Source organism: Erpetoichthys calabaricus, chromosome 3, assembly GCF_900747795.2.
Source record: "Erpetoichthys calabaricus chromosome 3, fErpCal1.3, whole genome shotgun sequence".
Classification (NCBI taxonomy): Eukaryota; Metazoa; Chordata; class Cladistia; order Polypteriformes; family Polypteridae; genus Erpetoichthys; species Erpetoichthys calabaricus.
This window is the reverse complement of record NC_041396.2, coordinates 115,701,819-115,834,103: the sequence shown is the minus strand read 5'-3', so window position 1 is coordinate 115,834,103 and position 132,285 is coordinate 115,701,819. Positions and strand designations below refer to the sequence as shown.

Genomic DNA, 132,285 nt, shown 5'->3' with positions numbered 1-132,285 from the left:
ATAGAACAGATAAGACACATACATATATATATATATACACATACATACATACATACATATATATACACAGACAAATATATATACATATATATCTACATATCTACATATATATATACATATCTACATATATACACATATATATATATACATATCTACATATATTTACACATATATATACATATCTACATATATATATAGCTGATTACCCAGTGGATTCGCTCACTGAGTGCAAGAGAAAAAAATAACATTTATGTATAAAATAAGTTTGTTAATTGCCAAATTTATTTTTCCACAAATAAAGAGCACTTACAATAACATAGAAATCAATATAAACAACATTAACATCATTATCATATGAGAATATGAAGTAATATATAAGAAGCACATTGCATATAAATATAAATTATTAAACAGTAAAATGTTCTTCTATAATACGCTACTGTGGCTATTCGTTTGTCTGTCCAGGATTTTAAATCAGCTGTAGTTCGCAAACCGTTTCACCTATTGACTTGAAATTTGGTACACATATACTACGTCATGTCTACTATTCACTTTCCCACACATATCAACATATATATATACACATACATATACACGCACATACACATATACACATACATACATAGTGCGTTGCAACACGGGCTGTGATTGTTACATGGGAGGGAGACGACAAATCACAGCTTCCCGCTTTCTAATCGGGCCTGTGATTGGTGCTTTGACGAATGCCCAGATCCCGCAGTATTTCCCCTTAGGAGAGGCGTTAGGCAAGTGTAATTGAATAGCGGTGCTGCAAGTTATTACTCTTTTTATCTTTATTTTATTTTATTGTAGAATCAACTCACAGCTGCGCGCACCAGTGCGTCCGTGGCGGATGCGTACGGCTGCCGTTTTCATTCCCTACCACCTTCGCTAATCATTCTTGAGGCAGATTGAAGACTTAAGTGCCAGCTTAACTGAAAAATTAAAGAAAACATACTAAGTTTTTAAAAAAATCAGTTTTAACGGGAAAAGATGCCGACGAAAGAAGAGAAGCAGCGGGACGCTAGGGTGAAGAGCTGCTCATTAAGCAGCAAGCGCATCAACCTCTGAGCAAACGAATGGTAAACGTACAGAGAAAGGATGAATAATATGAATGCTTAAGTCAAGTGTATTCACTGCACGTTATCGTGCAGTGCGCTGTTACTGGTATTTTGATAAAAGAATTTGAACAACATATAAGAAGCGTATAAATCATTAAACAGTAAAACATTAACATTTAAGAAGTAAAGATACATTGAGTACTACTGTAGTGCTTTCGGGTATAGTACATTTTTTGTTTGCCCATTACATGCATAAATGTATACATTTTTTGGTGTACCTACCCGAGAACACGCGACATGACCCGGCAGTTAAAAATTTATCGCTCCAGCAATTTTAACTCTGTTACAAAGTCATCTAATATGGTATTGCAAATGGCAGCGGGAGCGTTTCTATAAACTCAATTTAAACTTACGGTTTACACCGTGCTTTGAAGATGCATAGTCCCTTACGGGAATCGATCCTCGGACGTCAGCGCTAGAGGCGAAGCCCCTAACGTTGTGCCACGGCGTGTGGTTCGTTCATTTGACAGCATGTAGATCGGGGTAATTACATTGCAGGCATTCGTAGTCTGATTCACAATCTGATTGTATGGGTGGTTACCTACCAGGTAACGCTTGTGGTTGGTGAGCAAGTCGGCTAACTTCTGCCACGGTGCCCTCTTTCAGTTGCGAGAAGCAGATCATAGAATGGTTGAAATAGTTTAATATATATAGCAAAATCCTCGCGCTTCGCATGGGCGAATATGGTATTGCAAACGGCAGCGTTTCTATAAACTTAATTTAAAGTTACGGTTTATACCGTGCTTTGTTTCATATTCTTTTCCTACCTTATCAATTGTGTAATGTGTTTTTTGAACAGGTTTGATTCATCGAAGTGATCACTCCTGCTGCGTTCAGTCACTTCACGTGAGCCGCTCTCTTGTGTGATGTTGCGACGTCCATGGGTTTATTTAATGTTAGCTAAGACCCGGCAGTTAAAAGTTTCTCGCTACAGCAATTTTAACTCTGTTACAAAGTAATGCAAACTCTCGTTTATACCTCGTGTCTTCTCATTAAACTTGTATCTCGCGAATATGGCATTGCAAACGGCAGCGGGAGCGTTTCTATAAAGTTAATTTAAGGTTACGGTTTACACCGTGCTTTTTTATACCTCGTGTCTTATGAAGATGCTTGTATGCGTCACTCATTCGCTTCTTATTGTTTCGCTGCCTTGTCAATTGTGTAATGAATGTTTTCTTCAGCGCTCTTTGGGGCTCCTCCTTCTTTTCTACGTACTGAGTTCACAGTCAGTTCACGTGATTACGTGGGAGGCGTGATGACGCGACACGCAACTCCGTCTCCTACGGCCATCTTGCTGCCTTCCATTACAGTATATGGACAAAAAAGAGGTTCCAGTTATGACCATTACGCGTATAATTTCGAAATGAAACCTGCCTAACTTTTGTAAGTAAGCTGTAAGGAATGAGCCTGCCAAATTTCAGCCTTCTACCTACATGGGAAGTTGGAGAATTAATGATGAGTGAGTGAGTCAGTCAGTCAGTCAGTGAGTCAGTCAGGGAGGGCTTTGCCTTTTATTAGTACAGTAATCCCTCCTCCATCGCGGGGGTTGCATTCCAGAGCCACCCGCGAAATAAGAAAATCCGCGAAGTAGAAACCACATGTTTATATGGTTATTTTTATATTGTCATGCTTGGGTCACAGATTTGCGCAGAAACAAAGGAGGTTGTAGAGAGACAGGAACGTTATTCAAACACTGCAAACAAACATTTGTCTCTTTTTCAAAAGTTTAAACTGTGCTCCATGACAAGACAGAGATGACAGTTCCGTCTCACAATTAAAAGAATGCAAACATATCTTCCTCTTCAAAGGAGTGAAGCAAACAAATCAATAGGGCTGTTTGGCTTTTAAGTATGCGAAGCACCGCGGCACAAAGCTGTTGAAGGCGGCAGCTCACACCCCCTCCGTCAGGAGCAGGGAGAGAGAGAGAGAGAGAGAGAGAGAGACAGAGAAAAATCAATACGTGCCCTTTGAGCTTTTAAGTATGCGAAGCACCTTGCAGCATGTCCCTTCACGAAGCAGCTGCACACAGAAGGTAGCAACGTGAAGATAATCTTTCAGCATTTTTAGACGAGCGTCCGTATAGTCTAGGTGTACGAACAGCCCCCCTGCTCACACCCCCTACGTCAGGATCAGAGAGAGTCAGCGCAAGAAAGAGAGAGAAAAGTAAGTTGGGTAGCTTCTCAGCCATCCACCAATAGCGTCCCTTGTATGAAATCAACTGGGCAAACCAACTGAGGAAGCATGTACCAGAACTCAACAGACCCATTGTCCGCAGAAATCCGCGAACCAGCAAAAAATCCGCGATATATATTTAAATATGCTTACATATAAAATCTGCGATGGAGTGAAGCCCCGAAAGGCGAAACGCGATATAGCGAGGGATTACTGTATAGATATACAGTGCATCCGGACAGTATTCACAGCGCATCACTTTTTCCACATTTTGTTATGTTACAGCCTTATTCCAAAATGGATTAAATTCATTTTTTTCCTCAGAATTCTACACACAACACTCCATAATGACAACGTGAAAAAAGTTTACTTGAGGTTTTTGCAAATTTATTAAAAATAAAAAAATTGAGAAATCCCATGTGCATAAGTATTCACAGCCTTTGCTGAATACTTTGTCGATGAACCTTTGGCAGCAATTACAGCCTCAAGTCTTTTTGAATATGATACCACAAGCTTGGCACATCTATCCTTGGCCAGTTGCGCCCATTCCTCTTTGCAGCACCTCTCAAGCTCCATCAGGTTGGATGGGAAGCGTCAGTGCACAGCCATTTTAAGATCTCTCCAGAGATGTTCAATCGGATTCAAGTCTGGTCTATGGCTGGGCCACTCAAGGACATTCACAGAGTTGGCCTGAGGCCACTCCTTTGATATCTTGGCTGTGTGCTTAGGGTCGTTGTCCTGCTGAAAGATGAACCATCGCCCCAGTCTGAGGTCAAGAGCGCTGTGGAGCAGGTTTTCATCCAGGATGTCTCTGTACATTGCTGCAGTCATCTTTCCCTTTATCCTGACTAGTCTCCCAGTTCCTGCCGCTGAAAAACATCCCCACAGCATGATGCTGCCACCACCATGCTTCACTGTAGGGATGGTATTGGCCTGGTGATGAGCTGTGCCTGGTTTCCTCCAAATGTGACGCCTGGCATTCACACCAAAGAGTTCAATCTTTGTCTCATCAGACCAGAGAATTTTCTTTCTCATGGTCTGAGAGTCCTTCAGGTGCCTTTGGCAAACTTCAGGCGGGCTGCCATGTGCCTTTTACTAAGGAGTGGCGTTCGTCTGGCCACTCTATCATACAGGCCTGATTGGTGGATTGCTGCAGAGATGGTTGTCCTTCTGGAAGGTTCTCCTCCCTCCACATAGGACCGCTGGAGCTCTGACAGAGTGACCATCGGGTTCTTGGTCACCTCCCTGACTGAGGCCCTTCTCCCCCGATCGCTCAGTTTAGATGGCCGGCCGGCCAGCTCTAGTAAGAGTTCTGGTGGTTTCGAACTTCTTCCACTTACGGATGATGGAGGCCTCTGTGCTCATTGGGACCTTCAAAGCAGTAGAACTTGTTCTGTAACCTTCCCCAGATTTGTGCCTCGAGACAATCCTGTCTCGGAGGTCTACAGACAATTCGTTTGACTTCATGCTTGGTTTGTGCTCTGACATGAACTGTCAACTGTGGGACCTTATATAGACAGGTGTGTGCCTTTCCAAATCATGTCCAATCAACTGAATTTACCATAGGTGGACTCCAATTAAGCTGCAGAAACATCTCAAGGATGATCAGGGGAAACAGATGCACCTGAGCTCAATTTTGAGCTTCATGGCAAAGGCTGTGAATACTTATGTACATGTGCTTTCTCAGTTTTTTTATTTTTAATAAATTTGCAAAAATCTCAAACTTTTTTGTCATTAAGGGGTGTTGTGTGTAGAATTCTGAGGAAAAAAATGAATTTAATCCATTTTTGGAATAAGGCTGTAACATAACAAAATGTGAAAAAGTGATGCGCTGTGAATACTTTCTGGATGCACTGTATATATAATATATATACATGTATGTATGTATGTATGCATGTATGTGTGTGTGTGTGTGTGTGTGTATATATATATATATATATATATATATATATATATATATATATATATATATAATATGTTGTGGAACTTGACCTGGACACAGACAGGCAGACACGTTAGGATTACCCCACACACGTTTATTGACTTCTTCCATTTGTACAAAATCACTTCACAGACCCCAATACCCCACAGTTCTGGCCAACACAATGCCTATTCTTTCTCTTCTTCAGGCCGCCTCCTTCTCTCCTCCAGAGACCTCATCCGTCTTCCACCCAATTCAAGTCATCCTCTGAAGGGAGGCAGCCCCTTTAAATAAGCACCCGGATGTGCTCCAGGTGTTTTCCCGGCACTCTCCCACCGACACGCCCCAGTGTGGCAGAAGTGCCGGTTGTATCCCCGGAAGCACTCTGCGTGTCCCCTGTTTTCTTCCCCTTGGCACTTCCAGGTGTGGCGGAAGTGCTGAGGTCCAGAGTCCTACTAGTATTGGGGTGCCCCCTGGTGGCAACCATGGGCCCCTACAGGGTCAAGCTTCCCAGCTGTGTACCCGTGGCCCCCAGGGCGGTTGCCCCCTCGAGGTCTGGAGGAGGCAGAAGCCCTCCTCCAGTCTTCTTGGGTGTCCCGGCTGAGTACCACCCCCATCCGGGTACCACAATGTATATGTATATATAGATATATATATATATATATATATATCTATAACAAATACAACAAAATTAGGTGCAGTCCCTGCGTTATCAAAATATAATTACAAAAGGATAAGAATAAATAAGGTAGAACACAAACATTCAACATAAGACCTTAATAACACATGAACACTATTGCACAAGATGTCATCTATTGCACTGCTGCATTGGAGGTGATTAGGTGGCATTCAGTGCACTAATAGTAACAGGGTAGAAACTGTTATTCAGTCTATTAGTCTTTGTTTTGATGCTCCTATATATTTTGCCTGATGGCAACAGTTGGAACATGTCATGAGCAGGGTGTGAGGAGTCTTTTAAGATATTTTCTGCTTTCCTTATGCAGCGAGAGCTGTGCAGTTCCTCCAGAGAGGGCAAAGAACAGCCAATGATCTCCTGGGCAGTCTTTATGTTGTTTTCCTCTGCACTGTTGTGCAGCTGGAAAACCACATGCAGAGGCACAGGATACTCTCAATTGAGCAGTGATAGAAGGACACCAGCAGTTTTTGGAGGATGTTATTTTTCCTGAGGACTCTCAGGAAATAAAGTCTTTGCTGAGCCTTCTTCGCCAGCTCAGCTGTGTTCACACCCCAGGACAGGTCTTCCATAATGTGGACTCCCAGGAAGAGAAAGTCTGACACCCTCTCCACACAGTCCCCTCTGATGTAGAGTGGTTTGATGTCCGTTTTCTTTTTCCTGAAGTCCACAACGAGCTCCTTGGTCTTAATTGTGTTCAGGAGCAGGTTGTCAGCTGCTCCACTTCGTCACCTGTAGGCAGACTCATCCTCCCCAGAGATGAGCATCACCACAGTGGTGTCATCTGCATATTTGATGATGGTGTTGCTGTGGTGGGCAGGGGCACAGTCATGTGTGTACAGCGTGAAGAGCAGAGGGCTCAGCACACAGCTCTGAGAAGAGCCGGTGGTGATGCTGATGGCCAAGGAGATGTGAGGGCTCACCCTAACCCTTTGTATGCGGTCTGTCAGGAAGTCTTTAATCCATATACAGGTGGAATATGGGTGTCCCAGGGCTAGCAGCTTGCACACCAATCTGTGAGGGAGGATGGTGTTAAAAGCAGAGCTAAAATCTATAAAGAGGAGACATGTGTAGCTCCCCTGGTGCTCCAGATGGGACAGGGTAGCATGGAGAGCAGCAGCAACAGCGTCCTCAGTAGACCTGTTAGCCCTGTAAGCAAATTGGTGTGCATCAAAGGTGGGAGGGATGAAGGACATGATATGACTCCGGACCAGTCTCTCAAAATACTTCATCAACACCGGGGTGAGCGCTACTGGCCAGTAGTGATTCAGGCAGGTTATGGGTGATTTTTTTGGTAAAGGGAGGAAGATGGAGGATTTCAGACAGGGAGGAACTGAGGCCTAGGACAGTGACAGGTTAAAGATCTTTGTAAAGACCCCAGCCAGCTGCTCTGCACAGCTCCTCAGCACACGTCCAGGGACACCGTTGGGACTTGCTGCCTTCCTAGGATTGAAAGCCTGGAACGAGCATCTCACCTCATGTTCCTTTACCCTAATGGAGGGAGTGATGTTCTTGTGAAATACTGCTGCGTGTGTAACGGCTGCCTCTGGTAGTTCCATCTCAAAGCGAGCAAAGAAGTGGTTCAGCTCCTCTGCCATTGAGGTGTCACCTTCAGCAGCCCCATGGCTGGTCCTGTAGTTGGTGAAGTGCTGAACTCCCTGCCAAACCTGCCTGCTGTTATTACTATCCAGGTGCTCCTCAATCCTTCTCCTGTAGTCTCTCTTAGCCTTTCTGATGCCTCTCTTAAGGTTGGACCGTGTCATGCTGTAGAGAGCCTTGTCTCCGCACCTAAAGGCGTGTTCCTTTCCTTTAGCAGCCGCTGAACCTCTCTTGTCATCCAGGGCTTCTGGTTTGGATAGACACGGATACGTTTCTCCACTGTGACAGTGTCAATGCAGGTTTTGATGTAACACAATACACATAATGTCGGTGTAGAGTTCCAGGTCTGGACTTTCAAAAATGACCCAGTTAGTCCTGTTGAAGCAGAGAGGTATCATCAGGCCAGGTTGTGATGGATCTTGTGGTAAGAGCAGATTTGCGGAGAGAGGTGTATGCAGGAATCATCAGCAGTGATATGTGGTCAGACTGGGCCAGGTGTGGAAGCTGTTTAGCTCTGTAACCCAGCTTTATGTTTGAGTAGACCTTGTCTAGTGTGTTGGCTCCTCTAGTAGCACACTTTATGTGCTGGTGGAGTTTGGGGAGCACTGCTTTTAAATCCACATGATTAAACTCCCCTGCGATAATGAACACTGCATCAGGGTAACGGCTCTGTTGGCTGCTAATGCTGCTGTATAAATGTCTCAGAGCCAAGTTAGCATTAGCAGCTGGTGGTATGTAAATAACGGTGATTATTACCACATTGAACTCCCACGGTTAATAGATAGGTCTACATTTCACAGTCATGTACTCCAAGTCCAGGGCAGCAATGGCTATCCACTATCACTGCGTCTGTGCACCAGTTATTATTGATGTACACACACACACACACACACACACACACCCTCCTCTGCTCTTACCGGAGTCTCTAGTCCTGTCGTAGCGCCACAATGTATAGCTTGTTAGCTCAATAGCCAAGTCTGGTATGCATGAATGAAGCCAGGTTTCCGTGAACACAAACAAGTTACTGTCCTTGATCATGCGGTCTGATGCAACCTGAAGCCTCAGTTCATCCATCTTGTTGACAATAGATCTAGCATTAGCAAGGAAAAGGCTTGGAAGCAGAGGTTTGTGAGGCTGTCTCTGTAGTCTAGCTAGCATGCTGGCCCTGCATCCTTGCTTCTGTTTCCTCTCTCTGTGCCACTTTTGTCGTCGGCCTCCGGGGATGGTAATCAATTTATATGTTTAATAACATTTGTTAGGAGACTTTTCAGGCAAAGTGCATCTATTATGACCATAGGCTTATTTCTCTAGGACCAGGTTAACAAGGACACTGTTACTTTTTACTTTTTAAATCGTCTCTTCTACATGGACGTCCCCTTTCATGAAGCATTGGATTGGTTTAGAAATGTGACACTTAGTGAACCTTCTTTTTGTTCCCACCAGATTCACTCGTAGTTGTCTCCAGACGTATGTTTAATATATCTAGCTCTGCAAGACTATGTTACACAAGACCTTCATTTAAATATGAGGAGTCTTATTAATGTGTTTTCATATCCCCAGGCCACTAGTGGACGGTATATGAAACAGCTCTGCAAGTGTACTTGGATGGAGGGCCATTCTGGCCCTACTCAGTACATGTTTATGTTGAGAATAACACGTAAAGTTTTGTGTTGCTACCCAGGGTCTCAAAAATTCTATAGTGGCTGCCAGACATACTTGTGGACCATGATTTAAAAGACCTTCACACCCCTTTGGCCAGATGAGCTTTGACTTGACAGGAAGCCTGCAACATAGATTCACCTAGCAAGAGAGATACAGTGGAACCTCTGTTCACGACCATAATTCGTTCCAAAACTCTGGTCGTAAACCGATTTGGTCGTGAACCGAAGCAATTTCCCCAGTAGGATTGTATGTAAATACAATTAATCCGTTCCAGACCATGCGAGCTGTATGTAAATATATATTTTTTTTAAGTTTTTAAGCACAAATATAGTTAAGTAAGCCATCGAATGCACAGCATAATAATAAACTAAATGTAAAAACATTGAATAACACTTAGAAAACCTTGAACAACAGAGAAAACTAACACTGCAATAGTTTGTGCTATAGCGCTACCAACCACTGGCTAAAAACACTTTTTTAATGAGTTTTAAGCACAGGGAAAAAAATGAACATTTGAAAAAACCCATAATTTAATAAACCACCAAGAAAAGTGACATTGCAACAATGCATGCTACAAACTGATCGCTGTAAACAGAAGTGAAAACAAAATCAAGTCCAGTGCATTCTTTAACTGTCTTCCTACCTTATGTGTCCAGCCCCCTCTCTCTCGTGCTGCCTGTGTGTGTGTGCGCGTCTCTCTCTCGTGCTGCCTGTGTGTGTGCGCATCTCTCTCTCTCGAGCTGCCTGTGTGTGTGAGTCTGTCTCTCTCTTGCGCTGCCTGTGTGTGTGCTCTCTCTGTCATGCTGCCTGTGTGTGTGTATTGCGCTCTCTCGCTCTCTCTTGCTCGCTGCACAGGAAATGCACAGGGAGAGACTGAACATGTACAAACCGAAAGGGAAACTGGCTTGTTCGTATCCCGAGTGTATGGTCGTGAACTGAGGCAAAAGTTTGGCGAACTTTTTGATCGTAAACCGATTTGTACGTGTACCGAGACGTTCATGAACTGAGGTTCCACTGTAAAGAGAAAGAGGGTAGGGAAGAAGGTTAGAATGGTCTACAGTGGGAAATAATGGACTTGTGGGTATCCAGAGTCAGCATCTGTGTAGGTAAGCCTTAGAGTCAGTCATAAGTTAGTGTTTTGGACTTCATTAATTACATTTATATGTTTGAATTTTGCATTATACTTCATTTAACTATTATTAAAATATTTTTTATTGTTATAGTGCTGCTTTCACCCTGCAATTTTCTGTTTTGCTTTTAATGGTTGGCACCACCATTTTGTGCTTTATTTTGGAGGGGTTCCTTGTTGTTAAGTACTGGTGGCGTTGCTGCCATGTGATTGCCAGGATAGTTTAAGATAGTGTCACAAATAAAATCCTCATCCTAGTTTTTCAACACTCAAAGAAATAGTTGTTTAGAGAAAGGATATGAGATACAGTGTTTTGCTTTGTTTTCTGACTTTCAATTCTGCCTAGCATATTGCCTTTGATGACTGATATTTTCGAAATAACCATGAAATAAATTTGTTTATTTGTACAACATGCCTGCTTTCAGCACATGTCAAAATCTATTAACAGTTGTTTCTGGTTTGTATTTGTTTAATTTCTGCATGAATACCTATATTTCCTGAGTGGACAGTGCCGGCCAAATTTATGTAAGTCCTTAATCTTTTGGCAAGCAGGTGACCTGAGGCTACCCTTTAATTGGCAGTGAATTGTTTTAGGTTTTTTGTAACCGTAATGTGATTGGACAATCATCAATGCACTATTTTATGGTCATGTCAGTGGTTGCCTTTAACGTAACTACACATGAACGAGCAAAACTTTACAGAGATGGCATCTTCAAAAATCAAAGAAAAATTGGTTATTTCTTTAATGATATACCCCTTCATAAATCATTCACTTGAAGAAAAAAAGAAAATAAAGGAGCTTGTACCGGATCAACCTGACTTAAGAATTCAGAAGAGACTTTAGAAGGCAAGTGGTTGAGGATGCGCTTACACACAGACTGTTTCCCGCTCTTGTTATGACAAAAGAAGATTGCTAACTGGTTGAGGTGTAAGTAATGCCTTTTTTTGCTTTCCTTGTTTTGATGTTTCAAAGTGTCAGTACCAAAGCATTGTGGACCTGTGTTTTTAAACCATTGTGCCCTTGCACAGTGGTGCACCATAAAAGCTACTCAGGTATGCCATGGAAATAATAGAGTAGCGCACTTGGGTCTGATTCTGAAAGGGACAAGCTTGTCATGTGGTCAAGACCTGGCTGAGGAGGATAGGTGTACCTAGAAAAGCTGGCATATAAGCTGCTCCACGATCACCATGTTAGAGCTAGCACTTCTAATGTGTCTCCTGGCTGGTAGAGTACAATGGGTGTGTGGTCACCAGTGAGCCTCACATGGCTGGTGGATAGTAGTCATATGAGTTGCCTCTGAGGCAGAGAGGGGCGGGCAAAAAGGCTTGGAGGTGCCATTAAAGTGTTCACCATAGACATAGAATAACTAGACGCCTCATGACCAGCAGAATCATATGTCAGCGTCACCACCATATTGCGAGTGGCACTGCTGTGGAGTGAAGTAGTGAATAAAGATGCCTCATGCATGTTCTGCTTGGGCTTGTACAAACCGCTGTACGCTCCAAACCAGATCCCGGGGGATTGCATTTTATAGGTAAGGCTGAACAATTGTTTTTGGTTATATTTGGCCATTAGAAAATCCATCCATCCTCTTCCGCTTATCCGAGATCGGGATGCGGGGGCAGCAGCTTGAGCAGAGATACCCAGACTTCCCTCTCCCCGGCCACTTCTTCTAGCTCTTCCGGGGGAATTCCAAGGCGTTCCCAGGCCAGCTGAGTGACATAGTCCCTCCAGCATTTTCTGGGTCTTCCCCGGGGCCTCCTCCCGGTTAGACATGCCTGGAACACCTCACCAGGGAGGCGTCCAGGAGGCATCCTGATCAGATGCCCGAGCCACCTCATCTGACTCCTCTCGATGCGAAGGAGCAGCGGTTCTACTCTGAGCCCCTCCCAGATGAATGAGCTTCTCACCCTATCTTTAAGGGAAAGCCCAGACACCCTGTGGAGGAAACTCATTTCAGCCGCTTGTATTCGCGATCTCGTTCTTTCGGTCACTACCCATAGCTCATGACCATAGGTGAGGGTAGGAACATAGATCGACTGGTAAGTTGAGAGCTTTGCCTTTCGGCTCAGCTCCTTTTTCACCACGACAGACCGATGCAGAGCCCGCATTACTGCGGATGCTGCACCAATCTGCCTATCAATCTCATGCTCCATTCTTCCCTCACTCGTGAATAAGATCCCGAGATACTTGAACTCCTCCACTTGGCACAGGATCTCGCTCCCAACCCTGAGAGGGCACTCCACCCTTTTCCAGCTGAGGACCATGGTCTCAGATTTGGAGGTGCTGATTCCCATCCCAGCTGCTTCACACTCAGCTGCAAACCGATCCAGAGAGAGCTGAAGATCTTGGCCTGATGAAGCAAACAGGACAACATCATCTGCAAAAAGCAGTGACCCAATCCTGAGCCCACCAAACCAGACCCCCTCAATGCCCTGGCTGCGCCTAGAAATTCTGTCCATAAAAGTTATGAATAGAATTGTTGACAAATGGCAGCCCTGGCGGAGTCCAACTCTCACTGGAAACGGGTTCGACTTACTGCCGGCAATGCGGACCAAGCACTGACACCGGTTGTACAGGGACCAAACAGCCCTTATCAGGGGGTCCGGTACTCCATACTTTCAGAGTACCCCCCACAGGATTCCCAGAGGGACACGGTCGAACGCCTTTTCCAAGTCCACAAAACATATGTAGACTGATTGGGCAAACTCCCATGCACCCTCCAGGACCCTGCTAAGGGTGTAGAGCTGGTCCACTGTTCTGTGACCAGGACGAAAACCACACTGTTCCTCCTGAATCCGAGGTTCGACTATCCGACGGACCCTCCTCTCCAGGACCCCCGAATAGACTTTTCCAGGGAGGCTGAGGAGTGTGATCCCTCTGTAGTTGGAACACATCCTCCGGTCCCCCTTCTTAAAGAGGGGGACCACCACCCCAGTCGGCCAATCCAGAGGCACTGTCCCTGATGTCCATGCGATGTTGCAGAGGCGTGTCAACCAAGACAGTCCTACAACATTCAGAGCCTTGAGGAACTCTGGGCGTATCTCATCCACCCCCGGGGCCCTGCCACCAAGGAGTTTTTTGACCACCTCGGTGACCTCAGTCCCAGAGATGGGGGAGCCCACCTCTGAGTCCTCAGGCTCTACTTCCTCATTGGAAGGTATGTTAGTGGGATTGAGGAGGTCTTTGAAGTTACCCCCCCCCCCCACAACGTCCCGAGTCGAGGTCAGCAGCACACCATCCCCACCATATATAGTGTTGACACTGCACTGCTTCCCCCTCCTGAGACACCGGATGGTGGACCAGAATCTCCTCGAAGCCATCCGAAAGTCATTCTCCATGGCCTCCCCAAACTCCTCCCACGCCCGAGTTTTTGCCTCAGCAACCACCGAAGCCGCATTCCACTTGGCCTGCCGGTACCTATCAGCTGCCTCCAGAGTCCCACAGGACAAAAGGGTCCTGTAGGACTCCTTCTTCAGCTTAATGGCATCCCTCACCGCCGGTGTCCACCAACGGGTTCGGGTATTGCCACCACGACAGGCACCGACCACCTTACGGCCATAACTCCGGTCAGCCACCTCAACAATAGAGGCACGGAACATGGCCCATTCGGACTCAATGTCCCCCACCTCCCTCAGGATGTGGTCGAAGTTCTGCCGGAAGTGGGTTGTTGAAGCTACTTCTGACAGGGGACTTTGCCAGACGTTACCAGCAGACCCTCACAACACGTTTGGGTCTACCAGGCCTTACCGGCATCCTACCCCACCATCGAAGCCAACTCACCACCAGGTGGTGATCAGTTGACAGCTCCACCCCTCTCTTCACTCGAGTGTCCAAGACATGTGGCCACAGGTCCGACAACACAACCACAAAGTCGATCATCGAACTGAGGCCTAGGGTGTCCTGGTGCCAAGTGCACATATGAACACCCCTATGCTTGAACATGGTGTTCGCTATGGACAATCCGTGACGAGCACAGAAAATCCATTAGAAAATCCTGTTTTATAATCTTAACTTTAGCAATGCCAGGCTAAGCTAGCAAAGCCGTTTATGTGCTCAAGTGAGCCTCCAAACAACGTTTTGGCTAAACATATTTAGTCACTAACTATGTAGATTGTTATTAGATGTTAACATTTCTCAAACTTTGAAGATTTCCCACAGACATCCACCTCAGGAAGCAGTGGGAAGTAGCCCTTAGACGGGAATGTTTCAGCGCCAATGACTCATCCAGGCTCTGCAGTGAGCACTTCAGACAGGAGGATTTTCACAGGACAGGTCAGACTGTTAGAATCAGAGATGGAGCTCTTCCCTCTGTGTTCAGGTTTCCAACTCATCTCCAAAGGGTAGGTGTGTATTTAGGCTATAAGGATTAGAGAGTCAGTGAAAAGTAATTTCTTTTAAAGGAAACAGTGATGTATTCCATAGCATTATGCTGTGACATACCTAACTCTGTTGATGTTTTTAAGCATTTTATTTTCTTTTGCCAGTGGCAACCAGGACCACACTGACTTCGGTGAGGGCACAGGAGAGCCTGTCAGTACACTGTTCTTTGCCTGTCCAAGAGATTGAAGCTCTGCCTGATCCCAGTGTTATGAGTACTAAGGTCCTTTTCAAACCTCTTTTAACACAACCCCCTACCCCCCATCATGCTTTTCAGATAAACTAATGCATACACATGCATATACAGTGCATCCGGAAAGTATTCACAGCACATCACTTTTTCCACATTTTGTTATGTTACAGCCTTATTCCAAATGGATTAAATTCATTTTTTTCTTCAGAATTCTACACACAACATCCCATAATGACAACGTGAAAAATGTTTACTTATTTATTAAAAATAAAATTTATTAAAAATAAAAAAACTGAGAAATCACATGTACTTAAGTATTCACAGCCTTTGCTCAATACTTTGTTGATGTACCTTTGGCAGCAATTACAGCCCCAATCTTTTTGAATATGATGCCACAAGCTTGGCACACCTATCCTTGGCCAGTTTCGCCCATTCCTCTTTGCAGCACCTCTCAAGCTCCATCAAGTTGGATGGGAAGCGTCGGTGCACAGCCATTTTAAGATCTCTCCAGAGATGTTCAATCGGATTCAAGTCTGGGCTCTGGCTGGGCCACTCAAGGACATTCACAGAGTTGTCCTGAAGCCACTCCTTTGATATCTTGACTGTGTGCTTAGGGTCGTTGTCCTGCTGAAAGATGAACTGTCGCCCCAGTCTGAGGTCAAGAGCGCTCTGGAGCAGGTTTCCATCCAAGATGTCTCTGTACATTGCTGCAGTCATCTTTCCCTTTATCCTGACTAGTCTCCCAGTTCCTGCCGCTGAAAAACATCCCCACAGCATGATGCTACCACCACCATGCTTCACTGTAGGGATGGTATTGGCCTGGTGATGAGCGGTGCCTGGTTTCCTCCAAATGTGATGCCTGGCATTCACACCAAAGAGTTCAATCTTTGTCTCATCAGACCAGAGAATTTTCTTTCTCATGGTCTGAGAGTCCTTCAGGTGCCTTTGGCAAACTCCAGGCGGGCTGCCATGTGCCTTTTACTAAGGAGTGGCTTCCGTCTGGCCACTCTATCATACAGGCCTGATTGGTGGATTGCTGCAGAGAAGGTTGTCCTTCTGGAAGGTTCTCCTCTCTCCACAGAGGACCTCTAAAGCTCTGACAGAGTGACCATCGGGTTCTTGTTCAACTCCCTGACTAAAGCCCTTCTCCCCCGATCGCTCAGTTTAGATGGCCAGCCAGCTCTAGGAAGAGTCCTGGTGGTTTTGAACTTCTTCCACTTACGGATGATGGAGGCCACTGTGCTCATTGGGACCTTCAAAGCAGCAGAAATTTTTGTGTAACCTTCCCCATATTTGTGCCTCGAGACAATCCTGTCTCGGAGGTCTACAGACAATTCCTTTGACTTCATGCTTGATTTGTGCACTGACATGAACTGTCAACTGTGGGACCTTATATAGACAGGTGTGTGCCTTTCCAAATCCTGTCCAATCAACCGAATTTACCACAGGTGGACTTCAATTAAGCTTCAGAAACATCTCAAGGATGATCAGGGGAAACAGGATGCACCTGAGCTCAATTTTGAGCTTCATGGCAAAGGCTGTGAATACTTATGTACATGTGCTTTCTCAATTTTTTTATTTTTAATAAATTTGCAAAAATCTCAAGTAAACTTTTTTCACGTTGTCATTATGGGGTGTTGTGTGTAGAATTCTGAGGAAAAAAATGAGAATGAGAGCAAAGAACACACTGTAAGATTTGAGGGAGAAGAACCTCATTAATGAAGAGCTGAAAGAGAGGCTGGATTTATACTCGGGTAAAATAGAAATAAAATACAAAATATGGAGAAAATGGTATGTAGTTAAGTGTAAAATTCTTTAAGACATCCTAATTATTACTTCAAGGGGGTTTTCTAATTTGTCTGTGCTAACTGAATTTTAGATCTTCCAGTGCATCTCCTGTCAAAACAGAGCCATGAGTATACAAAAGACCAGAAAGAGTTTGCCCTTAGCCTCCACCTACATGGTCCCAAAGCCTACAATTACCTGAGAGAGTCTCTCCATCTTAATCTCCCACATCAACATACGTACACTGCAAAGGTATTCATCCATTTGAAGTGTTCTTTCTAAGCTTTTATTTTTATCCCATAATCATGACATGAACTAGGTAAAAAGTGGTGTAGTTAATCAATACCATAAATAAATAATGATGCATAATAAATAGAAGCCTTTTAAGTAAATCCCCATCATCGTGATCAAATTGTTGCTTATGGTTATCGGCCACAGTGATTATTAATTGATCCAAAAAATCCTTAATTGGGCATTTGGATTAAATTAGATTTTTTCATTATACCAAGGTGGATGAGTTCTGTAGATGCCAACCCTGGACTCAGCATGATGATGTTGGATATGTTGAGACAAAGACAACAAGAAGACCCAGCTAAATATGGATGCGTGAGTCTTCTGTTGGATGCCATGGCCATCAAGAAACATGTCCAATATGATCCACATACCCAGAAAATGTCTGGCTTTGTGGATATGGGGGATGGAGCGAATGAAACAGATGTGGCCACAGAGGCTCTTGTTTTTATGGTGGTTGGCCTACAAGGCCATTGGAAGGCTCCAATTGCATACTACCTGATCAACTCCCTGTTGCCAGAGACACAAAAGGTGCCACTTGTTCATGCATTGGAGGAACTGCATGAGCAGGGAATAACAGTGTTGTCTGTTACAATGGATGGACATGCCTCCAATGTCAGCATGTGTAACCACCTTGGATGCCAGCTAAAGGTCAACCCTGGTGAACCATTAAAAACTTTTTTTGCACATCCAGTGACTGGTGCGAAGGTGTTTGTGATGATGGATCCTTGCCACGTTTTGCAGTTGGCATGAAATATGTTGCAAGGCCTACAGTCCAATAAGCAGCACCACCGGCCAGATCAACTGGACATACATAGTTCATCTGAATGATGTCCAAACAAAAGAATGACTGCATGCTGTCAACAAAATCACAGACAAGCATGTGAATTTTGATTCACAGAAAATGAAGGTGTTCGTGGCTGTGCAAACACTGAGTCGCTCTGTGACAGTAGCTCTGCTCATATTGAGGGACCTCGGCTATTCACAGTTTCAACACTGTGAAGCAACAGCTGAATTCATTGAGGCAATGTTACATGTAAACTTTAATAACCATGAAGCAAATAGTGAAAAACATTGATGCTATATTTTAGTATTTAGCTAATGATAAATGGAAACATGTTATTTATGCTGATGATTCAGATTCCTTCTGTTATAATGCATATATTTGCTTTTAGATGATTGGCAGGCTCTTTGACATCATAAACAGTCGCAATCCCTATGCCAAAGGTTTCAAAACTCCACTGAGTTCTTTGAATTGGGTAGAGAGAGTAGAGTTTTCGTTGAGAGGCAGGAACTACTTGATGAGTTTGGTGATGAAAGATGGCACACCCCTTCACCGATCAAAGAGGTTTTAGGAAATAGTGAAGCTTTTGTTTTCATGATGAGTTTATAAGTTCATGACATCAAGTTCATATGATGTTATTTCAAGGCTGGGAGAAATGGACAAAATAATTTTTTTGACCAAAACACCTCTATCAATATTCAAAGAATATTGTAGAGATGGCTATTGATGCTTTCATTTATGTTCATACAGTACCAGTCAAAAGTTTAGGTGTGCATTTTGTGTTTATTTATTTTTTTTAACTGAAGAAAAACAAGCTATGTTTCAAAACAGACAACAAGTGCTCAACACATATGGGAACTCTTTCAGGACTGCTGGAAGGAATTCTTTTACTTTAGCTTTGTGTACACTTATTTTGTTTACTTCATAGCCCCATCTGTGTTATATCATATTTTCAGTCATAAAAATAGCCCCATAAAGAGTAATTGTCTACACGTTTGACTGGTATTACATTACTAATCCTACTGTGTTTTCTTTTCCTGCATGTTGCATCATAAGTTCATATGATGCTCTGTTCTCTGCTTCTAATGTTGTTGCAGTCTGCTGTTTTTTTGTTTTTGTTTTTCCAGTTCTTTGAGGTGTCATAATGGCAGTATGGCATCATGACACCTACAGTATGCTATATGTATGGCAGTGCCCATAATTTCAACATTGGCCAGTTCTGTTTTATTTTTTTCTAGTTGTCTTATATTGTGCGCTCTTGAAGTATCTTGGTTTACAGTGATAATATTGACAAAACATTTTGTTCTGAAGTTACCTATCTGTTGTGGGGTTCATCATCAACATTGACACCCTGATGATGATGATTCCAGAACTGCTTCAGTGTCGGCGATACATCTGCACCTATCGTTTCAGTCAAGACCACTTAGAGCTCCCATTTAATTCAATCAGGGCATCGGGTAGGTATTTTAGAATTTAGTTTTATTTATTTAACCACTTACCATTTTGTGTGTACAGTGGTGTGAAAAACTATTTGCCCCCTTCCTGATTTCTTATTCTTTTGCATGTTTGTCACACAAAATGTTTCTGATCATCAAACACATTTAACCATTAGTCAAATATAACACAAGTAAACACAAAATGCAGTTTGTAAATGGTGGTTTTTATTATTTAGGGAGAAAAAAAAAATCAAAACCTACATGGCCCTGTGTGAAAAAGTAATTGCCCCCTGAATCTAATAACTGGTTGGGCCACCCTTAGCAGCAATAACTGCAATCAAGCGTTTGCGATAACTTGCAATGAGTCTTTTACAGCGCTCTGGAGGAATTTTGGCCCACTCATCTTTGCAAAATTGTTGTAATTCAGCTTTATTTGAGGGTTTTCTAGCATGAACCGCCTTTTTAAGGTCATGCCATAGCATCTCAATTGGATTCAGGTCAGGACTTTGACTAGGCCACTCCAAAGTCTTCATTTTGTTTTTCTTCAGCCATTCAGAGGTGGATTTGCTGGTGTGTTTTGGGTCATTGTCCTGTTGCAGCACCCAAGATCGCTTCAGCTTGAGTTGACGAACAGATGGCCGGACATTCTCCTTCAGGATTTTTTGGTAGACAGTAGAATTCATGGTTCCATCTATCACAGCAAGCCTTCCAGGTCCTGAAGCAGCAAAACAACTCCAGACCATCACACTACCACCACCATATTTTACTGTTGGTATGATGTTCTTTTTCTGAAATGCTGTGTTCCTTTTATGCCAGATGTAACGGGACATTTGCCTTCCAAAAAGTTCAACTTTTGACTCATCAGTCCACAAGGTATTTTCCCAAAAGTCTTGGCAATCATTGAGATGTTTCTTAGCAAAATTGAGACGAGCCCTAATGTTCTTTTTGCTTAACAGTGGTTTGCGTCTTGGAAATCTGCCATGCAGGCCGTTTTTGCCCAGTCTCTTTCTTATGGTGGAATCGTGAACACTGACCTTAATTGAGGCAAATGAGGCCTGCAGTTCTTTAGACGTTGTCCTGGGGTCTTTTGTGACCTCTCGGATGAGTCGTCTCTGCGCTCTTGGGGTAATTTTGGTCGGCCGGCCACTCCTGGGAAGGTTCACCACTGTTCCATGTTTTTGCCATTTGTGGATAATGGCTCTCACTGTGGTTCGCTGGAGTCCCAAAGCTTTAGAAATGGCTTTATAACCTTTACCAGACTGATAGATCTCAATTACTTCTGTTCTCATTTGTTCCTGAATTTCTTTGGATCTTGGCATGATGTCTAGCTTTTGAGGTGCTTTTGGTCTACTTCTCTGTGTCAGGCAGCTCCTATTTAAGTGATTTCTTGATTGAAACAGGTGTGGCAGTAATCAGGCCTGGGGGTGGCTACGGAAATTGAACTCAGGTGTGATACACCACAGTTAGGTTATTTTTTAACAAGGGGGCAATTACTTTTTCACACAGGGCCATGTAGGTTTGGATTTTTTTTCTCCCTAAATAATAAACACCATCATTTAAAAACTGCATTTTGTGTTTACTTGTGTTATATTTGACTAATGGTTAAATGTGTTTGATGATCAGAAACATTTTGTGTGACAAACATGCAAAAGAATAAGAAATCAGGAAGGGGGCAAATAGTTTTTTCACACCACTGTATGTATGTACAGTATATCTGTCTGTTTCCATAAAGGTTTGCTTATGACTATTTGTGTACCATGGTGACTTGTTTTGAGCAGTCATATCTATGCTGTGTTACCATGGTAATTGCATTGTCTTTATAATATCATCAGACTGACAGCTGTGATTGATCGACTTTGTGGGGACAGACAGACTAGCATGTAAATCTATCACTTTGTACAATTTATGAAGCCAAACTCTTACTAGCAGTGCAGTTTTTTTTTCTTTCTCAAGAAATTCAACTGAAAAAGAGTAAAGATCTGTAAAAGTGTTGCCTGTGTGTTTTAGGGGGCTGGAATAACAATCCTTCAGCTGGTCAGTTCCAGGCCATTTTCCATCGTCTCATGGTTCGGTGTGGTGCCACTCCAAGCAAATCTGGAAACGTGGCAGCACAGGATGAGACTGTCTTCCTGTCTGCTGTTGAGATGTCCTCTGCACCAGTAGCAGCAAAAGAAGAGCTTCCATTCCCTTTTGCAAATATCCCTGCAATTGTGTGTGACCATAGCTACTTACCAACCCGCTTTGGTGGCCTCATGGAAAATGCCCTTGTTTACATCTCAGGGTTTGTCGTTTGACAGATTTTGAGAAAGATATCCTGTGATGTGTGCCATGCTAGTTTTGTTACAGATGCTGTACCGGCATCATATGATCAAAGTTACCACTTGCTCACATTAAGAAACAAAGCAGGTGTGATGATTCCTTCTGAGGGTACAGTCAAGGTGGTCAAAGTAGCTGAGCGTGTTATCTGACAGTCGACATTTGGGCAAGCTGTCAGTGTATCATTGATCAATCAGTTTGTTCAGGCTGAGATTGGTTCAGATGAGGTGTTTTTTCTCAAGGAGCACATTGAGGAAACACAGTTTGCAATTGACAACCATCATTTCATGATCATGTCTTTAGTTGTGTCTGTCTTCCACAAACTAAGGCTGCACCATATTGCCAGACTGAATACTCTCAAATTACAGAGTGGCAACACACGGAAAAAGCTATGTAAGACAGTTCTGTTTCAAGGATTTTAGATCCTATCCTGTATATATTTAAGTAACCACATTGTGTGTGTGTGTGTGAGAAAGAGAGATTGAGAGAGGAATGAGTGAAATGTTTTCAGAAATTATTAAGCCAATTTGTATACAATAAAATTTATTTTAATTTTGTCATTGAGTGTATCATTTTACTGTTAAAAGAAAGACCAGACTGCCAGGTGCAGTCTTACTATTTTGACTTTCAGACATTGGACAAGTTTTTGTCTCAGTAATTTCCATTATTAGTGTACAAATGGATATAAATAATTGCATTTAAATGATTCACCAAAATCTGTTGTATGTAAAGGATACTGTTTTAAACATTATTGTTTTTTCATCAGAAAACCCGGTTTCCACATCTACCTGTATTAGTTTAAATGGCACTTTTGCCCCTCGCAATATGGCTGACACACTGACGTATTGTGTCGACTGGGAAACACAGTGAATGCGAGGTCTATCTATATATGTCTATGGTGTTCACTAAGTGCCGTGTCTGTGAATGCTGATCTTAGAGTTCCTTTTTTTACCACCTTCTCCAGTAGTCCCGCCCCTTCAGGCAGGTGACCACGTGTATGAGATATACTGTATATTTGTTTGTGGTAAATAAAATAGTGATGTGCCTTGGGATGATTTTGGTTACAAAAAGCGTGCCACTACAGAAAAAAGGTTGGGAAACAGTGATCTAGACAATAGTATGTGGCTATTTTTATTTGTCAGGCTTAGTGAAATGACTCAGTTTAATCAGAAAGTAATTAAGACATTTTCACGCCTGAAGGAAAGGAGGACAAAATTTTTGTTCAAGGCAATATAGGTATCCTGATCATAAATGCAGAATAAAATTTAGGTTGTACTTGTCCTGTTGGTGTAGTACAAGACAGGTTGGGGGTGAGTTATGTTTTAAGATGTGCGGATCTGTGGATCTTGCAATGTGAATTTGTGCTCAGGTGAGGTAAGCCTGGCAAACCTACATAGGACTGGGCAGACTGGCAGCAAGTGTAGAATAAAATTAGGATGGGAATGACTCTTTGGGTGTGGTTCAGGTGTGTGCGATATTGGCAAAAAATTAAATCTTTATTTTCTGGAACTTTGATAACGATATTTAGACAATATTTTTCATCCTTTAAAAATGAGCTTGTAAAAAGTCTTATCGATCTTATCTATTTACTTAAAACTGAAGTAAAATAACATAAAAACATTAAAATCACCAGTCAAAGTGTTACTGAGATAAAACAGGGCAAGTATAAGTACAAGTGGCCTACAGGATTTACACAAAAAAACTAAGTCCAATAAAACAATTCTAATGAGAGCATTTTAAATAGACACTTGATGTAAACAAGATATAAATCCAAAAGGAATAAAATACTAATCATAATTGAACTATAGGGCATGAACATTATAGTCTGGATAAACATAAACTGCTGTGCTGCAAGGTGAATTATGCAGCATACAAGCAAGAACCAAAATCTAACACACTGTACTATAGTGTAAAAATACAAAGTTTTTTCAAATACTGGACAGGAAAAAAAATAGAGCATTTGTAAACAAGATCTTTCATATTTAACACAAAGATACAAAAAAAAAAACCAAACCTTTAACATTTTTAAACAAATGACTAACTTCAAACTTGGTCCAATATTGCACAAAGATAAAGAAAAAAATAAAACAATTGTAAAATTCTACTGAGAAAACTTCAAGTTGTGCAACAGAAACACCAGTCTGTCCACAGCATTATGGCTTCAGAGCAGCACGATTACCTGTTAAAACATTTCCTCCTGTGCTGAAAGCCCTCTCACAAGGGCTCCTTGAAGCAGGGATGCACAGATACTTTCTTGCATGTTTCACCACTCTGAGGAAATTTACGTCTTGTCTTTTCCACCACTCATGTGGATTTACATCCTTATCTACCTCTGGTATCATCAGGTAGCTCTTGATCTATTTTTCAGTGGCAGTGCACAGATACCCACCTTTTCTGATCCTGTGATTTTTTAGAAATAGCTGCCAAAAGACTTTTTTTTTTCTTTTTTGCTCCCTCCCTTGTGTCATCACCTGCTCCAACATCTGCAGGAGTTTGGTGAGGAGACAGGGATCTCTGCAGCTGTTTTAAGTTATGAAAGAAAAAAATGTGCTTTGGAATCAAGACAGTTTGCGACCAATAGGTATATGCTTCTTACAGAAATAAGCATAATCCTTTCAAAAGAATTATGCAATTTGCAATTTGTTTGAATGGATTAATGATTTGTCCAGATTTTTTTTTTTTTTTGGTCTGACACCTACAGGGCTTTGTAGTTTGCAGATTGCCATTTGTTAAACAACATCAGTCTTTTCAAAGCCACCTCCATTTCTTGCAATTGCAAAAGATCTAATAACAGGAGAGAATACCAGAGGAGTGTATGGGTACATTGTAATTGTATGGGTAATTGTACTGGAAATGTTGCTGCCAGAATCCGTGAGTGCAGAAACTGTGTGCCTATTTACCACCACCACCTCATCATGCGGTAGAGACAGAGGATTAGCAAAAAAACAGTACTTCTCTCCTAACACCCAACTGCAGCCCATAGGCTTGCCAAAGTGGGGGCAGTTGGGGATGGTATGTCCCCGCTCCCTGCACTTGATGCAATGGGGAGGGGTCATCTACCTTTCCTTTGGCTGTACCACCAATTCCGTAGGGTGAGCTAAGGATTACTGACATGTCCCTGATGTGACTTGTGGCAATCAGCAGAGCGTTTCAAATGCTCAAGGGCTACTATCAATGAATCAAGATTTTTATGTTCCTGTGCCCAGACTGGCCAGTCAAGGTTTTCAGGGATGGCATTCACCAGAAGGTCACATGTGACCATTTCTGTGATAGTCTTTGCTGAGTTAATTTCTGGCTTTAGCCATAACCCAGCTGTGTCCCACAATTCATATGCCTGTGAATGGGAAGGCCTGACCCGGTCAAATACCCATTCATTTTATGCTCTCGCCTGCAAGTATACAGTTCATAATTGAAAAAGCAATTTACAACAATTAAGGATTATGGGGTTGTTGAAAGCCATTCATGCCAAGTTTCGGTATTCATTTTACATTAGACCCCACTACCAGCCTTTGTTACGTTCTATACTGTAATAAGCATTTGGTTGCCCAAAATGTACATACATGTAGGGTTTTCTTTTATCCAAAGGCTGTCATTTTAGCAAGCCTAGGCAGAAGCAGATTAATTTTATTTATTTGTTACATTTTGATGAAATAAATATGTTACCAAGTTAGACTCCTTCAATTAATATGTTAAATCTTTACATACACATTCATAGATTTCCAAGTCCACTTAATCCCGTTCAGAGTTGTGGGAACCCACGCCTACCCTGATGGCATTGCCAACAAGTCTATTTATTGCAGGCCCCACTCACCTATACAGCAACCTTGTGCTAAATTCATTTCAATAATTTTTTTCCTTACATCAAGCAATGTTAATCATCAGAATGAAAAAGAGAAAATAGGTTTTTAGAATTTGTTTGCAAATTTATTAGAAAAAAAGCCTAACTATTACATTGGCACAAGCATTCAGACCCCTTGGTATTATCACTGAGATGTTTCTACCCCTTGTAGTCCACCTGTAGTCAATTCAGTTGAGTCACATAGTTAGGAAAGGCACATGCCTGTCTATATTAAGACCAATGGTTGGCAATATATATCAGAGCAAAAACCAAGCTATGAGGTCAAAGGAAAACACAAGTGTGTTGAAGCACAGATCTGGGGAAGGCTACAAAAAATATCAGCACAACAGAAGGTTCCCAAGAGCAAAGTTGCCTTCAAAATTCTTAAACAGACGAAGGCTGGAACAACCATGACTCTTCCTAGAGTTGACCATCTTGCTAAATTGAGCAATCATGGGAGAAAGGCCATGGCAAGAGAACTGACTATGAAACCACTGGTCACTGGAATGGAAACTGTCCGTCAAGGCCATGTACATGTATAGTCTGAGCACCTATGTCATGGCATGTCAATTAGACCAAAAGTTCTTTGAGAACATGACTAGTGACTTGATCATGTACTGTGAGTAGTTGCTTGCCTACAAGTTCTGAATATTGCACAGTGTATGCCCAGAATAATTGCTGTGACACACTCTGCTTTTTATTTTACTCTTTCCTCTTCTCTGTCACAGCATTTTGCCATTGTCAAACAATAAAATTATATCATAATCAAATTTTATTTGTCACATGCAATTATACACACAGTGCAATATGTAGTGAAATGTTTAGTTACTAAAATCCAAGAATGATATAAAAGAGAATAAACATTAAAAATCAATATGTACAATGACAACATTCATAATAAATAACAAGAACAATTAATTTTTTTATAACCCAAAATCACACAAAGAATGCCTCAATGGGCTTTAACAGGCAATTTTTAATTGACAGCCCCCAGCTGCTTCAATCTCTAACAAAACATAGAAAGAACTAAAAATCCTTGCAGAAAAACGAAGAAACCTTGGGATGGGAAATTCAAAGAGAAATCTCCTTCCAGGTAAATTTTTCATGCAGTGGTTGTCAAAAATATGGTAAATACAATACATAAAACAGAACACAAGTGGTCTTCTTCTCTGAGCTAGATAGCCAATCTGCCATTGCCACCTCAGAAATGTAACATAGTAATACAATATAATTTCTTCTTGCACACAGCTCCTCACAAAGTGTAGGCACAGAGTGCCATAACAAGAATACATTATAACAATCAATAAATGCAGAGCTAGCACAGATATACAACCCCAAATCAGAAAAAGTTGGGACAGTGTGGAAAATGTGAATAAAAAAAGAAAAAAGCAAGTTATAAATTCTCCTCACATTTTATTTCATTGCAGACAGTATGAACACAAAATAATTCATGTTTTTTTTTTGTCAACATCATTTGATTTGTAAATAAATATCCATTCTTGCCATTTAGGTTTGCAACACATTTCAAAAAAAGTTGGGACAGTACAGCATTTACCACTTTGTACAGTTCCCCTGTCTTTTAACAACACTTAAAAGACGTTTAGGCATTGAAGAAATCAAGTGACTAAGTGTTGCAGGTGTTAGTTTGTCCCATTCTTCCTGCAAACAACGTTTTAGGTGCGCAACAGTACGGGGTCTTCGTTGACGCATTTTTCATTTCAAAATGCGCCAAACATTCTCTATAGGAGACAAATCAGGGCTGCAGGCAGGCCAGTCAAGCATCCGCACCCTCTTCTTACGCAGCCATGCCTTTGTTATGCGCGCAGTATGTGGTTTGGCATTGTCTTGCTGAAATAAGCATAGGCGTCCCTGGAAAAGACGTCGTCTTGAAGGCAGCATTTGTTCCTCCAAAACTGAGATATACTTCTCAGCATTGATGGTGCCATCGCAGAAGTGCAAGTTACCTTTGCCGAAGGCACTGACACAACCCCATACCATGACAGACCCTGGCTTTTGGACTTGTATCTGGTAACAGTCTGGATGGTCCTTTTCCTCTTTGGTCCGCAGCACACGGCGTCCATTTCTTCCAAAAAAGATGTGAAAACCCGATTCGTCTGACCACAATACATGTTTCCACTGCACAATGGACCATCCCAGATGCCTCCGAGCCCAGAGAAGTCGACAGCGCTTCTGGACACTATTTATGTAGGGCTTCCTTTTGGCACAGTACAGTTTTAGCTGGCATTTCCTAATGTAACTACGTACTGTAGTGCTTGAGAGTGACTTCCTGAAATAGTCCTGAGCCCACGCAGTTATATCATTTATTGATGAATGACGGTTTTTAATGCAGTGCCGTCTGAGGGCTCGGAGATCACGGCCATTAAGTTTAGGCTTGCGCCCTTGGCCTTCGTGCACGGTAATTTCTCCAGATTCCCTGATTCTTTTCACTATGTTATGCACTGTAGAGGGAGAAATGCCCAAATCTCTTCCTATCTGTCTTTGAGAAACGTTTTTCTTCATCATTTCAAAGATTTTTGCCCTCACTTGGTGGCAAACTGGCGATCCTCTGCTCATCTTTGCTCCTAAAGGAGTAGGCCTTTCCTCGATGCTGCTTTTGTACCGAATCATGATTGCAACCACCTGTTAACATCACCAGTTTCAAATCACATCATTATTTACCTCATTACTACCCCTTAATTGCCCCCATCCCAACTTTTTTTGAAATGTGTTGCAAGCCTGAATGGCAAGAATGGATATTTATTTACAAATCAAATGATGTTGACAAAAAAAAACATGAATTATTTTGTGTTCATACTGTCTGCAATGAAATAAAATTTGAGGAGAATTTATAACTTGCTTTTTTCTTTTTTTATTCACATTTTCCACACTGTCCCAACTTTTTCTGATTTGGGGTTGTAGATACAGATTTGTTAAAATACACAGAGAACAAGGTAGACACTGATTAACGTAAATGGAAACCAACAATATCTGTTGTGAAGGATGGCCCGTGTCCATACGCGGCCAGGACGCCCTTGGGATGGAATTACTGGGGGGAAGAACATACATGGGGCATAATCTCCCCAAGAGTGCAAGATGGCAGTAAGCCCAGGCTTGAATCCCTGCATGGGTGCCCACGAGGCATGCTGGTAATTGTAGTTTAGCTGGGATCCCTGAGGGTTGCCAGGCGGATCTGCAAGATTTGGGAGTCCTTACTCCATAGGGCTCCAACCTCACCTGGAAGTGCTTTGGAGTGGCAGCGTCATGTCACCAGAAGCACTCCCGGGGATTAAAAGGAGGATAAATGGAGCTGCCTGCCTCACAAGGACAAGCCAAAGACAGGTAGAAGGTGGATGAAGCTTGAGAGGAGGAGTGGATAAGGCAGTGGAAGATTGACCAAGAGAACAAAAGACAAAAAGTGTATTATAATAGTGCTTTATTGTACTTGTAGCTGTAGTTGTGGGAAATGTTTGTTGTGAAGTGTTTTCCCACAATAAAAGGCTCTTGGTGATTTTAACTTGTGTTCATGCCTGCTTATGTTGGGGAGCTGGAGCACCCCCTGGTATTCACACTGTCCATTAGGTAAGTGTAGAACTTATGGTCAGTTGACAATGGAAGAGATGAAATTGCAAGAAAAAGAGTCAAAGACAAAGTCAGACACAGTCAGAGTCCTGGAGTCCGCGGCGATTTAGAATCATCTTCTAGCTGATGATTCTAATACTTCGTTATCTGAGGTGACTTTACCACATGCAGAAAAATAACTTGTCTATAGAACCTGTGGCACCAATATAAGAGGAATAGCAATTGGGCATCACATAGCTCAAAGTACTGTCATCATTTAAGATGTAGATGGACCATGGATAGAGGTTCCTCTTCAGTCTCTGTAAGCTGGTCTTCAGGCAGCTGTAGCAGTTCCTGACCATAGCACAAAGAGGATGCCATTGTTGGGATTGTTGGTATTACTAATAATTTTCTTTGCACTGGTCTGACATGGCTTGGTATAGATATTCTAGAAATTAGAGAGTGCACACCCAGCGATGCAGAGCCTTGCAGTCCTGCAGCATGCTGTTTCCAAACCAGGCAGTAATACTTTCTGTCAGGATGCTTTCAATAATGGATATGTAGATATATTTTAGTATCTGGAAGGGTAGCCTAAAATCCCGATGGCATCTGAAGTGCTTTTTTCTCCAAGGTGTCAGGTCCCCTGTGATGTGCACACTGAGGTACCTGAAACTGTCTACCCTCTCCACTGAAGAACTGTGAATTCTGAGGGGGTGATATGACATCTTTTGTTTTCTCCCAAAGTCTACAATCAGCTCCTTTGTCTTGCTGACATTCAGGAGAAGACTGTAGTCCTGACACCTGTATGACAGATTCTCCATTTCATCCAGGTAAGCCTGCTCATTCTTGTTAGAGATCAGGCCCACAGCAAATGTGACCATGATGTTAGAGTCATGAGCAGTCATGCAGTCATACATATAGAAGGAGTATAACAGAGGACTCAGAATACAGCCCTGTGGAGCGTCTGTATTAAGAGTGAGGTATGATGAAGTGTGGCCACCCACTCAAACCACCTGGGGTCTACCTGTTGAGCAGTTAAAATAAACAGTTGTGCAGCCAAGTGTTAAGACACAACGGTTAAAGGCCTACAATAGTCTATAAATAGCATTCACACATTATTCCTTCTCGTATTGTCCAGGTTTGGCCAGTACTGCATGCAGAATCAAGTTGATGGCATCATCCATGGATCTATGGGAACGATATGCAAATTGTAATGGATCTAGTTCTTTGTGCAGTGAAGAGCATTTGTAATAAGATCTGTTATTGGTAAGGATTAGTTTCTAATTAGGCACTCAGGTAGGAACAAAAACCTGCAGCCACTACAAACCCTCCAGGACCAACTTGCTCTAGACAACCGTTTTGTGCCTAATCCTCTCAATACTTCTTTATGGGGTGTTGACAAATCTTGCTGTTAATGCTAGCCCAAGCCTTGCCAACTATTTCTTCTCAAAATTGTCAGATCATGCTAAGTCCAGGTATTTTCACTATGCTTTCACCTCCTTGAACATCCATTTGCCTCTTTACCATAATTATTTTGTTGCAGGGGTTGCCACAAAAATACTCCTTACTCCTAAGCCAAGGGAGCTTTGTGCTAAACTAAAAGGTTTTACTTAACCCATTAATAGTATTAACTGAACATTGAATGTCAGAAGCTTCTTCAATAACTACAAGCATGGTGTGGTTTGTCTGCAGTGAATATTCTCTGCCAAAGGTTAATTTATAGTGTCTTTTAACAGTGAAACCTTGCCTGATGCAATTCTACTGAAAAAGCTATTTATCTGAAAAAATAATTGCATTAACTTCCCTTTTTCTCTTTTGATGTGCAGTATATATACAAGTTATTAATGTGTTGAAGAGTGTTCAGGTTTATATTTTAAGCAAATAATACTGTTGAACATTAAAAACATAATTATAAGAAACAATTGAAAGAACCTTATTTAAAATACTTTATTTTTTCTCTCCTGATTACATGAACTATTTTTTATCAAAACTCTATTGTCAAGTCAAGATTTCTAATTACAAACCCAAAGTTTCACATGTAAAATTTTTATGAAGATAATAGAAAAGTAGACGTGAGGTAAATCTTGAGAAAGAAAATTGCATATTGATGGCATTGTTATATAAATACTAAATTTGAAAAGCATATATAAAATGTCATTGTGAGTGAAGAGTGAAGAAACCAACATGATCCAAATGGAAGAATGAAAGTTTATTTTATGGACAGTGATAAAACTGTGAGGTGGATATAATGAATGATTCTAGGTAATGGTTACAAAACTACAACTTCTACTTTCCCCTTGTTATTAGCCTTGGTTTAAACCACATTGAATTTATTTCAATAGGGTCCTTTGGCTATTTTAATACTTCTTGGGTTTATGGCAGTAAGAGAAGAAAGGCACAGTCCCAAGCCCCTAAAATTGACACCGTTTTAGTGCAGTATGTCTTTGATTCACAGTGATTCTAAACACAAATGCATTAGACTTTACATTCACTGGTCACATTGGGATGACCACAGTATGTACTTTTCAAATAGACATCCTGAATTTGTCCTTGGTCATTGGAACTTCCAGAATAAAAGGGAAAGCTTTACCTCACAGTGCAGGAAGATTAACTTAAAGAGGGAGGATTAAATGACTTAATTTAATTTAAATCAAATCAAGTTTCAAAGTAGGTCTATATAGTCCTTATTGGTATCTGCCTGACAACCATTATGTACTTGTTTGTTTTGTTTTTTTTAGCTCTGAATTTTTAACATCTACATGAGGAATCTCAAACTCCAGTCCTATAGGGCCACAGTGGCTGCAGGTTTTCATTCTGACTCTTTTCTTAATTAGGGACCGGTTTTTGCTGCTAATTACCTTATTTTGAATCCATTTTAATTGACTTGCTCTTGAAGACTCAGACCCAATAATTATGTATTTGTCCTTAATTAGCAGCTAAACAATAATGAGATACAAAATGAACCAAAACATGACCAGCAAACTGTGACCATCATACAATATCTTAAAATAAAAAAGGTGGAGGTCTCAGAAATGTTGGTTTGCTCAGGTCCCCAAAACATTGTAACAGTGCTCTTAGAAAAGTAAAGAAAAAATCAACAATTTTGAAAATGTGTGCTTTTGCACAATGAGAGCAGCAACAGGCCATGGAATTAAAGAATGAGTTTAATTAACAACAAGACCTGGCACCTGATTAAGCAACTGGTTGAAGTAAAATTTGTTGGAGTTTGAGGACCTGATTTAGCTGGTCTTCTACTGGCTCACTCACTTCACATTTCATTTCTGATTAAGGAAAGAAATTAAGCAATTCAGAGTGACGATGAAGAAATTCCGGGGAACAAATCTTAAAAAACAAGTCAATTAAAATGAATTCAAAAGAACTTAATTAGCAGCAAAAACAGTGCACTAATTAAGAAAAGGGTTAGAATGAAAACCTGCAGCCACTGCAGCCCCCCAGAACTGGAGTTTGAGATCCCTGATCTACAAGAAAGATGAAACAAGTGGAGGTAATGTAGTTTAATAACATCATAGTTTCAATAAGTATACTCTATTGATTACATTTAAAAAAATGATTATGTTCATCAACCTTATCCAAGCATCTTTTGGGCCGTACCATATTTCCCCCTTGATATATTTTAGTAAAATAGTTTTGTAAAGCTTTGAAAAGTTTGTATTATCATGTTAAAACAATCGTTTTTCTTCTCGGACTTTTGAAACATTGTCTTTAGCATTATAAATGCAGAACATAAAAATACACCTGCACAAGGACAATCAAGCACAATACAGGTGTTTTTAGTCAAGACTGCCTTAAGTAATTTAATGTTCTGTATTGGAAGTTTAATACAGTTTCTTTACCAAAACAAGAAAATAAAGCAATATTTGTGTCCTCATTCCCAATATTTAGAAATCTTGCTGAATGCAGAAATTTCTTCATGTCATCATCTTTTATTAGGCATTCATGGTTAAAGCCAGGAACTGTTGAAGAAAGAAAATAAATTGAAAAAAAAATGTCTAAGACAAGCAATGTATTTATGGCAATTATAAAAGATATACATGTCTGCTTCTTCATTGTTGGACTAGAGTAGATCAAAGATTTAAGGTAATGTCCCACCTTGAATGGGATCTATTTGATAGAGTTCACATGTGCTCCTTCCACATTCTCCATTCAGGGCAAAATTTCTTCAACCATTTAGCATGGCCTGAATAATTTAACGTACCCTTCCTGAATCATTGAAAACCTCACCATAACCTTGTGAGGCTCCTCATAAACCACCCTTTGAGGCTTTACTACATTTCTGCCATTTGTGGGCCCTCACATGAGCCATTACAATAGTTACTTCTTTCTATTTTTAGAGGTGTCACTCATCGCTTATTTAAACTAATTTCCTTCACTTTTGCTTTTCACCATTGGGCCTAATGGCTTTGCAATGATCAGCATATCAATCACTAAAATTACTTGTGAATGGGCACCAGTTGTTTCTGGCAGCATCATGTATTCTCTGGGTTAGGGAGTTCATTATATATTTCTTCCAGCTCTTCCCAAGTCCGCCTGCCATTGTATCTTAGTTACTACACATTGCATAAATTATATGAAAGCTCTGCTTTATTTTGACCAATCTCCTTTAGATCCTCACAAGTCCTAAATGTTGTCAGTCCAACAGGAAGCAATTGCCTTTTGGCCTCTTCTCACTACAGCTGTTAAGGTCCTGAACAAGGTTCAATCAGACTCCATGTAGATTTTAGTCTCAAGTGCTCTGACACTTATGTCTGTTATGGATATCAGTGTTAGGATGTGTGATGTGAAAGCCCTTTTCACTAAATTTGGATGTGATGATCCGACGGGTAAACTTACTTCCCATTAGCCAGCAAGGGATAATTTTCTACCTTTCTCTTTTTACTTCAATCTAGAGATTTTAGCCATGTAAGAAATATTGTTGAAAAGGACTTGAAAAAGTCTTGTCAACTTTCTTAAGCCAGTAGACTAACAGTTTCAGCTAATCCATTTTTATATTTAATGTTAGATGACTCAATATGTTGTAATATAGTACATCAGATAATCATGTAAATTGACCATATTTAACCTTTAGGTTTTCCTAGTGACAATTTTTCTTTGTTTTGTTTCAAATTGTTTTTCATGTTTATTGTTTTTGGTAATTCAGTGTCATATGTAGTCCACAGCAAGGCATGTGTGAAAGACAGATACTATAGATAATTAACGAAGAACAAGGAGCCACATACACTTCAGACTAACCTTAAAGCATTTTTGAAAGTTTGTGAAATGTGAAATATGTATTCTGTACAGGAGCAGGTGCTTTCACCTAGTCATGTTCCACTGACAATGTGCATGTTGTGCTGTTTTGCATGCAGACTGTCACACATTTAACTATGAGATGAGAATCTTCTTTTTCTTCTTTTGGCTGCTCCCATTAGGGGTTGCCACAGCAGATCATCTTCTTCCATATCTTTCTGTCCTCTGCATATTGTTCTGTTACATCCATCACCTGCATGTCCTCTCTCACCACATCCATAAACCTTCTCTTAGGCCTTCATCTTTTTCTCTTGCCTGGCAGCTCTATTCTTAGCATCCTTCTCCCAATATACCCAGCATCTCTCCTCTGCACATGTCCAAACCAACACAATCTCGCCTCTCTGACTGTCTCCCAACCATCCAACCTGAGCTGACCCTCTAATGTACTAATTTCTAATCCTGTCCGTCCTCATCATACCCAATGCAAATCATAGCATCTTTAACTCTGCCACCTCCAGCTCTGTCTCCTGCTTTCTGGTCAGTGCCACCATCTCCAACCCAAATAACATAGCTGGTCTCACTACCGTCCTGTAGACCTTCCCTTTCACTCTTGCTGATATCAGTCTGTCACAAATCACTCCTGACACTCTTCTTCACCCATTCCACCCTGCCTGCACTCTCTTTTTCACCTCTCTTGCACAATTTCCATTACTCTGTACTGTTGATCCCAAGTATTTAAACTCATATGAGATGAGAATCTAAACCTTTCAAAAGCTGACTCATGTGTCAATAGGATACCAGTGTTGTTACAGCTAAAAAGACTTGGCATAGCACAATTTTTAAGGTGATGCACTGACTACCAACCTATGTGCTGCCATTGTGTATTACAAAATTTGTTCCTTTGTCATTTTGATGGCTTGGATTCATTTTATTCTCTGTGTATCATCTGAGGCAAAGCTAAGGAGCTCAGGTAAAGATATTTTTGTTTAGAATTTGAACACCGAGGGAAACAACAAAAGCACTTACTTCACGGCTCACAAATTTTTTTTTCTTGTTGGATAAACAGAAAAGTGTTTACACTTTGACCAACTCCTGGCACAAAAAAAGTGTTGTATTGTTAAAAAGACCTATTGAGAAAACAATTGGTACATTCATATCAGAGGTCAGATTCTCTACTGGTAAAGCAAGGATTAGACCTATCTAGAAGGATGTCATGGTAGAGCTGCTGTCTAAATGGAAACAAGCCAGTTTAGGCAGATTACACACCAAGACTAGGCTGTACAGAAAACTATGTGAAAATAAAAAGTAGCAAAGAAGGATATATTTCAGCTTAAGCAATTTCAAATAGCATATCTCTGTTTGGCAAAATTATTTAACAAGTTAAATTAGCAGGGGTAAGTCAGTGGCTAGCCAAGAACATCCTATTATTCAGGAGTCTAAAAGCTGGCATGCTTGCACAATAATTTTAATCAGTATTATTTTTTGAAAGAAATTTATTACATCCATCCATCCATTATCCAACCCGCTATATCCTAACTACAGGGTTATGGGGGTCTGCTGGAGCAAATCCCAGCCAACACAGGGCGCCAGGCAGAAAACAAACCCTGGGCAGGGCACCAGCCCACCACAGAAGTTTATTACATTTAGGGTGAAAGTAAATTCAGGTCACACTAAGTAAGTCAGTAAGTCTGATTTTTTTTGTTGTTTCACTGATCATTTTTAATCATTTTTTGTAATGATTACGTTTATTATTCTGATGGTTTACTGTATCATTTTTTTTTCTTTTTTCTGGGTTTTGTTTTTTGTGTTTTTGACTATGGTACAGTAACTGCCATTTTGTGCCTACACTTACATGGCTGGAGCCATGTTATTTATTGTTGCTAAACTGGTTGCCTGTCATTGTTGAAATGACTCCACACAACTATGTACATCCAAGCTTTTGGCTTCAGTTCTAAACAGCAACTACTTGTAGTTAGAGTGATGGCTAAGGATTTTGAGCTTAATTTAAGACTATTAGCAACATATATTTGGACTGTAACTTTGGGAATACATTTCTCTCTTGTGTTAGTTGTTAGCCAGCTTTCTAGCTCTTGACTATCTCTTTTCCTGTTAATTTGATCTTTTTTTCATCTCTTGGGTTTTCCTACTTCTAATCTGTCTAGACATGCTTGTTTTCAAGGTGTTCATATCTCTTTGTATTGAATACTATATTACATTTTCATTCATAGAACCTTTTTATTCACTTAGGATTTTATTTTCATATACCTACCTGAGCCACATTAAGTGATATCTCTCCAGTTTGTCGTTTGTCCAATGCTTGAAATATTCCTGTGGATGAGAAAATATGTTTACATATATCTTTATTCAATACTTCAAAATATTGCTTATGAAATACAGTATGTGTATATAATATATTATGGGCTAATATAACTCATGTTTGAAATGCAGTGCTGTATTTTTAATTGTTGCTGTTCATGATTTCTGTTTAAATAGTTTATAATCCATTTTTTGATCAGTAAGCAATATGGATGATCATAAAGCATCATAGCAGCATACTTCAATTACCTGGTGGCCCATTCAGGGTTGCCACTTCCAGAAAAAAAGGCTTTTGCTCTTTATGACTCTGACCAGGACATTGAAGATATGGAAAATAGATGTAAGAATGAGTGTTTTTAATAAATGTTTTACTTATGCTAGTAGTGTTTTTCATCAGTCCAATGTTTTATCTATGGTTGGTTCCTGCCTTGTGCCTAATGTCTCTGATATCGGCTCCATCTCACTGTGACTCTTAATTGAAATATTCAGGTTCATAAGAAGGAGGGATGGTCTATATTTTTTTTTCAAAAGCAATTATTCTAAATGAATATGGTGTTAGGAAGTTTTATTTACATTGCACCATCTAACTGAGATTCATATTTGACTGTTTATGTTGAGGTATTCATATCACAACTAGCAATACACAGAGATCACATGATATATATATTAGGATCATCTGCTCACTTGCCTTGATGACTACACCTCACCTTTAAACTATGTTTTAACGTCGGCCTGCTTTTCTCCATAACAGTAAGCCATTGATATTCTCACCTCTCATCTTAAGCCCAAAACACATCCAGCAGGTACATCCCATTATAGTCTCATCCAGGAACCATTTTAAAATGATCAATAGCTACTGGGTTTAAGGCAATTGTCAGCATGTGACATTCCTTTTATCGTTTTTCATCCTATAAATGTTGGCCTGAAGTGTGGTCAGTTTCTCAGGCCTTCTCATTTATTTTAGAACTGACAAATTTGGTCTTTTGATGTTAGCTGTGTTATGTTTAAAAAAACTTTATCCAACTGTGCCAATCATGTTTGTCTCTTTGTTCCCATTTAAAGTTACTTAATGTAGGCAAGTGTCCAACACCCTGGATGCACTGGAAGCAGTTGTGGAAAAGAGGATGATGGCAAAAATGAGATGCCATCATGAAAAATCCCTTCAATCCTCTCCAGGAGGTGCTCTCTTGGAGAACTTTTAGCCACAGGCTCATTCCACCACATTATGCTAAGAAGCGCCTCTGGGAATCTTTTCTGCCCACTGCAATTAGCCAATTCAGTACTTCCACCGGAATTTAGTTAGTTAATTTTCTATCTATCTATCTATCTATCTATCTATCTATCTATCTATCTATCTATCTATCTATCTATCTATCTATCTATCTATCTATCTATCTATCTATCTATCTATCTATTGATTGGATGTATTATCTGACCCGTGAGTGTGTATTCTTGTTTTTTATGTTTCTGCTACTGTATGCATTTGAATTTCCCCATAGGATTAATAAAGTTTTTCAAATCTATTCTAACACTAGCTTCTGGTTAGTGAATAGGGTATTGTGATGATTCTTATTCTGATCATAATAGATTATATTACTATCTTAACCTTGTTATTGGATGTGGTAATGATTCATAAGTGTCTGCAACCTTGGCTTTTTAAAATAGACTTTGAAGGAGGTAAGACAAGGGTTGAATAACTGCTGGTATCTGATGTTGGGGGGAAGTATTTCCATGTTGTTGGTACCCATACTGTGGTACAACTGTCAGGACTTTTATTACCATGTTCTGATTTCTTTGTCTTCCTGTAACTGCTAAAACATTTGGAGGGATGTTTTATGTGTATTATTTATTTTTACATTTTTTCTAGGTCTAGCCACAGTTAATGCTGCCAAAGAGTTACAGATTGCACTGTACCCCTCATTCCAGATTACTTTAAAGAGAATCTCTTTCTAGTCTCCATATCCTGTTTTAGTACTCTAAGTCTACTAAAGTTTAATCTAATGTAATCTAACCTAATATAAAACACTAAGTCTGTAATCTCTCTTAATAGGAGAGTTGACATTCTCTTGAGTTCTATGTAACATTGCCAATCTAACATAATCTAAATGGGAATGGAATCTCATGGTGCAGCCTGTTTCACCTTATCTTTTTGAAGTTGAGTGAAGATAAGTACATTATCTTCATATAACAGTAATGCAAAATATATAGTACATATTAAATGAGAAATGTTTAGCTGTGAAAGTCCAAGTCTAGAAATGATTTAGGTGTTCATTACAACAATTGGATTTAGCACTTTAAGAATATTGATAGATTAGTTGCTAATCAAATGTATTATTACTTACTGAACATATTTTCAAGGCGAACAATGCAAGCCAGGTATTCATCGAAGGTAATTTGGTATTCTTCATCAGCAAACCTTAACCCAATAAGTTGAATGATCTTGTTGTTAAGTTGCATTCCTAAAAGGCAATAAATAATTAAAGCATGTGCATTGAATTTTAACTCTGAGTCTTTTTAGAATTCATCTACACCATAGCTGTCTAACTCCTCTTGCAAAGGCCCTTAATAAATAAGACATCCAGATTTGCCACTAAGAGTAAAACAGCAGTAATAAAATGGTAATCTGCAAACACTCTTGACATTCGTGACCTGAATTGATTGAACAGGATCCAGTGCCATGTGTCCAGCACATATCAGCCAATTTCTTTCAAATGCCAATTTCCTTCTTGAAGAAAAACAACTGTTTAGAAAGACAGTTTCTTATCTTTATTTGTTACACTTTATGATTCTGTTCTAAAAATAAATAAATGCTTGCTAAGTCAACAAATTAAATCGAGTAACAGTAATAGTGCACAAACATTCTTGTAAATATCTTTTTAATAATGAAAATGTGATTGAAAAGTGTTTGGGAGCTTTATACCTTTTATCTTTTGAGATTCTGCACACTGCTTTAGAGAGCAGCATAGCTCAGGTAGAAAGCTACATCATATTCTATGTAGTTCATCAGATATCAGTGATGAGAAAGTGTAGGGTAGAGATCACAGTGATATAGTGTCCTGTAGATTTTGACTAATTCATTCAGTATCTTCCCTTATGTGACTTGTTTGCAATTTGTGCAGTATAGGGAAGGGCATTCAGATCAATGGCACAGCCACACCAGAAAGTGGTGGACAACAACTTAAAAGTGTTTGTATACACAGTTGATAAATCATTATTGTTTCAGGACTGATAGGCAACTGAATGGATAATGTAGAACACCAAGAATTTGAGGCATCAGGATTGACACTTAATCTAGACAAATGTGACTGGGGGAGATAGAAAAATCACAGAAGTAGACTAAGAGTAAGGACTTCAAAAACAGTACTGGTAGATTAATATGGAAATGGGACCACCGAAAACTTGAGAAATAGAATAAAGAAAAAAATAGGCCTGTGGCCCTTATGGAAATTTTCATTGAAAAGAAAAAACTTTTAATGTACATTTCAGCTGTCATATTACTAGAAAAAATATACATAAATAGAATATCAAGATTTTCTTTTGGTTATCACAAACATGTTGCTCCATTTGCCCTGTTTAACAGACAACACCACCTTAACTTGCCATTCTGACACCAGTGAGCTCTTGAGCATGTTGCAATGTGGAAGTGTGCTATTTCTTCAATATTTTAGTATGGTATTACAAGCAGCAAGAATTCAAGTAGAAAAAGTTTAAAAAGGCATGAGAAAAGCAAAATAGAGAATAGTGGGAACAAGAGAATGAGATAATGAAAGTCACTAAAGAGGAAAAAACAGCATTAAGGTTTTTTTTTAATTAAATGGTCAAAAGTAGTGTGGAAAAATATAACATAGAAAAACACACCAAATAAACAAAGGGATTTAGGATGATTTAAAAAAGAAGCCCTGAAAGGAACTGAAATGTAGTGGAGATAACTGTAAGGAAGCGGAAACTGTGGCATATGATGCTTGTGATTGTGAAACATGAAAGGAAGTTGTGGAGGCTGATAGAAAAGTTTTAGTCAGGGTTATCTAAAGGATCAAAATTAAACATGGAAATGGTGATGCATGAAGTGAAGAGTGCATAAGAAATAACATGAATGGAAAAGAATCAATAAATAATTTTACATATTGTGAAAGAGGTTCTGCAGTGGACAGAAATAGTAAGTGAAAAATTTCTACTACAAAAAGATATGGTGGTGAGTGGTGACAGACATGGCAAAGGGTAACTGTGTGAAACTGACAGTGCACCGAGAGTGGTTTTGGAAACTGTTATCTAACCAATGGTATAACTGTATTGAATCAGACAAATGAAGTCAAAATAGACCCAACAACAAATTGTTGTTTCTTTTATAATTAAATTTAGACAAAGAAGAAAAAAATAGACAAAAAATACACTAAGACTAGGGCAAATAATTTTGAAATTAGGATGTCTGTTGTTAAAATAATTATAATCATTACATGCTGCTATCAAATTTATCTTAGTTAACAGTATCTTTTATTATTTGGTTCTTCTTTTCATCTTAGCTCTTTTTTAAACATTACCAGCTTCCTTTAAAGCTAATCGCATTTCATAGGATGACATTGTCCCAGATCTATCTGTATCAAACATAAGAAACAGACCCTGAAAAAGAGAAATGGGAAGACAAATAATTGTATGTAAACATGTACACATTCACATAATCAATACATTTTTACTGATTGTTTTCCCATCTTAAAAACTCAAGTTGAAGGCCTGTGTTAACTTTAACTTTTCATAAACAATTGAGACTAAAGCAAAGTAATCTCAAAATAATATGTGTAAATATTCCAAGAAAAAAAAAAAGAAAAGTTGAACTTACAATCCATCTCTTCACCTTTTCCCAAAAAATTGTAAATTCAGGAAATTCGATTTGTCCAGTATTATTTGTCTGTAACCCCAAGTCAAAGAAACTTTAGAAGATATCATGGACTAACCAGGTTCAACTGATTTTTTCACCTTGTATCTAAAAAATAAACAATCTGCACAGGTTTTTAAAACTTTCTATAAACTTGGAAACTTTCTATAAAAAGTATCACACTTTTTTCCAGTGTCCTACTCCTAGTTTAGCCACAAACAAAAACATAAAAGATAGTAAAATAGTGAAAATAACACTATAGAAGCAGTGTGGTATACACTATGATGTTTCTTTTATGTCAAGTTTACATCATTTTTTTATTAACCTGAGTTTTCTTTGGGTACCATTGCTATCCAAGGACATTATGATTAGTGTTTATAAAATGTCCTTGAGTTTGTGAGTACATATATGTCCTGTGACGGATGGGCTATCTGGCTGTGACTTCTGCAGGCTTCTCTGCTCTTCTCCAACAAAAGTAGTGAGTTTAAAAACTGAATAGAAGTGTCATGTAATTCTAGTTTGTATTTGTACTGCATGGTGGCTAATTTCACCGTGCACAAAATCTTAATATGCATGGAACGTTACTCAAAGAAATCCAAATTTCAACTTAGAAATGTTACAGTTAATAATACATTCACTGTTAATCATTTCATGCCAAACACATTCATTGAATATATACACAGTATGTTGATTTGTGTAAGCTGTCTTTTATAAAGGTGTTTGCTAAATATAAAATTAAACTTATTATTTTATTAGAAATAATGAAATGAATACTGCAGATGCAATGATGCCAAGTTTTTTGGCAAAGAGAATACAAACTACGTTGTTTGCAGTTGCAGCATGCATCTTGCTGGCTGAGATGTGGGCATGGGGCAGGCTGCTTAGTCGCTACTAGACTGAAGATCATCAAATATTTTTCTTTGTGAATCAGAACTACACTTTTTAATTATGTTTTCAATTACCTCAAAATGCTGAAGATAAAATCAACACTGCAATGAATGCTAGATGGTCAAATTGCCAAATGACCCTGATGAAGTATTCTCTCATTTGTCAAGCTTCTTGTGTCCTTATGTACATAACTTGTGCTGCCATCCTTTCAAAATTAGACTTCAAATTTGCATTTTTAATTTATAAAGTATAATGGAACTGGAATCTATATTTGTGACTGAGCACAATCATCCTCATTTATAAAATGGACCATTCACAGTGCTGTGCTACATACTAGGTACAAAAGCAATCCTATTCTAGATTTTTATATTGTATAGTGCTAATAACTTTTTTTGGATTCAGATCTTCCTGCTCATCTGTGTGTCACTTTCTACATTCATAAGTTGTCAATTCAGTGGCAAGATATAAAAGATTTTCATAAGTGGAGAAATATGCTGCCAACAAACACAAAGAAGGGTATGTCTTAAAACTTCAGCATATCCTATTTTGTGTTATTTTTCTTGAGACTTTTGTCTCCATTTTCAACTTCAGTTTATCCTGTGATTTATGAGTTATAATTGCAAACAATTTTATATAGTGCTGATTTCTGTTCCTGTTTATGCTACACAGTAGGGTACTTTCTGACACTTCCTTTGTTAATTATACTGTAGGTAAATAAATAAAAGTGAAAAACAGGATACGAAAGACAAAGTATAAAACTATCTGCCTGCTACCTCCCACATACCTGTACTAGAGATTGCATATTTTCCACATGTGCTGTTTATATGCTGCACCAACCTATCAGCTGGCTTCACAAAGTTCCAACAGTAGTTTTAATTTGTATATGTTTTAAGTAAAACAAACTTTTCTTTTAAACAGTACATTTCAGTACATTTCTGTTGTTTACTACATCTATAGTAGTTACAGTATATTGGTGAAGGCTACATGAAAGTGTGGAAAAATGACCATAAAAGACAAAATGTATTTTTTGTTGCATGATCCGTAGAGGTTCCTATGTTGTGATTACACCCTGCACATGCATTACAAATTACACTTACTTGATTGAAAAGTTTACCAACATTACTTGCATTTCTCAAAAATGATGCTGCTGTGAAATTATTCTTATGTAATTAGAGCACCAACAATATAATACATTTTGAGGGAGGAACTTTAACCCTAATCACTAAGTCATTTACACCCAATCACCCAGATTGGTTCTGGCTACACCACCTGACAATGTCTACCCCTTGGTTTCACACTGAATGTAATACAGTAGTTTTTAGTTCCTTGTCTTTCCATTCTCTACTGTTGTTCTTGATGGATAAAGTGATCATTGTGGAACTTCATGTACTATGAATAGCATTATTATTGAAAAGCAGACTGTAATCTGCCTTAATTATAAGTTTTTGCCCAAATGGCAGCAGTGAATTATAAATGAACTCTTTGGGACTCTTATTTACAAAGTTGTTTTAAATCCATACATTCTTTTTTTCTTGTTTTCAAAGAGTACACTCTTAGTTTAAAACCACCGGACAATTTATAACCTTATTTAAATGATCTAGAGACAAAAAACATTTCATGAGGTCCAGAAGCCTATGTGGGTTTTTGAAATAAAGTATGGCCTTTCCAAAAGATCAGAGATCATTGTCAGAGACAGAGATAGATACATCTGAGAAAGAATTATCATTCCATCTGGACATTAGAAACTGATGAATCTAAAAGCTGCCCGGGACAACATTCTCTTTTTACAATTTTGCTAATCTTCAGTAAACTTTCTGACTTTGAAGCAAGGATGCATTTTTGTTTAGGACTATATATAATACACTTACATAGTGTAAATCCAGATGGCTACCAATTTATATTATATTTTCCTGTATGGCAGTTATATTATCTTAATAAATACTATATTCTATGCTTTGTCTTTATATCTAGAGCGATTAAATAATAAAGTAAACACAGGGCACCTGGTGAAGGGAATATACTACTTACTTTCTCATAGGGTAGGCAGGCTGAAGGAGGCCTCTCAAAAGAGAACAGTGCAGTAGAAGTAAGACATCGTTGATTGGTAAGTGGCATTAACCAAGGTGTATCAGTCTTCAGGTGTCTAGGAAACTCTTGAGGACCAAAGTAGTATTTAGGTCAGGTTTATATCCAGAGCCAACTGTATGTTGTTCACACCAAAGCTAGTGAATCTATATGTGGAGTACTGTGGTGTGACAAGCAGTACAGGCTTCACTCACAATCGGTGCTTAAGTGGACAGGGTGTGTGTGCGTGTGTCTTTCTTAGTGTTTGTAAATCTTAGTGTACAAGTGTAGACCAATCCTATAACGAACTTGGTGAGTTCCACTCTTCCTACAATAATACAACTGTAAGTATTTTCAACTTTCTGCCCTCAATTCTTTCCACTGATATTCCTCTATTGTCACAAATATTCTTTCTAAAAGACCTTGCTTCCTCATACTATTATCGCTCACAGTTTGTAGGTGAATTAGGTGCAATTGCTGCAGAAACAGTGTAAGTCTATAACTGGGAATCTTTCAGCTTTCCCTGTTTTAAGCTTAAGAAAATCTTTCTTCTAAAATTTATTTTGGATTGAATTGTACAGCACAGATCAATACGTCATCTGACCCCAGTATTGAAAGTTGGTGGATATCCAATACACAGACCTTCTTCTTGGTTTCTGCTCTTACTTTTTCAATTTCTTTCCAATGGAAACTGCTTTGGCCATGCAGGCCTATGCTCAGTCAATTTGATTCTTGGTGTATCCTGTTTAGTAGCTTAGTGCTTTTAATTTAAAAAAAAACTGAAAATTAGTCTGTACTCCATATGTGAATCTATATATAATGCAGAGCTGACTCACTCACACACTCACGCATATCTCAAAAACAACACAATTTCTAGTTTTGTTAAGAAGCTTAAATTTGGCAGAATGGCACATCTACGTCCTTAGGTATCCGCAAAGGAACGGCATTATGATATATCAAAATTTAGAGGTAAAACAAAAGAAAAGTTAAACTTTAATTAAATTGGCCACCACATTTTATTATTTAATTATATTTATTACTATTATGCTGAGGGTGTGCTTTATGCAAATTAAGGATGCAGCAGAAGTGAGTGACTGGCCAAATGAATAGCACCAGTACCCAACAGGGTGGACAGATGACTAAAGATAGGGCAGTGTCCTGGAAAGGAAAAAAAATGATCACTAGGTAAAATTAAAGGAGAAAGTTTGGCAAAGCTCAATGGTTAGGAAGTGCTGTTTTTTGCTGTTGACTACCAGCACTCTTAGATGTGCACCAGCTGTCATCTTGGTTATCACTTCAGCACCATTGGCTCCCCCAAGCCCCAGTCACACCACTGAAAACCAAAAAGGGCATTGATCTTGGTGCTAAAAACATTAAGGGAAAACCAGGCAGATAAAAAAGAAGTAAATACTCAAATTTCACATTACTCCTACTGCTTACCCCATCCATCCATCCATTTTCCAACCCGCTGAATCCGAACACAGGGTCACGGGGGTCTGCTGGAACCAATCCCAGCCAACACAGGGCACAAGGCAGGGAACCAATCCTGGGCAGGGTGCCAACCCACCGCAGGACAGTACTGCTTACCCATTTCAATTCAAAAGAATACACTTTCCTGTAAATTTATGTTTTGCAATGACCATTAACAAAAACCAAGGCACTAGGAAAGCAGAAATTGGTCTAATGCAGGAATGTGTTCCTCATGAAATGACTTTCTCATGCTCACACAGTATCAGTAGCAGGATTTGAACCCACAACCTCAGGGTTTGAAGTTCAAATACTGTATACAGAAAAGCACTTAGTTAGGTACATAGTACTTCTGATACACCTGATTTACCAATGGCACTAAAACATATGCCCATTTTCTTACAGAATTTCCCAGGGGGTGCTAGATAACATAGCTAGTTTTAATATACATCTCCCTTTATTAAAATAATTAATTATAAACCTACACAGCAAAATCACCAGTGTTATTGTATCACTGTAAGAGTTCATTTAACTCTTAAAAAGTATTGGGAAAGCATGTTTATATAAGTATATACAGAGAGATGGCATTTTACTGTGTACATCTACATAACAAGGTTTAGAAAATAAGATTGACTTCAACTTTTACCAATCACAACTACTTATAGTTAGGTCCATAAGTATTTGGACAGTGACACAATTTTCATTATTTTGGTTCTGTATGCCATCACAATGGATTTGAAATAAAGCAGTCATTATGTAATCGAAGTGTAGACTTTCAGCTTTAATTTAAGGGTTTACCAAAAATATGAGCCATTTAAGAATGACAGCAATTTTTCTGCATAGCCCCCTATGATGGGTGGATGGGAGCCAATGAGTGGAGTGTTTGTGTTTTGCATGTTTTAATTTGTTTGTTATAGTGTTGCTTAATCTATTATTGTATTTGATTTTTAAATGATAATTCATAATTTAATTACAAAAAATAACCAAGCAGTGTAACTAAGCAATTTAGTCTGTGCTTAGCTATTAAAATGGTAAAAATACATTTGTTTCTTTGTTTGTTCTTTGTCCAGCCTATTGTCAAACACTTTATTTCTGTAGTTTTCCAATAGAGGCTTCTATACACATCCCTAAACTGATGCAAGTATACTTACAGTGCATGCATAAAAACATTGAGGAAAGGGAGATATTTTGCCAGAAGCAATCGAGTGAAAGGAATCTCTGCAAGTATAGTTAGTAATGTGGACAAATGTTAAATTGTCTTTGATTTTTTATCCTGTAGCTGTAAAATATCCATTTGCCTTTTTATTTAAAGATTTCATGAGACAAAAAGAAAACTCTTGCATTTTAACTTTATGCAGAGATATGTCTCCTATAGCAAAAAGTAACAGGTCAAAGGTAAACACCCTTGCCTACTAGGATGGCTGTATTATAGAAGTTAGACTGTACGATGAAATACTGTAATGCAGAAATTATTCAATGAAATGCAGTTGCTATAGTAACAAACATTGCTCTGATTGTTGAAGAGTACTATTATTCACCTACGCATCTATTGAATTTCAGGCAGTATTGAGAAGGAGAAATATAAAGAAAAATTAAGTGAAGAAACTGTGAAATGTCTTGTAAAATCATGGGTTTGAATCACAAACAAATGTTCCACTCAATGTAGTTTCAAACATAAATGTAAGACAACCAACTTGAATGGGTTGCTAAAGAACATAAAGATACTCCCATAAAGGTTTAACATTAAAGAATAATAATAATAAAGGTTTCCTAATCAGTGTATTGGAAGATTTGAGCTAATAGTATGGCTTCCATAAGTCTACACTGAAACTACTTTGTCAAACTAGGAAGAACACTAAGTATAACTTAAGTATTTGTCAAACTACAATAAAGTCCACTTATAGTATAATAGTACATTAGGTCCATATTTAATGAAGCAATCACACTTTGAAAACGTGTTTTTTTGCTTTTGAATATATGTATTTTTTCTAGTAAAATTATGAATTTAAAAGGATGACCCCTGTCTAGATAGTTACAAGATGTACTTTAGGTGAACTACTACATAAAATCTGAAAAATTAAGTATGCAGACATCAATATAAAACATTGCCAAAGAATACAAGCTAAACCAAGTTAAAACATAACAAAACAATTTCAGAATCAGTACTTTAAAGTAGCTGTTGATTTGATGTTTATAGCCTTATAACATTTGAAAAAATGAAGAATCTTCAAGAAGAATAAAGGATACATCCATTAGATCGATAATGCTGTGGCATGTATGCAGTGGTAATCCTTTATATTTGATTTCTTTTCCTGCAAAACAAAAAAAAATCATACTGTTCGAGCTTTTCCTCTCATGGCCATAATTGCATTTATGATAAGCATTTGCAGAACAGACTAAAAGGTTATTGAAAAAACAGTCATGTTTTAATGATCATTATGTGAGTTCTCACTAATAAGGAAATGATAGTAACTTTTCATCTTTTGCTTTGTTGCAATTCAACAATCACAATTATCAAGGAAGCCTTTGTAATGCTATCTATCTATCTATCTATCTATCTATCTATCTATCTATCTATCTATCTATCTATCTATCTATCTATCTATCTATCTATCTATCTATCTATCTATCTATCTATCTATCTATCTATCTATCTAAGCCATAAGAAACCTTGCCAGTATGTCTGGCCCTGATGTAGATTTATTGTTCCTCCTGTCTTTTTTAATGACAATGAGGTTTACACTTTGTTTATCTACATAGTCCTGTCTTTACATTTTCACAATATGATGAATTGTGGCCGGTGTCATTACCCAACCGGGACACCTCTGTAATGTAAGGACAACAGAAGATAACTTACGAAGGGCATTATCTCCCCCAAACTGCTGTTTGGCAGTCCCCCTGGGGTGTAACGGCCCCTCTGAGTCCCACAGGGCTATATGGGACTTGGTATTGGTCAGCTCAACCCTGTTGGGTTCTAGGGATGCTGCCAGAGGGAGTTTCAGAGACCTACTTTGGGCATCTGCCACACCTGGGAATAATTCCATGTCTCTTAACGAGCCACCTGAAGTTCTCCTGGGTGCAGCTTAAAAGGAGCCAGCAGAAGAGAGCCTGAATTGGGAGGAGGTGGAAGACACTCGACTTATGAGGTGTGGAGAATGAAGGGGGCTGCAAAGCTGTGGAGGAAAGGGACACTTTTACTCTGCTTGTGACTGTGTTATGGGTTGGGGAGCCTTTCCCTGAATAAAAGGCATTGGACTGAACTGGTGTCTCTGCATGTTTGTGCCAGGTCAGGGTGGTAGGTGTGCCCCTGGTTTCCACAACAGTAATAAATAAAAACCTGAATGTTTACCTTCAACATTGGGAAGCCATTTAAAATAATGTTTATTTAACCTCTTCCTGCATCTACATGTTTAAAATTGAAATATTATCAGGTGCACAATTCATTTATTCATATTCTGAAAATGTCAGTGTCACAGAGACTAACCCTACACGATAAAGCACAAGGCAGGAAGATATCTTATGTAATAGTGGTCTATCATGGAGTACACTTATAATCACTCTGACAGTCTTTCACACAATGACAGTGTAGAATGATCAATTAATAAAAAGAAAAATCCATGCAGTAAAGAATGTGCAAATTATGTGTGAGGTAAAATAATACAATTTAAACTGTTACAGGTATTGAGCAGAAAAAAAACTAGAAACATTTTCTTAATTTTGGCAAAATGGTAGCATAGTACTTAGAATAGTTACTCCACAGTGTCATCACCTCAGCTTAATGCTCAACTTGGTCACCTGAATGTTCTCTCTATGCTTACATGGGTTACTTTGGGTTCACCAGTTCCTTCTTACATCCCATCCAATTTTGACTTTTAACTCTCAGTTTGCTTAGAGTGGGTGTGCGTGAGTGTGTACTCTGAGATGGACTGGCATCCTCTTTGGGGATGACTCCTACCTTTTCTCAATGCTTCATTTCTCTGTAGCTTTGAAACTGGATTAAGTGGATTCAATAAATGGATGCATGGGTCTGCTATTTTTGCTTGATTATTAGAAATCAGCTTTCACAGCTTAATAGAATCCTTTACAAATAGCAGCCACAATTCTAAAGTAAAGCTATACTGGACTTCTTTATTAGAACTTTACTTACGTCTGCTCAGTACACCATCAAGCACATTTTGAAGGTCCCTGGCACTGATTGCCATTTTCTAGGAAGGAAAACAAAAGATTATTGAAAGAAAATTATTATTGAATGCTTTGCTTCTAATATAGAGAATTGTGGTAATTGAATACTGTAAGCATTTACTGCTATAAAATGGATGTAAGGTAAATTCCTGTAAGGTAGGGGTAATCTCAACATTCAGAGGCTTTTCTTTGAAACCACCAAACTCTTGACCATTCTAATGTGAGCCAGAGTCACACAGAGATATGCCCTATTACTATAAATGATATTAACCATATGGTGTATCTTTTAGTCTGTAGGAGATTAGGAAATTGACTATACTAATTACTTTTGTGCAGTCACTTACTATTTTAAATAACCCCAATTCTAAAAAAAATGGGACACTGTATTATATATATATATATATATATATATATAATATAAACTGAATACAATGAATTTCAAATCTCATAAATCTGTATTTTATTCACAATAGAACACAGAAACCATATGAAATGTTGAAAGTGAAACAGTTTACTATTTTATGAAAAATAGTAGCTCATTTTAAATTTGATGGCAGCAACACATCCAAAAAAGGCTGGAAAAGTAAGTGGTACTAAAAAAACAATTGGAGGGACATTTTGTAACTAATTGGGTTCATTGGTTTAAAAAGAGAATCTTAGAGAGGCAGAGTCTCACAGAAGTAAAGATGGGCAGATGGTCACCAATCTGCAAAAAAACTGTGTCTACAAATTGTGGAACAATTTCAGAATAATGTCCTTCATCGTAAAATTGTGAAGTCTTTGAATATCTCATCATGTACGGTACATAATGTCATCAAACGATTCAGAGAATCTGGAGAGATCTCTGTGCAGAAGGAACAAAGCCAAACATCAATATTGGATGCACATGATATTCAGGTAGCACTGCAATACAAAGAGGCATGATTCTGTCATGGAAGTCACTGCATGGGCTCAGGAAATCACTGTCTGTGAACACTGTTCACCATGCCATTCACAAATGCAGGTTAAAGCTCCATCGTGCAAAGAAGCAGCCATATGTGAGCATGATTCAGAAATGCCACCATCCTCTCTTGACCAAAGATCATTTGAAATGGACTGAGGCAAAGTAGAAAACCGAGGTCAGACAAACTAAAACTTGAAATTCTTTTTGGAAAACATAGACACAGTGTCCTTCAGACTAAAGAAGAGGGGGGCCATCCGGCTTGTTATCAGCACTCAGTTCAAAATCCTGCATCTCTGATGGTATGCGGGTGCATTAGTACCTATGGAATTTGGAGCTTGTACATCTAGAAAGGCACCATCAATGCTGAAAGGTATATATATATATATATAGGTTTTAGAGCAACATGTGCTCCTATCCAGACAACGTCTTTATCAGGGAAGGCCTTGCATATTTCAGAAAGACAAAGTACATACTGCATCTGTTACAACAGCATGGCTTCATAGTGGAAGAGTCAGGTTACTAAATTGGCCTGTTTGCAGTTCAGACCTTTCACCAATTAAAAACATTTGGTACATCAAGAAACGAAAAATACGACAATGAAGACCCAGGACTGTTAAGTAGCTGGAATTCTATGTCAGACAGGAATGGGACATCATTCCTCTCCCAAAAGTCCAGCAACGGGGCCTTATTCTTTTCTTAAAATGATACATTTTATGAATTTAAACATTTGATATGTTTTCTATGTTCAATTGTGAATAAAGTACGGGTTTATGAGATTTGCAAATCATTGCATTCTAATGTTATTTACATTTTAAACAGCATCCCAACTTTTGGAATTGGGGTTATATCAGTTTAATTAATACATCAAAGTAGTTACATTTTAGGGTTTTCTTTAGGGAAAATCAAGCATTTGACAAAACTTGCATGGGTTTTAGCCCAAAAGATATGAAGCCAAGGACTATTCAAGTACTCAATACCTCAAAAAAGATAAGAAAAGAGACAGCCTTCATATGACACCTAAACTGTCATGAGTAGTTGATTAGAACATGTCAGGCTGTATCATCCTGGAGATTTTATTTCCTTTCCCCCCATTGCCTGCTGGAATTATGGCACTATACCGTCATGTGCATTTGAAGTGTGTGGGTTAATAGGATTAGTCAGAGATGTAATTTTTCAAAACAAACCTTTCTACGCATTGCTAACAATGCTAAAAAAGCAGAACACAGCAGGAGAAAAAGATTATGGCCTTTAAATAACATGAGTAACCATTAATGCCTGAGCCCTATAATTCAGTGTGCAAACTTGTTTCCAAAGTATTTCATGAAAGCCTCCCATCCACTTCACTTTACACAAAGTAGAAACTTTAAAACTAGCCATTGAACAAACAGAAATGACCAAGGACTTATAAATAAAATACCCTGCAAAATCCCAACATAGTGATAAGGAAACATAATAGTAAGCAAGAGGTCATCTTCCTAATGTGCTGCCTTTGGTCTTGTGCTTCAAATGGTGTTAGGAGCCTCAAATTAATTTCCCAGCTGTCTGCTGCTAAAATATGTTATTGTTTATTTTCTGTGATTGATTACTACTTCTGTACTGATGTGTTATATTTTGGGATATCTTTTATAACATCTACAGTATATCTCTTTGAGATAACCTGCTGTAAGAGCAATATACACTGAGATATAGATTTTTTAGCTACAACTACAGAATAATAAACCAGGCCCCAGTGTGTCCACAGATCATGCTGAATTTGTCAGTAAGGTACACCCTCTCTAGACGACAACAGGCCAATCAGCCCAACAAAGCTCGCCAGTACTATCCACTTATTTCTTCCAAGAAAACATCAAGTCGAGTTTTTAAAGACCCTAACGTCTTGCTGTCTACCACACTACTTGGTAGCTTATTCCAAGTTTCTATCGTTCTTTGTGTAAAGAAAAACTTCCTAATGTTTGTGCGAAATTTACCCTTAACAAGTTTCCAACTGTGTCCCCGTGTTCTTGATAACTCATTTTAAAATAATGGTCTCGATCCACTGCACTAATTCCCTTCATAATTTTAAACACTTCAATCATGTCACCTCTTAATCTTCTTTTGCTTAAACTGTAAAGGCTCAGCTCTTTTTATCTTTCCTCATAATTCAACCCCTGTAGCCCTGGAATCAGCCTAGTCGCTCTTCTCTGGACCTTTTCTAGTGCTGCTATGTCCTTTTTGTAGCCTGGAGACCAAAACTGCACACAGTACTCAAGATGAGGCCTCACCAGTGCATTATAAAGGTTGAGCATAACCTCCTTGGACTTGTACTCCACACATTGTGCTATATATCCTAACATTCTGTTAGCCTTCTTAATGGCTTCTGAACACTGTCGGGAAGTCGATAGCTTAGAGTCCACTATGACTCCTAAATCAGGACTAACCAGGGTACTGATTTTTTCCCCATGGTGGCTTCAATATGCCTCAGTGTTTTCATATTAGATGAGGGAGGATTTTATTTGAAAAACATGTTCTATCCCCTCTTCAGATTGTCAACACCTGGTGACTTAGAAGACCACTGCATTAAGGTGAATTCAGTGTCACGTTCCTGAAGACATTCCAGTATTTTCTTAATCTTGTAACCTGGACCCATTTTTCTGCTGAAACACCTACAGTGTTTACAGATGGGTATACTGCTGCCATAAATACATGTACTTGATCATCAATGCGCATAGAAAGTCGCTACCCTTTTCATAATGTTCAACATCTGTTGCCCTTTAAAACCAAAAGAAGACAAATAACTTTAGATTTGGATTGGATAATAGGATACCTCACACAGTTTACTTGAATTACAGCCTTGCGTCTGTTTGCATACATCTTTTACCAAATTTTCACATCTATAAGGAATACTATTTGCCCATCACTCCTTAAAGAATTGTGAAGGCTTGGGCAAAGTGTGTAATAACTGTTGGCAGTTTGCCTTCTCCGTCTTCAATGAATTCATAAGATTTTCAGTGGGATTTAGGTCAGCAGTCTGACTAGTCCATTAAAGGACATTTACCTTCCAATCCTCTGGGTTGCTTTTAGTTGCTTTGGGTTATTGTCATGTTGAAAGGTGAACTATCTTCTCATTATCAACTTCCTGACTAGAGGGTGCCACTTTCTTCAAGATGTTGCCTATATTTTGCACCATTCATTTTCCATTCTATAATGACTAGAAATGGCTTCATAACTGGATGCTGCCAATGTAGAAATTGAGTATTTTGGTTGTTGCCTAATATACTGTTTTGCATTTTGGTGATAACAATTTGATTTTGATCTTATCTGAGCACAACATCCTTTGATGTGACTTGTTTATTACTAACTTTTTCTTCCTAGCATCTCATACTTGTCACATTTGTGGAGCACTTTTGATACTGTTGTCACATTCACACATTAACCAGTCTTCACAATACAGGCTTCGCTTCTTCAAAGTTGTCTTCTGGTATCCTCTCTAATCAGTATCCTTCTTGCTTGGTTATACAATTTAGTGTGATCACTTGGTCTATGTAGGTCTTGGGTGATGCCATACACTTTCCACATGTAAGAATGGTCTTTCCTATGTGCCAAGGAATACTTAAAGCCTTTGTAATATTTTGCACTTGTCCGTTGACTTTTGTCTTTTCCCAACTTTATCACAAACTTCTTTTGAAAAAACCTTTCTGCCCATAATGGATTGTTTCTGTCTGGAAAGGGAAGGGTGATCGCCTGGATTGTGGCAACTACAGGGGAATAACACTGCTCTCAGTGCGGGGTAAGGTCCTCAATAGGATGTGTGATTACTTGCTCACCAGTGACCGGAGCAATCTGGTTTTACACCTAAGAAGTCTACCATCGACTGTATCCTAGCACGGAGGGTTCTCATGGAGAGCAAACACAAATATCGGCCAAGTTTATTTACAGCTTTTGTCAATTTTCATAAAGTGTTTAACTCAATTGAATAAGCTGCCCTGTTAGAGATTCTGAGATTTTCCGGGATCCCCTCAAGGTTGCTGGATATCATGGCTGGCCTGTACACTGGTACTGTGAGTGCTGTACAAAGTGGAGACAAAACCTCTGCGTTTTTCCCAGTTGATTCTGGGGTTCGTCAAGGGTGTGTTCTTGCTCCTACTCTGTTCAATGCTTGCATAGACTGGGTGTTGGGCAAGGTTGGCATCCAGTGGCTGTGGGGCATCTGTTGGTGAAGAAAGATTCACTGATCTTGACTTTGCTGACGATGCTGTGATGTTCATGGAGTCAAGGGAGGCTTTGATCAGGGCTCTTGAGAGACTGAGCGAGGAATCGGAGTGTCTGGGTTACGAGTGTCCTAGATAAGAACTAAGATCCAGTCCTTTAATGAGCTCTTAGACACAGCCATCAACAGTGTGTCTGTCTGCGGAGAGAGTGTCGATCTTGTCAAGAGGTTTACTTACCTTACTTCAATCTAACAGTGCCCACTTTTTATATTCCATAGCTCAAAATAACAATGCCTTCCTAATTCTTCTCTGACTGAACCATAACTTTTTTGAGTTGACTACTGGAACCCCATTCATAACAACTTGCTTTCAAAAAGGTCTCTTTTGGAATGACTGCTATTAGGTGACTGATGGTAGCCCCAGTGTTAGGGCTCATTTATACTTCACGCTCAGAACGCATACGTGCATGCATCATGGCTGCCACGCATTCCCAGCATTCATTTGACGCGTCCACTGAGCAGGTCCTCAGAAATTAACACGATGCGTCCGCAAGTTGCAGTACCAGCAAAAAGTCGAGGGCGGTTTGGGGGTGCAGTGTGATAAAAGTTGGAACGTGACGTCAGAGTCTGTTTACTATCTACATGTGACAGAAATTCGTTATGTGGATCCTACGGGATCGATGTGCGCGCTTCGATGTTTGATGAATGGTTCAATGTAGTAAAGCAAGATGCCGATATACAGATGTATTCGTGGTGCTTTTATATTCAAGAGTCACATATTCCCGATCGTAAAGACACAAAACATTTTAAAAGTCTCACATACCATCTTTTGTGCCATCTTTTTTTCTGGGGCTTCCTCCTGACCTGACAGCAGCGGCAAACAGCAATAAATCACCACACAGAACACATTAAATGTATGATATTCCAACTCTCTGCACATTTAGAATCGTTAGATTTATACTTGATATCACTTTCATGATGAAATGCATTGAAGTATGTATGTTACATTTTTCAGATAAATCGTTAATTTCGTTTAAATCAGTGATGGAGTGGTAACGCTGCTGTCTCGCAGGGAGTCACGTCGCTGGTATTCCCTGCCCGGAGTTTGCATGTTTTCCTGCTGGGTTTCCACAGTGTGCTCCGGTTTCTTTCCAAAGATATGCAGTTTTGGTGCCGCTAAAATGACACCAGTGTGTGTGTGTCTGCTTGTATTCACCTTGCGATGAGCTGAGATCCCGTCCAGGGATTGTTTCTGCCTCGTGCACAATGCTTGCTGGAATGGACACATCCCTGGACTGATAGATTTAATCATTAAACATCCTTTTCAGAGATATTGTGGTAAGGTGTCATCGGAATTTAATGGGTGTTCCAGGCAATTCACAACACAGAGAAGCCAAACCTGTTCTCACCGTGATAATATCTCGTACTGCCACCTTCTGGATTCCTCCAGATATACGTAAAGTACGCCTGAAAGTATAAACAGTAAAATGCTTGCATACAGGAGCCCGACGTTAATCTGTCATGTCAACCTTCATTTCTTCCTCCCATCAGTGGTCTGTTTCAAACCAAACTTTTCGGATGGTTTCCCTTTGTCCATACACATTTAATGGTGATAAATCTGAAAATCTCACAAGGATTATACTAGCATATCTGGTGTCAACTACTGCACCATATTCAAAAAATGTTTGCCCCTTCTCCTTCTGAGGTGCACTCATAATCTTTTGCCACAGATGAGACTCTCAAAATGCAGCATATCATGGTTAGAGCTATAACCTCATTTCCTTTGATATGACTCACAAATTCTACCTCTCTTAAAAAATCTCACATGCCTTGGGTTTGATATATGTAGATTTTTACAAGATAGCAATTAGAGATGAAAGACATAACTGTAGATTGCATACACAATGATTACAGTATATGAATATTTAATATCTGTTTAATCAAACAAGTATAGGCTATTGCCCGCAGAGCCAGTCATCATTCTGTGTGCATAGAATAAAACCATATAATTAAGGCAAAATAAATAATTACACGTATAATTGCTCATGTTATTCAGATATATTTACCATCAAAACAGCCAACTTAAAAATCCACCTTAATAAACAGGACAAGTGTCTGTGCCTTTATATCTGTGCATCCATCTGGTTGCAGTCTCTGTCATTTCAATAGATAACTCATCACAAACATTAATAATGCTTTTAGTGGAGACATAAGTATTGCAAATGACTACAATGTGCCATCTGTTGGAATGACAAATGCAATGCATTTTACTAGTTCATGCATTACAGATCAGATTCCAATAGATGGTGCACTGCAAACTTTACCACCAAGGTCTACATTGATTACTTAGATTTAAAGAAAGTGTGGTCAAAATGGGACCCAGGCTAACAGATGCACACTTATTATAAAAAGAACTACTCTAAAAACAAATAAATAAGGCAACTAGGCTTCTCCTGTTGCACAATCTGTTTTTTTACTTCATTTAACAAAGCAATCAGGTATTACATAATTAAAAGGACAAGGAAGGATAGGAAACATCATATTTTTATACCTGTCCAGATATTTGCTGAAATAGTCTTCTCAAGCCTTTTTCTTCTTCGGTTTCCTGTTTCACTGATGGTGGAGGAGGTGGCTATAAAGCAATAAAAAAGAACAGCTTAACTAATGTGCAGCTGTAGGTGTAAAGTAACATTTGACATTTTAAAAGCTGACTTGATTTTGTTAATATTCTGTTTAAAATCATGTGAAGAGTACAATTTATTTATTATTCACTCTGTCACAAGTGGCTGGAGGACAGACCCAGCTGGGACGCCTGGAAGGACCCGGAGGTGGCATATTCGTCCTCCGGGCCATGAGGGGGCAACCGCTCTGGATTGGGAGAGGACCACGGAAGAGGAGCAAGGAGGCTCAAGCCTGTTGGTGCCCGTGGACACCACCAGGGGGCGCCCCGAGCCTCAGAGAGCCTGGGAGGCATTCACTTCCGCCACACCCGGGAAGATGGATGAGGACCCTTCCAGGGACGCCCGGAGTGCTTCCGGGTGCAAGGGCAGCACTTCCGCCACACCAGAAAGTGCTGCTGGAAGAATGTCATCAGGCACCTGGAGCACGTCCGGGTGAGAATAAAAAGGGCTGCCTCCCTACAATCAGGGAGCTAGAGTTGGGAGTGGGAGCTGGACGAGGCTCCCGTGGAGGGAGGAAAGGTGGCCCACGGACAGTGAGAGAGAAGCCTGGAGTAGAGGTGATTGGTGCTGGGAGCACAATGTGCTGTGCAGGGCTGTGTTGTTTCCTGATTAATAAACGTGCGCTTTTTGAACAAAGATGTGGTCTCAGTCTGGTGGTGTTCGGGCATGTCTCACACTCATTAGACCAAAACTTGAAGCAGTACTTTTAGCACAAAGCTTTATTTAAAAATTTCTTTCACCAATTCATTTTTTTAATTTAATTTTAATAACCTTGCTTTATCTGGCATTTAACAATAATGTAAAGGCTGACTGACTGATGGAGTTTATGTATCTAAGTTAGGATAAAATAAGCAAGTAGGGTATTCAATGATTTAATGACAGGGTATGCTTGGTGCATAGACTTTTATTCTGAGATTTATTGGTATTGGAGAAGTAGAAGTAAACCTTTACTGTATTCCATCAAATATTTAAATTTTAGTCTTACTTGTATTACATTATTGAAATGAGCTCTAGATTTGAATCCTGGAATGGTCATTTGTGTACAGTTTGTACATTCTCTCCATTGCTGTGTGGGTTTTTTCTTTGGATTTCCTGTTTTCCTTACACATTACAAAGATACTGTACATTTGATTAATGACACTAAACTGGCTTTCAGTGAGTGACTGTGCCCAGCAATGGATTGCCACCCGATCCATGGATGATTTCCTGCCTTGTTCCAAGTGATGCCTGGCTAGGCATTGGATCACTGTGATCTTGAATTTAGATTACACAAATATTCAAGATTTATAAATTCATAATGTAATGTTAATATATCAATATGATCTTTTAGACCAGTTAATTTTTGTGCATTTTGTAATGGAAAAAAAATAATACAACACCAGATGTTGGACTGAATTTTCATTGTTGCTCAAATAGCAATAAACAAATGAAAACTATAAGAAAACAAAATGGTACAATAACAAAAAACAAATGAAAACAGTAACAACTGTGACTATTGAGAAGATCTGTCTTGTAGTTTTCATTATCTTGCAGGACTAACAGTTGCAGCCACCATTGTTCACAACTCTGGAACATGCAGCCAGTGAGTCTCTGAACCTGCAGATGTGGGCCTTCAGAAGGGTAGGATCAAGCTGCTTATATCTGTGGATGTTGCGATCCAAAGCAGCACCTGCACACCAGCATTTCTCAGGACACTTGTGACCACAACAGATGTATGTTCCATGGTGTCATCCTCATGCAAAATCAGGTCATGCAGGACATGTGATTAGAGGGACTCCGATAGATTGCCTTGCTCCAAGAAAAGCATTATGTAGCCTATCCCTCACAGGCTTGTCACTAATGCAAGCATTGTGTCCACCAATAGTTTCAACAGCAGTACAGTTAGCAGATCTCAAACAGTATCTCAGATAGGACAGTCTGGTGTGTCAGTCCTGCTCTGATGAGCTGCCTAAAAGGTGACCAAATATACAGTACTGTGCAAAAGTTTTAGGCAGGTGTGAAAAAATGCTGTAAACAAAGAATGCTTTCAAAAATGGAAGTGTTGATCATTTATTTTCATCAATCAACAAAATGCAGTGAATGAACAAAAGAGATCTAAATCAAATCAATATTTGGTGTGACCACCCTTTGCCTTCAAAACAGCATCAATTCTTCTAGGTACACTTGCACACAGTTTTTGAAGGAACTCGGCTGGTAGGTTGTTCCAAACATCTTGGAGAACTAACCACAGATCTTCTGTGGATGTAGGCTTCCTCAAATCCTTTGGTCTCTTCATGTAATCCCCGACACATTCGATGATGTTGAGATCAGTGCTCTGTGGGTGCCATACCATCACTTCCAGGACTTCTTGTTCTTCTTCACGCTGAAGATACAGTAGTTCTTAATGACTTTGGCTGTATGTTTGGGGTCATTGTCCTGCTGCAGAATAAATTTGGGGCCAATCATACACCTCACTGATGGTATTGCATGATGGATAAGTATCTGCCTGTATTTCTCAGCATTGAGAACACCATTAATCCTGACCAAATCTCCAACTCCATTTGCAGAAATGCAGCCCCAAACGTTCAAGGAACCTCCACCGTGCTTCACCGTTGCCTGCAGACACTCGTTATTGTACCGCTCTCCAGCCCTTCGACGAACAAACTGCCTTCTGCTACAGCCAAATATTTCAAATTTTGACTCATCAGTCCAGAGCACCTGCTGCAATTTTTCTGCACCCCAGTTCTTATGTTTTCGTGCATACTTGAGTCGCTTGGCCTTGTTTCCACGTCGGAGGTATGGCTTTTTGGCTGCAACTCTTCCATGAAGACCACTTCTGGCCAGACTTCTCCGGACAGTAGATGAGTGTACCTGGGTCCCACTGGTTTCTGCCAGTTCTGAGCTGATGGCACTGCTGGACATCTTCTGATTTCGAAGGGTAATAATAAGCTTGATGCGTCTTTCATCTGCTGCACTGAGTTTCCTTGGCCGACCACTGCATGTATGATCCTCAACGTTGCCCGTTTCTTTGTGCTTCTTCAAAAGAGCTTGAACAGCACATCTTGAAACCCCAGTCTGCTTTGAAATCTTGGTCTGGGAGAGACCTTGCTGATGCAGTATAACTACCTTGTGTCTTGTTGCTGTGCTCAATCTTGCCATGACATGAAACTGTCTTCCACAACCTCACCTTGGTAGCAGAGTTTGGCTGTTCCGCACCCAGTTTTAAGCCTCCTACACAGCTGTTTCTGTTTCAGTTAATGACTGTGTTTCAACCTACGTGTGACATTGATGATCATTAGCACCTGTTTGGTATAATTGGTTGATCATACACCTGACTATAATCCTACAAAATCCCTGACTTTGTGCAAGTGTACTTATAAGAATTGATGCTGGTTTGAAGGCAAAAGGTAGTAACACCAAATATTGATTTGATTTAGATATTTCTTTTGTTCGCTCACTTTGCATTTTGTAAATTGATAACAATAAACAATCATTATTTATATTTCTGAAAGCATTCTTTGTTTAGAGCATTTTTTCACACCTGCCTACAACTTTTGCACAGTACTGTATATATCCATCCATCCATTTTCCAACCCGCTGAATCCGAACACAGGGTCACGGGGGTCTGCTGGAGCCAATCCCAGCCAACACAGGGCACAAGGCAGGGAACCAATCCAGGGCAGGGTGCCAACCCACCGCAGGACACACACAAACACACCCACACACCAAGCACACACTACGGACAATTTAGAATCGCCAATCCACCTAACCTGCATGTCTTTGGACTGTGGGAGGAAACCGGAGCGCCCGGAGGAAACCCACGCAGACACGGGGAGAACATGCAAACTCCACGCAGGGAGGACCCGGGAAGCGAACCCGGGTCCCCAGGTCTCCCAACTGCGAGGCAGCAGCGCTACCCACTGCGCCACCGTGCCGCCTACTGTATATATATATATATATATATATATATATATATATATATATATATATATATATATATATATATATATATATATATATATATATATATATATATATATATATATATATATATATATATATATATATATATGCACACTCAAAAGAAAGGGACCCTCTGCTTATATATTATAAAATAATTTTCATGTGTTATTAAACATAAAACTTACTTCAGGAAGATCTGCACTGATTGTATTTCCCATTTCCCTGTTGAAGCAAACACAGAAAATACAAATTAGGCATCAGTTTCATTGCAATTTCTGAACAGAGTGTGGCCTGAATAGGTTGTGGCATTTCTATCACAAAACCAGATAAAGGGTTTGAAAAGGAATGGTTTGAGCATTATTCATAAAGAAATCACATGTGAGAAAATACCAAAAACTGTTCCTAATCCATTTTAAATTTCTATTTGTCCTTCCATTTTAATAACATGATTATCCCGGTTTGGTATCATGGGAGTCCCTTTGTCAGGTGAGTAAAGGTGAAAATTTCATGTCCTGAAAACCAGAAAGGACCGAAAGGAAAGGAAAGGAAAGTGAAAAGTGGTGTCCTTTCATGGGTAAGTAGATTTCTCTTTGTTCTGTTATGAGAAGTCAAACAAACTAAAAAGATTACAATATGCAAGCTCTCAAGGCAACTCAGGCCCCTTCTTCAGGCAAGATGTATTCAAACAAATGCATTAATCAAATTAACCTCAGCTATTTTCTAGTGGAAACAGAACCATAAAAATATTAACTTAGAGCACAGAAAACAGCTGTATGATTGTGGGGTGAGAAGGGCTCACTAGATTTGTTATAGATTGGCTTACTTTTGTGCACTCTAAGTTTAACACACATGTACACACGTAGGACCCATGCATAAAAACACTTAAACACCATTATCAGTGATGTCAGCAGAGCCTATCATTCCTCAGTACTCCAGATGACTCACTAGCTTTGGCTTGAGCAGACCTGACAATGAGATTTCAATCAGCTCATGCAATAATGAATAGGCTCATCAGGTTTAATGTACATTCACAGCACTATTTACAAGCCATCATGAGTCGAGCACGGAACAGCTGATCAACCAAGTCTAAGGAATAGGTAAGTGCATAAAGATTATCTGTATATCCAACAAAAGAGGATCAAGGTAACAGCAGCAGCTACCAAGGAAAGAGTAATGTGTATAGAGGAATATCACTGAAACAGTAAATACATAAAGCAGTTAATCACTGAAATCCGTGTAAACTTCATGTGGTAAATTATTAAATTGTACAAAATATACATCTAATTATATTACCTTATGTGAAACATTATGTGCCCTAAAATAAGCACTGTATTCCGTTTTCACAATGTTAATGATATTCAAAAGGTGTAAGATCCTTGGCATTAAGTGTTCATCATATGCAGAGATGTTCTAGTCATTACTGTAATAGATGTTGAACATTATCCTGCCTACAGTGAACACTGACCTGCAATTATACCAAAAGAGACCAAAGATTATTTATATTCATGTACAAATTTGTAAAATAAGACTTGGAACAGCACTCCCTCTTTGAACGGTAGCTTACCCTGTTCAAACTTGACACCCTGGATATTTGGCTTTAGCATTTGTAAATATGTGTGTTGCACCTCATATTATCTTACAAATGGAAAAGAGCATACTTTGATATTTGTATAGAGTATGTTTACTTTGCTGTGTAAAGATTTCCTGTTCATATTAATGTAATGATATTAGGGGGCTCCGCCCCCTGCTCGCTTTGCTCGCCAACCCCCGGGTTTGGTCCTGTGGAAATACAATTTAAAGTGTTTTTTTCATGGGAATTGCTTCATATGGATTATGTTCACTTTTGATAATGCAACGTATGACTGGCTGTGAGTGAATATCGTTTCAATAAAAATAAGACTTTTCTGATAAACAATCTACTTATGAAAGTGGGAATATCCAGAGCTGATGTAGGTGGTGGCATTGTTCTCAAGAAGCTGTGGATTTCTGGTCATCGTGGATTGCACGTCATTGTAAAAAATAAATCTGGCCAACCGATAGTTCTGGATATTGCCATTGCATCATGATATACCTGTTGCAATACTCTTGGACTACCTTGATATGATGATGGTAATATTACTGCTTCACCTGTTTTTAATTTGTCTGAACTATTGATATTTGAATTTTGAACGTGATCAATGAGACCTTGCATATGTTCCGTTCTAAGTTTAGCTTAATTTGATTTAATAAAGAAGAGACGATTAGCTGCGACTTTTACATCCGCATTAATAATGTAATGTTGTGATAGATGTTGAGATGATAGAAGCGGGTTAAATAAATGGGAACGTATCGCTAATTTTGACCTGAAAAATTGTGTGGGTGTTATTCGTTTTGCTGAATGCTTTTGTTTCATATTGTACAACCATCCTGTTTTGCCATCTGAGAAAAGCAAAGGTAAAGGGTCGGCATGTAACAATGTATTTGATATAAATGACGAAGCATGGTTTGCCTTTGGATATACACTAATATCTACTCTGTCTTTGATATCTCCGTCTTTCGAAAGTATTATCGCTGACAATTCGGCACATGTGGGTTTATTATAAATGCGACTATGATCTTTCAGATTCATATAGACATTCAAGAAAAATTCTTTGTCTGTGTGTTGCTGGTAAATCTCGTGTAAAGTGCAATATGTTAGGACGTACGGATTTGTATCCATTATTGGCTGTATAATATCTATTACGTGGGATCATTTAACTGTTTCAATTCTATTTTGCATCGCTTCTCCGTGATCATAAAGATACACCTGACCAAATTGTGTTTTTTTTTTTTAGAAATTAAACTTGTCGTAGCTGTAATTGTTGCGGGAACAGTATAGTCCAGTCAGTCAGTCAGTCATTGTCCAACCCGCTATATCCTAACACAGGGTCACGGGGGTCTGCCAATCCCAGCCAACACAGGGTGCAAGGCAGGAACAAACCACGGGCAGGACGCCGGGCACGCACACACCCACACACCAAGCACACACTAGGGACAATTTATGATGGCCAGTGCCCCTAACCTGCATGTCTTTGGACTGTGGGAGGAAACCGGAGTACCCGGTCTCTGTCTCTCTTCAGAACATCACATCTCGTTGCAAGATTTTTTTAATTATTTGAGAGAGTTATTAATATTAGCCCTACAAACTGCTTTGACTGGCTAAACGGCAAAGCATACATAGTACAGTAACCAAGTTTGTTAATGTGTGTTGGGAGTATGTTGCATTATTGATTACTATACAGAGCTCATTTATTAAAAATGATATATGATAATTTTACCCTTTATAACATAAAGGGAATATATGGGTTCAGACGAGGGAGATTTTTATTAACATGCTAGAATTATATAGGGAAGCAACAAAAGGATATGATGAAAGTGGTTCATACAATATTAGCCTTTGATAAGGTACCCCATGAGAGGTTGGGCATCAAACTAAAAGAAGTGAGAGTTTACGATATAGGGCGTAAATGGGTGCAGAATTGACTTAAACACAGGAAGAAGAGGTTTATGGTGCCTTAAGGTTGAGGAACCTTATCTGAAATTGGTGATGTTAAGAGTGGTGTCCCTCAGGAGTCAGTGTTAGGGTCACTGCTGTTTTTGATATATACTAAATATATATATATTCTCACACACGTGTGCATGGGAGGCAGCTAAAGGGCTTGAATAAGGGCAATTCCGAATCAAACCAGGATGTGGCAGATTGCACTGACTCTTTTTCACCCTTTCCTACAGATCATTCACGGGAGATTCCACCTGGCCCTCTTGACATCACTTCCGGGTCTGAGCCTATGGAGGAAGACCTTGCTGGCTCCAGCCCCTGTGATGTCATGTCCGGGCTCGAGACTATGGCTGGAGACCCTTGTGAGCCCGACCCCTTCTACCTCACTTCCTGTCTTCCACTTTAAAAGCCTCCACCTTTTCCCTATTCCCTCAGTTCTGTTTTGGACTCAGTTTTGTGCACATCAGTGCTGTTTATATTTTTGCAACTTTGCAGCCAGGATACCAAATATACGAGTGGCTGCCCTAAATCTTGTTATGACTCAGAGTGGAGTTTCTGACAGTGGCGTAGTCGGCAGGATGGTTGGATCCTGCAGGAGAAAGGGACAGGACCTGCAACAAACTCAGGTGGGAGCATACCGGGGCCAAGTTTTCAGGCGGGGAGGGTGTCCCATGATTCAGAAGGACCTGGTACGGGTTCCGTTCCCGGCGCACTTGACTTGACAACCCAGGCAGGCCAGGGGGTGTGCGGGAGGGGCTCACAAACTTGGGCGAGGGGGGAGGCAAAGGGGGCTTATTATGCTGTCCCGGGGGAGAGTGCCCGTCTCCTTGTGAAGGCAGAATCCCGAGTTCCACCTAGGGGTGCCCCAGACTAGCAGGTGAAGAAAGTAAGACAGTGGAGACTCGACCCAGAGCGGCTGACCCACAAGCAGGCCTGGTCTTTATGGGCTGCAGTAGGACACTGGTTACATGCCCAACCAAATAGTGGAACAGGTGGCTTGTTACCTGCTCCTAGAGACACTACCCCGTAGCTTTGCCCAGCCGGTCTGGGGTAAAGACTTTATTAATATGAAAGGTCTGATGAACCTCATTGAGGCACAGAGGAGGGCCTCGCAACCTGGGGGAGCAGAACAGTCTCTTAGTCTAGCTCAGCCGGGGTATGTCCTTAAACCTAGCCCCCTCCCCTACAACCCAGAGCTTGCGCCGACATCCACAGAGATGCTGGCGTGCAAGCCACTTGGAAGCGAGGAGGAATGCAGGTGGGGGGGGGGTTGGTGCGTTCTGACCCCCTTGGCGGTCCCACATACAGGCATAGTGATCTTAAACGGGTTTAAAACCAGGGCCTTAATTGACTCCGGCAGCAATAGTACCATTGTTGCCCGCTGATTTGTGCTACTGCGACAGTGGTTAACATTTAAGGCCAGTATAACCTGTGTTCACGGAGAAATCTGCTGGTACAGGTCCGCCGTCTGTATCATCAGTTGCAGGGGATCGGTATGGAAATTAACCGTGGCGGTCCACCCAAATCCACCACATCCAGTGATACTGGGGCGGGACTGGTCTAAAATTAAAAGCGGTGAGACACATACCACTTCTGGGTTTAACTTAGGCCTAGTTGTAGACGGAGATGAGCCGTCTCAAGCTGCCTCCACGCAGTCTAACCAGCCGGCGGAGAGAGACGAAGCGGCCTCCCTGAGTGACATGGCAACTCCCGGAGGGAAACCACACCCGTTGAAGTTGGCCTGGACCCTCTCTCCCTCTTACAGTTTCAATTTAGAGAAACGCTGGCTTCGTTTAGAAGGGAACAGTGGAATGACGATTCCCTTAAATTTGCTAAAAATGCAGTGGTCCTTGTCAATGGCCAGCACACTCACCAGTCCATACCACAGGGTCCTCACTTTGTTTTAGAGAACAACCTTCTGTATCGTGTAGCTGAGCATGAGGGACAGGAGAGAAAGCTGCTGCTAAACCCGCGGACATTCCGGCGGCAGGTCTGTGAGTTAGCACACGCCCATCTCCTAGTTGGCCATTTGGGCAGTGAGAAAACCCTGGAGCAGATCAAGCTCCGCTTTTATTGGCCGGGAATCAATGAGGACGTTCGTCGCTTTTGCACTTCCTGCCTCCACTTCCTAGAGTGTCAATTGTGACAAATTCCTAGGAACTCGCCCATCTCCTAGGTGGCCATTTGGGCACTGAGAAAACCCTGGAGCAGATCAAGCTCTGCTTTTATTGGCCGGGAATCAATGAGGAGGTTCGTTGCTTTTGCACTTCCTGCCTCCACTTCCTGGAGTGTCAATTGTGACAAATTCCTAGGAAGGACCGTGCTCCTCTCGTTTCTATTCCCCTAATTGATGTTCCCTTTCACAGAATTGGGGTCGATTTAGTCGGACCCCTAGAGCCCTCTGCCTGAGGACACAAGTACATTTTAGTCCTCGTGGATTATGCTACCAAATACCCCGAAGCTGTTCCATTGCGCTCAGCTACTTCTAAAGCCATTGCATGGGAATTATTAGGGGTCTTTGCACATGCAGCATCCCTAAGGAACCAATATACATCAGTTCTGTACCTAATTTACAACTTTGCAGCCAGGAAACCAATTATACGGGTGGCTGCCCCAAACCTTTCTATGACTCTGAGTCAAGTTTGTGACAATATATATATATTGAGAAATCTGCTGGTACAGGTCCGCCGTCTGTATCATCAGTTGCAGGGGATCGGTATGGAAATTAACCGTGGCGGTCCACCCAAATCCACCACATCCAGTGATACTGGGGCGGGACTGGTCTAAAATTAAAAGCGGTGAGACACATACCACTTCTGGGTTTAACTTAGGCCTAGTTGTAGACGGAGATGAGCCGTCTCAAGCTGCCTCCACGCAGTCTAACCAGCCGGCGGAGAGAGACGAAGCGGCCTCCCTGAGTGACATGGCAACTCCCGGAGGGAAACCACACCCGTTGAAGTTGGCCTGGACCCTCTCTCCCTCTTACAGTTTCAATTTAGAGAAACGCTGGCTTCGTTTAGAAGGGAACAGTGGAATGACGATTCCCTTAAATTTGCTAAAAATGCAGTGGTCCTTGTCAATGGCCAGCACACTCACCAGTCCATACCACAGGGTCCTCACTTTGTTTTAGAGAACAACCTTCTGTATCGTGTAGCTGAGCATGAGGGACAGGAGAGAAAGCTGCTGCTAAACCCGCGGACATTCCGGCGGCAGGTCTGTGAGTTAGCACACGCCCATCTCCTAGTTGGCCATTTGGGCAGTGAGAAAACCCTGGAGCAGATCAAGCTCCGCTTTTATTGGCCGGGAATCAATGAGGACGTTCGTCGCTTTTGCACTTCCTGCCTCCACTTCCTAGAGTGTCAATTGTGACAAATTCCTAGGAACTCGCCCATCTCCTAGGTGGCCATTTGGGCACTGAGAAAACCCTGGAGCAGATCAAGCTCTGCTTTTATTGGCCGGGAATCAATGAGGAGGTTCGTTGCTTTTGCACTTCCTGCCTCCACTTCCTGGAGTGTCAATTGTGACAAATTCCTAGGAAGGACCGTGCTCCTCTCGTTTCTATTCCCCTAATTGATGTTCCCTTTCACAGAATTGGGGTCGATTTAGTCGGACCCCTAGAGCCCTCTGCCTGAGGACACAAGTACATTTTAGTCCTCGTGGATTATGCTACCAAATACCCCGAAGCTGTTCCATTGCGCTCAGCTACTTCTAAAGCCATTGCATGGGAATTATTAGGGGTCTTTGCACATGCAGCATCCCTAAGGAACCAATATACATCAGTTCTGTACCTAATTTACAACTTTGCAGCCAGGAAACCAATTATACGGGTGGCTGCCCCAAACCTTTCTATGACTCTGAGTCAAGTTTGTGACAATATATATATATATATATATATATATATATATATATATATATATATATATATATATATATATATATATATATATATATACAAACTGAGGGCACTGTGGCGGATGTTAGCAGATTGCTGGCCAACCACAAGCGTTACCTGGAAGGTAACCACCCATACAATCAGATTGTGACACAGACTACGAATGCCGTGAATGTAATTACCCCGATCTACATGCTGTCAAATAAAACGAACCACACGCCGTGGCGCAACGTTAGGAGCATCGCCTCTGGCGCTGACGTCCGAGGTTCAATTCCCGAGAGGGAGTGCAGTGGAGTGTGTACGCCTGATGAGCCCAGAATGAGGGCGAAACACGTGTCGCGTACTCTTTGCATTTATTTGACAGTAAACTATTTCAACCATATATATATATGGTAGATTGTGGGGGAACAGCCCGGAAACAAACAGGCAGACATCATTTTATCACCCAACACACGTTTGTTTACAATTACTATATTACAAAATGCACACACACACAACCCCTTTCACCCCAAAGTCCAGGCCTCTTTCCAATGCCCCTCCTACAGGTCCGCCTCCACTCTTCTCCTCCGAGCTCTGTCCAGCTACGCTCCCGACTCCAGACATCGAATGGAGGGAGGCGGGTCCTTTTAAGCTCACCCGGACGTGCTCCAGGTGCCTCCCGATTAGCTTCTGCTGGCCCTTCCAAGTGTGGTGGAAGTACCGGCTGCGCACCCAAAAGCACTCCAGGTGTCCCTGGTCATCTTCCCCCCAGCACTTCCAGGTGTGGCGGAAGTGCTGAGGACTAGGGCTCCACAGGCATTGGGGCACCCCCTGGCGGTGACCACAGGCCCCTATAGGGTTGAGCTTCTAAGCTCTGTTCCTTTGGTCCCCAAAGCCACCAGGGCGGTCACCCCCTCATGGTCTGGAGTAGGCGTAAGCCCAGCCGCTTGCCACAATATATATATATATACTGTATATATATATACATATATATATATATATATATATATATAAATTATTTGAATAGGAATATAATTATCAAGCTGGTTAAGTTTGCAGATATTACAAAACTAAGTGGATTGGCAGATAATCTAGAATCCATTGAATCATTACAAAGGAACTTGACAACATTCAGGCTTAGGCAGAATCTAAGTAAATGTAAAGTATTACACATAGGAAGGAAAAATGTTAGGTTTTCATACACAATGGGAAGTCTGAAAATTGAAAGCACTCCTTATGAGAAGGATTTAGGTGTCACAGTAGACTCAACACTATCAGCTTCCAGGCTGTGTTCAGAAGCCATTGAGAAGGCTAACATAATGTTAGGTTATATAGCACAATGTGTGGAGTACAAGTCAAAGGAGGTCATGCTCAAGCTGTACAGTATAATACACTGGTTATACCTCATCTGGAGTAGTTTGTACAGTTTTGGTCTCCAGTCTACAAAAAGACATAGGAGTACTAGAAAAAGTCCAGGAAAAAAGCAACTAGGCTGATTCCAGGAGTGCATGGGCTGAGTTATGAGGTAAGATTAAAATAGCTGAGCCTTTTCAGTTTAAGCAAAAGGAGATTACAGTAAGACATTACAAGATTAAAGTGCTGAAAATTATGAAGGGAACTAGTACAGTGGATCGATTTGGATGGATGTTATTTTAAAATGAGTAAATCAAAAACACAGGGACATAATTGGAAAATTGTTAAGGGTAAATTACGCACAAACATTAGAAAGTTTTTCTTCACACAGAGAACCATAGACACATGGAGTAAGTTACCAGTTAACGTGCTAGATAGTAGGACTTTAGGGACCTTCAAAGCTATACTTAATGTTATTTTGGAAGAATTAAGTGAATAGGACTAGAGAGCTTTGCTGGCCTGAATGGCCTGTTCTTGTCTTGTTCTAATGTTCTCTCTGAGAATACACCCATTCTGGAACAGTCCTGACAACATGAATCAAAATATTGCCATCAGAAAGGACAGAGTTGTGGTGATACTATGGCCCAAATGAAAATTCAAAAGCAAAACCAGAAGTAATTATAAAAATAAATTAAGCCAATGGATTCCTTGAGGTAAAACAAAACCAAATGAGGCAAAAGTTCATAAAAAGAACACTCAGAAGAAATGCAATAAATATCCAGAAGAGTTAACACTTTATTCAAAAATGTATGTGCAAGCACCTCATCAAGATTTTTATCTGTACAATAACCTAATTCACAAAATGCAAAACTTACACAAAATACTAACAGTTATAAATCAAAATTTACAGCACAATACCACAACTGTTGCTGTATACATGAAACATCTGTGAGTAAAAGTTTATCTTCCTTGAAAAAAGATTCACAATTCAATTATTATACTGTGAATTTGAATTTGTTCTTTAACTTTGAACATTAGCTACTAATTACACACCTAGTGAGCCAAGAGAACATCCTACCAACAAAATTCACTGATTCTATGAATATAGCCAATGTCAGTAAACAAATGTTTTTGTAGATAATATAGTCTCATACAGACCATTTAATAGAATTTAAAGTGTTTAAGCAGGCAGTGAACAGAGCAGTCACAAATTTACACGAGCAACATTCAATCAGAAATGTATGGTAATGCCAGCTAATTGCCTGTTTTAAACAATACAAAAGATTCAGCAAAGTGAAAAGTTCACATTTGTTTGTTTGGTCTTGGTAAATAGTATGAAAGGTAGCTTCCAACCCCTAATTTGCTCGAGTTTTGAAGCAGGCTATTTACATTCTTATGCCAGGTTGTGGCTAGACAACCTTCCCCTATGCTGACTGTGGCTGTTCACTAACTGTAGCTCAACTAACCACATTTCACAGCACTGGTCCTGATCAAAGCAAAAGCTGCCAACGCATGCCAGAGAAAAACATAATTTTTGCAGGAAGTTCTAGTGCAAGTAAATAGGGTGACACACATCATCCGTGCTGTAAAATATGTAGGGGAGAACTTTATACAGTAAAACAATAAGTCCAACATAAGCAGTTCTGCCAAGGCCCCTTTTGTGATATCAAAAAAGAACTGATCCAGACTTAAATCTAAGTGTTTCGTCAAATAAATGATTTGTTTAGCCAAGCCCAATTTTACATAAAATTAAAGACAGAAAATAGTTTATTTAGTCACATTTATTTAAAGAATTTACTAGATATCATTAAAAGACAAATCATATAGACTAAGTGTCAATCAAGATCTTCATTCATTCATTTTCCACACTTTTCATGCATAGCAGTGACATCCTTATTGCTGCTGCCATATTACTGTAGAGTCCTGGGTTGCTTCTTGTTCATTGTGTGTGTGTGTGTGTGTGTGTGTGTGTGTGTGTGTGTGTGTGTGTGTGTGTGTGGTATTTATAGATTCTCCTCCATTTTTACTTAAGCTTTCCTCTCATATTTTAAAATATTGTGGTGCTAGGAAAATTGTAAACAAAATTCATCAGAATGAGTAAATGTCTACGTCTGTGTGTGCGTGACTGGGCACTGTGATGGACTATTGACGCATCTAGGAAAGGTTCTTTCAATGCTGGCACAATAGACTTCAGCCCCTGCACACCTAAAATTAAACTTGAAGTTTTATTAGTGAAGGTTTGAAATATCCAACTATGAAGTCTTACAAAATGTGTAAAACAAAATAATATGTTACATGCTTAAGTAAATTGATTTCTGACACCCAACTTTCACCTCAGATTTTAAAAAGAAACTTCTGCTGCATTTTATTTTAGAATAGTGCCACCTCATGATACTATCCTGATTCCGAAGACATAGGAGGTAGATAACACAATACATAAATAAGGGATTTATTATGCATTCTTCCTTCCACCATGTGACAGTTGCATTTGCCTCTCACTTCAAAACCTATTTGTCTCTGATTTCTATGCATAAGGGTTTAAACCCATCCGGACATGACCACATTGCAATACATTCTACAGTTTTCATTTATTTTTTTATCCAATTCATACATTACCTTGGTATTTGATTTAGTAAATTTATTGTTATGTAATATTTTCTTGTGATTTTGTTAGTTTCTTTGTAAACTGTCTTCATACTGATTGTTAGGTTCCTTATATTAAAAAAAGAACTCATGAAATGGCAAAAAACATAAATTATAAAAGGCTAATGTGGTTAGATCTCTGCCTCCCAGCTCTATAGGTCTTGATTCTATTCCTGGTTTAGGCACTGTCACTGTGTTTACACATTCTCCCTATGTCTACATGGCATACTCTGGGTACTCTGGTTTACTCTTTCATTCCAAATACAATCGGGTTGGGCCAATGGATAATTCTAAATTGGTCCTTCATGACTGGATGTGGGTGTGTATTATGGTGTGCCTTATGAAGGACTAGGATCCCCTCCAGGACTGGTTTTTGCTTTGCGCTCAGTGCTACCATTATAAATGTAAATGATATGATACCTTATAAAACTAAACAACCTCGTGAACATTGGAAAAGTTATAATTACATGGAGAAAAAAGACTATACTCACAAAGATTCTGTTTTCTTTTCTGAAAAGATTCTCAGGAGGAAATCCGCTTCTTTGTGTGGCTCAAAGGTGGTTGGAACCACAATGTAGTCTCCAGGAGGCAATCGAAAACGTTGGGAAAGTTCCCTTAAATTAATGTATGTATTGCTTCGAGCTTTGGAAGGATTGTATCGGAAAAAATCTTTTGTAAGATGGTCTTCATGTTTACTGGCCTATTAGAGAAATCACAAAAGAATCCACAATTGTTAGTTAGCTAATTTTTGGTCCACAGCATTCCTTCACAACATCAGACCAGTGATACTGTGCTATGTTGCCATTTGTCTTGCTGAAAAAAAATCCATACAAAGTATGATACAGGCCAGAGCATTTTTATGTTGGCCCCATGTGCATAAGTGGCCCTTTGATGGATTAGTGCTCTGCTCAGGGCTGCTTTCTCCCTGAGGCCGCTAGAACAGCCTCCAGTACTCCACAATCCCAAAATTGGAATTAGGCAAGTTTTAGAATGTAATACAGTATAATGGACATTCTTGCACTGAAAGTAAAACATTGAATAATGTTTCCATCATACACCACCCCTGTTTGATTTTTAGCTGTGGAGTATTCAGTGTGGAGTTTGCATGTTTTCCTCATGTCATTGTGGATTATTCAGGGTATTGTGGTTTTTTCCCACATTGCAAAGACAGGAATGTTATGTTAACTGATGACATTAAGCAGGCATGAGTAAGTGAGTACATGTGTGCCATGAAATATTTTTTCATGATTTTCTCTATAATTTTATGATTTTGTTTCAGGGTCATTGCTCTTCTGCCACAGTTTAAAGACTTGGAGGTCAGTTTGGTGCGTTGATGTGTCCTGTGGCAGACTGACATTTTTGAACAGCAGTCACAATGGGGATTTACATTATTTTATTGTTTTTAGGGCCCACTCAGGCACATGTATCACAAATGACCACGTTACACTTGCATTAAGCTTAATATACATGCTACTTTAGGAAATTTTAGGAAATCCATGTGGATACATGGAGAGCATGCAATCTCCATATACATAGAAAATAACAATGCAGGGATTCGAACCTAGTAGCTTAACCCTCTGTGGTATATAAACATATGTCAATATTATTCAGTAATGTAGGGTCAGTAATTTTTGTTTGATTTGCCATTACTTTAAATCATGTCTATCTTTACCCTTTCTATTTAATGTAGTTTGTATCCTTATTGACAAAGCTGAACCAAAAAAATATTTTATTTTTTTTTATATTTTTATGCCAAACAAATACTAAAGCACTGATTAAATAAATCAGTTAACTACAACTTTTTTTTTTAAATTATGGTGACATTGAAAAAATGTTTAAGTTATTAAATCTGCTTTATTGACTAGTATTAGGTGCTAGTAGTAGTAATGAATCTGTAGTGCCACCTAGTGATATGGCTGCAAATGAGATATATCTGTACTTGAGAAATGGAAGGAACTGGGAATTGTTCTTTCCGAAAATGAAAAGGACACTGTATTATAATATGCAGTTTAGGAAAATGGATGGGTACCACAAAATGTTAGTCACTGGGGTACCCTGCCATTATGTGGTGTTCTAATTTCAATAATACAATGGATAATTAATTTATATGCAATTCTTAAAGTGCCTGCAGTACTCAATGAAATTGTTGACTGAGTTTTACACCAGGCAGAAATGAAATATGAACATCACGAGTTACAGCAAGAACTGTAGGTGCTTATTTAGGAAGGCTGTGAAGATTTTTACTCAAGCTTTTAAATTTCTTTAGAATTATGTAGTATATTTTTTTGAAAATTTTCTAATTCTTTACTTAAAGGACAAGGCAACATCTGATAAATGAACATTTTAATGTGCCTTACTTTTCTGTCCTGAAGTTCTCACCTAATTACCCTCCCGTGTTCTCTTGTTCTTTACTTTCTCAAAAACTTAGTCCAGCTACAGATGATAATACTTTTACATATTTAACATTTCGTATGATGGACAATTTATGGACAGATTTAGTAAAAAATGTTACTGTGTCTTGATTGATTTTTTAACACAGGCAACTGGTGATGATTCTGGCATCACCAATTAGAAAATAATGATACCCGAGGATCCAGCTCTTACCATACCTCATAAATTGCAAAGCCAACTGTTTGTAGATCTTGTCCTAGCTTTCGGAGCTTGCGCCTGTTCTTTTGCAGTAGGGCTATGATGAACGTACTCTGGTCATGATCATCATCCTTCTCCAGCAACGACAGCTTAAATTGGGGATTTGTCCAGAATGTGTCTAAGAAAGATGAAAAATAACCAAAACTGACCATTGCATGCTTGAGATTGTGCAAATATACAGTATACAAGTCGATTCGTGTTTTATATTGTGCCATTCATGATGACCTCATCTCAAGTGCAGCAAATATGGACTTTTTCCTCATCATGCAGTTAGATCAGCATTACATTTAAAATTATAATTAAAACTTTTAGAAGTCTAATACGTATCTTCACCTTCAATCACTCTTAGTAAAACAGGCTTCGTATTTTATTGGTACATCGGTGCATCAGGTTTGTGCAATTATTTACCAAATGGCCTTGTCTTAAGTTCTGCATTTCTCTATCTTTTAGGGTTTAACCATAAATAGCTGGTATAAAGTAAGCTTAACTGGCAGCAACTGTTTGCTTAGACCTTGACCTCTGAATCTTTACCTCAGTTTTTAGTATTATACAGTAAGATCTACCACACAACTTGAGTGTCTGGAACACGTAATAATTTTACTTATTGCTTTCTGCTTTTGGTTTTTGTGTTCTATTAACTTTTGTTTCCATTTGGTAGTATTTGTATTGTTAATTTGGTAATGTCATTGCAATGCAATTTTACATATATTTTATTTGCATTATGTTTGCCATTATTTTATGGCTGTAGTTAATTGAATGCTGCATGTTTTCTAGGTGCAGGGTGGTACATTCCATGTGACTTATGACACCATGGCAGTATGTTATAAAAGATGGCTGCTCACATATAAACGCTGATTGAACTTTATTCATTTTAAAATTAAAGGCTCTTCAATGTATGTTTCAAACAAATTAATATTTAGGGAAAAAGTGAAAAAAACATTATTTTCAAATGAATACATTTACTGATTATAAAAAATAATAATTTAAACAATAGTTCACCTAAAAAGCCACATACACTTACATACGCAAAAAAAAATCAGAAATTTTTATGCAGAGTTTTTCTCATTATTTGAAAGCCATTTCCAACTCCCAATTTATGTATTTCAATACAAAAGCTCATAATGGCATAACATTCCTATTTTAAAAATGTTAAGTATGGAAACCTGTTGAAATATAGAGTGGTGTCAGGGTCCTATCAGTCCAAGAGATATAAATGCCAGACGATAAATAAGAGTAGGAGGAGGAAAAAACGAAAATCTGTAAAGGGGGATTAAGGTTATTAATGTAATAATAGAACAGAGTCAATAAAAACAAAATAAAGTGCTGTTGTTATTTGTGTGGGACAATTTGGTGAAGGAGTCTCTGGTTATGAGGCCCTATGGAGAGGACTGGGATGCCGCTACAAACTGTTATAAAAGTTGTTGCTGAAGGGTGGTACTGTAAGTGATGCAGATCAAATACCAAACAGCACAGTTTGTAGTCTGAATATGGCTTCCTCAGTCACCCAGATATTCATACACTTAGGTTTTACAAAAACACTTACAGCATTCCCACTCGTCATATCATTTCATTTGGTATGCCATGTACTACAGTCTGATCCAACAACAGAGAAAGATATCAGGTCTTATGTATCAGGTCAACCAATATAGAGCAATTTTTTTTTTCTGACAGCAAAATTTGCAATCTCCATCTCTGTGTCTGGTTTAGACTTTTGCATTTTCCTTAAGGGGGAAAAAATCAGTTGAACCTAGTTTACATTCATTGTTTTAAATAATGAATTCAAATATGATTCAGACAAGAGGCTGTAAAGATTCATCTCCTTTAACCGTTCCTTATGTAACAGCTAATCCTCCTTTACTTCTCATATGTGCTTTAATGTATATAGTATATTATGTATCAAGAGGTCATCTAAACTGGACAAAGTCATAGGCAGCTGAAAGGCCTATTCATTCTTGTGTATTGAGAAGGTCATGTGTCAGTACTCATTGGCTAGTATTCATTGATCAATTTGGAGTCTACAGAAGAGTGTAGGATAAGAACGCGCATCCTGGCCAGGGAGCAGCACGGTTTATTACCTGGACAGAGGCCCAAGAGGAATGTTGGCCGAATTGGCCGACTGGGTGGAAAGATAACTCTGTGCCCAGCCAGTATAAAATAATGGATGGACCAGTTGGGACACCTATAGGGGTGCTAGGGAAATGGTGTCCGGAAGTGTAGCCATGTAGAGGTCCCTTTGTAACAGTAGAGGGCATTGTCGGGGAGAACCACCCTACTTTGTCTATGGACCAGAAGTGTTTCCTACAGAAGTCAGAACTGCATGGGAAGCATTCCTGTGTCTGGCATAAAAGGAAGCTTGCTGCCAAACATGGATGAGTCAGAATCAGGAGACAGCAGGCAAAACTCAGTGGAGGTAGTGAAGGAGGAAGAATTCTGTGCTTATTGTGTATTTTCATTGTGCTTGTACAACTGGTCAAAGAGGAGATTTGTAAAGGTGTTTGTGAGAAGAATAAAAACACTTTATTTTATTCTACATATGTGTGGTACTTTACTGTGTCTGTGGTTTGGGGCTCTCTGGAACCCCCTTATGGTTATAAGAGAATTAGGGAGGCAGAGTACCATCCTAGTGTGCAGACCTTCAGCTCTCCTGTCTGTTGATTAATGAACTGCCTAAACTATTACAAATTCATAACATTGTCTCAGATACTTAAAAATTAGTAATCTACTTTAGATAAGTAAACTAACACTGTCCCTGAGATACTGACACAACATTGACTGCCATGTCTGACATACCAATGTAGTTTCGGCAGCCACCTGCTGTAGATCCTCTGATCCAGCTTCCGTTAAAGACTGTTACTTCCCATTTATGAAGTGTGTCATCATCCAGGGAGTCTGGAGTAAGGTTACAAATCTCAATCTTATCGTAATTTGCTTTAAAATCTTCAAATTCCATCCTAAAAACATACAAAGAAAACTGATAGGTTTGTCTTGGTGATATACTCACACATATTTCTGAAAGAATTCTAGCAGTACCTGTATTATTGGGTATTTTCTGTTATTATCATTTCATAAACTAAATTAATAAAGTAATGTTAAAAATATTTAAAAAACAGATGTGATATTGGAGATATTGTATTTTTAATGAAAAACAACACAAATGTAACCAGTAAATGTTTCTGATTCTTCATTTCAGTTTTATTTTCAAATATTTACAATGAGTCTTAGCAACCTGGTTGTAAAGAAAGGTATGGAAGGCTGGCTAGACTTGATTAGTAGGTGAACATGGGAATAAAAGAGAAGCTGAATCAACCTGCTAGTCTTTGTTTTAGAAGTATCTTTCACCGTGTACATTATCAAAATAGGCTTTAAAACAAACAATAGTACAGCCCAAAATAAGAAGATAGAATACAGTTTAAGATTATTGTTTAAATGATAAACTACATTTAATATGCTATATGTAACAAATGCCAACTCCTTGCTGTCAGCTGGCTTATTCTGTGGATTTCATTGGTTATTTTCAGCCATCGGTCAGTTTTTCCTTCTAGTACTGATAGCCATTAGTGAAGCCTCATCTCTTTCTGATGACTTATTAGAAACTGTGATGAAACTTTAAAGAAGAGAAGCTCAAAAACACTGTCTCTATTTTTCTGGAAGACCCAGTTATTAATATATATATATATATATATATATATATATATATATATATATATATATATATATATATATATATATATATATATATATATATATATATACTAGAGGGCTTTGCCCCCTACTCGCTTTGCTCACCCCAAACCATCTGCCCCCACCCCTGTCCTGAGGGCGCACTTCACACTCGCCACTTCACATCTCTGCTGCTGGCGTTGTGAAGGGGGGTCTAAATGCATACTAAAGAGATGCGGACGGATCAGCTGCTGGCTTGCAGCTCTGCTACCGAGCTGCATGTTCTGCATGTCGCGCTGTGCAATGATCATTTAAAAGCCTGTACACAAGCTGCTGCTGCCGTGCTGCATGATCTGCATGTTGCGCTGCGCAACAATCATTTAAAAGCCTGTACAGCAGCTGTTCTTTAAGCCAGCTGCTGCTTGTGCTGTGTGATCTGCAGGTCGCATTACGTGTCGATCATTTAAACGCCTGTACAGCAGCTGTCCTTTTGTCTCATTTCCTTGTCTCGTGGGATGTTAAAGTGTCTCCAAGAAATTGTTTTGTAAGTAGGGCGTGATGTGGAAGTAGTCTCGACCCATTATATATCTATTATATATTTTTATATAATATATATATATATGTACGAGGGGGGACCCAAAAATAACCGGAATTTTGTTGTTGTTAGGTTGGTACTTATAGTACGTGGTTGGGCCGCTAGGGCAATCTAGTTACACTCCTCACAAGTCAGTCTGCCAAGTGCCATCAGTCTGGAAGGTTGTGCTTGTGTTCAGTGAATTTTTTTGTAAAAGTAGGGTGCGCAACAGTGTGAGAAGGAAACGCCCTGATTTGTGGGAGTCGGGCAATTGGTTCTTTCATCATGACAACGCTCCATCTCACACTGATCTCAGCATTTGCCAATTTTTGGCAAGAAACGGTATGACAACCCTGAACCACCCACCCTACTCACCGGATTTAGCTCCGTGTGATTTCTTTTTGTTCCCTCGGATGAAAAAAGACTTGAAAGGAAGGAGTTTTGCTGACGTTGAAGAGGTAAAACAAGAAACAACCAGAGCATTAATGGGCATTACTTCAGACGAATTTAAAAAATGCTTCGAACAATGGAACAAATGGTTAGATAAGTGTATTTCCGCCAATGGAGAGTACTTTGAAAGAGACTAATTGTAGTTTGTACAGAAAATTAAACACGTTTTAAAAATATTTCCGGTTATTTTTGGGTCCCCCTTTTATATATATATATATATATATATATATATATATATATATATATATATATATATATATATATAATATACTGTATATATATATATATATATATATATATACTGTATATATATATATATATATATATATATAATAAGGGCGGTAGTGCTGCAGTGGTAGCACTGTTGCCTTGCAGTTAGGAGACCCGGGTTCGCTTCCTGGGTCCTCCCTGCGTGGAGTTTGTATGTTCTCCCCGTGTCTGCATGGGTTTCCTCCGGGTACTCTGGTTTCCTCCCACAGTCCAAAGACATGCAGGTTAGGTGCATTGGCGATTCTAAATTGGCCTTAGTGTGTGCTTGGTGTGTGGGTGTTTGTGTGTGTGTGCGCCCTGCGGTGGGCTGGCGCCCTGCCCGGTGTTTTTTTCCTGCCTTGCGCCCTGTGTTGGATGGGATTGGCTCCAGCAGACCCCTGTGACCCTGTAGTTAGGATATAGCAGGTTGGATAATGGATAGATATATATAATAGCATAATGTCCATATAGATAGATAGATAGATAGAATGGGAGTTCCCAGATATTTTCTTAGGTTTCCGTTACCAAAATTCTCCATCATCCAGAGATACTTGAGTTAAACGCTTCCTTTCCTGAGCATCAATCATTTTCCATTCTGAAGAGCTGGAAAAATAAATAGCAAAGGAAGAATCATGGAAAATATTTAATGTTTATTGATGAGGCAGTAACATCTAGCTTATATAAAGTCCCTTTTTTCTCACTAATCATCTATTGTTTTTATTTTTGTTAAGGCAACTTAAACCTAATATTTGGATTTCCATGCATTAGCTATGCTTCACTTCAAAAATAAATAAATCTAATAAGGTGAAATAACAGAAATATATAATTTATTTATTATGCTATGAACAAAGCATTGGTAACAAAAGAGGTTATGCTAATACAGTGCATGCTACATTGTAGAAAGAAAAATAAGTTATTTTATGAAAAATGAACATCAACTAACTTGTCACTCCATGGGCCATTCCATTCAACTTGACCCCAGGGATTTCTAACTCTGATCAACTTTACCTTCCTTCCTCTGTAGTTTACCTGGAATAAATTAAATCAAGATACTGAGTTTAGTAATATTATTGAATTCTTGCACAATATTTACTGCATAATAAAATTTCTAAAAACAATAATTTTTAGCACAAAATAATTATTTTTCTTGCAACAAAATAAATTTACCATTTAATTATTAAAGTCAATAGTTCTAGTCTCAGTCCTAAAAACCAAGTTGAAACACCTGTTTTTCAATGTCAGGCATAATATTTAAAGTCAATCCAGATTAAATTTATATGCCATTTTTTCCTCAGGGACTCTACAAGTGCACCCATACTGGGTTGAAAGGAACAGTTCAAGATTCAGAAAACCATCAAGGTTACCAACCTCTTCAAGGCCAGTAATTGAGTAAGCATGTCCTTTCACAAGGCCTGAGGCTGTCTGAGCTTCTGATTCAGCAGAACTAGTTATCTGTAGGGAAAAAAATAAAACCTGGTCATCTTTTCATAGTCGGACTATTAAATAAAACATCACTCAAATTTATTTAAAGGCTTCCAACTACTAAAATCAAAATAGTGCTGAAGGCAGATGTGGAAATAGGTAGAGAAGCTACAGTCAGTTAACACACATAATTCTTCCTGTATGTCTTATTTCTGCCTCTGTCTCCTCCCAGCAGACTCCAAGGATTAGATTCTCAGACTATGTTAAAAGGCTCCTCTCAGCCAAAGCAATAGTGTTTCTACTTTGAGACATTTCTAGATTGGCTGGAAAAGAACATTATTTTGGTTAGTCGCAGTCATCATTACTTCAGAGGCTTACTATAATTCACATGTGATGAACAAATAAGTGCAGCTAAACAACATAGAAAAAATTGTAGAGAAAGAAAATCACAATGTTTGAGCACTTTATGAAGAATGTACTCTGTTTTTATTCCCCACCTCTCCTATCAGATATACTTTAGGGTGGCCAAGCAGCACAACAGCATGGGCAGGTATAAGAAGCATGTGATTGAATAGCAGGAGCACAGTCTGAGGGTACCTGAAAAAAATGACCTTAGATTTTAAGTTACTGATTTTCATCCCAGTTGCTTCACACTTGACTGAATATTGTGTGCACTGTAGATCACAATAACAAAAGACCACAATATTCTACTTAGAAATTAAAGTATTATGATCCTCAGAAATTCATCTTTATGGTTTATTTTGTTTACTGTATTTGCATAGTGTGATTATCATTTTGTTTCTAGTTTCTCAACTTGATTTCTAGATTTAGGTATTAGTTTTGACTTTTTGTTTACTTTATGATTACAAGTTTGTTTTGTCTTTTAACTTTGATCTTGGATCACTAGCCTATTTAATCTTTTGAACCATGACAATTTTCTCCACCACCTGATGCCCAAATTTTGAATAGATGATTTTTCTCGTAAGAAAGGATCATACAGTCATGAAAATCCAGTGGTCAACAGTCAGTCAGTCATTATCCAACCTGCTATATCCTAACACAGGGTCAAGAGGGTCTGCTGGAGCCAATCCCAGCCAGCACAGGGCGCAAGACAGGAACAAACTCTGGGCACACACACCCACACACTAGGGACAATTTAGGATCACTAATGCACCTAATGTTCTCACCTCTTTGGACTGTGGAGGAGGAAACCCACGCAGACATGGGGAGAACATGCAAACTCCACACAGGGAGGACCCGGGAAGCGAACCTGGGTCTCCTAAGTGTGAGGCAGCAGCGCTACCACTGAGCCACCATGCCACCCACCATTGGTCAACAGAATTCCCAAAAAACTTTAGGTTTTTAAATTTGATTATTTCTAGGCCTGGACAGTGTTGTTTTGCAACTGTTTATGAAAATCACAAAGAAAAGGAGAGACAAGATGCAACCTAGAAATTAGATTTATTCTCATTTTAATAAAATCATGTCAAGAATGTGAACTCTCTCTTTGCAAATATAGAGACTGCACACAATATTAGCCTCAGAATGCTATAATCTAGCAAAGTTATCTACAAGATACACTGAAAACTGTGGTCAAAGGCCTCCTTAATTTCTACCAAACATACTTACAAAGAATGGTCAAATTCCCATGATGTCTCAAGAATTTGCAAAATGTTAGTTGACTGTGGGGCGGCACGGTGGCGCAGTGGTAGCGCTGCTGCCTCGCAGTTAGGAGACCTGGGTTCGCTTCCCGGGTCCTCCCTGCGCAGAGTTTGTATGTTCTCCCCGTGTCTGCGTGGGTTTCCTCTGGGCGCTCCGGTTTCCTCCCACAGTCTAAAGACATGCAGGTTAGGTGGATTGGCGATTCTAAATTGGCCCTAGTGCGTGCTTGGCGTGTGGGTGTGTTTGTGTGTGTCCTGCGGTGGGTTGGCACCCTGCCTGGGATTGTTTCCTGCCTTGTGCCCTGTGTTGGCTGGGATTGGCTCCAGCAGACCCCCATGACCCTGTGTTCGGATTCAGCGGGATGGATGGATAGTTGACTGTGGCACAACCAGGGCTACATTTAACTGCTAATGTGATTTTTTTCCTTTTTTTGCTGGCGGTGTGATCTCTTAAAACTGTGAACAAATTGTTTAGTTCCACCACCCTAATCTGCTAGTGCAGGGGTTCTGTTTTCATCTTTGCAACATTCAACAGCAGATATCAACATCCTCTATTTTCAAGTAGATCTCATCTATCACCTTATCAACTATTGTAGTATGGCTGAGGAGGCCATATTCACAAAGGTCAAGAATTAATAAAAATATTACTTTGTGAATTGATGGCATTTCCAGTTAGATTTTGCTTTAGTCAGTGCTGCAGAATTCTTGGCCTACCTGTTCCCATTAGTCAGTTCTGAGACTCCTTGGCTAACTTTTCCAGTCAGACATCCCTGTTTAGCTTTATGGCTTCCTTTAACCATGGTGTCCTGTTTCTGTCTTCCTTTTAGCATTTCCTCTGCTGCTGTCTCAAACAGACTCCTTTCAGACTCTGTGTCACTGACATTGCCCAAGTTGTAGTGTGAACTCTTCTACAGTAAGAGACGTGTTCAGCCTCAGGGAATGCTTACTGACCTGTTCACTTCATATCCTACAACCAGAGCCAATTAAGCACCAAGTGGCAATCAACTGACGGCTCAGAATTTCTCTTTAGTTAAATGTCCAAAACACATAACCTCAGATAAGAATAAAGACTAAAATGCCAAAATTTTTGTCCCAAAGGACATTGGTACTAAGTATAATAACTGAATTTGAATATTATGTACTTTATGGCTGTTTATGAATAGTCCAGCAATAGTATGTCACCATTCAGATTCAGATCATCCAGGCTTTCCTCCCAATTACACATCTTTTACTACTTTAGCATTGAAGTCTTCTCGCTAGAATCTTGAATGTTCTCTCAAGAACCCAACATAGTGTCTTTTAAAAATCCAGCATTACATATACACATATAAGTTACTGATATACATTACACATAAGTTACACATATACATTACACTTAGGAGACTCCTCCGCACTCGAGAGGAGTCAAATGAGGTGGCTCGGGCATCTGATCAGGATGCCTCCTGGACGCCTCCCCGGTGAGGTGTTCTGGGCACGTCTAACCAGGAGGAGGCCCCGGGGAAGACCCAGGACACGCTGGAGGGACTATGTCTCTCGGCTGGCCTGGGAACGCCTTTGGATTCCCCCGGAAGAGCTAGAAGAAGTGGCCGGGGAGAGGGAAGTCTGGGCATCTCTGCTCAAGCTGCTGCCCCCGCGACCCGACCTTGGATAAGCGGAAGAGGATGGATGGATGGATGGATTACATATAGCTGTAAGGTGCATACTGTTAAACAACAGGTAGGTTCCTATACCAAGGTCAAATTGTGTTAAACCAGAGGTACGAATCCCAAAAGTAGAAAAAGATAACCGAGATTGTGCATGTATTTCTATGCTCACTTGCCTGTGTCATGGGACATCTTCTGAGTAGAACAAAGAGGCACAAATATAGCTCAGCCAGGTTGGTTACTTGTGTGTGCATTTCATAGCATAGGTGTGGGTGAAAGGGCTGATAAGCTCTGACCCCAGTTACTGCACAATACTTTCTTTACATCCAATGCAAAGATCTGTCTTTGACTGGTGCACTTATTTGGCTTTAATTATATGAAGGATGATAGTCCTTGTTATGGCATGACTTTTTGTTAATGGATTTTTCAGGAGGAAAGTACTTATGATAATCAGAATATGCTTAATGTATGTTTATAATCATGCATAATTTGGTAGAAAGCTTCTAATGTTTTGTAACAGAGATTTCTTTCTTTCTTGTACCTCTTTTTGTAATACATTTTAACCCACTTATTCACTATAGTTTATAGATGTCAGAAACCTATTTCTGTAAAATTATGCCTAAAGCAGAAACAAATTCTGGATAGGATTCTAGTACATAATGAATATATTAAAATAAATGCTATTTCAAAAGTCAGGCAACTGGAGTCAGGAATTAGAGCAGGAGCAGAAGTTCCACCCCTTAAATAATAGAAGATGAGTGAATACAGATTATATTTTTGTATATGTGGTCCTGACCTTCATTTACCCCAGTATCACTGTTAACACATGGCCTACAATTGACTGATGTCTTACTTAATGAATCTACTGCTGACAGGAGCACATTTTAAAATATGTTTGTTTTTTCATTTGTTTGGATCATTGGAGTCTAGATTAAGGAAATACATTCGAGCATTGGGAAAGCACTCCACCACTCACACCCAGAGTAAATTTTTCACAATGATGTTAATATGACAAGATTGAGAAGTAAACTACAATTAAAAAAGAAGACAGTCAGTAAAGCATTGTGTATATATTTTTTAACTTTGCAAAATACATAACACTTACATCAATTGAGCATCCCAACATTGAACCTCTTTTAAGTGCTTTATCAATAATCTGGAAAAGATTTGCAGGAGCATTTTTTGTTTCATACATCTCTCCCACACCTCCAGTAAAATCTTCCATAGCTTCTAGAGTACTTCCTCCTTTCAGAGCTTCATAACTTCCATTTAACCTGTTTTTCATTGTGGTACAAAGATGTTATTGTTTATTTATTAATATTCAGAATTTTCTTACAGATAATATGACAAGTAACAAAAATAAACTATCATACACGCTTGCACAGAATTCTCCAAAATATACATATATTTGGAAAAACATTGGGGATGTTTAACAATTTAAATATTCAATAACAAGTCAAGCGAAAATGACACCTTTTATTGGCTTGCATTCATAATGGCTAACACGGTACAACACCCTACTACTACAGACAATTAAATATCAAATTCATATTTAAATTTTCAGAAAATATTGATGGATAGTGTGTAGTGCAACCAATAGTATTTTCACCTCCCAGATGTAGTTGCCTTCAGCTTGAAATTTGTATATTCCACCTGTCTTTACATGGATTCCTCCTTTTGCCTAAAGATATGCTGTGAGGTTCATAGGCTGCTAAAATTATGTTATGGAAGTGTGGATATGTGTGGTATGTGCTGTACCTTTATTATAGTCATGGTTAGTACCTTCTCATGGGACAGGTTTCAGCTGCCAGTGACCCATTAATATTTGTTAATATTTGTTTAGAAAATTGGTGGAGGGACAGGAAATCTAGATATTAAACTCATGGGAAAGGGAAGAATATAATTAATAACAAAATCTTGTATATTTATATTTCATCATCTCCCTATTAATTATGTAATAATTTCCTTGTTGATGTAGTGGAATTTCCAGTCATTCATACATTGTTAAATAGCAGTAAATTTACATTTTTTAATGCAATATGTATTTTGACAACCACAACTATGAAAAAAACATGTTTAAATTATACCTGCTTAAGTCCTCCATTAGCTTATACAACATGGCTCTCATATTTTTTCCTATCTCTTCCTAAGTTAAGTTCCATTTCTTAGTCCTTTTTGGCAAATGTATAGATTAATTCCAAATAGAAAAGCTAATACAACAACTAGAACTTGTAAGTGGAAATAGATACCATTATAATGGAAACATCCTGTTCAAGGACTTTTATGTTGGTGCAATGTGTGTAATTATTCAGATGTCTTTACTGCATGCATAACGGCAGCTTCAATTCAGCTTGGACATAACTCCAACATTCAGAATTGGATGGCTTGTCTATATCGATGCACTGATCAGTCCATTTTCTGAATATGATTTTTCAGCAATACTGTAATTTTAGGAAAGTGTTTGGCGTCTTGGTATCAAAAGGTGAAGGGAATTCTTTAACAATCTTTTGTACTTCTTGGTCTCCATACTAATTGTAAACAGATAGTTATGGATTTGCAGTCCATGTCAGTTGTAATTAAAGCACAGCTAAAGATGTGCTTAGGCTTGAGCTTTACTTTTATTTTCAGATCTGTTTTTCTGGTTGCACACACAGAGGGGCAGCAGAGAATGTGTTTAAATACATTGTATTTGTTTATGGAAAGAGATGCTTTCTTTTTTTTCATTTAAAGCTTAGATGTTATTTTGATTTGAGCAACATATTATTTAATTACATATTTAATATATTGCATTTAGAGATGTATATATTTAAATGATAAATAACACAGGTTTCATCAAAGTAGGAGTTTATTTTACTATTTTACAAGAAGAGTAAGCATTATGCTTGAATTTCCGAGGCCAAGTTACTTTGAGTAGGAGTGTTGGACATTCAAGCAAATGCTTTCATATATGCAGCCACACACACAATAGCGGCTAAACTAGATACTAAAGTAACTGTTTTCTCTCATTTTCTTTAATGTGAAATTTAAAAGCAATAAGTCTAATTGACAGGTCTTCTACATTCTTAAAAATAATGGTTCTACAATGGCACTTTACTTGGTTGTGTGGTTCCTTGTAGAACAATTGCTTGATAAAGAACTATTTAATTCTGGAAAGGTTCTTTGCATAAGAAATTGGATCTTTGGGTTTTGTAAAGGTTTCTAATATGTGTATGAAACATAAATCTTTAATGTATGGTAGGCTGTCTAGCAGGATACAGACAGAACAAGAAATCAGAACTTAGCCCTTGGACTTATTGTATGCAGCAAGAGTTCTTTTAAAATCATGAACCAATAGATATTACACACATCTATTATCATTGTTCATTGTAATTTATGGAGCCTGCTCTTTCTGGAACCTTCATCTAGATGGATTCTCTGGGAACCAAAAATGGTTCCTCTAGGGCCGGTGTATTCAAAAGGCAGCCTGCAGGCCACAAGCAGCCCAGAAGCAACCTCTGATTGGCCCACTGGCCCAGCCCATGGTCCCTCCAGAAATGCAGAGAAAAACCGAGAAAACATATTTCGCAAGTCTTTAGAAATTCCTACATAAATTCCTACAGTAGTACAGACCATGAATGGAGCACTCTGTGTAGCCTAGCAACATTGAACCCACAATATAGTGCGTTATTGTGTGTCTGGAAGTGGTGGTAGTAGTCTATAATACAGTTTTTTGATTTTGTGACTGGATGTACCAGCACCACGACCATGACAGATTGTCATGGCATCAACTACATATTAAATTATTTTATGATCAGTTGTATGCCGAGTCTTAGTTGTATTCCAGTTTCATCAAGTAGTGCGAATGTGGGTTTTCACAAATGAATCTAATTGTTATTCCAAGCATTGTCTCCGCACTTCTCATGATTTGTTGGCCTTCTACTTACACACTTCAATCCGTCAGATTCATGGGTGTTATGAGGATGACAATCAGCCTTTGACAGTCAAAGCAAAAAACAAATTAGAAAGACTACATTTGATGAAAACATGTAAAAAGTTTACATAACAGCTTTTTTGTAGAATGTACAGCTCATTATTAACCTGCGGTTAATATTTCAGAAATTCTGTGTTTTTAATTTTAAACACAATATTATGCAATACAGTACACCTATGCAGGTGGTGTAATGGTGGTTCTGCTGCCTTGTAATAAGGCGATTGTGGGTTCGCATCCTGGGTTCTTCCTGCATGGAGTTTGCAAAGCGCGTTGAGCTGTGAGTGAAGCACTAAGTAAATGTAAGGAATTATTATTATTATACTTGACAATTTGTCAATTTCAAATTTTAAACGTTATGTTTTTTCACCAAATAAACAAAACATGTAGCGCCAGGACTTTCAGCCTTTATACCTTCACAGTACTACAAACTTGATCCAAATGCAACATATGCATACTTCCACCTTTTTGTTTACAAAAACACACTGCTGATCCCACATGTAGACTCCCTCAGTGTGCAGTAGACATTGTATCCATTTGTGTTAGTTACTGTTATCACTATTTATGGGTTTGTGCACAGACAGCATTGCCAGTTCTTTTTTATTATGTTAAATGCACTTTGTGATGTACCTGGGTCATATATGACCAAAATATTAATTTTATTTCAAAACAGAAACAAATGTTATTGCTAATACTGTGCATTATTTTGTTTTTATGCACTTCGAGATGTGCCTAGGTCTGATATGACAAAAATGTTCATTTTATTATTTGAAAAGCACAAAAAAGTATTATTACCTCAGATTTGTTTAGTTGTAGCTTTTTTTTTTGCACTTTTTGTTGTGCCTGTGTCAGATTGATGAAGAAACATTACTTTTTATTTGGAATGTTTATTTTTATCACATGTAAGGAATTTTATTTTAACATGACATCTGACGCAGGGTTTTCTTAACCTTGTTTCAAAGGACTTATGGTCAGAACTAGTACCTTGTAGAGTTGATTACATGGCAAGTTACATACATCCAACAATTTTAAATTAAGCAACAGTATTACACCAATTCCTTTAATCATTTATTGTTAAATGCACTTAGATTTACAAAAGCACTTGATTATTGAAGCAATCAATTTAGTTAAAATTATTCAATATGTATAAGGTAACACTTACTTTGCATAGGCCTTCTCAAGGAGGGCACTCCAGAACTCATTCATTTCAATAGAATGTACAAAGACTAGTCGATTCCTGAAGGTAGGCAATCGGTCATCTATGATGACATCCATCCACTCATTATGTTGCCAGAACTAGAAAAAAGGAAATCTTTAATAGGAACTGTATCTGTTAGGTGGATTCATTTAAAATATGTGACAAGAATACTTTTTTGTGTTTGTGTTAGTTATTTCTGTGTTTTTTTGAAAGTTAACTTGGAAATTAACATAAGCATAAACCAAGTAGATCACCCATTCTGAAAGAAAAAACATATTGTTTGCTACTGGCATGGTGGCATGCTGGTAACACGACAAAGAAAATTTTGGTTTTCTCAGTGTAATGTTCCCATCTTACTACCCATTGTTTCCAGTGATTGCCGTTCATAGCCTTCATTTTCATAATCAAGTCGTCCACAGTCATACCACCTCATGACCAAGGGACCAACTCCTTTGTGTGAGACTTGACAACCAATGACCACTCAGCTGGAAGCATAATACACAGAAGGCCCTCAAACATAGAAGAGCCCAATGAACTGTACAACAAAAAAAAAAAAAAACACAGAAGATCAATGATGGTTTCAAGAAGAAAGCAAAATGGGTGTTCTGGATCATGCAAACAGTGCTGGGGGTTGTGGATTCAGCAGTAATGTATTGTCAACTTCTCCTTTCATAGAACAACATAAAGGACTAAGAATAAGGATGTTCCATGTTGTCTAGCTGACAAAATATGTTAACCATGCAATACTTTTGCAGTGTCATTGGAAATTTAAAACTGCTGAGCAGTTGTGAAAAAGTTATATATTCATCATCCCTTGCAATTCCTAGTCGTGTAATCAGCAACCACAGTGATTATATGTGAACATACTCTCTGACACAACCTGGTGTAACCATGTGTCTTGAGGTAAAATTAGGAGCATAAGAAATCTCCCCTTAAAGCCTAATACTAAGATAATATTTCTTTTTTGTAGGATCACTGGATTTTTTTCCATGGTACAAACATGTAAGGTTTAAATACCGGTGATTTTTTTTATCTGGTGTGAGAGATTATAAATGTGGGTGTGATTGTGTCTACTAATACATAATGAAGGGTAAACACAATGACATCAAAACAAACCCCATTTTACCTTGTTTAACACTACTTTTAGCTTAGTACACTAACATAACTCCAATAAACTACTATTTATTTCTCTTGCCCCCAACAACTGCAGCATTCTGTCTATAATGCTCTCCCTCTAGAGGTATTTTTGGTCCCCCATCCAGGGTTGGTTCCTGCTTTGTCCCCAGTGTTGGCAGGAAAGGTTCTAGCCGCCATGGCTCTGAATTAGATTACTCTTCAGATTATACATTTGCATTGGTCAACAAGAACAGAGCCTACCAAAAAGGTCTCCATGCTAGCAGCTGTAGAATTTGTGGAACTCCCAGCCAGAGAATGCATTTAATGGCACCCAGGACATTGCCCATCATAAACTGTCAGCACTTGACTTGAAGACTACAGTTTACCTGAAAATGAAATATCCCAGCATAGTCAACATCAAAATTCTGATCTGGAGGAACCACCCTTGCCAATGTCTTTTCATTAAGTGTTAGAGAAGCAATGGCAGCCAAGAGCCAACAATCACCTAGAAAGAAATAACAAAAAGTTAGGTTTAGAATGTCCTCTCTTTCAACAAGCAAGACTGTTTTATATAAATCTTTCACTCATTGCAGAAAGCATATCAGAAAAGCGCTGCCACATACAGTTAGGTCCATAAATATTTGGACTGATTTTGGTTCTGTACATTACCACAATGAATTTTAAATGAAACAACTCAGATGCAGTTGAAGTGCAGACTTTCAGCTTTAATGCAGTGGGGTGAACAAAACGATTGCATAAAAATGTGAGGCAACTAAAGCATTTTTTTTAACACAATCCCTTCATTTCAGGGGCTCAAACGTAATTGGACAATTGACTCAAAGGCTATTTCATGGGCAGGTGTGGGCAAGTCCGTCATTATGTCATTAACAATTAAGCAGATAAAAGGCCTGGAGTTGATTTGAGGTGTGGTGCTTGCATGTGGAAGATTTTGCTGTGAACAGACAACATGCTGTCAAAGGAGTGCTCCATGCAGGTGAAAGAAGCCATCCTTAAGCTGCGAAAACAGAAAAAACCCATCCAAGAAATTGCTACAATATTACGAGTGGCAAAATCTACAGTTTGGTACATCCTGAGAAAGAAAGCAAGCACTAGTGAACTCAGCAACGCAAAAAGACCTGGACGTCCACGGAAGACAACAGTGGTGGATGATCGCAGAATCATTTCCAGAAACCCCTTCACAACAGCCAACCAAGTGAACAACACTCTCCAGGAGGTAGGCGTATCGATATCCATGGTGCAAGCCACTCATAAGCCTCAAGAATAGAAAGGCTAGATTGGACTTTGCTAAAGAACATCTGAAAAAGCCAGCACAGTTCTGGAAAAACATTCTTTGGACAGATGAAACCAAGATTAATCTCTACCAGAATGATGGCAAGAAAAAAGTACGGAGAAGGCGTGGAACAGGTCATTATCCAAAGCATACCATATCATCTGTAAAACAGAGGCAGTGTGATGGCTTGGGCGTGCATGGCTGCCTGTGGCACTGGGACACTAGTGTTTATTGATAATGTGACACAGGACAGAAGCAGACGAATGAATTCTGAGGTGTTCAGAGACATACTGTCTGCTCAAATCCAGCTAAATGAAGTCAAATTGATTGGACGGCGTTTCATGATACAGATGGACAATGACCCAAAACATACAGCCAAAGCAACCCAGGAGTTTATTAAAGCAAAGAAGTGGAAAATTCTTGAATGGCCAAGTCAGTCACCTGATCTTAACCCAATTGAGCATGCATTTCACTTGTTGAAGACTAAACTTCAGACAGAAAGGCCCACAAACAAACAGCAACTGAAAGCTGCTGCAGTAAAGGCCTGGCAGAGCATTAAAAAGGAGGAAACCCCGCATCTGGTGATGTCCATGAGTTCAAGACTTCAAGCTGTCATTGCCAGCAAAGGGTTTTCAACCAAGTATTAGAAATGAACATTTTATTTCCAGTTATTTAATCTGTCCAATTACTTTTGAGCCCCTGAAATGAAGGGATTGTATTAAAAAAATGCTTTAGTTGCCTCACATTTTTATGCAGTCGTTTTGTTCACCCCACTGAATTAAAGCTGAAAGTCTGCACTTCAACTGCATCTGAGTTGTTTCATTTAAAATTCATTGTGGTAATGTACAGAACCAAAATTAGAAAAAAGTTGTCTCTGTCCAAATATTTATGGACCTAACTGTAAATAGATGTGATGTGTTTTTCTGCTGTCTGTCGGGTTTGCTTGTGTGGATAGCCCATACAGACTGTGATTGACAGCGGCACCCTGGAACATCCGGTTTCCTTTTTTTCTGGGAGAGATTTGCATAAACTGCGCCATTTTTAAAAGGAGGAGAACCGCCAAGGAGAAGACTGAAAAAATCTGACTAAACAGATCAGCATCTGCTCCGGCCATGAGAAAATCTGTTTGTTAGGTGGAAGTCGGCGATTCACTCATGAATTGTGAATTTTGAGTTATTTCTAGCGGACTCAGGTGAGCTCACGAAGACCTTATTTTTTTTCAATGGCACAGACTGTAGAACATTTTACTGTTAAGACTTGCACTGACAACAGCTGCACTTAAACTTTGGACTTGCGTGTGATCTTTGGAAGGGGAACTGGGGGAGTGATATTTTCACTGTGTGTACATATCTTTTTGTATTATACTGTACGTATAAGGGTTATTTTTGGTTAGGGTGGCGCATTGGTAGTGCTGATGCTTTGCAGTAAGGAGGCTGTGGAAGATTGTGGGTTCGCTTCCCGGTTCCTCCCTGTGTGGATAGCGCTTTGAGTACTGAGAAAAGCGCTATATAAGTGTAATTAATTATTAGGGGGCGGATGAAAGGGATTGTTGTTCTTTTCTCCTCCTGTCTTTTCATTTGTATAATATTTTTCTCGGTACTTATGGATATTGTCCTCTAGCTATTTTTTTTCTCTCATACTGTATATGGTCAGTTGTCGGCTTGAACTGAACATTTTAAAAAGGTGTGTACGGTGGTGTGCTGCAGGGTGCTATATTGACCTACTCTTTTCATCAGCTGCCTAGGTAGGACAGGTGAAACAGATTAGCGGTAACGATCGTCCCATTTCGGCTTGGCGGGGCAGATTTGTTCCAGTTGGTGCCCTCTCTGAGGATCGGGGCAGTATATATCTTGCTGCCTCCCCCCATACTTTGAATAATTATTCCTTGTGTTTATAATGAGTGTGTCTTCGGTGCCGTTAGAGAAGGAGGATGCCAGTCCGAACGCACCGCTGTGTGAGGACCCGGTATCCTGATGCCGCCACATCACCGTCAGGACTCCTGCAGGAGTCCATGAGCTTTCAAGTCTGTCGCAGTCCATGTACTGTATCTGGACGATCCGCATGTACCGGACGAGGAGGACGTAGATGGCAATCCGCTTTTACTCGCTGCTGTTATCGAACTGCTCGATGCCCTCAATGAAAGAATAACACCTGTGGCAGAGAGTACAATATCCAGTGAAGAGTGGTTCCACGTGTAAGAGGATACCGCAGTCACGGAGCTCAAATAGACCTTCTCTGTCCTACCGGCGGCTATGGAGTGGGAAATCGTACAGTGTCTGCAGCGGCAAGATCGCCAGTGGACGGAAGAGATACGGAAAAGTATGTTTGCGATTAAAATGTCTGCAGCACAATCAACGCTGGGGGTGGGGGGTCGTGCTTTTATCAATCTAGTGCACTTTCTCCTGTGCCAGCACTTCACTTGGATTTTCCAAAGTTTAAAACGGGCTACACTTAAGAGTACGTGATTGATTTTTTTTTTTTGTAGTGTGAGGAAGCTTTTGTGTCTGCTACTCTACTGGGCAACGAAAAGCTCATGGGGGGTCTTAAACGCTTCTCTGCAAGGACCAGGGAGAAGCAGGTGGCAGGGTGCTCAGCACAAGATCACTGACTGGATATCTTTTAAATGTGAATTTCTTAAAGCAGTCCTTCCTTCTGGGTATAAGATGGACCTTGAAGAGCGTCTCCGGTCAATGGTTCAAGCGCCCACACAGTCAATATGGGATTTTGCACATGATTATCAAAGTCTGTGTTTGAAGGGGCAACCGGACATGGCAGGGGAAGAACTGGTATGTCGTATACTGAACACATGCAATCAACGCTTGGCTTGAGGGGCTTGGTGACCTTGGTGGGTTCTCTTGTGAAGCGAGACTGGGCTGCTTCCAAAGAATACTGGAGTAAAGTTCAGACAACCAAAAAAGAAGCCCATTTCATGTAACCACCTATAAATCGGAACAGCAAAACTGAAGCTGGGGTCTCTGTTGTCCAAGTACAGACCTCTCTTCTGGTGGTTTCTGCCCAGGTGAGGGGATTGCAAGTAGATGCAGTTGCGAATACTGGAAGCCATTTCACTCTAATGAAGAAGAGCTTATGGAAAATGATGGCACTACCAGGTGAAAACTTTGCAATGGCAACTTCAGTCAAATTTATTTTTGAAGATAGCAGTGGGAAGGGTCCGTTTAACCTTCCAAATAGATACAACCCCCTGGAATACAGAAACCTATGTTCTGGAGGACAAGCACCTGACCATTCCATTGCTCCTCGGACTGGATTTTATTACCTCCATCAAGATGTCTAAACATCTGCATTTAAGGAGCTACTCTGTAGAGGGGAGTGAAATGAAGCCTTTCTTGTCAAAAGCTCGAAGATCTGGGCTGGTCCAACCTCAACTTTTATGCTGCTGAGGTAATGAACTCCAAGACCAACTCTCTAGCCAGCATTCTGGAACAACCAGTGGAGATAAAGCCTCTATTATGCCAATGGCCAGAGGTTTGGACAGAATAATTGGGGTTGTTCAGTAGTATGTCTCATTTCATAAAGACTAAAGATGAGGTCCCAGTTCACCATTGGGCATACAGGGTGTCTCCCTAGAAGAAGGACATCATAAGGGTGCATCTGGACAAGATGTTTCAGGATGGCATCATAGAGCATTCAACTTCAACATGGGTCTCTCCAGTAGTCTTAATAAAAAAAAATGGGACAGTTCAAATCGTTTCTGTGTGGACTACAGGGAGTTAAATGAGAAAACCCATCATGATGCTTATCCTATGTCCCTAGTCCATGAGATCTTGGAGAGTCTGCATGGGGGTAAACATTTTTAGCACCCTGGACCTCTGCAGTGGGTATTGGCAGGTGCAAATGGATGAACACAGCAAACCAAAGACAGCAGTAATTACCCCCGAGGGGGTTATTCCAATTCAAAGCCATGACATTTGGGCTGAAGAACACTGGGGCTAGTTTCCAGCATCTGATGAAGCAAGTCCTCAAGGGGTTAATTGGCAAAATCTATGTGCACATTGACGACATTGTTGTGTTCTCTCCAGCACTGCAACAACATCTGCAACATTTAGAGGTGCTCTTCCAGAGGCTGCAACAGGTACATCTGACACTGAATGTGGGAAATTGTTGTTTCCTTCAACCCCAGATTAAGTTCTTGGGCCATGTGGTGTCATTTACTCATTTGATAGAGAGAGTGAATAGGACCCTGAAGTCTATGGTAGCCTTCTATGTGGGTGAATGACACCAAGACTGGGATAAGTGGCTACCGGAGCTCCGATTTGCCATCAACACAGCAGTGCATGAGGCCACTGGTGAGACACCTGCTTGAGTTGCAATTGGCAGACAACTCAAAGGTCCCCTTGACCGTCTCATCACCCCAACTCCTCTCCCTGACTCAAAGACATACACTACTATTCAGATTCTAGAAAAATTAAAGCAGCAAGTTCAAAGGAGGTTGGTGAGTTTGACATCCAGGCATACCAAGTTTTATAATGCACGATGACAAGGTACCCTTTGCTGTCGGGGACCTGGTCTAGACTAGGACTCACCAGTTCTCCAGTGCTGTCAACAGGTTTGCTGCTAAGCTAGTGCCCAAATAGGTGGGCCCAGCAAAAATTTAAAAACATTTAGGACCGGGTAACTTCCACATTCAAAGGGGTAGTGGATTAGATGCCAAAACGGAAACTATTCATGTGGCCAATATCAAGCCCTACTTTACGTACCATCGACTGGGGGTGGGGATCTATGTAGCGCTGCCACATAGATGTGATGTGTTTTTCTACTGTCTGTTGGGTTTGCTTGTGTTTAAAGCCCATACAGACTATGATTGATAGCGGCACCCCACAAGGTGGGACATCTTGTTTCCCAATTCTACACTTCATTTCACCTGCTACCAACGTGCTAGAACTTTTGGACTTGCGTGTGAACTTTGGAAGGGGGACTGGAGGAGTGATATTTGCAATGTGTGTATATATATATATAATGTATGTATGTATGTATGTATAAGGGTTATTTTGGGGTTGGAGGGGGCAGATGAAAAAGATTGTTGTTCTTTTCTCCTCCTCCTGTCTTTTTCTTTTGTATAATACATTTCTCGGAGATTATGGATATTGTCCTCTAGCTATTTTTTTCTCTCATACTGTATATAGTCAGTCGTCGGCTTGAACTGAACATTTTAAAAAGATGTGTAAGGTGGTGCGCTGCAGAGTGCAATATTGGCGTATCCTTTTCATCAGCTGCCTTAAAGTAGGACAGGATAGTGGTAACGATCAACCCATTTTGTCTTGGCAGGGTAGATTTGTCACAATGAGTAAAACAGAAATTGCTTAAAGGCAAAAAGTAACAATGTTTCTGCTTTTGATGCACTGAGGCCAATAGAAGTCTACAATTTAACTATCTGGTAAAGGTTGTGTGTGGGTGTGTGTGTGTGCCCTGCGGTGGGCTGGTGCCCTGACCAGGGTTTGTTTCCTGCCTCGCGCCATGTGTTGGCTGGGATTGGCCCCTGTGACCCTGTAGTTAGGATATAGAGGGTTGGATAATGGATGGATGTTTTCATGGTTCTTCAGAAGGATGGGCTAAGTGCAAATTTTTTTTTAAATGACAGGCTAAATGAGGATATTTAAAATAATGAGTGGCATGAATACATGCTACTATTAACTTCTCTAAGCAAGACCTCTGCTTCTCCAACAAGCCCAAATGGACATTAGGCTGTTATATTTTTAAAAAATGTCAATATGCACTCTCTCTCTCGCATACATAAAATCAAGTTCTACAAGGTCTTTGTTTGTTTTTGTTTGGAAAAGATGTTTAAAAAGTGCAAAACTGTACATTTAAACATTTGCCAAAGGTTGCAGTAAAATACTTTCCCTATTGAATATTTGCACAGGTTTTACGGTATATACATGACATAATACTTTAATTGGACTCACCCAAATCCCCTTGGCAAATATCTGTCCTTGTAGCCCCACCTACAATGAACTTTGGCTCCTTCTGAAATTCCTGGAACAGAGACAAAAATGGTGATGATGAAATACCTTTTTGTTTTTTAAAAATGCATATTGCTATTTTAGGTTAACACTGACTTTTATCATACATCATCCATCTGAATGTCTTATTTAGATTACAAGTTCTTTGTACAACAACACTGAGTTGATAATTTTGAGGCCAGAATATGCTGCAGAACACTGAATGATGCTTAAAGTAGAATAGTGGAATGGAAGTGAAATTAATAACTAATTAGAAGCAACAAAACAATAATAGAATTTCTGAGTCTCTGTGTTCTCCCTATAACTGCAAAGGCTTTTCCCAGTACTCCCCTATTACTGTTTAACCTGGCACAATACAGGTGCATGTGTGTACATGTTTATATCTTGTGATAATTGAGACTAATGCTGAGCATGCCTTATGCTCGATGCTAATGGCCTGACTCCTCTTTTTTTGGTGAGGACAAACCCACGTGTACAAATGTGCCTTTCCATTTATATTACTTTTCGTTCTGATCATGGTTGAAAGAGCAAATAATATTTCCATGTGCCTACCAAATATTGTCTGAATTTCAAATAATAGTCTGAACCATTCTTTTTCTGTTTTTTTTGTAAAGGCATTGTTAGATTAATCAATCCTTTATTACACTGAATGCTTTTTACATGCTTAATACAGTCACATCACTGTATATGTAAAGGTCCATGTGTACAGTGCAAATAGAACTGTTCACCTAGTGTCAGTTATGATACGCTGTTATATTTATTGCCCTGCTGTTGTTAAAAAAAAAAAAAAAAAAAAGGTTTTGCGGGATAGACCCAGCTTCAGAGTCCTGTAGTTCAATTTAAGCCCTGTTATTCACATATTCATATATTTTGCTTTTTCCATCTGTATCCAACTTTTTTTCTGCTAGTATTCTAGTTTCCATATCCCAAATGTTGCTTTCTGAGTTATTAACTTAGTATTAATGACTGTAGCTGTATGTGTGAATATCCCCTACACCAGGGGTGGCGAACTCCAGGCCTCGAGTGCCGCAGTGGCTGCAGGTTTTCATTCTTACCATCTTCTTAATTAGTGACCAGTTTTTACTGCCGATTACTTCTTTTAATTAACTTGACTCAGGCCACATAGTTGTTTCTTTTTCTTTTATTAGCAGCCAAACAATAATGAGACACAAAACAAAACCACCACATGACCAGCTCCCCTGTGCCCATTACACAATATCTGAAATTAAAGAGAGGTGATGGTCTTGGTAAGGCTGATCTCTCGGGTCACCAAAACATTTTGACAGTGCTCTTAGAAAGAACAGAAAAACAACATTTTTCGAAATGCGTGCTGGTGGCAGAATGAGAGCAGCAACAAGCCATGGAATTAAATAACAGGTTTAATTAACAGCAAGAATTTGCTTATCATTATGAAAGTGATTGGAGCGAAATTGGTTGGAGTTTGGAGCCCCAGTTTAGCTGGTCATCTGTTAGCTCGTTTCACACCTCATTTCTGCTTGGCTGTCATTTAATGAAGAAAGGAATCAATTCAGAGGGCTGAACTCTTCTAACAGGGCTATTAAAGTGATTGGAGGAAAAAGTCAATTAGCAGTGAAAACTGGTCACTGATTAGGAAAAGGGTTAGAATGAAAACCTGTAGCCACTGCTGCACTCCAGGCCGGGAGTTCGACACCTCTGCCCTACTCTGAAACTAATATCTTGTCCAGGGTTGGTACCTGCATTAAATCTGATGCTCTCAAAGAAGGCTAACATTCCTGCTAATCTCAAATGGAAAGAGGATTTGGGAGACTGATAAATTTTATACTTTTAAAGATCAAAAGCAAATAATTATATATATTTTTTTTAATTCTTATTCTCTGAATTAAGGTTTTGGCACCTTTTTATATTTGATCTGACAATGTACCTCTGGATTTGTCTAAAACATACAAAGAGCATAGTATATATAATAGTAAAATAAAGTTTTTAATCGTAATTCAGTTTAAGGCTGAGGATTTGCAATTAACAGAAATAGAAGTTAAACAACAAAATACTCCCTTTTTACCTTAAAGAAAATGCTTAGTCGATATAGAATTGGTGGAAATGTAAAATAATTAACAAAATTGCTCTTTCACTTTAATGATAATGCTAATTCTATACAGAAATGATGGAAATAGAGAATGTATTTATACTTGTTAGATAACAACAAGTAAGAAATTGGACAGATGTAGTAGTAGAAATGTGCATGCAGGTGTCTACCTCTCCTTCATCCATCTATTTACCATCCATCTAAGTCCTCTTTGTAATATTTTAGGGTCATAGTGATTCAATGTCAATAAAAGTGGTGTTGGGCAGAAGGTAGAAACCAACCCTGGACAGGATGCCAGTCCACGACTGGGTACACTAATACCAGGCCAAGTTTAGAGGTGCCAATTAAATCAACATATAGGTATAGTCTTTGGATTGTGGAGAGAAAACAGATCTTTGAGACACATATTGACTGTAGGGATGCAGACCCATTTGAAGCAGTTGACGGCTAATCTGGTAAAACTGAAAAGTTATACATAATATAGGATTAAATGTTAATTTCCTATTTCACTGGTGTCTCCTTTTCTGATTTTTTTTTTCTTTATGCTGAGAGTAACAATAGCCAATAAGCATTTTAATGGGTATAAGTTGCTGCAATTCCTGTAATGGAACAACTCAATTTAGTAAATGGATTGACATTAAAGTCACGCATTTCTTATCCTACTGTGTTAAAATGCTAAAAGAAATACAAGAATTTCATTGTATTTGGTGTTTCCTGAAGGAGATATAGGAGGCTTCACTTATTACACTGTCTAGACACCTATGTCTGTACTCTTAAGAACTGTGCTAAAAGTCTGACTAGTTTAAGAATTTGTCTTAGCCCAGAATAGGACATGAGAAGTAGTTATGAAGCATCCAACACCTAAAGCTAGGGGTGGATAGGAGTTCCCATGTTAGAATGAATGACGTCATGATTTTATGGCACCCTGAGCTGCAAAATGGGGTTTTACAGTTTTTTGATACTAATGCTAAGCCTTCACCATAAAGACAATAATAATATTCAAAAGGACACAATTGCATTCAAATAAAAGCTTTATGCCACTCTCGAGGTACTTTAGAGTCCTCCATTGAACTGGACCACTTTACAACAGAATCAAGAGTAATACTTTAATGAGAACCAAGTTGGAAAAACCGAGACATACACACTAAATGAGAGTTAATCCCGATAACGGGAAAATTTATTTAACACTAAATGATTCACATACTTCATACACATTCGCATACTTCCAGAAAAATTACCTTCCCACTGTTATGACCATGGGAAACACCTTGTAAAATTAGTTACTAGAACTGGCCACAGCCATTCTTAATCTGTTTTTGAAGTCCTGTTCATTCATACAGTGTTCCTGATCGACTTCCAGTGTTATGTGCCATGTCTTTCTAGCTCTGTTTATCCAACATCTCATGTTTCATCAAGGGCAAGAGTAAACAACTAGCCTAACATGCACCTAGATCAGCCATTGCACAAACTTATGAACCTGTTCTCCATTTGTGATTAGTAGTAACAGGCGTTGTTGTTCTCTTCATGTTCTACATATTTAGTGACTTAAATATTATTTACAATGAAAGTTAAAGTATAAGAAATTACCAATGCATTTAAAATAATTTGTTTCAATGCCACATTCACACAATATTTTATTGGGTATACAATCCCTAAAATGGAGGACCTTTTATAAAATGATTTAATAAAAGTCCAAAGGCAACTGCAAATCACCTGAATTTATAGCTCATGTGGAATAAATAAAAATTACATGCTTAACTGATGGTTCAATCATTCATGACAGTGCCAGAAACTCAACGTCAACCTGCTGGAGACTCCAGATGTGATCAGCTTTCAATTTGGTTTAATTGGACACTGGCTGGAATACCAACCAGGATGGTGCATGATTCATTACCTGGCTGGGAGGCCGTAGCACTGAATGGCCAAGAAGAAAGGCAAGTTGTTCCCTGCATTTTCCAGGAGGTGGAAACCTCTGAGTGAATATTCTGGCATTCCAGCAGTGATGTGCTGAAGTTCCTTATCTGGTAAGCAGGCCAGTGTAATGGAAGGACAGGGGGAGATGATCTATTTGGACCAATGTCCAATATCTAGCCCCCCCCCAATATGCTAGGATTCCCCGCTGGGCTAGAAATTCCACATGGACACCCACAGGCCATACTGGGACCTGTAGTCCTGTGGGGTAGCCCTGTTAGCTTCCCCCTAGCGGCTCCCAAGGAATTTATTTGAATTAGTTTTCCCTACTTTGTGTGGCTTCTGTTTGACCCAGAAGTGCTTCCAATGGGCTATGCCCTAGCACTGGAAGCAGCCCCATGTCCAAGATAAAAAAAGCTGCTCGACTTCATCCAGGTGAGTTGGAGTTGGGTGTAGAAAATGGACAAAGAAAGAAAGAGAGATAAATTTTGCTTGTGTCACTATTAGAAGGAAGCCTTTGTAAAGTATTTGTTTAATAAACCTTGCATTTGCACCTGGGGTTTAGGGGTGCTGCAGCACCCCCTACTTGTCACAATCTTTACACACACATGCAATGATATACATTTGCAACAGTCCTCACTATATGAAAAATCAGGGACTGCATTAAACTTGAAAACATAATGTTCGTATGCTGAGGAGTTCTCCTGAACGAGGTTCCAGGTTTGAGATCTTTTTCCATGTAAGGAAAAAAAATACTGGACAGGACAACAATCTACTGCAGGGCACACACGTGCATAATCAATCATATTGGGTTGATTTAGAGTTGTTAATTGAGCTAAAATGCAAAAAGCAGAAGAACCTTGAAAAATTCAACTTTACATAAGGCAAACATGCAAACTTCAGATGGATAGTGATTGGCATTCATTCTGATCCCTGTACAAACAGCTCCTTCAGAGATAACTTCTGCTGCATCACTCACATAGAATTTTGATTTAAGATATACTGCTCTATTGGCTGAAGTATAGTATGTGTAGTACACAGCAAATACAACTAATGATCAGTATGTCACTGTAATTTATTCTTTAAATCAGGCATTTGTGTTCAGTACAGGAAAGGCACAGAGACTGAAACATTTTATTCATCACAGTCTCTTAATTAGAAATTGATTATTGCTTTTAAAGCAATTATTGATTAAGAAGAATTTTTATCCTTCATTTTAGCTGTCTTGCTCATTAAGATTCCCAACCCTAACTTGCTCGTTTTAGACTAAAACAAATGCATTCCATGTATTTAATTGCTACTTGATGCAAAGAAAGAAACCAGCACTTTACATTTGTACTGAAATGGACTTCTATCAGCACAGTAGACTTCCGCCTGGCAGTGGATGTCTGTGTCCATTTGCTTTGATTTGCCACACCAAGTCATTTGCTTAAGAAACAGCATAAACATACAATTCATTTCATTGACATTTACATTTTCCCTATAAGGCCCCTTTGAAAAACAATTTTCTTTCATCTCATCTGATAAGACTGGTCAGTCACACAAACAACATCCAGAGATGTCTTGATGCACCATTTAAACACTTGGTCAGTGAACAAAAAGCCATAACGCAGTAACAACAACCTTGTTGGACAGAAGTTTGCACCAGTTGTCAACCAAAAGGTTGGGCTTAAGTGCACTCAAGAAACCAATGACAACATTTTCACACCTTCATAACCCATTGCAAGAGCTGAGCTCTGTATATGCACAGTGCTCCTGGCCGATCCATAACTCGGATCCATAGCAGGACATCTATTACCAAAGGTGTTCCCATGACAAAACAAAGGCTGGACTGATTGATTCCTTTTACTCTGAAGGGTAACCTAGTGCTGGACTGTAAGAATGAAGACCCTGTGTAACATAGTTGGATAACCAGGCCACAAGTTCAAACCTTGCTAAAGTAAAGCAAGGTGTACAAGCAAGAGAGATCATATGTCATGCCACATGTTTGTCTTGCTAAAGATGTGCAATTTAATCAAGCCTGAAATGTTTGATTTGTAATTTTAAACTGTGGAGCAGAGAAGTCAAGGAAAAATGTGTCTTTGTCCCAAACATTATGGAGGGCACTCTATATTTGTATATATTTGCATATCCATATTCTATTATCATATTTTAAATAAATTGTATTATTTGGTTTATTTGGGTTATTGTTGAAAAATAATCTATCATCATGTCTAAACCACATACAGAGAAAATGAAAGTTACTTAATGTAGACTTTTGCCAATTTTAAATTATATAGATCTCTTCATATTTAGGCAGTACTAGTAATATTAAATGTTCTTTTCAAATGTAGATTGCCAGCAACAAACTGCAAATGAAGACACCACTAATGGTCAAAAAAAAACAGATTCTTTTATATGCCAGAATGTGTTTTCTCTTAATGTCTCAGTTTTGTCTTTTCATTGCCTATTTTGAGTTGCTTGGACCGATTGGATGATTAATAATGACTGCAAGATAAAAGAAGTACATTTTGCGGGTACATGTTCCCCTAAAAATGATTATGCTAAAATACTTTGAGTATTCAGATTTGTATACCAGTTCCCTGCTCCTAGTCAATAGTACTGTACTTCACCTTGAGCTGCCAGAGTTTATTGCAAGAAATTCAGTCCAGCTTAATGAGAACAGGAAGTTTAAACGTAAGGCTGCTTCAATGAATCAAGTAGTAAGGATGGTCAAAATGAATATCTCACCACCTTCTCATCAGTGAGCAAGTAAACTAGAGAAATTGCCAATATATTTCAAAACATATCCCTCTCTTACTCCTGCTTAAATATTTGACACATTTTCTTAAACATTGAGACAAAACAGGATGGCTTGCACAGTTTGTGTACTATAATGTGGCAGACTTGCACCCCCTTTTAAATGAGAGAGAAAGGAAATGGCACAATAACTAATTTACTTAAGCCATGATGCAGTATCCATTAGAGTCATTCTATGGAGTGAGGAATCCTCACAGGTGGTGCAGTGGTAGTGCTGCTGCTTTGTAGTAAGGAGACTGTGGAAGATTGTGGGTTCGCTTCCCGGTTCCTCCCTGTGTGGATAGCACTTTGAGTACTGAGAAATATATAATAATGAATTATTATTATTATAAAAATTGCTAAGTGGATTTTAAAAAATTCTTTGAGGCGTCAACCAGGAGTTCAGTCTAATATGGGTTCTGTTCTAAGAGCAAAAGGAGGAATTATTAATGGACAACTTTATTGTCAGCCTTCTTTTGTTTTCTCTTCAATGTCCCCCTAACTAAGGCCAAGACTCCTTTTCACCCAATGCATCAATGTATTCCAGTCCAAGAGCTGAGGCATGTCCTGGTGACTTTGTGTGGAGAACTAACTGCTGGACATTAGACCACACTGGAGATTCTGACCTCCGTTAGGACAAATAGAACACTAACGCTAATAAACTTTTATTAAATGGCACTTGAGTCTGCTCCCTTCTAGAAATCAAAGTTCTATTAGTCACTGCTCTTAATACATCTCCAGTATTTTTTGTTGTTGTGTTATCCAGCATTCATTTATCCATCCATCCATTTTCCAACCCGCTGAATCCGAACACAGGGTCACGGGGGTCTGCTGGAGCCAATCCCAGCCAACACAGGGCACAAGGCAGGAAACAATCCTGGGCATGGTGCCAACCCACCGCAGGACACACACAAACACACACACCAAGCACACATTAGGGCCAATTTAGAATCGCCAATCCACCTAACCTGCATGTCTTTGGACTGTGGGAGGAAACCGGAGCGCCCGGAGGAAACCCACGGAGACACGGGGAGAACATGCAAACTCCACGCAGGGAGGACCCGGGAAGCGAACCCAGGTCCCCAGATCACCCAAGTGCAAGGCAGCAGCGCTACTCACTGCGCCACCATGCCGCCCACTACTAAACATATTTTCCAAAATTATATCCTCTATCTTTACCACATTTCTTTTTAACTGCTTAATTTAAGGTATTGTCAGCATTTCCACCCATTTATTGTGTGATGATGCTTAGTCCAAACCAAGTTTGAGAAAACTCCGAGCTATCAGTTACCTTCAGACACTAGGCAGGAACCCACCAAGGACAGACAGCTTTTTAACTGAAGTTATTTTACTTATACATACAGCCATAATCGCTCACACAAGTTTCAGTGGTACTGAAAAAACACAACTGGAATATTAAGACAGAAAACATTCAAAGAGGAGGTGAGCAGAAGATGTCAGTTGATTTTATTTAGGTCAGGTGAAAGACTTTTTTTATATTTTATATATTCATGGCTGCTCAAACCATAGCCTGTGCCCAATTGGTTCCATTAATTTTGATCAGAATGAATGCTTCTTCTAATAATGTAGCATGTCAAGAAATCTTTTTTTAATTTCTCCGCAATATTCTGAAAGTCCACTAGGGGTCAATATTCACATCCTGCTTATTCTAGTATCTGTTGAGTGATTTGCTTGAATCATATCATATATTCAAAAAGTGAAGCAAAGTAGAAGGAATCCAATGAGCACTAAAAAGAAAATTGGCAGAGTAAATACTTGTATACAGAGGTGAAGAGAAATGAGGTATAAATGGAGTGTATTTATATGCTTCCCCTTGGCCATATTATTCGTAACTCTGGACTGGGTTATCATTTTCATGCAGATGACATTCAACTCTATTTCAATGTCAAAAGTGCAACTTCATCAGAGTTTTCTCAGCTCACAACTTGCCTCTGTGAAATTAAAACCTGGATGGAGCAGAACTCTTCAAAATTAAATTGCAACAAAACTGAACTCCTGCAAACTGGCACTAAAGTGCTAGTTAAGAAAATTAGCTCCTTCTTGAAGTCCTTCTTCTGATGCAAGGAATCTTGGTGTCATTTTTGATTCCTCCCTTTCTTATTCCGCCCACAAAACCACATCAAGAAACATTCTTTCAGCTCCGTAACATATCCCGTGTTCTCTCATTCCTCTCCTTTTTTTAATGCTGAGAAACTTGTCCATACTTTTATAACATCCCACATCGATTATTGTAACTCGCTGCTGGCAGGTGCCCCTTCTAATCTTATATCACAACTCCAGTTGATTGAAAACTCTGCTGCAAGAGTCCTTACACGAACCAGCAGCAGCGAGCACATCACACCCATCCTGCTTCGTCTTCATTGGCTCCCTGTTTCTTACAGAATTGAATATATGTAGTACTAGGGTGTTGTACTGTGTTAGCCATTATGAATGTAGAGAAAAGCCAAGCAAAATGACACCTTTTATTGGCTAACTAGAAAGATTACAATATGCAAGCTTTCGAGGCAACTCAGGCCCCTTCTTCAGGCAAGATGTAATTACATCTTGCCTGAAGAAGGGGCCTGAGTTGCCTCGAAAGCTTGCATATTGTAATCTTTCTAGTTAGCCAATAAAAGGTGTCATTTTGCTTGGCTTTTCTCAGAATTGAATATAAAATTCTATTAATAACCTACAAAGCTTTAAATGGCCTTGCACCGGACTACATCAGTGACATTCTAAATCACTATGTGCTTGTCTGCCTACTAAGGTCCTCTGATTCTGGTAATCTTGTTGTGCCTCACGCTAACCTGTACTCTATGGGTGACAGGGCCTTCAGCTTCATAGCACCCAGACTTTGGAATGACATCTCGAAATTAATTAGATCAGTTGACTCCATTCATTCTTTTAAAAAAACAACTTAAAACACCTCTGTTTAGGATGGCTTTTAACTTAACATTCTGCCCTTTCTTTCAGTTTACCTCTCTGTCCAGGTGCTCAGGATAATATTGTGTGTCTGTTATATCACAAATTATGTTATTTGTTAGGTTTTTCTTTTAGTATTGAATTTAGTATTTTACTCTGGTTTATGGTTCTTTATTCTATTTAATGCTTCATCTGTTTCATTGTTCTATTCAGGAAAACATCTGTATCCAATGTTACATGTACCCTGCTGTTTTTTCTAAGACTCTGTGAAGCGCCTTGAGCATGGGAAAGGCACTATATAAATATTATTATTATTATTATTATTTTTGTTTCCATACAAAGTGAGATACTGCAAAGAGTGCAATTAGCATGTGAGGCACAAAACAGGAAAGCTAATGAACTAAAAAGAAGCATGACTAGATATCATGTATTTCTTAGAACACTGATTCAGTTTTGGTGCCCCCAATCATTCATAGTAAACGTTTATTTGTCTCGTGTTTTACACCTGACTAATTTTTCAGTACTGTACAGTAAATTCTGCATATGTTGCACTGTGCAGCGTTGTATCACCATTGTCATTAGTTGTAGACCTTACCAAGAAGTCTGTGTTGTGTTGCTTTAGCAAGACTGTTTCAAGTGTAAAGTATCAAAACTATGACAAACAATGCAGCCCAAAATGTTTTTAGGTTTTTTTTTTTATTCTTTCTATAACATTGTTGACTGGTTTTAATGCACAATTTTAGAAATTGCAGGTTCATGTTTGCATATTATAATGTGGTCCTATTGCTTTTTGCTGCTTTGTTGATAGTTGGAAGTGCATAAGGAGTTGTCCCCAGTGCACAGACAAGGTAATCTGCTTGATCTGAGTGGCTGTGTAGGCTCTTCTTAGAATTTGGTGGAATTTTTGTTTGTGCAAGCAGTGTTAACTGGGAGGAAAGATACGAGGCATGGTCTAAAAAAACACTGAAATGGAAAATTAAAACTAGAAAAAAATGTGATTACATGTTGAGCATTTATAAGATACTTGGCTGCACTACTCCAATTCCCACAAACCACCTTGCATTGGTTCTGAAAGAATCAGGTCACTAAATAAGATATGCTATTGAAACAACAGTCCACCTCCACTACACTAAAACTGCATCCTCTGCTGCCAGGTATAATCAACTGTCACAGGACACAGGATGGTGCACTGATATCATCACCAGTGACTACTGAAGCTACCAATGGCTACCACTTTTATCATCATCCACAACATGGCAGTTCCTATCGCAAATAATGATTTCATTTATAACAACAGGAAATATATTTAACAGTAAATTCCAAAAATTTAATGAATTAATTTATTATGTGCTAATAATAATCTGTCAATAACAAAATAAAATTGCAACAGTAAGCATCCCCAAAATTAAATACAATGAATTAAAGGAATTACTCCAGCCAAAAATATTTTTTATATGATATTTACCCCATGAAATCAGTTGTGGCCAAGAACAATTTTTAATCTCATGTTTTAGTGAACAAAGTGCATGACAAAGATTTTGATTGAGCCACATGTCTGTTATTCATTCATATTACCAAAACATTTTTTGAATTATAGGTCCACCACTCCCTCTCATTCATCCGGTCTTCTCTTTTGTGCACACAGCTCACAGTGCACCAGTATTTACAGGAAATAGGCTCTTCCTCTCCTACACTGTAACCCTGATTCTGTCACTGCCTTCATGTTCTCTGCAGATCACCTATAAAATGTTCTGCCCCTCTTTAACTTAATCATATCGTAGCAGTGTCCCCAGTAGGGAAACTGTGTGCAAGAAGTGAAAAGAAGAAAAGGACAGGAGCGGGATTTACAAGGCAAGTAGTAAGGTATTGGCTTGCACTGGAGTCATGTGACTACCAAGATGAATAGACTTTCTTAGTCTTGGCCACTTGAACAAAATACTCTCAAATGTTAGTGAGTGGTTGATCGGGCCTCAGGTTTAAGTATCTTACCTATTGACATTTAGATTAGATATCCACTTAGTGTTTCCATTTACATAGTATATCTGAACAAATGTGAAATGCCTTTCATTCTTTGTGTCATCTCTTTTGGGCTGCATGAACACCTCAAATAAAATTAATACCAATGTGCTTGGTAATCTGATTTTTGTAATGTTTTTGTTTAAGTGGTACACATCTGTCATTGGTTATTTTAAAGCTTCTACAGAAATTTGACTAATGTGTTCATTACCCAAATTCAGACTGCAGGGAATACACTGTGATCAAAAACTGTGATAGTAGTAGCATATTTTATTGTGCATCCCTAATCATATTTGAAATTCTGTAGAACGCCATTGTTAGAGATGGCTATGAATTATCTGTAATCTGTAAGTGAAAAATCTAGAAACAATTGATGTTGTCCACTTTAGTTTCTAAATACAAAATTGTATGCTGATTGGTCAACTAAACATTATCTGCCATACAGGAAGAACTAATTCCAGGGACGGCAATAATTAATTACTGCAAACTTGTGTGGAATTTATCCTTATTCTATTGCACTCTATGGATGATCCTTCTCTGCTTGAGCAAATGGTAAATTACACCTTCTTGTTTTTGTTGCATACCACATTACCTGGAAGCCACTTCACAGTTCAATGGTAAAAGTTCTTTTAATGTTTAAAAAAAAAAAAAATGAAGTAAGTTTGTAGGATGAATGCCAGCTGTCATTTTAAACTTCTTCAACAAGAACATGGGGGTACGGAAGTTGCCTAAAAGTAAATACCACAAAGTCATTATAAAGTATTTCTTCACACAATGAATAGAAGATACATTGAATTAGATATTAAGTTGTGTAGCTATAAATTAACACAAGCTTTAAAAAAAAAAAAAAAAAGTTTTGCTTGTGAACCCTTTTTACCAATGTCAGAATGATAAACCTATTTTTACCCAACCTTACACTTTCACTGGAGATTGCCAAGGCATGTCACTGCAGATTCATAGCAAGGGTTGAATATGGTTTACTGCTTCATATGTCCATATCACAGTATTTTATCATATTGTCTTTAATTGTTGCTTTTCTCTTTTCTATTATATAATACGTGTGGGCCTTCACCATTTGCTGTGTGTATTTGTAACTTGTGTTTCTTTTACTTTGCATACAGTTTTATGGTTTTTCATTTGCTGGAATGCTTAAAGATTAGAGCCATGTAACAATTTGAAATGTGTTGTATATACAGTAATGCTGTGAGTATAGTATATAATCTGTAGACAGGTGTCTTTTATACCCTGAAAATTCTTGTATGTCATAAACCTGCTGCAGATCATGTCACCATCTTCCACTGCACAAATAACTTAAATATAAGAGTCCATCTTTAATGTTGATGGCTTAAGAATGATCAGGAAACATGGAGCAGGGCAAATACTGGTACAAATTATTCTACACTATGGGTTTTTCTTTAGCCAGCCTAGAATATGAAAGGATTAATCTGATTGGCCCTAATGTCAGGGGTTACTTAGTTCAGAACAGTATCGGAAAAAATAATTTGCTAAGACTCTTTGGTAAATTAAGTTGCCATGTCCTTGCTGTAAGGCATTTCATCTCACCCTCTGCTGTAGGCATTGTCACTACATTCTTTTCAGATGGGAAAATACACAAATTGTAAAGTACTGTATGTGTTCTGCTGCTCGATGCTCTAAATACACTCGCTTTATAATTTTGCATTCTGTTGCTAGTCCTACATCATCCGTCCATCCATCCATTTTTCAAAGCCTCTTATTCTGAGCAGGGATGTAGGGAATCTGGAGCCTATCCCAACAAGGACTGGATGCAAGTCAGGAACAGTCCCTTAACAAGGCACCAGTCCCTTAACCAGGCGCACACACACACCTTAGGGCCAATTTAGTATTGCCAATTCCTCTAGCCTGCATTTCTTTGGACTGTGGGAAGAAACCGGAGCACCCAGAGGAAACCCACATTGATGCAGGGAGAACTTGGGACACATACCCCAGTCTTCTTGATGTGTGGCAGCAGCACTACCACTGTGCCACCATGCTACCCACCATGCATCATATACCATAAAATTAAAAAAAAACGTGTCTGCTGACACACACAAACGTAATGTTCTGGTAAAAACAGGTTAAAAAAAAAAATACAATTCCATCACATAATATGATTTTTTTCAACTTATTTTCAGTTGATAACTCTATTGGCATAATCAGTTAGGAGCAGTCATGGCACATTCCTGTGACCTACATTCATGTAGTTTGACATCCACAGTGATTTATTCAGACATACTGCATCTGCAACTCATCCTGACAAATTTAAACGGGTCTGATTTTGTCTTAAGTTGTGCGAGCGAGTTTCAGTTAGCTAGAGCTGACAACCAATGAGTGCTCACCCAGAGCTACAATTCACAGAACAAGATCCAAAAGAAAGCAGGGTATTTTGGACCACGCAAACAAAGCAAAGACCCATCCATGTGATGTCTCATGTTTGTTCCAAAAAGACAGAACTGGAAAAGAAAATTAGAAGGGCCAATACTGTGGCCAAACTTTTATTTATATACAGTGATCCCTCGCTATATCGCGCTTTGCCTTTCGCAGCTTCACTCCATCGCGGATTTTATATATAAGCATATTTAAATATATATCGCGGATTTTTCGCTGCTTCGCGGGTTTCTGCGGACAATGGGTCTTTTAATTTCTGGTACATGCTTCCTCCGTTGGTTTGCCCAGTTGATTTCATACAAGGGACGCTATTGGCAGATGGCTGAGAAGCTACCCAACTTACTTTCTCTCTCTCTCTCTCTCTCTTGCGCTGACGTAGGGGGGTGTGAGCAGGGGGGCTGTTCGCACACCTAGACGATAGGGACGTTGCTACCTTCTGTGTGCAGCTGCTTCCTGAAGGACATGCTGCACGGTGCTTCGCATACTGAAAAGCTCAAAGGGCACGTATTGATTTTTGACTTTGTTTTACTCTGGCTCTCTCTCTCTCCCTGCTCCTGACGGAGGGGGTGTGAGCTGCCGCCTTCAACAGCTTTGTACCGTTGGTGCTTCACATACTTCAAACAGCCCTATTTGATTTGTTTGCTTTTCTCTCTCTGACGCGCACTCCATTGAAGAGGAAGATATGTTTGCATTCTTTTAATTGTGAGACAGAACTGTCATCTCTGTCTTGTCATGTAGCACAGTTTAAACTTTTGAAAAAGAGACAAATGTTTGTTTGCAGTGTTTGAATAACGTTCCTGTCTCTCTACAACCTCCTGTGTTTCTGCGCAAATCTGTGACCCAAGCATGACAATATAAAAATAACCATATAAACATATGGTTTCTACTTTGCAGATTTTCTTATTTCGTGGGTGGCTCTGGAACGCAACCCCTGCGATGGAGGAGGGATTACTGTATATAAATATGTCTTCATGCAGGAACTGGCTCTGTCAAGCAGCTAATTACTGGCTGTCAAAATGTAGCAAGCTTACAATACTTTAAAAGTGTGAAACTATGCAAAACAATTTTCACTGAGTAGTGTAATTTGTCATCCCCTTTGATTCCTAGTCATGTAATCTAATGTCTTCAAGGATACGAAATCGGCAACCTCCGATTATAAACTTGACATCCCCCCTGACTAGAAGTCATGTAATTTGCTGCCAGCTTTTTCAACCGGATTATAACTCTATTCAGACTGAAAGTACCTATCCACATAGGAGAGAGTTAGCCTAAGTTACAGTCACTTCACGCTACAATGTTGGTAGACCAAGGTCTGTAACGTGGAGATCATGTGACACAGTAATCACCACTCTTAATGTTTCATGTCCTCATACAGTCTTGATGTTTGTTTAAAATCAGTGACTTGAACAATAGTTACTGATAGGACATGGAGTGAAAACTTCTCAAAATGTACTTAAAGCACATCCACATTGTATTTATAAATTATGTTATATATTCTCTACGTTTAGGCATGTTGTGCAGTAAGTTTTTATTAACATTTTATTAATACAGCCAATTTGCTGTTGTAAAATGTCAGTCGAAAATAAATACCCCTCAAGTACAAATATTTAATTTATTTATTGATTTATTAATTTTTTTTTTCTGAATCCACTCTTTACAGCTTTATCAGACTGACAGGAATTTGGAGAAATGCTATTGCTAAGTGGATACCACAACATTTAGGTGAAGATGGACTAAGAGTAAAGAAATGGATAAAGAACATTAGAAGGTGTTTCTTCACATAGAGATCCATAGGTACATGCAGTTAGAGTGCTTAATAACCTTACTTTTGAAATCTTCTAAAGTCCACTTTGATACTCCTGATAATGTTAGTTTATACATCTTTGTACAATTATGTTGAGTTGAATGTCTTCTTCTCATCCATACATACTGTATGTACTTGTGATATTTTTTTATTATAATCCTACTTTTGTGAAAAATGGTCTAAGTTGATTCAAATGTGCTGAATGTCTATATATAAGATATAAGGTCTGTTAGTCTGTCAAGTAATTACTCGCAAATTACTGGGACTGGAACCTTGATCTTGGTCTTGATCAAAAGTTTATGACCAGATACAATCTGTAAATTCAAAAAATGCTTGTGGATTTATTAAAGGGCAAACAAAGGAAAAAAACAGTGACTTCTGCGGAGCATTAAGCAAATCACAGAAGCACTATAATAGGAAGAAGAAGAAGAAGAGCAGTGCTAGATACAGAATCCAAGAATGACAAAGAAAAAGAAATGTAAGTGATAATTAAATCCATGTTCAGAATTCTTAGTGAAGTGTTAGTTCTTATGTGTGTAGACATCTGGGAGGGAGTTACTTTATATCTAGCCTTTTGTTGCATCACACAACCTGCTCCGTGACATCAAAGGATCCTTGCTTTACCATCTTCAAAACAACGTGCTTAGAAAAACAATATTCAGTCTTGGAATGTATTTAATAATGTTTGAAAATCAATTAATATAACATGTACAGCAAAGTATTTATAGAAGTGAACTATAAATATTTAACTTTGATGGTCCTGGTATGACCAGAAAAACATAAGAGAATATCCTGAAAAGACTGTAAGGAATTTTTGCTTCAATTGGGTAATGGGTAACATAAATTTACAAAGGAGGGACACCTCTGTGTTCATTCCACACATCTAAATCCTTCAATATGACGAAGAAGAAAAAGAAAATCCTTTACATTTAATTAAAGCCATTTTTGGGACATCTATTAACCCTGAATTAGTAAATGAAAACAAAGGCAATGTCATCCTTTGCCTGAAAAGCGTGAACTACTTTGACATTTAACTCGTGCGTTATATGCAAACTAATGGAAGGCAAGAAAAGATGCACTTCAGTACAGGAACTATTACTTCTGAAGATGAAAATGATCAATTTAACTTCCCCATCGAATGTAGTTCTTTGAATTTAACTCTTTGACGCCTTCAGGACTACCACCTTTCTTAAAAAAGGTACAATCGTTCTGTTTCTTAGAAACCTTATAGGAACAGTCAGTGGCACCAGAGGAGTTTGATGACATCACAGGATCGTTCATTGGTGTAATCCATGCATGGCAGTGACTACTGTCCACTAAGGACTTAACAGTGCCTTTTAAAATTAAAAGAAGGCCATTACCCATTTGCCATTGAGTGTTTATTTTTAGACTGTTGCTTTAGGCAGCCCTTTATTGTAATAGTGCTTTTTTGATCAAGAATTTTTTAGAAAGAAAAAAAAAAAAATAGTCATGTGGACTTCTTACAAGGAGTTTGGTTTCCCTCACAGACTAAAGGTTTGAAGTCGGGTTCATTGGCTTCTTGCAGTTATTCTAGTAGGAGTGAATGTGGATTTGTGCATGAGTGTACTTTGCGATGGATGGGACTCGGGCTGATTACTAATGCTGTTGCGTGAACTCCACTTCCCTGTAACCCTGTTGTGTCTCATGGTTCATGGAAAATGGCACTTGCATAGACGCATGCAATTCATTTTAGCATAAATAACCTAAATATTTTATATTCTTGAACAGATTACAGAGGTATATTAGCATGTTAGTTGGGGTTTTCACAATACTGATTATTTGACTCCTTATTTACTGTTAATAATGAGACTAGTAGATCTCATTTCATACATTTTAAACAAACAAAAAAAAACACCCACCCTGTAGGAGACAAGTAAATGCTTATGAGATGTTCTTTGAAATTACATTACTGACAGGTTAGTTGATACTGTCTAAAAAAAAAAAAAATCAATCAATAATTTACTTCTCAAGATCACAGCATAATTCTGAAACCTGTTTAATCTAAGTTAGGGGTACACAGGGAGTGACCCTATCTGAGAAGCACTGGGTGCAAGACAGAAAACAGTCCTGCATAGGATACTGGTCCATCACAGAGCCTACTCACACACTAGGTCCAGTTTGGAATCACAGGTTCACCTAACCTGCATGCCTTTGGATATGTGGGGAGAAAACCAGAGCACCCCGAAGAAAACAGACATGGTGAAAATTTGTAAACTTAGAATCTGTGCACGGCACAGCAACTACTGTGATTCTTTCTTCAGAGAATATATTACATCAAATATTATTAACCTCTCTAATCCTGAAAACTGCTTTAATGTTAAAAAAAAAAAAATAAAAATATGAAATTCTTCTTTTTCAAAACAATATTATTTATTCATTTTCTAAAATGCTTGCTCACTACAGATATACAGGGAGGCACGGTTTATACTAGCTGCATTGGGAACAGGAGACTGGCTAGCCATTATGGGTTGCCTATCTCAAACAACACATGCACACACCCTGGGCCAGTTTAAAGACACCATGTCTTTAAGATATGGGAGGTAACTTGGACTACTTTTAGAAAGCCCATGTAGATAAGCGTAAACTTCACAGAGAGAATACCAGGGCATGGAATTGAACTCCTTGAGCTGTGAGGCTTCTGCAATTTGCTACATAAATGGAAAAATAATTATTAACAGTAAAATAGGTATGTTTGTAAAACTGACATGATACATTAATTCCCAAACTGACAGTAAGGAACTATCGGAAAGAGAAGTGTGCATTGTAGCTATGTATTCTCTGCACATTTAGTTTTTACATGTGCCACCTTAAATCCTCCTTATAAATATTCTCAGCATTCCAATATTGAAAACGTTAAAGAAATGGATGTAGTGTATGGAAAGACAACCATATTGATCAGTCGGGCTGAATGACGGTTTAACTTTAAGTTGCATCAGTTTATGTCATGCTGTAAGAAGAAGGCATCACGGTGCAGATTTGTAGCCTTCACTTTTATATTACAGAAAGGTCAAGTCATGATTCTCTTCTGATTCTGCATATTACAGTTAAAAACTTGAAACATTGAAAGAGGTAAGGCTTTTGTTATGCTTAGAGCTGCTAGGCTGACCTCCTCTCTTTCTCTTTCCTATGTTGCTCATGAATCCCTTATAAAGATTTACCCTCCTCAACCTCCAATAACATCCACCATCCCAATCCTGACAATACAAGTCTCTTAATTTTAATTTTAAATCAGACTAAAGTAATATTTCTGATTAACAGATGATTGAAAAGTACACTTACCCCAGGCCTTTTCCATTCAAAAGGAATAGGGGGCTTCTGGCTGTAAAAAAGAGAGGACTCAGTTGCAGGGAAGTCTGGATCACAGAAGAGTTTTTTATTTTGCAGGCACTCCCTCTTCAGCTGTTCGTAAGTCCTGCCGTCTGACTGCGTGCTTTGTGCCTCTTGCTGCCGCTGCTGCTGGCTACCTCCATTCTGCATGGTGGGCTGGTAAATGGACGGCATCCTCTTGCAGAAACACTGACCCAAAGCAAGGCTCTAAACCAACTAGAAGAAGCCACAGGTAAATATTCCAGCTGGTTTATGTGCAGAGAATGAAAACGGACCCCTCCCTTTACACCTGCTGATAACAACACAAGGGTCACGCCTTCGAGAACAGGCTTGACATCCCTGGCAGGCAACAAGCCAGTCTTGTTAGCTTGATTCAAAGAATTTGCCTGCCAGGGGAACTGCAGGAGCAGCAGCTTCAAACAAAGCTAAGCAGGGTTTAGATTTTTTCGGTGTTTTAAATTCTTCTGTTTGTTTAATTGTACAGTATATTGTAATAATAACTAAATGACAAAATACAAGACCTGAACGAAGTTATCATCCTTTGAAACACTTTGTGTGTGAAGTTTGTAGTATCTGGGCTTTGCTTCGTAGTGCAACGTGTTGGGTGTGTGCTGCAGGCTTGATTGCCTTTGATTTGGTGTGAGATGAGTTCTTCAGGTTATCTGTGTGAAAGAATGCGGATACCCCATCAACCAATTCAGCAAGCACTTGTATACTGTAAACAAGCCAAGATCTAGACAAATGACACATTTATCCATTTTCTGAACACTTAACTTAAGTGTATTTGGGGTATGAGAGGAAACAGAAGCATATGGATGCAGGGAGAACATGCACACTTAACACAAAAGTGAACAAGACTTGGGATCAAACTAGATCCCCAGAACCATAAGGCCATCATGAAGTGGTGAACAAATGATTATTAGTTTAGCTTCTTAATGCATTTAACAATTATAACACATTTTTCATTTGTTTACTGTATTTATTTGCTTACTTTGACAGACTATACTGTCCTTGTGTTTCCAGACATTCACCACGGTCCATTCCAGCACATTCATGTTTTTTAATGGGAAGCATATAGAAGTGATAACATTTGTGTGTAATAAATGTGGCTTACTTACTTGTTAGTTCATTACTTTGGTATTTGCCATTGTTTAACTAAGACTGTCAATCCAAAGTTTACTGTCATTGTGATTTAATAGCATGTAGCTAATTCTAGGCTGAACAAGAATATATGACTTGCAGTAGCCCATCACAATTTACTTATGTCATCCTATGTTTAAATACAGCATTGGGAAAAAAAAATGGTTACAATTTGGTTACATTTTTAATCACACTGATTATGGTGTTTGATTTTTAACTTTAGTGCAGCCAATTCAATAAGCCTCATGTTTACCAGATGGGTGTGATAGAAGCAAAAAGTCGACAAAGAACTGTAAATACTGTACAACCAGGAGGTTCCTGCCAGTTCATGTATATTCATTTTCAAAATAGCTCTTAAGAATTCTGAGAGTAACTTACTTTATTTTCATATAGAAATGTCGAATGTTACTGTATAGTTTTTGCACAGTTATTCACTCAACCTTTTCACAAAGGTTAACCATACATAAATGACATGTACCAGAAGCACCTTATTTGGAGTGACTGCTGGGAAGGCTAGTCAGCAGTATGGTCCCTGTTGAGATCTTTTCCTAATGTTCTGCCTTCTGCAAGTCTGAGTGTTGACATATACAATAAGAGTGAACTAGCATTTGACTAATAGTTAGTAATCAGTATAATCCATATTTGTATTGTAACTGAGAATTATTCACAGCACACTGCACCTGCACACAGTGAAGAGCATTACAACTTATTTTTTGTATATTATACTGTACTTATGAAGCTACAACATCAGGCTGGAATCGGCTGGAGAAGGAGAAAACAACTATGCACAATCTCAGTTATTCTTTGTCCTTGTCATGAACATGATTATCAAGGCAAATTACCGAGGCCCGCTGACCAAGTCTGGTGACCAGCAGACTTGATCAGAGCCTTTATGGATGATCTCACCATCACCACAACATCAATTCCTGGCAGCAGGTATATCCTGGAACAGCTTATCACCTTCGAAAGAATGAGCTTTAAACCAGCAACTCCAAGTCCCTGGTTTTTAGGAAGGGCGAAGTGGTGGACAGGTTTCATTTTACCTTTGTTGGTACTGCAATCCCATCCATCAGAGAGAAACCAGTATAGAGCTTGGGGAATGTCTTTGACTGTAGCCTCAAGGATGCAGCTGCTGTCCAAGCAGTTTCCAAGGACCATGACGGCTGCCTCACCACGTTGGACAAGTCACGTTTATCTGGCAGGTTCAAAACCTGAATCTATCAACACAGCATCCAACTTCAAATCCTATTGTCTCTATGACAATATGAGGTGCTCTTGATGTCTGTGGAGTTGCTGGAGAGAAATGTCAGTAATTACCTTTAAAGGTGGTCAGGCCTACCTCACAGTCTGAGCAGCACAGCACTGTATGGAGCAACAAGCTACAGCTTCCCTTTACCAGCATGGATAAGGAGTTCCCAGTTTCCTGCTCAAGAGAGGCACTGCAGTAAAGGGACTCCAAGGATCTGAAAGTGGCAGCAACAGCCATGGAAAGCTCAGGAAGGAGTTGTGGTGGCAGAGTCTGGGCTTAGAAATAGGACTCTGATGGGGACAGTGGCAACTGGGCGAGCAAGGCTGGGCTTTTTCCCACCACCCCGCTACAACAAAGGCAAATGCCAACTAGTCCTGAAGGAAGTGAGGGCTGGCGATCAAGAGGAGAGCTTCAGCAAGATGGTGAATATGCGGCGGTAGGGATGAAGAGCAAGGTGGAAGGGTGCACTGGAGTGGAAGATCTCCAGGACTGATATCTGGCAGGCAGAACCCCAGCACATTAAATTCATGATCTAAGCAGTCTACGGTGTCTTACAATCCCTGTAAACCACCATTTATGGAGCAAGAGGGATACCCCAGCATTCCCCCACTGTCCAGGAAGAGAATCACTGGAGCACATCCTCAACAACTCAGCTAAAGCCTTAGGGTAAGGTTGCAACTGGCGGCACCATTATCAGGTGCTGAAGTCAGTAGCAGAGAGCATTGCTATTGCGATTACCACCAGCAAACAACATTGCCAAAGGCAGCACAACTCCTTCATCAGAGCCAGAGTATAACCCCAACATCAGCCTAGCTCAGTGTCATCTGGGCTGCTCAACACAGTATCAGACTGGCTGCTTGAAGTTGACCTGTGAAGGCAGCCTGAAGTTTCCTAACCACAAAGCAACAACTTCACTGAGGCCAAATGTGGTTCTATCTTCAGTGTCCTCGAAGCAGGTAATCCTAATCCTGCTGATGGTTCACTGTGATGACCGCACTGAGGAGTTGAGTAAGTGTTGACCCTACCGGGCATTACTGGGGCTGGCAAGAGGAAAGCCATAAGGACCATCATGGAGGCTGTCTCCAGATGACTATGGATCAGGAGGGGTTATCTGTAAGCAAATGCTGATGAGACACAAGTTACAGTCTGATCAACCATGACAGGCAAGGGTGAGGGTGTATGATGATGACAAACACGAAACACCCAATGACCCCAGGTAACATCATTGATGATGTGTCCTGGTGTGTCTTCAGCATGTGTCTCAGTATCGGAGCTCAGATCTATTTCTGGCTGTAGTGCCTTTTTTTTCTGAACTTTTGACAAAGGTGATATTGCTGAATTAACCATTAAAATCTAAAGATTTTGTAGTGTGTGATACTGATGACCATGTGCTATTAGTCAATAAGTGTCTGTTTGAAGAGTATGAGAAAAAAGCACTGAGTTTTCATGAAGCTCCCAAACTTGAGAAGACCGCCCTTTTAATTGTTTACACTTAATTTAAGGAATTAAATGTGCTGAATGAAAAAACCTCTTACATTCTAGGACTGGAGGTTATTCTAGAAACATCAGATGAGATGGGTGGTACTTTATTGAAGAATATATTTTGTATTTTAATGTAATGTTGCATTTTTAAAACATTACGCACCAAACAACTGTATAATGAAAATTTTGCCATTTGGATATAAACAGAACTGGTTTAATTCCAGCTATGATATTTTATTCATATTGTAGGAACACATACTGCGATCAAAGCCCAAAATGCACTAGTGTTCGGTCTTGGAACATACTATGCAATTGTTCTAAACAATATATGACTAAGCTAATTTATTTTTTCAATTAAATGAAGTTATCTGATACTTTTTTGTTTATAATGAACTCGGACAGTAGCAACATTTTGCTTGTTGGTCGGACATGCAAGTTGGAATTTCACTGTACCCCATATATTTGACTCCACCACCCCTACCACTGTTACTGCTATTAGTGATGGTGATGCAGTGGTTAGTGTTGCTATCAAACATCCTCAGAAGATTGGTATGAAATTCCAGCCCAGTCACTCTCTGTGGGAAGTTTGAATTTCTACCCATTTCTGAGTTGGTCTCACCAGGTTTTCCTCTAATATGTTAAGGACTTGTTGCCTGCATAAATTCATTTCATGTTTCATATTGCCAGTTTAACTATCAGGAATAAGTATGTTTTGGTCAACTGCACCATTAATTCAATTACTGGAGAGAGTAACACATTTTCATATTGCTTACATTAGTCAGAAGAGTAACCTTGTGTGAAATACAGTATAAAATATGATGATGAATCTGAAATGGAACATTCCTAAAGTTGAAAATAAGAAATTGAAGTCTGTTCTCAACTATGATGTCATGTGATTATTCTGTTTTTTTTTTTATTTTGATATTCCCAAATAGATTAGTTATTGTACTATATATTAATTAATTAAAGCTTGTTCAGTCAGATTGAATTGGGTGTGCTGTGGCAGAATCTGTCTGAAATGCTGACTCTTTGCTGATAACATTAAAATCTTTGTTTCTGATAAAAATAAGGGTGGCAGCTATACTAGGATATCAGATGTTTATGAGACTTTAGAGTTTGAGTCATATGTTGTTAAGTAAATGAAAATGGATAATCTTACTGCCATTTTAATAAAGAATGAATTTAATGGGTTTGAGAATTTTATGATCACAGTGACTTGTTACTTGCTATTAGTTTGATTTTTTTCATGTTTGATGGCTTCAATACATCAAAATATATTCATTAATATACTGTGAGATGAATGAAACGAGATAAGAAAGTGTTGGTGTCCCTAAGGATGCCTCATTTTAATGTGTAAAAGAAAAGAGAACACTTTTTTTCTTTTTTATTAAACATGTTTTAGTTCACATGAGTGAATATTGCTTGAAAGTGAGTGGGAACAATTGGACAGCTCACTAAACGCCACATTTCTAAGCCATTCCAACTGGTCATGAAAGGCAGCTTTCAATGTGGGGCTGCTGATTTTGAACTGCAAAGAGCAGTACTGGTCTTGATGATCTGGTTAAACAGAGAGCAAGTTTCTGAATATAATGAACTGTCTACTGCTGACAAATGTCCTAAAAGGCCCCTATTAAACATATAAATGTGTGTCACATGTGGGGAGCACATTGAATGTGTTAAAAATAAACATAGACTTTCGCAAGTGAAAGATCCTTTCTGTAACATTGGCACTCAAATACAGTACATCAATGGACTAGTAGTCAAAGTGAACAATATGTTGTCACAGGTCCTGCCCTTTGTTGTTCACAGACATGATGATAGTGTCAGTGTCAATGCAAGGTTGAAAGAAGTGGCAGCGATATACATGAAATATGAACTGCAAAATATGCTATCAAAGATAATGGTGTGTTACATCACATCAAAAGGAGGTAAACAGGACTGTCATTAAGAGAGTTGGTAACGAAGAGCCACGAGAGTTGCAGATATCACAGTAGCCACCTTCTGACTGCCTGTCTAAATGAATAACTAAAGTAAGTTAACAGTACAGTTTAATTGGAAATGCCAACATGCAATACCTGAATACAGTCATAGAGTTTTAACACATAGCATATACCTGGACCACAATGCTTATCTGTGCCTGCTCCTGCATTCAGTGAAGAGCACTATACAAAAAATAAGTTGTATTGTTGTATTATCTAAATTCTTGTCTGCTGTTGTAATGTCATATAGGGATTCAGTTATTAAATGACAGTAATATATGTCTATAGACAGACGCACAATATTTACAGTGGTTAGCATGCATGTTTGTCTGTCTCTTCTCTCACTGCACTGACTACCATATACAAATTAACTATCATACTTCAGTTACCTTGTACTAAAATGCACACACGGGAGGAAATTGGAGGCAGATTTTTCAGAAGAAACCTTGTAGCCTGTCGGCAGAGACTTTTCAGCAGAAAATTTTGCCTTTACTCCCTACAAACATTTTAGCGAGTTCTTGCATGATGTTGTTCTCATTCGAGAATCACATCTGGCCTTACAAGACTAGTTAAAAACCTGTCCATTCTCTGTCAAGGTTTAAGCCACTAGCTTCCTTGAGGTCCAACTCTTGGTTAGCTGGTTCCTGATTGAACACTGATTTCAGGGCAGCGTCTGAGTTTTATATGGTTGTGCTAACAGAAGGTGCAGTCTTACAAGTGTTCTCCTGGAAGTTAAGTCAGATGGTGGGTTTTCCTCCATTCTAAAGATGGAAACGAAAGATTGGTTAGTTCTTGTGTCACTCCCCCTTAACCTTCCCCCTACTGTAATAAAGTCATCTGCAAAGGTGATTTACAATAAAAAAAGATCTAATCACTGCTGGAAAAAATGAAAAGAATAAAGGTTGATCTTTATTAGTGTCATAAATGTGTTTTGTATTCACATTACTATTAAGGCCATTAGTTTTAATATATTGTCCATCAGGGTCATCAATGTTAATTTTGTAAATAAGCATACAAATGTATCTCATGAGCGGTAAAATAAAATGTAGAGGTAAGATAAAGTTTTGGAAGTACAGATGAGATAGTACCAATTTATTGCAGAGATTTTAGATTTTGTTGGAGAAGGTGCACGAGCAAATTGTCATGTAATGCCTGCTGCACTATAGAAGTAGCAGACAGTCCCACTTCCATGCATATGCTGAGTGATGGATGATGAAACAGGGACCTGTGGGGCTGGTGGAACTGACAGAAGGTGGATAGGAGGATGGAGCTGCGGTTGCAATTCTTCTTATGGGTCACCAGGTCAACAGTATTGCCTTTGAATTGGATGGATGGAGTTTTCTAATTGGGTGAAGAACTTTTAAAGCACAACATAGATTAGCAAAAAATTATTCAAAGGAATTAGATAAACAATGGCCAGAAAAAATTCAAAGTCTATTTAAAGGCCATGCCATATTACATGACTTTTCCAGTGATTTGTCAGTTGTAGGATTTATTTAAATAAACTTAGAGAGCCAGGGGCAGTCAAGTCACATGTACTGTACTGTAGTGTAACATGCCCAGTGACTCTGTCTAACCAGTCTGTGCAGTTGCTCTGTGTTTAGTCATAGGGATGGGCTGTGTTTGCATGAGAACTGACAGCCAATGAAAACTAACCCAGAAGTATGATGTATTTAAAGCAGCAACAAAGAATGAGGAACATGGGAGTTTTCAATTACTCAAACAGAAGAGAAGCCCATGTGTCTAATGTCTCCTGTTTTAAGTACCACAATATAATGGAAAAAAGGATGGGGGATTGACAAAAAGGGCAGAGACTGCGACTGAACTGGCCATACCTGTAAAACCTTTGTGCAAGCACTGGCTACACGAAGCAGAACATTATTGGCTGTAAGAAAAACTAGCAAGCTTTTGATACTTTGGAAATATTAAACTGTGCTGGAAAATCATCTAATTTGATTCCACTCCTATAAATTGACTTACTTGGGCAATAGGATCAGCCACTGCAGTTGTCAAGTTTGACATGCTTTCCAACTAGAAGTCATGTAATGTGACATCAGCTTAGGCCAAAGTGCAAACCAAGTAACAATGCCAGAAAGTCAAATTGAGACATAAAGCCAGAGATTTCTTAAGAATCATGTAGTTTTTTCTTTTGCCAGCTGAAACACAAGTTTGGTCATAATATTTGAATGCTTTGCTGTACATGCTGTCTTTTTTTGAAGGACTACTTTTTTTTTTTTATTAGATGCCCTCCCCACATTGTTTGTAGTCATGGTTAAGAAAAATGTTTATTCCCATGTTTTCATAGAGAATGGAAATAACAAAATTCCTGATAGAATGGACTTGAATATGGACCCAGATTGAAAAATATCAAACAATACTAAAATATCCATGGAAAAAAAAATCTCAAATTACTACTGCATATCCCAAATGTCAAATTTTCAGTCATATGTTCACAATGTCCCAAACATATAAATGTTTGATAAAATAAATAATCCATTCCTTAAAATTCTACCGTGCATGAGAATGATGTGCATACAAATGAGATCAAGCTTTTGAATTAAAGACGCCACCATCCGTTATCCTGGTGTTCTGCTTACTCATTGGCTACTATAAAGCTTCACACTCTTTGTAACTCCACTACGTTATGTGTTTTCAGGGGCAATTTGTGAACCTGTACCAGTGAATTAACCTGCTACTTGTTGTAGCACCTCAGCTATGCACTGCCACTATGTGATAATAAAGACATTAAAGTTCGGTATGTTTATCATATATGAAACAAATACAAGTTTGTTGTACTAACAATATTATTATCTTTCCTTCAACTTTGGCCAGGTCATGTGTCACAGTGTAAATGAGGTGGACTGCACAATATTCAAAGATTTATTGACTACTCTAAATATAATCTCTAATTATACTTCATTTGTGAAATAACAATAAACAAGAATAAAAAAAACTTAAAGAGCAAATCGGCTTATTAAGTTATCAACTTCAAACAGCCAGCTAGTTTAATGACATCGCCTTACATTCTGTGAACATTTTTGTTATAATTTGCTGAAATGACTGTTACAGTTGACTTTCTAACTTTCTCTGCTTTTCCTTATTCAACACCTTTCTTTCTGAAATAGTCATTATTAATGCACATTGTAATTAGTTTTATACTTTTGTTTTTCTGTAATTTTAATTTTGTTGTATATTTATATCTTATCCCAACTTTGATGTTAGTCTTTGCTCTTGATCCCAGGACTATGTTGTACGTGTGCTGTTTTTAATAAACTTATTATATTCATCGTTTGACATTGAACTATTTATTATCATTATTGATGTTAATTTTTTTATATTCTCTTAGATTTTTCATTCACTTATTCAATAGAATTGTTTTTCCTTTTGATGCTGTCATTTTATTATTCTTTGACTCATCATTTTGCATGTAAACATTTTTCATTATTTTAATTATTACTGTTATTCAATTTGTTTCTTCGATAGAAGCGTTCCAGATCATTTCTTGTTATTCTGTAAATAACTGAATCAAACCTTTATTTTACGTTATGTTCTAGGACGGGTGGCACAATATTGCAGTAGTTCACCATTGGCCCCGTCGATGTCTACGTGGATGTGGCTGGGCACCAGACTGGCAATGTAGTGCCAATAGTAAAATCCAAGAAAATGGAAGTCCATAGAATTTGATGCAAGACCAACTATGGTATTCTGGCACCCTTTACTGGACTGCTGCATTTTTCAGTGAAGAAGCTATGGCCAATATGGTATGGAGCAGCATCCATCTGTAAAAAACCTGCCAATATAAGTGTTCTTGAAGTGACTACTTAAGGCCTTGTCACACTACATGACTTTTTCAGCATTTTTCAGTTTACAGACTTTATTTACATAATCTTAACAATTTGTAGACAGTTGTGGCGTGTTTGCATGATAACCAGGGTAGTCAATCTTACTGAGGTAACACTGGTTTTACCCTTATCCCACATTTATCTCTTCTAATCCTTATTTTGTTTTGAGAAATTAGGACTAGGTAAGAATGTTACACAGAGATGTCCCAGTCACATGGATTTGTTTGTGAGTTTTTCTCCCAGTTCTCAGCTTTCCTGTCTTTAAGTTATAGTTTATTAATGACTTGAAATTGTCCTCGTATGAAAGAGCATGGTTGCCTGTGTGACTGTACACTCCAGTGTAGTGACGGTTTATTCCTGCCTTCAGCCTAAAGTTTTAGAACTTTATCATGGTATTGCATTGAGAAAATTTGAAAATATAATTCAGGAGTGAATACCTCCCATTTCCCAAAGATCTGAATGTTCGGTCGATTGACAACCCTAATTTATCCAAGAGGAATGTAGACTTCTGAGTGAGTGTGCCCGTCCTGTCAGAATAAACCCGGGACCACCAAAACCCTGAAGTGAAATAAGCTTGTTAATAGCAATATGCAGATAATCAGGAAGACTGCAGGAAGTCAGCCAATGTGTGTCACAAATGGATTCAAAAAGGACAACTGGATGATATCATATGAAGAAACACTCCTGCCTTCCTTTTCATATGCACAGCTGTTAACTATGAAGGATGGGCCTCGTCTAACATTGTGTGCTTCGTCTTAGCAGAGTGAGTCAACTTGTTGTACAACAGGATTAGGGTCATGCCTCAAGGCAAATGGGTGGTTCAGGGCTAGAAGGTGTCTTACAGACTTTGGAATACAAAAAAAGTTTCTGGTTCAAAAAAAAAAAATCTCAAAAAATGTGGCCCAGCCAAAGAATTCCAACTTAAAATCTATGCAAAAGAGAGCACCGATTGACAATGACTTGCAAAATCACTGTATAAATTTTCTTTGGATGTACAGCCATAAATATAATAAAATAAATCGCAAAACACTTCACAGTATTCTCCCAGGCAACTAACAACACAATATAACACATCGTATGTAACCATTATTAAGTTTACTAAATCCATGTTCGGGCTACAGAGGCCAGAGCCTGTCCTGGTTGCCTTAAGTGTAAGGCAGGAGCCAACCCAGGGTGAGGCAACAGTCCATCATATGGAATGTTAATTCACAAGAGGCCAGTTCAGAAATACCAGTTAACTTAACAATATCTGTTTTTGGGAGGTGGGAGGAAACCCCACAGAGACTTAGGGAGAACATGCAAACTCCATGGAGACAATGCATTCAACACAGTTTGACCCCAGGACTCTGGAGCTGTGAAACAACAACAATGCAAACTACTGAGCCATCTTACCATAACCAACGTAGCAATCCTTGTATTGTTTTCATGCTTTAGAACATTCTCAGTGTTTTCAGGGAAAGATGGCAGAAGGGTTAAGGAACTGTTGTGCACCAAGGGGATTTATCAAATCTTTTATTATTAAGGTGATATATTTTAGAAAAGAAGCCTTTCACATCTTATTTTTACCAAAATTTAACAGGTAAGGTTGACTGAAGCCAGAAAGTTGTCAAGTGTATAAAAGTGTTTTTTAGATTATGGAAAGTAACATTTGTTCTTTAACTAAACTGGTTTGATTCATGGTGAAACCAAATGTAAGCCCTGGATTGGCAGAAATAAAGGGAATTGGTAATAATTTAGTAATTTACATGCCCTGCTTTGTTTTGTAGTGTTGTTTTCCATTACTTTATGCTTAGTTTCACTTCTTATTGTCTGCTTTTTGAAAGTACCTCCTACATTGTAAGTATTGCACAGACAATTGCAGTGTGCAGCTGAATTTCTAAAGTTTACTTTTGTGGAAATTTAACATTGTCTTGAAATTTCTTTTCTTGCATTACAAAGCATGTTTGATGTCATCTATGAGGTCAGACATTTGAGTTGTATTGCAAAAAGAAACGTGACAGATATTCCCAGTTTATTCTCACAAAAGTGGGCTTTTGTATAATAAAATATCCATCCATTCTAAATCCCAGAATAGCAGAGTAGGTTCTTGCCACAGAAGCATTTTGCAAAAAGGTCCCACTCACAGTCAGACTGACATTTCCATCGGGACATTTAGGAGTCACACAAAAAACCTATATACACACAGGGAGTATATGCAACTTTCATACTGCAGTGGCAGTGACTGTGTAGCAGGGCTCAGATTTGAAGCTCTGAATATACAAGGCAGTAGCCGTAGCCACAGGTCCAGTGTGCTTACCAAACTAAAATATATATAGAATATCAAACAGTTGTTCTTTTGTTACATCTGTTTTTAGTGTCCACAGGCATGAACAGCTTCACTGAGGACATAACTTTTGAATTTTTTCTAAACAGATGTTTAAATGTATTAAATGAAAACAGTTAAGTCAGCAGGAATCATATTCAGAAAGCATTGAGAAAATAAAGTGTCATCTCTGTCCTTTATGAATGTCTTGTTCCAGAATGCAATGTAATTGGGAGTGTTTGAATCAACAAACCTTATGTGAGTGAAATGAGTGGGCAACAAACATATATAGAAGTACATCAATTCATAACTAGGTCTGAGAAACCTATCCCTCTAGTCCAGGGTGCAAGGCAATCCATTGCGAGATATTTATTTATTATATTATTGTGACTGTCTGAGGAGAGATGCAAGTATGAATTTTCTTGTGCTGTGTACACATAATAATAAACTTGAGTTGACTTGGAGCCAGTCAGAGTTGCCATTTAACTTGCTGCACAAGTCAATAGGTATATGGCAGACAATGACCAGGCATGGGGTTCAAACCTAGGATGCTGGAATTGTGCGGTTGTAGTGCCAAGCAGTGAACCTCCATGTCGTAGGTAGTAAGTATTTATCTATTGATGAAAAGAAATATAGAAAATCTAGACTTTGAAATGAACAAGAGTGTAACTTGTTTTTTTTTTAATATTAAACATTATAGTAAACTATAATATTTTTCAAGTAGTAATAACCGAAAGACCTGCTGACCAGGTTTAAATAAATGCTTATTTACATTGCTTGTAGTTTGTGCAGGTCCAAAATGTGATTTTCAGACTGCTGCTATCCAAAACAAAAACTTTGCATTGCCAAAAGAATCTATTATGGAGGATGTAAAGATGGTTTTAGTGGTATTAGCCTCATACTGGGCTAGCATCTATTAAGACAATTTAAAACTTTTTTTTTTTTTTTTACTTGCTCTGTTTAACAGAGCAGTGTCACTGTCACAGAAACAAGGATGTCCATGAATTCCAATGATTCCCTCTGGTAGGCAGCGTCATCACTCTTTATTACCAGGGTATTGTGGGTGGACAGGAATGGCCCATGTTTTATTCTGCCCAAAATTGTATTATCTGTTTTTAGATTATTGAAGGCACTGAAGCTAACTGGCAGATCCTTCTTCATATGATGATACCTCCCGCAGGTTTGAAAGTTTTGAGATGGAGAGAACAGGAGAGAAGGAATAAGATACCACTCGGGTGACCCTGTGCTCTTGTCTGTCACCCTGACTGACAGCTGTACAATCACATAACTTATTGTATGTGTGACACTGGCTCACTTTAGAAAATAGTCTTTTTAATAATAGCAGTAATAATAATTGAATTAAGAACAAATTAAAACCCATAAAAGTATTTGTGTATATTGTGTGTAACTGGGGAAGGTAAGTCCTGCAAGATGCATTGAAGTGTCATAGTTATTGGCTTATTGTCATACTTATTGGGTCAAAAAGAGCATCAGACACTCAGATAATTTCATTTTAACATTGGTAATTTCCTGCCTCTCAGGTAAAAATCTTTAATGCAGAACATTAGAGTGCTGATGGAGTGACTTTCCACTGAGTCAAGGACTGATAAAGGAATATCCAAAAATCCAAGTGCTCATAGGCGCAATGCTTTAGCGTTAAGGGAACGCAGTGTTGAGGTTGGTCAACTAATGAAGCGAAGGGTCAGGGCACGTAGTGGAAGATGGGGGAAGCTAATATTCTGTAGATTCCTTCCAAGATGAGGTGCAATCATTGTTGGGAAAGTGTGTTCCTAGCATATCTCTGAAGCACTGTCAAAGTCATTTTTTAACACGCACAGGGTAGAAAATAGAACGATTAATTTTCTATATATGATCTTCTTTACAGCAGACCTGTTCACAACTCATTTCCTAAACTAATTAATACCATGACAGCACCATGCAACAATACAGCTTGCAGAGTTTAACACTTCATGTTGAGTGTTCATCTTAAAAGGACTGATAAGATCCATCAGAAATAATCATAAAGCAGTATTATTTTCAAAGCAGAAAATTAGTCTTGCAGGTGGGAAGCGAGATCTTTCCTCCTTCGTGCCAAGAAAACGCATTGTGGTG

At 39.1% G+C, this 132,285-nt stretch overlaps 2 protein-coding genes across 2 annotated transcripts; one reads left to right on the top strand and one right to left on the bottom strand.

The window, feature by feature from the left end:
* Positions 1-11,670: 11,670 nt before the first annotated feature.
* On the top strand, positions 11,671-16,852 carry LOC127527083 (THAP domain-containing protein 6-like). The gene is made up of 4 exons (XM_051924700.1): positions 11,671-11,851; positions 14,468-14,664; positions 14,805-14,912; positions 16,582-16,852. Exons 1-4 carry the CDS (start codon positions 11,772-11,774, stop codon positions 16,707-16,709), a joined length of 513 nt encoding a protein of 170 aa, XP_051780660.1. The 5' UTR covers positions 11,671-11,771; the 3' UTR covers positions 16,710-16,852.
* A 13,968-nt stretch (positions 16,853-30,820) lies between these two features.
* capn9 (calpain 9) lies at positions 30,821-118,416 on the bottom strand. Its single transcript, XM_028797301.2, has 20 exons — positions 118,132-118,416; positions 98,873-98,942; positions 92,044-92,162; positions 90,506-90,639; positions 86,482-86,650; positions 82,019-82,102; positions 81,594-81,679; positions 81,176-81,253; positions 78,508-78,668; positions 75,678-75,835; positions 73,560-73,768; positions 61,870-61,906; positions 57,613-57,693; positions 49,898-49,955; positions 47,998-48,062; positions 41,296-41,364; positions 41,000-41,078; positions 38,804-38,920; positions 36,415-36,473; positions 30,821-32,872 (listed from the first exon to the last, which is right to left on the bottom strand). Exons 1-20 carry the CDS (start codon positions 118,351-118,353, stop codon positions 32,846-32,848), a joined length of 2,082 nt encoding a protein of 693 aa, XP_028653134.1. The 5' UTR covers positions 118,354-118,416; the 3' UTR covers positions 30,821-32,845.
* Between the last annotated feature and the right edge of the window lie 13,869 nt (positions 118,417-132,285).

Excerpts from the sequence above, each read along its gene's own strand:
- LOC127527083 (XM_051924700.1), top strand. The coding sequence starts at position 11,772 with ATGCCTCATGCATGTTCTGCTTGGGCTTGTACAAACCGCTGTACGCTC. Across the intron at positions 11,852-14,467 it reads CGGGGGATTGCATTTTATAG|ATTTCCCACAGACATCCACC; the intron begins GTAAGGCTGAAC and ends CAAACTTTGAAG. Across the intron at positions 14,665-14,804 it reads AACTCATCTCCAAAGGGTAG|TGGCAACCAGGACCACACTG; the intron begins GTGTGTATTTAG and ends TTCTTTTGCCAG.
- capn9 (XM_028797301.2), bottom strand. The coding sequence starts at position 118,353 with ATGCCGTCCATTTACCAGCCCACCATGCAGAATGGAGGTAGCCAGCAG. Across the intron at positions 82,103-86,481 it reads TGTTGGGATGCTCAATTGAT|ATAACTAGTTCTGCTGAATC; the intron begins GTAAGTGTTATG and ends TTTTCCCTACAG. Across the intron at positions 48,063-49,897 it reads TGATGGTGTACTGAGCAGAC|GAAAAGAAATCAAATATAAA; the intron begins GTAAGTAAAGTT and ends TTTGTTTTGCAG.